At 43.4% G+C, this 144179-nt stretch overlaps 1 long non-coding RNA gene across 2 annotated transcripts; it reads right to left on the bottom strand.

The window, feature by feature from the left end:
- Positions 1-63153: 63153 nt before the first annotated feature.
- LOC137448308 (uncharacterized) lies at positions 63154-129840 on the bottom strand. Of its 2 annotated transcripts, none has more exons than XR_010989046.1 (3): positions 129808-129840; positions 65051-65226; positions 63154-63281 (listed from the first exon to the last, which is right to left on the bottom strand). It is a non-coding gene; the product is annotated as an uncharacterized lncRNA (long non-coding RNA). The 2 variants fall into 2 exon arrangements; XR_010989047.1 differs by lacking the exon at positions 129808-129840 and adding an exon at positions 78326-78380.
- Positions 129841-144179: the final 14339 nt, after the last annotated feature.

Raw genomic sequence — 144179 nt, 5'->3', positions numbered from 1 at the left:
AAGCAGCATGAAATACCAGTCAAGAGAGACACAGAGAAATGCCCCCAGCAAATGCAGCACTCCAGTCCCTAACCCAGCACAGGATTCTTTCATATCCCACATCCACTTCTTTTACCCAGATATTAAAATGTATACATTTACACATGAACTCACACATTCACAGATGTGTACATATGAACATTTATTCCATCAGTCCAAAAGAAATAAGCATGATATAAGAAGAAATATTACCTGCAACAGGGAGAGAGCAGAGTTTTTCTGTGGAAGATGGAAGAACCTGCATGCAAATGAAAGTAGCTGAGCCCTTGCTTACCAGCTGAGACACATAAACCACAATAATGAGTATGCTGTGAACCACACCAAGCAATGAGGCATTCTGCTCCACAGCTCAGGTGGAAAGGATACATGCAATCAGTTGAAGAGATCATTTTAACTGCACCTGGGCAGGAACTCAACACCAACATTTGCTACACCTGCAGATGAGAGGCACAGGGCACTCAGCTACCTTCACCCACCCATCCAAACACTAACTGGAGAGGCACAGGGCACTCAGCTACCTTCACCCACCCATCCAAACACTAATTGGAGAGGCACAGGGCACTCAGCTACCTTCACCCACCCATCCAAACACTAACCAGAGAGGCACAGGGCACTCAGATACCTTCACCCACCCACCCAAACACTAAATGAAACCAGGGCTCTCAGGCTCCTCTCCCCAAATGGCTGGCTACTAAACAAAATGGGTAATCAGAGTATTTCTAGAACAAAGCGTGTCTTGTTTCACTCCTAGCCTTAGCAAGTATGTCAGCTAGGGTAAGACATGACGAATCACAGGTCTGGCAAAACCTGAAGCATGTTGCTAGACAACAGGATGATTTCTTTACTGATAAAAATAAAAAACATAAGAACAGATGAAGCTAAAATGTAGTCAAGGTTGTTTCTGCCTTTTTTGGGGGGGGGATTGGGTATGGTACCTGGGTGATAACTTTTCCAGGTATTTTATGAAAGAAAGCAGTATGGGGAATGAGATGGTGAGGTGCAAGGTGTGTTGCATACTATGTAACGAGACTGAAAGACTACTTACTGCCTCTGTGCAAGTGCAGTTGGAACACCAAAGCAGTGGTCATGGTAGTAGGTTCCTTGAAACTGCCTAAGGACCAGGTAAAAGAGCACTGGACTTATTAAATTAGCTGTTAAATAAGGGAAAGGCTTCTGCTGCGTATTGATCTGACAAGGTGGCTGCAGTTACAGGGAAGAATCACATGCAGGCTGCTAAAATGAGTTTATCTGAGTCTAGTTATAGACTCTTCTTTGCCATTTAGGTGGTATTTGACAGTAATAAAAGCAGTTTCTGAGTTATTTGAGAGAGTGTTTCTGACACCTTAGGTCAACTGTCATTTTATTTCCAGGGCAGACACAGAACTACTCTACCTGGAACTTATTTAGTAAAAAGTGGCCTGAGCCCTGGCCGGGGGTGGCCATGCCTGGTTTCTCATATCCCCTCCAACAGAACACCATAGCCATTGTCAAGCCACACAGAGAATTTCTTATCTGTGGTCTGGCTTCAGCTGCCTGAACTCTGCTGGGATGTGTAAAAGCAGGGAACAAATTAACTGCCAATTATTTTTAAGCTAGCTTCTGTCACTTTTGTGATGAATATATTTTTTTCTTGGCCTAGAACACTTGAAATGAGCAGCTTCTCCTTTTCAGTTGATAGTACAGGAAAATGAGATTTTTCTGGAGGGAAGGTTAAACTTCCTTACACATTCCAATGATGTCTGTCTTCCAAAGGTGCCTGCAAACCCTACTGCCATCTGAAACCCTATTCCCTGAAACTTCATCCCGTGCCAACAGCAAAACTCTATCAAATATCTTTAGGGATTATCATATATGGATCTTGTTCCCTTTTCTTTATTGCTCATGGCTTTGTTGTGTGGGCTTTTCTTTCCCCACTGGACAATGCCCACCAGCAAGCTTTGCCAGAGAAGCACACATCAAGGACCTACTCTGACATATTTATATTCACTTCAGGCTGCTTTTTCAATTACATCATAAATTATTTCCGAGGAAGATGACCATTCTGAGTGTTTTTTACACCTTCAGAAGCATACATCCCATTCTCTTCAGCATACTGGATGGAAGAAAAGACAGAACATGTGATATGAATGTTCGGAAAATCCCAGCTGCCTATTATGTTGTGAAATAAATTTCCTGGGAGAGAGCTACAGGTCTCTCACTGAAACACCCAAGGTGTAGCAGGGAATGCACTAAAAGAGGTGCAGCAGAGAGCTATCTAAATCTGGCAGAGGGACCAGATGACCTGAAAAGGTTTTATCCACTAATCCACAGGATTCTGTGTCATATGTCCTTTCCTCAGTGTTCGTCTCCTCTTTCTGATTGCAAATCCCATTCAAATGCACACTCCTCCTGCATAATGCACCCCATAAAACTGGCACTAACCAATTATCTTAGCCATTAAACACCTACTGACTCTGTCTTTTTGGAATGCTCCTAAGCCTATTTTTCCCCTGGATTTGTCATTAGAATGGAAGTGTCACTGTGGTCCTGATGACTTGCATGGAGGAAGAAGATAGGACTGATTGTGAATGCATTAATTATATTTTAACATTGCAATGCATTTCAGAAAATATTAATAAGACTGAAATTTCAATTATTAACTACATAATGAGTAACACAATGCAGATTTTCAGTCTAATCCAGGCACATTCCTGAATAATTTAATTCTGAAAATGGTGTAGCACAAAGGGCTTGGATCACAGTGAAATCAAACAGTAGTTTGAATGTAATAGCCTGAGAGCTAAGAAATCCAAATTCTATTCTTCCAAATCCTTTTCTTCCAAATCCCACCCATGCCCCCTGAAACTCAAATGCTCTTCAGTGATAAAATAATAGATTGGGAAATGTAATCTCAGTGTAATGTCTAATCAAAGAACAGGGCACCAGCCAGCCACTTCTGGCAAAACCTACTCTCCAAAAAATGTGCAGCCCCAAGTGCTTGATGATGTTTGTTTCCTGAGTATCCAACCCGGGGTTCTGCTGCATACTGCTGCTTTTTTCACAGCACCTCTTGTGTAAGTGGTCATGTTTGCTATTAGAGTACAAGACAGCTGGCAGGGAAACAACATGAAAAGAGCTTATGGAATACAGAAAATGCAGAGAGAAACAGAAACCTTTCAAAAATATTTATGGCAAAAGCAGGAATTGTTTCCCATGCTTGCCTTGCCTCCCACCCTTTAGCCCCAGTGCACAGATGCCCAGGGTTCACTGAAAATCAGACAGCCAACGGACTGGAAGGAAGCACTCCCATGCCTGAAAATGTCACATGCTGGCTACTGGGAGGTGAAGGAATGTGACACCCTGACACCAGCTCCTCTTGCCTCTCACACCTCCGTTGCCCTGTCTGTCCCCGCATCAGTCTCCTTTCACTCTCCCCTGCAGCTAAAACTTTACCATCAAAGAGCTGAGCTGCACTTCTGCAGAACACTTCATTTTGGGCAAACTGGCATTTTATGACAACAGCAGGTACCCACCTAAACCTAGGGGCAGCACTCTGGCAGGGGCTGGGAAGGCGATTATGAGGTAGAGGAAGAGCGCTTATTGTGGCCTTTCAGCACACATAGGAGGGGGATCAAATTGGCGGGACGGTCTTTTTAGCAGAATCTGTTGTGACAGGACAAGGGATGAGGGTTTAAACCAAAAGAGGGGAGATTTAGACTAGATGTAAAGAAGAACTTCTTGACAATGAGGGTGGTGAGACATTGGCCCAGGTTCCCAGGGAGGTGGTAGATGTTCCACCCGTGGGTCTGAACAACCTGATCTAGCTGAAGATATCCCTGCTCACTGCAGGGCAGCAGCACTAGATGAACATCAAAGGTTTCTTCCAAACCATTCTATGATTATGTGATGCTAGAGGTGGAAGGGTGCAGCAAAGCTGGCCAGGGAACACTTTGATCAGGCTCCTCCCTGGTTTTCAGTGGACTGCCACATCCTCACAAGTGTCTTTCAGCAGAAAGAAGATAGCATGGTGAGCTCAGTGGCACACACACACCAGAGAGTTAAACAAACAAAGTGTTGGCCACATTAGCTATTTTTTTTTTTCCTCAATCTCCTGGATTTCCACTGTCAAGAGGAGTGTAGGTTGAGGAGCCAGATGGAGCAAAGGCTGGTGCCTTGCAAATGCCACTGCCACAGGGAAAGGTGCACAGTCACTCGCACACAGACTATGGCAGGGGAGGGAGTGCCAGCCTCAAGGGAGAAGAAATAACATTGCTGCGGGCAGGAGGGCTGGGGAAGGGAACAGATTGCTGCTCTGCTTCTTGCACCTGAGTGCCCTGCCAGATTGTCACTCAGGCCAGAAGTGAGAGCTAGCTGCAGCCAGTTAATTCCTGCCAACCATCCGCAGCCAGCCTGAAGGGAGCCAATGTGACCTGCCGCTCACCCCACAGGCCGGACAGCTTCCAGGTAGCCAGTGGCATCAGGAGAGGGATGCTTCTTGGCATGCTCTTGTGTCTTTCTGGCTGAAATATGCCCCTCTGTGTTTCAGAGATGTGAGCTGAGCTGTGAGGAAACAAACATTGGTACTGCAGATTTTCAGTTGCTGTTGCTGCCGACTGCAGAAAAACAAAGCTCAGTACCTCTTAAAGGCTAAGGAAAGTCTGAAATGCTGGCAAGCATCCTTGCAGTACACGCTGAAGGAATGCTGAAAGCACAGGTACTGTTATTTCTTTCACCAAATAACTATTCTCCTCAGCTCTTCCCTACTTGCTTGCTGCAGACTTCCACACCATGTGAAGAAAGGCTCTTTCCCAAGCTCTGGCACAGGAAATGCCAGGAGTCTGAACATCAATATTTGCCCCACAAGTGGCTGCTGACAAAGCCATCACTGTGAAAGTGCATTCTGGGTGCAGGCTATGGACACAGAGACTGTGCAGCATGGAACCATCTAATCATACAGAGTTGGTCATTATGGTTAATTTTATAGTTGGGGAGGGATGCTAATTGTCCTTAATTTAAGCAAAGCTGAAGTGCTCAGCTTCACTCAGTTAAACCCCAAGACTTGGAAGGCACTCAGTGAGTTTGAGATCATATCATGTAAGACAAATGTATCTCCTTACTCCTCTGTGAAACACCACAAGATTAATGCAAGGAAAAGAAAAAAGGCAGCAACAAAAATGACTGTCCAGAAAAATGAAAGTTTTCTGCCTAATAGCACTACTGAAAGCAGGATATACCCATGATTATACTTGTGAAAAATAAACTCATCAAAACCACTTGCACCTGCTCTGGCTCTGTTGCTATGTGGCCTACAAACCCTCCTTCTGCACCTCCTTCTCTTCCCCTTCCTTTTGCCCTGTAGCTTGATGAAAGCAGCACTTGTTCAGTTGATATTTCTTCAACGCCATATGTGCAATTTGCACCAAAAAAGGTTTTGGCTAAAAACAGAGACATTTACTTCATGCTTCTTCCACTGTCATCAGAAGCACAGACTTAGGATTTCTTAAAAAGAAAATAATATACAAAAAAATAAATAAATCCACAAAGTGTCTGTGTGCCCTTCCCAGCAGGATCCCAGAGATCAGCCTCTCTTTGTGAGCAGTGCTGGATACAATGGCATTCTAAAGCAAATGTTGTCTTGCTGCACAGTGCCTTTTAAGAAACGATAATTTGATGCACAGAGACAAAACTGGGGTGAGGCAGGGGGAGAGGTTCCTGGCTCAAGTGTTATGGAGTTACAAAAATTCCACCATTGCCAAGGAAAAGAGTGAGAGAAGAGGATTTGTGCCAAGTGCAGAGGACTATCTTCCAGAACCATGAGCACAGCTCTGGTGTCTGCCGAGCAAGCGTGCATTGTTCTGAGGGAACACATTAGACACAAAGGAAATGTTCTCCTGACAGAGCAGCAGGGTTTCTTTTTCTTCCTCTCCTCACCCTTTCCTTTTTTCAAAAGGGACCTCGTTTTTAAATGTCATGAAGCACTGGGCAATGGCAGCTGCCTTTGGTCATCAGCCATGCAAGTGAAAAGCTGCCACGGCTCTATCAGTTTGCAGTTCCATACAGAACTATCACAAGAGCTATGTTATCAAGGGTTGTACAATGAACACATTTCTTCACACCCACATAATTAATAATGGACCTGGCTGAGTAGAAACATACTCTTTCGTTGTACAAAAAAATCCTTTCAGCATAGTCTTGGCCAAGTAAACTTCATTAATTCTATGTCTGCTAACCATGTTTTTTCATGTGGCTTAGGGTAGCCCAACACCAAGCTTGCTGGGGGTTTGGGTTGCAAGCAGTTCACCTTCATAATGCCCAGACTCAGTGCAGCCCAAGCAGGCACTAGCATTTCTTCATGACCTAGGGTACAAACTAAGAACCAAGCATTTCCCAACAATGGCAAAATTGCTTTCCATTCCAGGTGTGCTATGCCTATGCATTACTAATCCTGTCATAGAGTAACCCAAGAAAAGGTTCAGTTCTGAAGGACCAGGTCATATTTCTTTCTTTTTGCAACATGGCAAATTGTTACCCACTGCACACAAAAAGGTGGTTATCCACCCCCCACTTTCCTGCCATGCAGAAACCCAACACTGTGTGAGGAATCAATTCAGATGAGCAATTATCGTCATTATTCTGACAACAGATACACATTTGTGCTTAAATAAGTGGCATCTGGACATAACCTCCTATCACCAAAGTCAGCAGCAATTGCCAAAAGGAGTGAAATAGTTCTTCAAGGGTCTATAAACACAGTAAAGATGAGAACCTGAATGCAGTCTTTGAATGAGGAGCTGAGTTGTTTTGCTAAGCAGAGCAGGAAGAGTACAGAGGAACGTTTTGTCCCTTCAGAAGAAAGGCTTCACTTGCTTAAGATCTCATTGGGTTTATACACATCTTGTATCAGCATGCAGAAATAGCCTTACTGATGAAGTCTGTGTCCACACCTCAGATAGTCCAATATGGTTCTCCTTAAATAACCTACTTCTCAGAAACTTCTCTCCCAACTCCTAGTTCTCACTTTCACCCACAGACATCCTGCAGATCTAGAGCTGGGCAAAAACTGGAAACTGTGTCTTGAGGGAAACCACTTACTTCCAAAAACATTGGATGATTTGGAGCTGCAGTTGGGAAATGTAAGAGCTTGCACACAAGAGAAAATAGTCAAAAATAACAGAAAATAAGTAATTACTTTAGAAGGTGGGGGGGGGGGGGGGGAGAAGGATCTTCCAAACCAATCCTCTAAAACCCTCTACCTCCCAGCTCTCCAAGTGACCTCAGGCTTGCAGCAGAGCAAGTTTTCCTCAGTACAGTAAAAAACTCCCTGGAAACCTGATTAACATGTGTGCACTCCTTCACCAAAACCCTGACAGTTTTGAAATGGCAAATTACAAAACAGAATTAAACCTGCAGGAAAGGAAGACCTCAATTTCAGTCCAGGACCGTATTTAATTCAGGTCTCCATTTATAGCCACCTCCTTCTCTACTGCATCCTCATCCTGCATGGTTAGGAAGCCAGGATACTGACAGTTTCACTCTTATTCAGTTTACTGCTGAGTTAAGCAGTAGTTGTGTTCCTTTCATGAGCGCATCCCTAACTCACTGTGGCCTACTTTACACTGCCAGCATTAAGCTTGGCCTTAGCCCCAGCAAGGTAATTAATTTCATGCTTATAGAATCATAGAATCAACAAAGTTGGAAAAGACCTCAAAGATCATCAAGTCTAACCTGCCACCTAACACCTCATGACTAACTAAACCATGGCTTCAAGTGCCACATCCAATCCCCTCTTGAACACCTCCAGGGACGGTGATTCCACCACCTCCCATGATGTGCTTTATACTGCAGCTCTCACAGGCTAACATTGTTCTGTAGTTGTGTATCAGATTCTGCCCTTAGATATGCATGAAAAGAGTGTGCAGCACAGCAGAGTGACTCAAGGACATGAAGGCTGGTGTTTGTTTACTCTGCCACTCAGCAGTGCCCAAAACGAAGCTCCTGCACTGCAGTTTAAGCACACCTGTGTCAAACAGCTGGTTAGAGGGAGAGCTGCAGTAGCCATGCTGCAGTGTAATTAGCCAGCACAGCTCTGCTATGTATTAAGTCTTTCTTTTATCTGTGACAGGCTATAAATCCATCTGCCTCAGGACTAATTCTCACTTCCTAACCCACGCTTCCCAGGAGACCAAGATATGCTATGAAACAACTTTCCGGAGACACAGTTTTCCTCCACCTCTATGTAACTCCTCATTCTGCTCCCACAAAGATACAAATCTAGGCATGCACCAAGCTGGGATCAAACCAGCCCCAGGGCCAGACCCTCTGCTTTCTGTTCAAGTAGGAAGGGAGCAGCCACAGCTTCCCAATGGGAATCAAAGAGTAGCTGTCACATCTGCAGTTATACAGAAAATAAACTCATATTTGGCTGCACTGGAAAACCCTCAGTGAGGGAGATGTTTATTCATGAGCAGCAGAAGGGAAAGCAGGAAGCAACATCAGTAAGATTACATCTGTCTGCACACACCACGGCTGAAGAGAATCCTTAGGCCTAGAGATTTTAAGGCTAGATGCTACTGAGAGCAATTTGCCTGACCTCCTGCATCACATTGATTTCCACTTAGTAATTCCTGTCATCAAGCTCAATGCTTCAAGGCTAAACTAGAACTATAACATTAATAAAGGTCAATTTCTAAACATTTCTAAAGCATGGAGAGCCTACTGCATCTCTTGGTAATCCATCCCACTGATTAATCACCTTCACTGTCATTTGTGTGTGCTTTGCTTGCATTACAGTTTTGGTGCTTGCTTTGTATGTGGGAGGAGACTTAACTGGGAGTTACATTTTTTAACCTGGCATTGGATCACAGAAGCAATTTCACAAATGCTAAAAAACATAAGGGACATAACTGCCATAGTCCCCCTTATGACTCCAATTCTCAGCAGTCAAAAGGCTGTGCCCACATTTTATATGAAGGACTATGACTATTTGGGGCCAGAGGCTGTGCTGCTGCATGTACGCAGTCTGAGAGGCACTACCATCCATCCATCCAACCATCAGTAAATCCAACCTCTCTGCTTATGGTCTTACATTGTGCTTCACATGCATCTTTTAGCTTATTATCAGAGGTAGGTACTTCACAGATTTGGTTCACTACATATGATCTACATTTGTTTGTTTCTAACTTTCTTTCAGCTGGCTGCAATACAAAAAGTAAACCAAACTGGTACTTGGTTGGAGCCACCTGGCTCCACTACTCTCAGTTGTTCTGTGCATCATACAGGTAAACCCTTGAGAAGTGGCTTGTTGCAAGGGCAGAGCTGAGGGCAGGCTGGGCAGCTTTGGTAAGGCTGTGGGGCTTTTAAGGAAATGGAAGTAATCTTGAGAAAAACCTTCAATCAGCTCCCACTGTACCTGTGCTGCTTGTGGAAATTCTGCCATCCTGGGATTTTGCAAATGATTTGCTTTAAGAACAAGCCAAATATAATGCTTGGAGTCTCATTTTTGATGTAGAGCTCTTCAAAGCTAGGGCTGCCTGAACACATCTGTTTGAGTGAAGTTCTTTCCTGCCCTGCGTTATGAGGTTTAACACCTTTAGCAGTCTTACTGAAAAGAGATGCAAGCACTGCAACATACAGCACTGCCCAAGAGCTGTGCAGCCACTGATGGGAATGCAGAGCACTGGCAGACATTGTGTGGCACTTCGCCACACACAGGGTCACTTTTGGGAATGCCAGTACACCCCAAAAGATTGATGGGCCCTCAGTATCCCACCTTTGTACTCACGCTGCTAAAACTCTTGGTGTGGCTGAGCCTCGCCAGTAAGAGCTGATGAGGAATGTGCATGCTCTTTAGAAGGTCGTCCCTTCTGCCATGGGTACATTTGGATTAGGTATACAAAAACACATCCTTGGAACGTATAAGAGGTTAAAACTGCCTGGAGCCTTTTGGGAAAAGCTCCCTCACCTTTCACTGTTTCAGCAGAGCTTCAGCTGCATTGTCCTCCTGAATCAAACCCTCAATTACTTACAATCCTTGCCTAAGGAATTGGAAAAGGTTTAAACTTTCCATTGTGCTGCTTGTATACTCAGAAGACTTTGTGGGCACCTGCCAGTCAAGTGAGCATTGTTCTCTGGCTATCCACTCTTTTGCTGATCTCATTAGTCAGCTTGATTGGCAAGAAAGTGTATTTTGGCTACGTTTGTTATGGAGAATTGTAATTGCCATTAAAATTCCAAAGACAAATAAGTTCATCTTTTTCCCTAGTGTCACCAAGACATTTAAACAACAGTAGTGATTAATTGAAACTGAAAAAGAAGTTGAAGGTCTCTTCCAACCTGTTTTTTTATTATTATTACTATTATTATTATTATTATTGCTATTATTATTATGCTTCCTTGTAAATCCAAATGCCCTTTCCTCCCCCTTAAAGTCATTAATTATCTTAGTGACTTGTAAATTCCTTGTTGAGCCTGGATTATGATCAACAGAGAGGCTGTCTGATTCCCCAGCCATTTCCTTGTGTAGAATTCAGCTCACACTGACTGCAGCCCTGTGCCCAAAGAAGAGCTCCTTTCATTCTTCAGCAGTTTCATACCCCACAAGTAAACAGGCTTTCCAATTCTGCTGCATTTAACTACTTATAAATCAGGCTTTGTAACTACTCACTTCTAGTGCATCAGGACAGTTGCAAGTTCATGTTCCACTCATGTACTCACATTAGAAAGACCTCTAGAGAGATGAGAGTTTATCCAGGGAGAAGAAAGTATGAGTTGTTCTAGCAGCCCCTTATGATTTTCTCATGGTGATGACTTCTGCACATTGTCCAATGCATCCATCTCTCTGAAGGAAAAATAATAACAACTAAAAAACCTAAACTCACCTGGTTAAAAATTCAAGAGCAGTACAAAAAGAAAAACCTTCAGAACTACAGTGTTCAAGTGATGATGGTGCTGGTGTTCTCTGATATAAATGTCAAAGATGATGTCCTTCATTCTAATCTACTAGAAGCAAAGTAGTTTCAGTAAGGCAGATTACACTGATTAGTCAAACGTAAGGAGAGGATACGACCAGCAGGAGAAGACATGTCAAACAAAAGTGACTTTCAAATAGAGCTCATGCCATGCTTTCACTTGTCTTGTATAAAGGACAGACAGACATCCTGGCATTCCTATGGAGATTGGTACAAAACCTTCTCCCTTTACTGGAGGAACTAGAGCAACTCTGTGGAAAACTAGATCAGTTGTCTTAGTGACCTCTGTGGTCTGAGTTAAACCAAAGAACAAAAGACCCTTAAATCCTCTAGAAATAAATGACAAATGATAATAAATAGGCAAAGATGAAACAGTTCACTCTGCCCAGAGAGTAAGGACTTTCAGACTCAAGATGCATCTATAACTGTTGCAGACAGACAGCTTAGGGAATGGAGAAGACCACCATCTGCCTCATCCCTGAGCAATCCAGCCTCATGTGCTGGAACAGAGGGCTTCACCCAGAGAGAGGGAGAGCAGTTCAGGCCTATCCACAAAGCACATATTTAGGAGCAGGTGAAAGGAGCGTAATGTGGCTGCTGTGCTTCATAAATGTTACACCAGGATGGTATATGCTGAGGTAGAAGGTATGTTACACATTGCCTCTCAACACCCAGGCAGAAGTTTTTCCTCCCCACACCACAAAATTAAATAAATGAAAAATGTGAGAAGAATATGCGAGGTGTGGCACCATATCCAAACGTCCAAACCCTGCCTGCAAGCCATATGTGCCATAACTCCTGCACACCTACAAGGTCACTGTCTTTGCAGGTGTCTACAACACAGCTCTTGTAGTCATCAAATTAGGTGGGCAACATCAGCAAGTCTAACAAAAGTCTTACCTCTACCCACAAAGCTTTTCTTACTCATTTGTCCTCAGTTGGCACCATTGGCCATACTGCCAGCCTTCTTTGTGCTGATGCTCTAAAAAAAGCTGCACAAAGCTACTGGAATCAGGAGAACTGGCCACAGGGAAACTGGTTCCTCTTTTTGAGCTTAAGGCCACTATCAAAGCAGGGCTGTAAACCATTAGAGAATGTCTGCACCTTATGAAAGGAGAAGGCTGTACAAAGTTCTGTGAGTGTAAACCTTATGGCTCCTTAAAGCAGAGCAATGGATTAAGTTCTCTTTGCAAATCCCTTGCTGCTGGAGTCATTCACTATGCACACACCATGAGAGTGCAGATGTCCTGAAGGCATTATCATGCTTTCACACCTGCACTGTGCTCGTGCTCAAGACTTTCTTCAAGGGAACTTTTCGAATGTCACAAACCCCTGCAGCCCCAAACCTTTATACCATCCTCCAAGGTGTCACATCAGGGATCAAATGGAACTAGGAACTAAAGAGAGAGAAAAGCTCTCAGTGTTTGCAGAGTCCATGGACCATGAATTCTTATGAGAAAGCTGAGAGAGGGTCTTATCAACATCTAAACATCTGAGGGATGGGTGTCAAGATGAAGGTGACATTCTCATTTTGGTGGTGCCCAGTGACAGGACAAGGAACACAGGAGGTTCCACCTCAACATGAGGAGAATCTTCCTTACAGTGAGGGTTACAGAGAACTGAAGAGGCTTCCCAGAGAGGTTGTGGAGTCTCCTCCTCTGGAGACTTTCAAAATCCACCTGGATGCATTCCTGTGTGGCCTGTCCTAGGTAATCCTGCTTTGGCAGGGGGGTTAGACTCAATGATCTCTGGAGGCTCCCTCCAATTCCTAACATTCTGTGAGTCTGTGATGAGGAGAAGAACAAGCTTAGCAACAGGTTGCCCAGAGAGGTGGTAAAAGCCCCATCTCCAGAAACGTTCCAGGTCAGGTTGGACAGGGCTCTAAGGAACCTGATCTAGCTGAAGATGTCGCTGCACACAACAGGGAGGGTTGGAGTAAATGTCCTTTAAAGGTCCCTTCCAAGCCAAACCATTCTATGATTCTGTGATCAGTATCAGCTAGGTACTAGCACTAGTCACAACAGCCAGATTGGAAGATGGTGACTGCCAGGTTTGTTGTACCAGGCAGCCAGTCACTAGAATGGAGGATGTTGCTCACAGCATGCTTACAAAGGTTTGGTTTGTGTACTCTGGTGACAGCAGCTCCCCATTCTGCACGAGCTCTTACTGCCTTAAACACGCAAATTATACACACTCCCTGTGACACAGGGAAATAAAGATATTGCACCAAAGAGGAAGCAACAAAAGGAATGTGTCAGAGGTGACTTCAGCATGGATGCAGGAGTGGAGCTGCATTGGGGCATGCCAAATGCTGAGGGTTTGGGCCTGGAGCCAGCAAACTCCTGGGTGGGTGTATCCTTTTTCAATAATGAACTCCCACCAGAGCCTACACTTTATGAGCCTGACACATCTAAATTACATTCAGCAACATTTAACTGTTGAAATAATAGGATAAATTCAAACCAATTAGAGAGCATATGGAATATTGCCTTCCTAATGGTATGCATAAGCATCTCCTGTCACTTTTATCAGATTAAAGACCCTGAGTGCTGGCAGTGATCAGATCCACCGTGATAAACAGGCAGAGGGGTATGAGCAGAGCTGCATGTGGTATTTGAGGTGGGTCTAACACAGGAAAAGGAATCTGCATTGCAGTTAGAGGTTTCTCCCTTTGTTTCAAGGAAGAAGGGAAATCATACCAAAGTCTCTGCCCAGTCAAAGACCATTGTCTTCCCAGGTCAATGTCTTGGATGGAGCATGTTTTGTCTTTTTTTTTTGATGCAGCCAATACCTTTGGAAAGTGCTGTTACATCTGTTTGGTGTTCTGAGAAGTAACAACACAGTGTGATTAGTGTGGTAGAGACTGGGAAGGGACTGGCTTGAGAGCAGCCCTGAAGAAAAGGACTTGGGGGTGCTGGTGGAGGAGAAGCTCAACAGGAACCAGCAGTGAGCACTTGCACCCCAGAGAGCCAACCAGAGCCTGGGCTGCAGCAAGAGAAGCACATCCAGCAGGGCCAGGGAGGTGATTCTCCCCCTCTGCTCCACTCTGCTGAGACCACACCTGGAGCTCTGTGTCCAGTTCTGAAGCCTCTATTACAAGAGGGATCTAGGGGTGTTGGAAGGTGTCCCGAGAAGGGCCACGAGGAGGAGCAGAGGGCTGGAGCACCTCTGCTATGGAGACAGACTGAGAGAGTTGGGGTTGTGCAGTCTGGAGAAGAGAAGGCTCCAAGGAGACCTAATTGTGGCCTTCCAGTATCTGAAGGGGGCTACAGGAAAGCTGGGGAAGGACTTTTTAGCGTGTCAGAGAGTGATATGACTGGGGGGGGAATGGATCCAAGCTAGAGGAGGGGAGAGTTAGATTAGACATTAGGAAGTTCTTCCCCATGAGGGTGGTGAGACACTGACACAGGTTGCCCAGGTAGGTGTTGGAAGCCTCATCCCTGGAGGTTAAGGCTCTGGGCAACCTGATGCAGTGTGAGGTGCTCTTGCCCATGGCAGAGCGGTTGGAACTAGATGATCCTTGTGATCCCTTCCTACTCTGACAATTCTGTGATTCTAAACACAGGCCCATTTCAGTCCCTGACTGACACAAAATCCATCTTCTATTTATGTTTCATCTGGCTTTCTCACCATCCAAACAACAACTGTACAGTCAGCCATGTAACTTTCCCTCTTGGTGATGGTGTGTGGGGCTTTTTTGGTGGGGGTTTTTTGGGTTGCTGCTGTTATATGGGTGTGATTGTTTGCTTCTTTTGTTTTGATTTGGTTTTTTGGTTGGTTGGTTGAGTGGGTTTTGTTTATTTTGTTTGTTTTTCTGTTGATACCTCACTCTTGCAGGCAAGCTTCATTTGCTTCAGTAGCATCTTTCACCATTTCCAGAGCCTGGCTGCCATCATAGCAGCAGTGTAAGCAGAAAGCTGAGACACACAATCTCTGCACGAGGCAAAGCAGCTAGATTCCTAGAAGGCCACCAAGCTCTGCCTTTAAATACTTTTTTTCCTCAACATTAGAGCAGTAGTCACAACACAATGTGCTGCAATCTAGTTTCTGTTCACAGCTTTAATTTCAATACCCAACACAAAAAGTTTGGTGTTGGCTGAGGGATTAGGTGACTCAACAAATAACAAGCTAAGCTGATTTCTCCAGATCAAATGGTAGCAGTGCTCTCAGAAAAGTCTGTGATGTTAGAGATTTTATAGCAACCTGTCTCTTCCTTCCTCAGGTCTTTATGTGGATTCAAGATTCTGCATCTTGCATTTATTTGATGCTTTGGTTGGAATAATGCAGTGATTTCCAGCCTCAACGCAGAGCTATCAGATGAACATGAGTTAAAACAAAAACATCTTTTGCAGGAAAATGAGGAGTGGAGACAGATGAGAAAAAGTGCAGCTTCACTTAAAAGAGCAAAATTAATAATGATCACACTATTGCCTTTAATCTCTCTCTGTTGAAAGACAAACAGAGCGTGTTATTTTCACACATCAGGACTTAGTTTTACTGTGGCTCCCAACAACAGTTGCTGACAGAAAAGGGGGCAAAATGAGGTGACTGTAAAGGCATTCCTCCTTAAAGAACTACCTGAAAGTTACCAGGGCATAAAACTGGCATAATGGCCTGCCATAAACACTGTCTTCAGACTTTCGGCAGTAAAATTTGATGAGAGTAATACATCTGCATCCTAAAGCAGTGGAGGGCAGCCCTTCTGGTGTCCTGCAGAGAAGAAGGAAACAAAACCCAAAACTTAGCTGTGCTCATCTGCTGCCAGCTGAAGGTGAAATTTCAGAAAGTTCTGATGACTGTAGAGTCACACAGGCAGCACCAGCACCGAGTTCTTCACACTTGTTGCCCAAATACAAAGACAGTAAATTAAACTTTTCTCTTTTCTTCGATGCAGTCAAATTTCATGACCACCACACACTCTGGAGCCTCACCAACATCTGCTACTGCTTGCACCAGTAAGAGCTACTTCCACAGAAGTATAGGTTGGGGCTGATCTGTTGGAAAGCAGCTCTGAGGAAAAGGATCCAGGAGTCCTGGTGGACAACAGGATGACCACAAAGCAGCAATGAGCCTTTGTGGTCAAGAAGGCAAAAAGGGTGTAGCAGAAGTGGTGTGGTTAGGTCAAGATAGGTTATCCTGCTCCTCTGCTCTGCCCTGGTGAGGCCATATATGGAATATTGTATCCACTTCTGGGCTCCTCAGTTCAAGAAGGACCTCAGGGAAGTGCTTGGAAGGGTCCAGCACAGAGCCACAAAGACAATGACAGGAATGGAACATCTTCCATATGAGGAAAAGCTAAGGGAGCTTTGGCTCTGGAGCTTGGAGAAGACTGAGAGGTGATCTCATTCATGCTGATAAAGATGTGAAGTGTGAGTGTCAGGAGGATGGAGCCAGGCTCTGCTCAAGGATGTCCAAAGATAGGACAAGGGGCAATGGGTGTAAGCTGGAGCAGAGGAGCTTCCACATGAACATAAGCAGAACTCTTTTTGCTATGAGGATGACAGAGCCCTGGAGCAGGCTGCCCAGTCTCCTCTACTGGAGACACTCAAAACATACCCGAATGCATTCCTGTGTGACCTGCTCTAGGTGATCCTGCTCTGGCAGGGACTGGATGATCTTTTGAGCTCCCTTCCAACCCTTAACATTCTATGGCTGGATGATTCTGTGATGGTGCAAGTACACACCTCCACAGATACTGTTTGCCACTGAGAGAGGGAAAAGGCAAACCCAAAGGGAGTGTGACAGCAGCCAGCACTGGGCACAGCTAGCATGGAGCACTGGACTGAGAGCCAGCCTTGAAGAGGCCGAGCAGCAGTTCTACTGTGCTGGCATGGCTGAACTGTTGCACCCCCTAAGCCACTCTCTTTGTACTAGTGTGCTGGTCTGAGCTAGGACAGAACTAACTCTGCTCAGGGATTTTATTTTTCAGCTCAGCCTCTTCTAAGTGACAGCACTTCCCGAAGCCAATTGCATTTGATATTGATTTGCACATATTTGTGGATATTTCATTTTATTATTCTCACTGTCACTAAAGCAGTGTCAGATTTCTTTTCCAAACCTTAAGTCTCTCTCCCTTATTCCCTTTGTTTTACACTCTGGGAAGGGAAAGGAGTTAATACAGAGTGTCTGTCACTCATCTAGTGGCCAGCCCAGTTTTAACCCCTGACAACAAGCGTTTGCCACCCCTCCTTGCAGAAGGCAGAGTAGGTGGGTCTCCCGGATATAGCTGGCTTTTCAGTGTCTTATATCAGCATGAAAAGGACCACTTTTAGAAGTGGAGGAGCTAAGGATGCTGTGTAACCATCACCAGGAAACAAAGCAGTCTGAGTATCCAACCTCAGGCGTTTGACCCCAGAAGACTGTAAGTTCTGTCCTTTATTTTACTTTATTTTTCAAGCACCCACCCAGGTCACCTCTGCAGTGCCAGAGGTGACAGCATGGTGGCTGGGGTGCCACACAGCCTGCTGTTAGCTGCCTGCTTCTCTGTATTGCTGTGACCAACAGAGATTATGCAGTGCAAGCCTGTGCACAGAGACACAATTCTCCGCCCAGTATCAGGGATGACCATGTCACAGCCTGGGAGGGCTCTCACAGATCACATTTGACATCTGACATGTGGATGGGATGGCTGAAGCACACATCCCAAAGGAAACATGCAAGTGATCCTTAGGGAAAGCTGTAACCCAGCGAATAAAGATTTAATCACCCAGCTGCTCCCTGTTGGACTCTTCTCACTTCTAGCTGACTGCCACACAGCATCCTAAGGCACTCCAACACCTGAGGGGGCCCTGGAGACCTGACACTTTGTGACACCAAGAAGAGCTCTGCCACTATTGGGGCTGCTTGCTCCACTCCCATGAGTGGAGGCACCGTTTTCCACAGCCCCATCTCACTGTGCAATCATCAGTTTGTTCAATTCCTTCTTGATTAAATTCAGCTTCATTAAACCTAAGTAACGACTCTGGTTTGTTTTAATAGCAACCATATTTCCATTCTAAGTGTCTTTCTGAATATCTTCTTCCCCATTAGACCTTTCTGTGACCTCGGAGCATATTCATGTCCCATCCCATTTTTCCTTTCCCATCTCATTCTTTTTCCTTCCATGCAGGCAGCTTCCTCCCTATGAACTTTGTTGAAGCATCTCTCTGGTTCCTGCCTTTCAGTACCTCCAGGGGTCTGATTGTGCATGCAGCCCTTGAAGCTGAATCAAAGAGGCACCTTTGTCCTGAGATGATGGAAAGTTAGCTGCTTTGATCCCTGTTGCTGCTGCGTGCTGCGGATAAAAGCGGTAATGCTCCGACAAATCAGACATTTTCCTGGCGATTGTTTGAGTCTGCTCAGGTTCCATTTTTACACAAACATGATCCTTCTGCACAGACAACTTACATCACCTAATTACCAGGCCTTCAATACATTAATTAGCATTTTGTATACAGTGCACACACAAACAGGTTGCACAGTAAAATAGAGGGAAGGGAGAGCAAAACAGAAACCTAAGGTACCTAAACCAGGCAGAGGAAACAGGAGTAGAAGCTGCTTCAGCTCTCACTGGATTGGCAGGCACTGAGCACAAAAGTGTGCCAGCAGTGGCACCCACCTAATCGTCTTTCAGATATCCCACAGCCTTCACAGATGCCCTGTATTAGAAATGCCTCTTTTAAATAGCTGGAGGCTTTAGGAAGGAAATGCATTTTCATTGAACAGACTGCTGCCAGAACGGGAGAGGATACTGCAGTCGGTGAAAAGCAGAGGTACAGCAGCATCCAGTGCGCAGGGGAGGAAGCAGGGGAGCTCTGCCTTCCTTTACACTCATCCCTGCTTCTTTCCTTTACATTTCTCTTGGACATTGTCCTTGACTTCTCCTTTCCATGTATGTTTACACCATGGGGACCAGAGAAGCTTGCTTTAAAGATGTTTTAAAGGCATTTTTAATTTTTATTTATTTTTTTTTTAATAATAGTTTGAGACAATAGAGGTCTTCTAGCTCATTTGGATTGCCAGGCTAAACTGGATCCAAAAATGTAAGAGCATAATGTACCTAGCTAATGTTTAATAATAGCCGTAGTTTTAGACTTATCCCACTCCTGTTGGTTTAGACTTTCTGTTCGTTTCAGAACCAGACCCATCATTCTGTGTTACAATTGCTCTCCTGTTACCTTGGATGACTTTCAGAAAAGCAGGAGCTTTGGTAACAGTGTGTCAGGCACCAAAGCAAAGAACCGCAAAGACCAGAAGCAACATTTGACCAGAGCTAGAGGGTTGCTGCTCTCTGTGGTTTCCTTACACCTGAACAGTTTTGTTGGGGCAATTGTGGGTTTTATTTCTAGGTGAAATGGGAAAATAACGAAAGTCATTGTTTTGTTTGGAGAATAGTTATTAAAGAATGAAACAATCTACATAGAAACCAGAGGGAAGGTTTGCTTTCGCGAAGCTGGATGATGTAATGGTTGATAGCACACTTCTGCAAGCCTGCATTAGCAAACAGATGGGGGGGGGGAGGCACAGCAGCCGGGGTATCAGCCAGGGAGCATGCAGATGGGAGCTGAATGGAAATGGAACCATGTCTTGCAGTGATCCCACAGGTGAGTGTGACAGATATAGCTGAGAAGCTGGGAAGTTCAAGTCAAAATGAGAGGGATTCTAAACGTTCCTCTTTAATCAGGGCTGATCAGATAGTTTTAATCGTTCGGTATCAGCTTGACACGGCAGCAGGCGAGAGCAGACCTCGAAGCTGAAGAGCAAGTATTTACCATTGAAAAGTCAATTCCTCTGTCACCAGCTCTGGCAATAGTATCACTATAATTACGAGTTTAATATCTGAAATTCGTTGATTTGATATTTGCATGCATGTATGCTAACTAAAATTAATTAATTTTAATTGCATACACCAATTACAACATCAGGCTCATTTTCCAACATATTATTCCTCGCTGATTACACATCCTCCAAGATTGCTTTAATTTTTCATTTTGTGCTTTAAAGTCAAAGAATAATATGTATTTCTAATTAAGCTCACTTACATATCTCACTGCTGATTAAATCACTGTTTAATATTTTATAACACAAGCCACCTTTAATTTCCCCCGCTGAGACCAAAAGCCTTGCAAACTCCTTTCCTTCTCCCCTCAGTTTCGCCGACCTCACCATCGCTGCGTCGCCACAGGCAGATTACATCCCTCCTCACAGCAGAATGCCAACGAACCACCTTGTTGACACATTTGTCACCCCTGGGGGGTAAGACAACCACCTTACTGACCAAAGGACCTGCTTTAAAGAAATCAGCAGCCTGCCACCAGCGCTAGGAGAAAAGAAACAGACAATCAGGAGAGGTTTTTAGCAGCGTCTTAGGAGATTGCAGGTCTTGCTGACAGTCTCTGGAGCTGATACATTTCAAATCTTTTAGGGGATCCTGGAAGTCCCCTGCTGGTGTCTAACAAAGGCTGAATGTTAAGTAATGAAGAGGAAAAGGAGATTTTCCCCCCTCTCCCAGTTGGCACTGCAGAATGAAACTTGCCAGTCACTTGTGAATCACGACTGCATTAATATGTCCAAAGTACTAACACAAGCTAGTAGAAAATCTTGAGAAGTTCCAAGCCTGCTTCTAATTGCTCATGTGTGTGGCACAACCTGGGCAACAGCAGCTGAACAGTCTCATTTCTAGCACATGACTCCTGGGGTAACAGAAAGGAAAAAGGTAAACCAGATTAAATCCTTAACAAATTCAACCTCTTGACAACCAAAGGAAGAAATTAAATCCCTGACACATCAGAACTTGACCCAAACTTCACTGCAATCCATGAGAAACTTCTGACCATGATTAATCCCATACACAATGGGTACATGTATATGCAGATTTAAACAGACCAGTGCTGATTTGGGCTCTGAATGAAACCAAAGCATTCCCAGTACTTCTGTTTGCATGCACTACACGATGGGGTTTTTTACTTCCTTCTTTATTTTATTTTTGACTGCTTACTTAAGGAAAAAGAAAATAAAAAGTAATCTTTATTTGAAATATTTGTTAAACTATTCCTTTGCAGCAGGTAAATCTGCGTTAGTGTCTAATTAATTGGCTGGAGACTCGTGGGCCCAGATACAACATGCATGACTCTTGGCATGTTAGCAAAGCACTGGATCCCTCCCACAATCAAAAGAAAGAGACAGGAGTCTCCAGAGCACAGTTCACCCCATCTAAGGTCTCCACTGACCTACTAAGCTTTGATACTGGCCATCTAAAACTAGTGAAGCGTGCACAGTGATATCGTCAGGTCAGAGAAGAGGAACCATCACATTGGGAAGGAATGTTACAACTCAGTTTCTCTCATATCCACCAAGTCACCTGGGTATGAAATCAAGTACAGAATAGGCTGCACACTACATTTCTGAGTGCAAAGCAGGTTTCAACAAAAAGAAAAGTACATAGTGCATGTATTTGGCAGTAGCAAATGTGTTACAATCAAAGGAAAAAAACACAATGACATAACCATTAAAAAAATCATCTCTAGGGAAGAAAAAGAAAGAAGAGAGAGAGAGAAGAAAGAAAAATGGGGCCAGAAATAAAAAAGAGAGGAAAATTTCAGAAAAGGAAGCAAAAAGTATCAATGTATTTTAAAAAAGACATTTTTCTTCCACCCCTCAAAAATAAAGAAGTAATTTCTATTCGCTTTTCTCCCCAGAACAGAACGACTACTCAGGGCACCTTTGAGATGCAGGTAAATATGGTTGCTGTATGCAATAGTTCAGCTCAGTCCTTGCAAGGGAAAAAAATGCATGCCACCTACACTGATGAGCTAGCAGACTTCCTCAGACAGGAAGAAAAAAGAAACAGAGGGGAGATGATGTTGTGCTTGAAGCTATATTGTGGAAACTAGCTCAAGTATCTGCTATAGGTTCCTCTAAGTTTATCCAATTTGTCACCATCTAAAGACACAGAAAGAGAGAGGAGTTTCAGTTCAGACACTCCTTGGTCTGTCACACTCTATCAGCTGAGAAATGGGGCTCTTATTCCTTTACTTTCTTCTGGGTAGTAACATAAGAACATCTATTATATCTATATGAAAGATGTGTCATCTCAGATACTGCAGTGGAGGAGACAGCACTGCATTTGAAATAGAGAGAAATAAGAAAACAAATTGCTTAGATTTCCGTTGGATTCATTTCCTTCCAGACACTGTTAAGAGACGGAGAGAGAGAGAGGGATAGGGAGAGAGAGAGACAGAGAGAGAGAGAGAGAGAGAGAGAAAGAGAGAGGGATAGGGAGAGAGATAAACAGAGAGACAGACAGAGAGATTTATCTGAGTGAATGTCATCTGCATACTTGGGCACTTTGTTTAAATGCATGGTTAGTGATCTTTTAGTTTTACTATTGATTACCAATTTGCATATGGCCTAGGTCAGAGTGCTACCCCCTCTACACATCTATCTGATTAGACTACTTCTGTTGTCAATGGAAACAGACGCTCCAGAGCACAAATTATCTTCATTATCTTGGACAGCTATGTTCTAAATGTCTCTTGAAAAGTCTTCTCCACTGACCACTGAAAGCCTAGAAGCCTAATTTTTTAAATTTACTTTTTCCCTACAAAATACCTAGGATTTAAATGCTAAAGTTAGGTAAAGCAAAACCCAAGCCACTGAACAAAACTTACTGGATGGTTCAGGGTGCAACCTTGAAGAGACAAAAGAGGAATACTTGTTAGAAGAGACAACATCTTAGCAGAACACAGAGACATCTGAAGGTGCTGATAACTAGGTATTTCCAGGGCTGTGACAATGCCCCTGACTGGAATTTTTTAATCTGAAGAATGAAATCCTTCCCAATTAACAGAAAAGAGAACTCTTAAAACTAGTCCATGCTATTTCATAGTAGGAGGTGGCAAGCAGTTTGAGGGAGGCAGAAGATGGCTTCTGCTGTTTAGATTACTGTTTCCTGTGCAGAATCAATACCGGAGCTGGGAACTGCAGAGCTGATCCTGTGATTGTATCCCACATGCACGGGAGGCTCACACCAATAAAAAGGATAGTTAATAACCAATATTGATTCGGCTTTCCCTAATGCATGGACAAAAATGTCATCAATAAGTTGGTAAACAGCCTGAAGCAATGAGGCTCATAACAGTCAGCTAACAAGAATAACACAGCACTTATTTATTCATTCAAACCTCCAATCAGTCTCACACAATTCCCTGAGAGATGGATGGATGGAAAGCCACAGGGGGATGATGCACAGGGCAGTTTCTTTTGTGGGTGTTGCATCCATGTCGTGCCTCAACACGGTGCTGCCTTTAGAAACAGCTGAGCTGCCTTCACCTGGCTCTCCACCTCCACCCATCCTTGCTGTTCTTTTATCCTTTCAGTCCCAAGAACTACCATTTCAATTTTCATTTTTCTTCCCTTTAATGGGCTATTAAAAGCTATATCACAGCAATTATGAAAGGCTTCTCAGTTTTGCTGCATTGAGCTGGATATGAATGTGGGAAAGTATTTAAAAATGGAAACAATTTGCTTAAGAGCCTTTCTCACTATGTTTATTTCTGTCATTAAAATAAGTGATCATCCAGGGGAGAGGAATAGAGCTACACATGAAGCCTGCAGACCTTTCCTAGGTGAAACTAGCAGAAACTAGATAACACTTTGCAGTCAAATGGTACATCAAGGCAAGGCAAGCAGAAAACATGAAAATCCTGTAATTTCTCACTTCCAAAACTAAATTCAAATGCATAACAACATGGCATAAGGATCAACCTTCCAATACAATGCCTATTTGTTTAATGTATTAAGAAATCCAAGTGGGAGGCTGAAGGGCTTTGGGAAAGAGGTGAAATTCTTTCCTACATTTTAATCCCATGTTAGGGTTTGCATCCTGCCTACATATGTATGCAACAGTCATTACCAGAGCTCCCAAGTATGGGAGCATCATGAGAAGTTGGTTATTAGCTCCTTTTATTATTTTTTTCTCCTAGTTAGAAGCTGATGCTAGGTTCCAGCTAGATGGAGAGCAAGCCTCCAAATATTAACCCTTTGCAAATGACAGAATTTTAATTCCTCCCTATAAGACAATTTGAAGACTTTGACCTTCTCCTAATAAGGAGCTGTTTTCAGAGCAAGCTTTTTATTGCCTACAGAACTTCAGACATTGCTGAAGGTGACAGAGAAATGCCCATTTCATGGAATATGCATGGCCATATAAATAATAAACAAAAGTGCTCTGCAGCATTGCATACATGAGCCACTGACATGAAGCAGCAAGCTAAAGACAATGTTCTAGCAAAACGCTGAACAGAAGGTTGAACAACAGGCTCCCTTTACCCTTGCTCCAAAAGAAAAGCCTCAAAACAATCTGAATGTCCTTTTATATCATCCTTAGGTTCTCTTGCCACTGCTCAGGGAATCCAAGAACTATTCCAAGAATTGCAGGCCAGTAAAAATGGCAACATGGAGTTCAGAACTCATGTCTCAGGAATTCCCAATCAAATCCACTAGTTCTAGACATGAGCTGTTTGCTTCCCATTTCTCCTCTCAGTAGCCATTTCAAAAACCCACTGGACATACAAATCCAGCCTAGATCTTCCCTCTCTGCCACATGACATCAGTAAATAACTTTTGTGCAGAATTAGGTCTGTTGTCATGTCTTAGTAGCTCTGCTGCCATCAATGTAAATATTGAACTAGTGCAACATCACTGATTTGGATGCAGTCTCTTGAGCCTATCTCATGTAGTCTTTTAATTAAAACTCAATAAACCCTTCTAATGATAAAGATACACATAAAGGAGCAGACCTGAAATCTCTTTATGGAGCTGTGCCACTTCTGGAGGATGAACAAGGATAAAACAAGCAATAGAGAGATATTTTTTGCCACTGAACTCAGCAGATAAATCCCTGGACACATATATGGAGCAGATCTGATAAGTTAAAAGGTGACTCTAAGTGTTGTCACTTTTCAGGCTGGAACCAAACTTCCAAAGACTATGTCATAAGTGGTTTTCACAAAACATTCTGGAGTGGTTAACCAGTAATTTAACACTAGAAATGCCTAGCAGGCAAGATTGCTTGTGTGGTCTTACTTTAAAACATTCTATGTCCATGTTTTACCACTTAAATACAAGAGAAAGGAAAAATAAAAGGAAATAATTACATTTATGGTCTTGCAAATGCATGGAGTAGAAGAACTTCTTTAGCAGAAGGTTTGTACATTTTTTTCTCAACTACTGAAGAAGTCAAACAAAAATACCATCTGTAAAGCTAAGTGCTCTGGTAGGAACCCATAGAAATACCAACTAATGATGAAGGATTCTCAGAGCAGTTTGAAACTTGGAGAAACCAGAGGCATAAGGTTGTCCTTTCTTCATTGTCTACTCCTACAGTTTCCATCACTGGGATATTAGGAAGCACATTATTTTCTTTCTTTCTGTTGTCATAGAGCTGTCTATGTTAAAACAAAAGCTTTGATTTCGACCCAAACCATATCATAAGAGCAGCCATCTCAGGCCAATGAAATACTCTTCTTGACCAATCTGTGGCACTGGCTTGTGGTTTTGGTTTTGGTATTTTTTGGTCTGGATTTGGGAGATTCTTTTCCATGAATACCTTTGCCTAGCAGCCTTCCTCCTGGCTGATAAGCCTCTGAGTTCCAACACCTTACTGTTGGACACACAACCTCTCATTTAGATTGCCATCAGCAAGTACATTTGTGTTTCTGGGTCACCACAAACTTTATCATTTTCAGTGTTTAGGTTACACACTTACAGAAGTTATTTTTATACATCTTTGTCTCTCTGTGTTGAAAGCACCACTTCTAACAGAGTTCACAAGCAGGGGGATACTGATCTCTGCCTGAGACTCTAAAAGGCAACTGTAAAAATACATATATAATTATGCCTCAAAAGAGAAAATAACTTCAATGGAGCTTTCCAAAACAATCTTTTTTTGTAACACAGAAAAGACCAAAGGTTCTGCTTTCTTTGACTGTTTGAAGGGATGTTGGACAGAGGAGGAGGCAGTCTCTGCTCCTTGGTGGCAGGCGATGGGACCAGAGGCAATGGTTCCAAGCTGCACCAGGGGAGTTCAGGCTGGGTATTAGGAAATACTTCTTCACAGAGAGGCTTCTCAAACACTGCCCAGGGCCGAGCTGTAGTCACTATCCCTGGAGGAGTTCAAGCAGCATGTGGGCCTGGCACCGAGGGACGTGGTTTAGTGTTGAGCCTACAGTGCTGGGTGGAGGGTTGGACTGGATGAGCTCTGAGGTCTCTTCCAAGCAGATATATTCTGTGATTTTGTTGCTGGGTTTTTGGAAAGGACTCACTTGCTTTGGATTCCTCCTGATCAGTTACTTGTGCAGTTTACCCATTGGACTACACACAAATGCCAAGGTATAACAGTTTTGCTTTTAGACTGAATAGTCTCAGCTGTGACATTAATTTCCCTAAACATTTTCAAAGCCATTAGCAATTCCTCCCACAAGAATGTTTTTTGAAAAACAAGAAAAAGGTCAGGCAGGTTTGACCTTGATGAAAATATTGCTGATTATTTTTTCAGGTATCTCCATATTGCAGCTTAATATTGTACACAGTGGGCTCAGTAGAAAGATATTTGCTCTATAAATACAGTTTAGAGTTTCTGTTCTTTTTATCTCGTTCAAAGGAGAAGTTTATTTCCTGCTATATTTTTGAAAACACTCATTAAGGGCAGCTCTGTGGGGCTTAGAGAGTTTTCAGACTTTCAGCAAAGAGGAAAGACTTTTTCCCATCATGTTTATCTTTTTAATGGATTAAGGGAAAGAAAGAAAGAAGCTGAGGCTTCAGATTTGCAGTAGATGGATTGAATAATTATGTGGCATCAGACATAGAATCCTAGAATCAACAAGGTTGGAAAAGACCTCAAAGATCATCAAGTCCAACCTGTCACCTAACACCTCATGACTAACTAAACCATGGCTTGAAGTGCCACATCCAATCCCCTCTTGAACACCTCCAGGGATGGTGATTCCACCACCTCCCTGGGCAGCACATTCCAATGGCTAACAACTCTCTCTTTGAAGAACTTTCTCCTCCACTCTCCAGAAACCACTTAGAGTTTTTCAGGCTAATTTTCCCATTGCATGTCAGTAGAGTATGGATCACAGGCTCAGCAAAGAGTCCTTCAGTCACATCACAGCCTCAAAGCAGCCAGGCAGTTGCAGATACCTGGAATTATACATTAGTGGTGGGTGTTCTACCATAGCATTTGGCAGGGGTTACACAATTCGTATTAGAATCCAGTAATTACACCTTCTTTAAAGTGACTGCTTCAGAAACCTAACAGGAAAGATGAAGACTCTCAGACTGCTTTTGGATAAGTAAGAAAATTCAGTGCCTGGCAAGAAGAAGGACACCTGCCATTTGCTGGATAAGTGAAAGGTAACCTCAACATGTAATTTGGTTTGGTTTTTGGCCCTCTGCAAAATATCACACAATTAATCCCACAAGCTTGATTTGATTACAATACTGTAATACCCAACTTGTAAGCTCCCTATCCATGGAAATCAGTTTACCATGGTGGCTGCCATGATAAGAAGCCATAAGAATCAACACAAAGGAAATACAGTTGTATGAAAATTAATGAAGAGTGGTGAAACAAAAGGGAGGTTTTGTTTGTTTCTTCTAAAAGCCAAAAGTAAGATATTAGATGTCTCCACTCACGAGAGCAGAAGACAAAAAAAAATTATCTTTGCATTTAAAATCTGCTGGAGACTAAGATCTCCCCAGGGCCTTTGGATCAGAGCATAAACAACCTTATAGAACTGCAATGGGCATTGCATTTGAATTCCTATCAATAGTTTCAAACACAGAGCTCTTACCCACTTCTATCTCACATAAGAAGCAAGAATTTCTCCATTCCCACCCCTCACAAAATCACTCTGGCACTAGCTACTTTTTCATCTATTTTCCTTTTTCACAGAATCACAGAAACGTCCAGGTTGGAAAACACCCTCAGGATCATCAAGTCCAACCCAGAACCCTACTCTGCAAGGGTCACCCCTAAACCATATCCCCAAGCACCACATTCAAATGACCTTTAAACACGTCCAGGGCTGACCATTCAACCATCTCCCTGGGCAGCTCATTCCACTGCCTGGTCACTCTCGATGTGGAAAATGTTTCCTACTGTCCAATCTAAACCCACCCAGTGGCAGCTTGAAGCTATTCTCTCTTGTTCTATCACCAATTACCTGTGAGAGGAGACCAGCACCAGCATCTCTACAATGTTCTTTCAGGTAGGTGTAGAGAGCCATGAGGTCTCCCTTCAGCCTCCTCTTTTCCAAACCAAGCAGCCCCCGCTCCTTCAGTCAATCTTCGTAAAATTTATTGTCCAGGCCCTTCCTCAGCTTCCTTGCCTTTCTCTGCACTGGCTCCAGCATCTATCTGCCTCCTCTGTGCCTCCCAGCATACCAGGGACGTGGCATTTTGTACCTCTTGTCCCACTGGACAAGGAGAACCTTGGCTACAGAAACCTCCTAGAAGAGGTCTCACCTAAGTGAAGGTGTTTGGATACTTTGTGGCTTTGCATGGGAAGAAGTTGCCCCACCAAAATGGAAAGAGCTACTTAAGCACTCTTTTGGTACTTAGCCTTTGTGCACTGCCTTTTACTGGACTGCTCTGCTCAGCTGCTAGCGTGATAAAGTGGAAGGCACCAGGATTAAATTTTATGTACTCTCAGAATCCACGTCCAGTACTTTGCATGATGCACAGCTCTGAAGAAATCCAGCACAGAGGAGAAGTCACACACACACACAAAAAGAACAAAAGACAGATTTTTAGAAGCATCACACTATGAAAATTATTTCAGCCTCCTAGCTAGAGGTGCTCCAGTCTTCAAATTGCCTGCCTGAATGTAGAAACAAAAATGTTATAACAGATTGGTGCAGAAACCTCATAAGACTTGGGTTTGTTTTGGAAGATTTCAAATTATTCAATTTTAAGGTTTATTCTTTTGGCTTCAAAATACAGAACTAGACTGGCAATCATGTGAGGGAGGCTCTCCAGCTCATGAGGCTTCTACTGCCAGTCTCAGCTTAAACAAGGAAAAGCAAGCCGGGGGGGGGGGGGGCAATTCAGGAGGAAAACATGTAAAAAGAGTATTTTACAATCTGAAAAGTACAGTTCAAGCTTCTTTCTAAAAACAAAGTAACAAAATGCAGGGGTCATCCAGGTAAACTTTATTTCTGTAGCCCTAGTGCTACACAGAGACAATTTAAGAACAGATCATGTATTACTTTAAAAACCCGAAAGTGCTGTGATGAATACCAAACAATATAAGCACAGAATCAAACAGGTTTTTGAAAGAGGACATATTTCTTCAAAAGGATACTACTGAGCCTTGGGATAATTCAGATCCTTTGCAAATTCATAAGTCACCCACAAATAACACTCCAGCTGAAGCTCTGGTAAGTCAGCATCAGGCATGAGAGCACCCACACACTGTTCCTTAACAGAAATCACCACAGTTATGACATGGAAGTAACTGAAGGAATTTTCAGAATCTGTTTGAACACGGGGTGGGTGCTGCAGCCAGGCTGCCAGGCTATGAAGAGGAAACCTCACCAGTCTCCTTAACCTAGCAAAACCACGTCTACTAAATACTGCCCACTGCATGTATGCAGTTGCTCAGCCCACTTTGCTTCTTGTCCATGCTGGCTTTGTCCCCTGCTTTCATCTGAAAGAACATGGGGCTGCTCTGGTGGCTCTGGTCCCTGAAACAATGAAGAACTTGAAGCAGGCTCCTGGCAGTGAGAAAAGCAACACCAGTAGTCTAGAAAGTGATCCCAAAAGTTACTGTCAAGGACCAGTACCCTACCTCCACCTTCACAGACAGAGTGAGGCGTCCAAAGGAGTTGGTGGGTTTCATTCAGTTGCAGTTGAAGAAGGAAAAAATGAAGAGCAAGAGAGAGAACCTGAGCAGTAATTCTCTCCCTGTGAAGTGCCTCAGCTGAAGGGCATGGATTACAAAAACCAAGATGAATGAAATATCCTTTTTTTTCTATTTTAGTGTTTGAATGAGTCCCTGTTAGAGCTGGTGCTGAGTGAATGGAACAAATTACCATAACCTTGGAGAAAGAGCTTATCTTTGGTTCAGCATTTAAAATGTAGGTCAGTCCTTAATGTACAGATGAAGATCCCTCATGCCTAATAACAATTTGTATGATGAATTCATCAACTTTAATGCTCACAGCATCAATGCTTTTGAAGTGGTAAACTTTTATAGCAATCACTTAAGCATGGTGGGAAAGAAAACAGCATTCTGAAACAGCTTTAAAGGTGAAATCGAAGTGTTGGAATAAATTTGCACAAGGCCATGCTGCCTCTCAATGGATATTTCAGTTCCTGGCCAGCTTGAAGCCCTAAGCAAGCCAAAGCAATCAAAGTGTTTGAAATGATTCAGGGATATAAAATCTGGGTGCTCCCACAGCCAGTTCATAGCTTCTGGAGGAAGATGTGCTGCAGCCTGGTGTGTCTTTTGCTGTCAAACTGAAATTGTGGCAGACTTTAAAATTTGCCCTGACACTGACATGTCCTCTTGAGAGTTGAACATGCAGTGCAGGGGTTGATACCACACTGCCAACCCAATTCTGTGTAAATTTTATTGTTATCACCAATCAGCCCGAGCATCATGATCTAGAAAGGCTGTAAACTAAAGCCATTTTGTCCAAAGATTATCCTTTTCTTAATGACCTTGTAAAATCAATCGAGTGCCATACAGGTCAGCACTACATGATTTGGCAGAAATGTTAAACCTGAGTAAAAAGTCCCACAGAAACAAGAATCAAAGCTGTTTTGCAAGCAAAGCATTTTTCTTACTGCAGGCATAATAGCTACCCTTAGGGTTTAGAGACTTCAGCTGATTTAGAAAAGGCAAAGTAAAAAGAATAGAGAAAGTGACTTATGCTTGTGCCTTAAAGAACCAGATTAATGATGTGCAGTGAACAATGAAATGAAACATTCCTTTTGCTCCAAAATGCTACTTAATAGCTAGCAGAGTTAAGGAAAAGTGTGATAATTTTTGAGATTTCAGAAAGGATGCAGAGTGAAAATATACAATTTTTCATGGCATTTTTCATGTGTTCTGGATCAATTAAACCATTCCCTATTGCTGCATTCACAAGTTTGCATTTTAAAATCAAAACGGTTGACAGTTTTCCTTTCCATAGAAATAGAAATAGAAATAGAAATAGAATACAATACAATACGATACGATACAATACACCAGGTTGAAGAGACCTTCAAGATCATTGTGTCCAACCTATCATCCAACAACACTTAAACAACTAAACCATGGCACCAAGCACCCTGTCAAGTCTCCTCCTGAACACCTCCAGTGGTGGTGACTCCACCACCTCCTCGGGCAGCCCATTCCAATGGGCAATCACTCTCTCTGTGTAAAACTTCCTCTAAACTCCAGCCTAAACCTCCCCTGGCGCAGCCTGAGACTGTGTCCTCTTGTTCTGGTGCTGGTTCTGGTTGCCTGGGAGAAGAGACCAACCTCTGCCTATCTACAACCTCCCTTCAGGTAGGTGTAGAGAGCAATAAGGTCACCCCTGAGTCTCCTCTCATTTAAAATTTGCTCATGCTTTTGGGGTTTTTGGTTTTGTTTTGTTGAAGTAAAAGGGAGATTTTATTGTACCTGAGTTACTCTTTCAGAGAGTTGCAACTGAAAAAGAAAGGTATTTTTAAAAGAAAAGACCCACAGCTGAGGAGTCTTTGAGCAATTCTACAGCAGATCACAAGACAAATAACCTGTACCATTGCAGTAGTTTATATCACACTGATGACACAGAAGCCTTCTAAACACACCCTTTGGAGTCTAGTCTTTTTTCCCAGTTAAAAACATGTATATTGGCACCTATTGTTTGGATCCATTAAGTCCTTGGCACACTCAGCTAATTTTTACCTAATTTTTACCTACCCTTCCTCTTCCTTGACTTTCTTAGGAAGAGGAGAAAGAAAGAGCTTCTGACGACTTTGTTTTGTATTTTCCATGCTTTCCACTTAGAACAAGTATCTGAATCCCTTCATTGCAGCAAATACTCCATTCGTTGTTTGTAGACCACAGAATCACAGAATGTATCTGGCTAGAGGAGACCTCATCCAGCCCAACCTTCAGCACAGCACTGCAGGCTCAACACTAAACCATGTCCCTAAGTGCCAGCTCCACAGGCTGCTCGAACACCCCAGGGGTGATGACTCCAGCACTGCCCTGGGCAGGTTCTCCAATGTTTGAGAACCCTCTCTATGAAGAAATATTTCCTAGCATCCAGCCTGAACCTCCTCTGATGCAGCTTGGAACCATTTCTTCTGCTCCTGTCCCTTGCCACCATGGAGCAGACGCTGTTCCCTCCTTGCTCCAACCTCCCTTCAGGAAGCTGTAGAGAGCAATGAGGTCTCCTTCAGCCTCCTCTTCTCCAGCCTGAACATCCCCAACTCTCTCAGCCCCTCCTCGTAGCCCACATGCTTCAGGCCCTTCTTCAGCCTTGTTGCCCTTCATGGACAAGCTCCAGCCCCTCAATGCCCTTCCTCTAGTGAGTGGCCCAGAACTGAACACAACACTCAAGGCATGGCTTCACCAGTGCTGAGCACAGGGAGAATCACCTCCTGTCCCTGCTGCCCACCCTGTTTATAATACAAGCCAGGACACCATTGGCTTTCTTGGCCACCTAGGCGCTGCTGGCTCATGTTTAGTTGACTATCAACCAATACCCCAAGGGCTCTTTCAAAGTCACAGATTTCCAATCACACTTCCCAAGCCTGTAGCCTCCCACAGGATTGTTGTGACCTAGGTGCAGGACCTGGCACTTGGCCTTGTTGCACTTTGTACAATTAGCCCTGGTCCATGGGTCTCACCTGTCCAGATCCTGCTGTTAAGCTTCCCTACCTTCTAGCAGGTTGATACAGCCACCAGCTTAGTGTCATCTGCAAACTTACTAAGGGTGCACTCATCCAGATCACTGCTAAAGGTAGTAAAGAAGCCAGACCCCAGTACTGAACCTTGGGCGACACCACTAGTGACTGGGTGCCTACTGCTGCCTACTAGCACGCTGGGTGGGGAAGAAAGAAAAGATCAATACTCTTCCAAAGATCATTCACTATGTTGAAACAATTCATAAAAGGATTTGTTTACTCTGAAGAGGAACATAAGACTAAAGGCAGTGCAGCAAATACATCTCTGCACACACTTTAAAATCAAGCAAAAAGGGCATTCAGAATCTAGACTAACAAAGGCTATAGGGAACAGGTCAAGGATGTATCTTGAAGCGTGTTCTGTCTCCAACAAATTGCAGATAAACAAGGCAGGCTGTAAAGTGCAGGGCACACACAGATGAAACACTCCAACACTCTCCCAGCTTTAAGTCCTTTAAAACTCAGAATTTCTGTTTTTCCCTCTGTTTAGTTTTTTTGCTTCTGCAGCAAACCCCAAGATCCCACTCTGATGTCTAGGGATCATCTCACAGCCAGCGACTTTATATCCAAGGCTACAATGGTGTTTTCTCCATACATTCCTTTGCACTTGCATTGAATTTCATCTCCCATTTATCCCAGCCACAGCCCCACAGGCCCTCCTGCAATTCCTCCCTGTAAGCTTTCTTTTTTGCTGCCTCATACACTTCAGTATAATTATAAAAATTAATTGTAACATTGTTCAGTACCTTTTCTGGGTCATTTGAGATGTATGCTCGATAGCACAATAGTTCCCTGCAGAACCTCACTGCTAACTTCTCTTGCACAGCAAACAATGATTTGCACCTGATCTGTTTCCTGAGTTTTGGCAATTTATTTAAAGTGAAAGACATTCCTGGGTAGTCCTTCATTTCTTTTTGGTGATGTACTCTGTGAGCAGCCTTTTGGAAATTCAAGTGGAGTGTACCAGCTGAAGCTCCTTGTCCACATGGCTGTTGATATGAAAGTTTGTGAGCAAGATCCTTTCAAAGTCATTTATATTTTAAGGAACAGCCAGGTTCAAGGTCCCAGGTGAGCTATGGCTCTCCTACCTCTATTCATTGTGACATTCCTTCTGTTTTGCCCAGTATACAGATATCAGGTTCTTCATCCTGCACTCACCACAGTCTCTTCTGAAACTCATGAAAAGCATTTAAAAACTCTCAAAAGACTGGCTTCACATTTACCACTTTCCAGGCCTCCAGCAGTTTCAGACAAGAGCCACATACCACAACTCACAATTCTGCTAGCTTATCCCTGACTTCCATTAGCACTTTTAGGTCACAGCCTGGTCCTGGCTCCTTGTCACTGCTTTCTCTGAAAATTGGTTCCACAGCCTCTTTTTACAGGCATTTCAATTCCAGACAACGGCACCTGATGCATTCCTGGACAGGTCAGGTTTGGCTTTCTGCCTCCTTCCACACAGGATGAATGCAATTCATGGTTCTAAATGCTTTTAAAAGAGGGTTTCTTCAGGACTTGGCAAACTGGAGTAGCTCCCACTAAAACCAGTGAGATCTTATCTAAAACTTATATACATGCCAAGGCCCAGACTGAGCTCCAGAACTGTAGGGTTTGCTGTTCACATGATTTGTAAACTGTCCTGCTTAAGAGCTTGTGTCTGTGTAGACTGCCTCCCACAGCATCAGTCCATTTTACTTCAGGTGTAAAGAAGACCTAAACTGCAAACAGCTGGCTGTGGAGGGGCATGGAGAGGAGACAAAGAGGCATAATCACCAATGTTGTGTAACTGCAGGTATTTTTAGCTGCTGTGCAGACATCCAACCCCCTTTTGAAACTTTCCAAGTTCTTGACCTCCCTGACTTGCAGTGCCAATGAATTCCACAGATCACCTCCTGAATGAAAATGTGACTGATGGCCAGAGGCATTACTAAGCAGAATATTCCCATCAGCTATAATTCAGTAAGAACAATCCTGCTGTTTAACCACTAAAAACATCTCTATTCTACCACACAGGTGTGTGGCAACAACGTTTGTCTGAAGCAAGGCTAAAAGGACAGGCTTTTGAAAAGGAGTTCTTAGAATATGTAGCTGGAAATCTGTGCTTGCAGATCTCAGCATTCCTTTATACTTTGTTATTTTTCTTCTAAATCTAACTTTGCCTTCCCATGGGTGACACTTTTCATCCCAGTTTTATTCATTCTGCTTTTTTCCAAGCCATTAGTTTGCTCTCAGTCAATTACCAACTGATTTTCTACTCCTCTTCATGTACGAGCCGTTGCAGAGGAAGTTTCATGTCTAAAAAATGGACACAAAGGAACTCTAAAGTTATGAACACAGTCTCAAAGGGAAAGGGCCATTTGAGGAACACTTTTGAGAGGACCAGAATTTGACCAAGCTGATAGTTTAATATAGGTACAGCTGCTATCTCATGACTCCTAACACAGAAATGAGAACATGAATTAATTTACTTGATCACACTGGTTCAACCTAAGGATACCTGCAATCATTTACATAATTCCTATCTCCACTCTTTATGTAGGCAATTTAGGACAGCGTCTAATGCTTTTAATCAGTCTTTTATTAGTATCCTAAAAAGGAAATCTTCCAAAAACAGGTTGTGAAGCAATATAAACTCATGTACAATTAGCTGGGTTTAAGAATGTTTTCTCCTAATGGGATTATGTTCTGTAAATGATCTTGTTGCTATGGCAACCACCACAAAAACCACACTGTGTTTTCAGTTCAATGGCAACTATTGCACCTGTGCAGCAGCCTTTCTTTCTGAGGTTTATGGTTTTGCTTTTCAGACAGTAGTGTGGAAGTAAAAGCAAAAACTGTGACCTAGAAAAGTTCAGGCATGGCTTCAACTACACTTGCAGGTAGGATTGTTAATAATGCTCCTCCTATATATTTTATTGGAATTAGGTTCAAATAGATCATTATTCATCAAGTCAGAAGAAAACCTGCCAGTGGAGGGGAGATGCATGTATCTGCAGGGAAAGTGCAGAAGCACGCTGTTTCATTTTCGCAGCATCCTAGCAAAAATGAGTAGAAAAATTACACAATTTTAAGTATTATGTTCCTGCTTCAAGACAGGCAGCAGGAGGCTGTGAGCAGTATCAGCAACAGCCAGCAAAGACCAATTCTGTGTGGCCACATAACTGTCTTTAAAACCAATTGTATGAAAAGCCCCTCACAAGCTTCTCCTTTCCACTCAAGCCAAGGAGAACAGTCTCATTCCCTTATCTTATATTCTCTTGAGTGTTTATGCTGGAAACACAAGGGAGCTATGAATTATTTTTAACAGTATCCAAAGTCATATCAGGTAAAAATAGCTCCTTTTACTTATAGATGTGTTGCTGAGTTGCATTTGGAGTCAGATCCACTGACTTGAGTCACAGAAGTGAACGCCAAGCTCAAGGAGGAAATGTGGGTGAGAAGAAAACTGAAGTTACATGGTAAAAGTAGAGAAAATAACACAGAAAGCCTCGGAAGCATCCATTTCCCCACTTAACCTTTTCATTATGCCCTCAATGAAAAATCAAAGGCAACAACATAGTCTGGTTCCTGAAGGAAAAGAGGATGCTGCATTTATAATTTTGAGGGGCAGACACCACTGTGATGGATGTTGACTTTGAATACAGATAAGACCGAGCTCTGTTCCTCCAGCACCCATTATCGTTCCTGCCTTATCAAAAGCTTATCATTTCCATAGCGTCTAACAGGAAAATGATGCCCTTTGGTTCTGCTTAGGTCCTCTTGTTTTGCAGAAAAGTAGCCATAAATCAAACTGAAGCACCAAACGAGGTGTGCCACAATTTCTTCAGAAGGCATCCTGTGCAAAACAAGAACAAACCCAGCACCTGCTGAAGTCTAAAGAAGGGGGCTTTGCTGGGCAGAGAAGAATGATAAGCCTCTTTGGAGAAGAAGAGGGGAAAGAGCATTACCAGGTGTTCCCCATGGAATACTGCATGATCCACCGCATCGAAGAGAACTGGTGGGTTCAATCTGATTGAAAGCAGTCTATGGATGTTGAGAGCCTGAAAGTAAAAGCCTGCTACAAATGAGACCGCTCAGCAAGTCACACCTGAACACAATTTCTTCTTACTCCTTTGTTTGCACACATTGTATTCCTTCCCCATCTCTACAGCCACTACCTAAGCTCCAGGAGCATGGGGAAGGAGCCTGCACAGACAAGCAGTCAGGAGAGCAATGCAAGAATTCTGTCTTTCACTATGCCTGTCCCAGACTCCTTTCCTCGAGCTGCATCACACAGCAAGGTGGTTTTGTTCTTGCTTTCTGTGATTAATAGATGCAAAGTCTGGAAATGCTCACTATGAAATAAATCTTTTAGAAGATGAGTTATCAAGGACACCTGAACTGCATGAGGCAGGTCTGGATTGGGCTGTTGCTATTTGTACCTGCCTATTCTTTTCAGTGTTCAGAAAAGATGAAACATCTTCAGTTTCTGGCAAGGGATTTTGACTGAACAACAGTGTCCAGTTCTCAGCTCTGCCTCAGACTGCCTTTGCCACTTGGAAGACTTCATCCACCTCTGTTGCTCATTCCTTTCCTGCCTGAACTAGCAGCTTTCCTGGGTACCCATGTTTTTATTTTGCATGACATGAAAAATCCTGCTCACATGCAGGACTTCCATGTACCACTGCTACAAAAATTAACCAGTGCTTGGATTTTTAGGATTTGCTCCCAGTCCCACAGGGATAATTTGCATTTCTGTGTGCAGAGAGACAAACAGAGGCCATCGTTCTCTTTCTTTTATGTCATTCAGATTGTGCTGCTCTGCTGCACACAGTATATTGCTTTTGTTATGAACATAAACAGTTATTACCTAGTGACAGAGCCAAAGTCCCTCAGCTGGAAGACAGAGAACTAAACTCTCCCACATAAAAGGTACAGAGATAAAAAGCAGAGATAAGTGAATAACTGCTTTTTTGGCTCATAAAGTTGGTGCAAAAGGTACTGTGCACAAATACTTTGGCATAGCAGTCAGCTGCAGGCAACATTCTCAAATGACACTAGATGGGGGGGAACAGTTTTCCTCCTAAAACACGACTCCTATTGATGACCCTGCTCCTCTGTACTCTAATATAGCGTAATTGCATGAGACAGCAAAGTATTCAGGTACACAAGGCACTGCTACACGAGCAACGGTCATTATCTCTATGGTGACATTCATTATGACGGACAGACAATGATTTGTTGCCAGGGATTATTGCTCAGTCATCCCCAAGGCTTCCATACAATGGCAAATGGGGGACATTTTCTGACTGTCTACTTTTTGCCAAGAAATTAAAGAGGGGGGAACAAAAGACAAAGAGCAGCTCAGGATGAAGTGAAATGCTACATGCTGGGGTTATTAAGTTTTCATTCTGTGCATTAAACATTAATGAATAAACTAGAACACAAACAGTGAGGAATGGAAGAAAAATTGTTTTGTTTTCACAAATAGTATTTAACTCTCAGACAGGACATTTTGTTTCTGAAACATTTAATTTAGAAGATTTCAACAGCTTCTCAAGTTACGAAATGCTAATTAGATCATAAGGCTTAACTAGCTGGACGGAAATGCCAAAAAAGCAAAGGTTATTTAATCGTCAAAGTAATCACAGTTCCACTCTGAAGAGAGCTCTTGTATGCTTTGCTGAAGCTAAAGCAAACTAGAGTCATTCTTGAATACAAAAGGATCAACACTCACAGTTATGCAAGAACCAGAAACTTAAGCTTTACTTTAAGCATTTTCCAGAGACATACAATAAAAGCCTCACTTCATTGCTCAGTCCTCATCTTTCCCAGTTCTCGTACCCATTAAAGAACATAAAGTGGACTTTAAATCTCTCCATGGAATAGAATAGAATTAACCAGATTGGAAAAGATCATCTAATCCAACCTATCACCCAACACCATCTGATCAACTAAACCAAGTGCCCCTACACCACATGGGATCTAATAAAAAAGGTAAGATCCTGATGTCACTGTGGACTGTTGTAATTGACCCCTCAGAAAAATCCTAAAACTCTTCTGCAGTTTGTCATGAAAATCAGAAGCAAAAGCAGACGTGTGCCTGCTCTCTGCTTTTCCAGTGTTCCACCGGACATCTGAATTTCAGCATTCACCATCAGAACCACACGCCAGTCCGCAACAGTTCTGTGGTTGATATCTGTCAGTTTTTCTTGACAGAATCCCTTTCAATCTGTAGGCATTTTGAATATCTATATCCACTGGAGCAGATTATTCCACAGTGCAGTGCTGGGCACTTTGTCCTGGAAGGCAGGAAAGTGTTTCTAATCCCCTGTCCCAGCGACAGTGGATTTCCTTATGGGGAGCAGAAAAGCATGCAGCCTACTCTGCCTATAACCTCTCCTTTCTCTCCCATCTACCCTCTTCATTCCCAACTTTCCCACCTCCTTACTCTGATCTGCAAGAGATTCCTTATAAGCAAATTTCCCATAAGAAAAAATCAATGTAATGATCTAATTTTCTCCATGTTGTGAGAAAAAATTTTATCGTCTGTAAAAAAGGTCTCCTGACACCTGCTTACAATCCTCCAAGGGAAGAATCATCAGCATGAGTAAAATTTCAGCGGTCTCTGGCCCTGACTTGTGAGAAACGAGGAATCTGGGCCTTCACAAGTGAATTCAAGCAGTGGTACCTGCATGTGCTACACACTGCCACTCTACCACCTCTCCCATGTGCCAGGGAGGACTGGCATCGTCTCTGATGGATGTCGGCACACATCCCACCAAGCGCCTGACAGAGCGATCTGCTCCTGATTGATGCCGACCACTTAGAAAGCACTTGGCTCCAACAAACTGTTCTTAACAGTTTGCTTGATATGTTTGATGGCAACTGGGAGGGGAAAATAATAATTTCATAAAGCAACATTTGTTGTTGTTGCTAGGGGAACTGTGCTTTTATCATATATGTCTCTGAATTAAAATAAACAACTAATGCTCAGGCCTAGAGTGATGTTCCACAGCAGGAGCCAACAAAAAGGGTTTGTTCCTTTTCCTGCCTTATTCTACTCAGAGCATCCCATCCTTCATGTGCTGAACTTGTGCAAGAGAGCTGGTCTGGATCTGGCTGAAGTCCCACCAGGACTGTGAAGAAAGCTCTTTGCCCTGGGCTAGTTTCCCCAAAGCTAACACACCACAAAATCTGGGAGTCCCCACTTGGGTAGAGATGTTTTGGGAGCCCCTGCTTGGGTAGTGGTGTTCTACATGACTGACAGAAACACATTGGTCAGTGCCAGGCTCCTGTATGGCACAGTGGTTCATCACTTGCTCTGACCTTCTCCATGAAGGGAAGATGCCATTTTCTGCACTTTGGCATTGGTTGACATGCAAAGGACTGATGAGCTTGTGAAGGAGGTGGCAGCCCATCACCTGAAGTGGTCCACCCCTCTCCAAGCTCCCCCTGTCTCTGCTCATCCTCTCCTACCAAAGTGCTGATGGCAACACCACTTTGGGGAGGTTTTTGCTATGCAAGCCCAGCCAATGAGGTGTATTTTCTATTTCATTCATTCATTCATATTGTATTTTCTATTTCTATTCATCCTGCACAAAGACAATGCACAGCATAATGCTCCTGGCATTATTCATGTGCCATCACACATACTGCTGTGAACTGAATGCAATAAAATACAGAATTCACTTGCTTTTACCCCCTACCATCCAATGTCTCTCCATGTAAGTGGCAAAAATAAAACCCCAACCAAACCAAGCCCCAAAGTAAAGGTTCCAGTTTTCCCACGTAGCTATTTTTATACCTATATCTAAGTATAAAACCCATTCACTGCTCTAAGTTAAAGCTAATAGTAAGCAGAATATCTTTCCTGTTGTTCTTTCAATATCTCCAAACCTACAATTTTCTACTACATGACAAAGGATGAAGGCCTCTGATCTGCAGAGATAATTGCTTCAGACCCAGATCACTGCTGGATTCTATGGAAGCAGCGGCACCATACAGGCAAATATTGGGTCACTGCTCCTCAACACTGTCTGTCAGGACAGTGACTAAGAAAACCTCCTGTTCAGTGCTCAGAGAGAGTGGGGATCCCTGAAGTTTTGCAAGGCAGCAGATGATGAGGTTCCGTTAGGTGGAGGCATGAACATGTCATGGCTCAGCAAACCTATAGCTGCGTGTGTCCTCTTCTCTGCCAAACTCTGTATGAGTAGCTGCGCATTTGTGTTGACAAAGGCATTTTTAAAACAGAGATATTTGTCACTGAAAAAAATGTAGAAGTATTTTCTACTGTTCTTTAGGGAAATGGTATATATTCTCTGCAAGCTACTAGGCACTTTTGGTGCAAGCCTGGGAGGTCCACTGTGATTCACTGACATTTATTCTTTTTGCTTAAACTGTAATATAGTCTTTTGCACTCCCGTCTCTGTTCACCTAGTAAAAGGAAACCAAGCTCCAAAACAAAGGGATCATTTGTAGGGCTTGCTTACAGAAATACCTGAAATATTCAGCACTTTATGAGCATTTTTAACAGTTTAAAAACAAAAAACAAACACCACAAAGCACCTAATAAAGATCACAAAACCCAGCAAGAAGAATGCTAGAGAGGATTTTCATAGCATGACATATTTTTGCCATTTGAAAGTCAGGAGGACTTGAGGAGCCATGAGGACATGCACCTAGTAGGTCATGCCCCATCAAAATGTAAAATATTAAGTGATAGACTTATGAAGGCTCTCTAACTGAACACCTGTCATTTCCACTTAGGGAGGGGAAGAAACCTAACCCCAAATACTCCAGAATCCTTTCACAGCTACCACTCCACCTTCCCAACAAGCAATAACAAATGTTAAGCTGCCACTCAGTAATGAGAGCAGAAAAGCACTGGCTGCTGCTGCAGGTCCTGAGGGAAACCGTATTGAGGTCTAGATGTTGCCATTTCTCAAGCTAACACAGCAAATTCTGCTTTACCTGTGCTACAACACTACTGAGCCCACCAGGGACTTCAGAAATTACTCAGAAGATGGGAAAATACACAAATTGTCACATCTACATCCTGCTCTGCACTGCTGAAGCGTCACTGCCATCAGCTCCAAGGACAGCTTGTTTAAAGCTAGTTGGACCAAGAACCACAGTCCCATCTTAGCCTGCAGCACACACACTCCACCTTTCAGCTAATCTCAAGCTCTCCATTTTACCAGCTTTTCACATCTGCTTCAATTTTAGCTTTTCACCTTTCCAGTCTTCTCTTTTGAGGGGACTCTTTGTCCAGAAGAATATTTATTTTAATTTTTAGTGGTTTGTTAGTGGTTTTGTTGTGGGTGTTTGTTTGTCTTAAGAGACATTACATGCAGTTTAAATGTAATTTAATTAAATGTAAATTAATGTAAATTAATTAAATGTAACTGCAGCGTAAGGGACACCCAGGTAAAAACAAAAATAAAAATAAAAGGTTTAATTTACTGTCCCAGGGCTGAGAGTGCCTTGGTTCTACCAAAGAAAGCTTCTTTTGCCAAAGAAAGCTTCTTTTGTAGATAAAATGTTTAATGGACCATTACCTGAAACAATTAAACAGTAACAGCAACAGCATCTCATCTCTTCCCAGAACACTTGAAAGTTATAATCTACTGTCTTCAAGAATGGGAAGCTGGATAACTTTGCTGACAATTTATCCAGCAAAAGAAATTACAGGTGACAGGCACTTGTGAATTCTAGCCCTGTAATTGCACTTAGGAGGACTCAATGATATCACATGAGAATGAATCTCAAGCAGCTATTATTTAAAGCATCTTTTATTTTCTAACTGCCACTGAAGCAGGGCCTTTCATCACAGCTATAGTTCCAGGGTGGATTTTGCTGTGGGGTAGAACAGAGTGACTAGCTGATATTAGATGATACTCCAGGAAACAGAAGGAAACACATAATTGCTTGCAGAGCATTGTGTTCGGGAACTCGGCAGCATGACATGGATCAGTAAATGCCAAGGTATCTGTGTTCAGTCAGTACATCTAAAACATTTTCCCTGGCATATTTCATGGCAGTTTCTTCCTAAATGAAACTCTACCTGTGGGAGATGACAGGCTAAGCTGGAGTATTCTCACAGGCATTTTCAAAGAGACCACCCGTACCTGCAGCTGATATTTTCTCTCGTTCCATGAAATTACCTAACTGTCTCTTGCACCTGCATAGGCTTTTGCACATAAGCACACAACTGACTGCCCAAGGGATACCACATTTCAGCAGTTTCACATTGAAATAGCTTTTAATTTACTTTACTGGTACATCTGCAAGACCTTTCCTTCCTCTGTTAAGATAATATGAAACCTAACTGGGCTGAAGACACCTTTCCTATCACAAGTGCTTTGGACTGTAATTTTTTCTGCCAGAGAAGGCAGGTGAAGCTGAGACTTCAGAATGCAAAAATACTAACTTCAAGGCTGGTTCCCCTCACTTTGTAGAATTAGTTGTTTTCATTTATCTAGCTGCCACAAGATCCTGCTGTTGCGATGCAAGCTGCCCTCCAGGTTTTTAGTACCTCACAGACCATGCAGGGCCGAACCCCAAGAAATGCTCTGCTTTCAGCTATTGCCCTCCTACATTATGCATTTGCTGTCAATGCCAATAGCATTTGGGGAACTTGCAAAGATATCCTGTGTTTTTCTACATCATTGAGACAAAATAATTGGATTAAAAAATTTGGCCACTAAAGCACATCCTGAAGTGCCATGTTCCTGCATTTCATGAACACCTCCAGGGATGGTGACTCCACCACTTCCCTGGATAACCTATTCCACTGCCTAACCACTCTTTCCATGCAAATTTTTTTCCTAATCCAATCTAAACCTCCCCTGACCATTTCAGTCCACTTGCTTTCATGCTATCACCTGGTACTAGAGAGAAGAAAGTGATCCTCACCTCACTCCAGCCTCCTTTCAGGGAGCTCTAGAGAGCAATGAGGTCCCCCCTCAGCCTCCTCCAGTTCCCTCAGCAATTCCTCATCAGACTTGTTCTCTGGATGTGCTCCAGCACCTCACTGTCTTTCCTGTAGTGATGGTCCCAAAACTCGACCCAGTATTCAAGGTACAGGCATACTCAGAGAAGCACCTGTAAGAAACTCATTCCATGGCAATCTTTTTGAGTGCAGAAGAGCCATCCATTCAGAAAGCACTCCTGGACTACTTATATCACAGGAGGTGAAAAATGAGAAGTCCTAATCTCTTCCATTCAATGTATGACAGACATCACATTCACGGCAGCAGCTTCTAACAAGAATAGTTACAACTTACTCCGAGAGACGGAGAATGAAATAGGGTAAGACACAAAAGATCAATGTGGGGCTCAAGACTTGGCACTGTGGGCAATATTTTGGATGTCCAATCCATAGGAGGCATTCATAGGCACAAGACATTTCTTGACAGATGGGCAATTCCCTGAGTGTATGGTGTATCTGAGCTCTCAGAATCAGACCTGGCATGACTGATGAGCATTAGGCTTAGAGCAGAGATGACAGGAACAGAGGGGACTTGATTTGTAATCTTTGTGTACAGAAAAGGAATGAGATAAACAAGGCTACAGCAATTCAAGAATATCTGAAGGCAGGAAGAAGACTGTTAAGGAAAACTACAGGAGTGGAAATTGCCACAGACAATGTCTTGGAATATACAGTTAAATTTGGACGGATAATAGACGTCCTAGAAATTGATATCCGCAGCAAATATTTTATACCTCTCTAAATTTATGATAATAGATGGTAAAAAAGCAAATTCAGGCTTTTTATAGCGTATGAGGGAAAAGCTGTTTGTGTCCTATAATCTGCCTACAAAGATAGAAGAGACTTTGTAATAAATTCTGCAGGTAAAAACAAAGGAAAAAAGGGCAATGTAACAGTACCTGGCTGCAGACTGCATCACTGTTAGCTTTTTTGCTGTTGAACCTGATTTGCTATGCAAAGGGAATGTCACATTGATAAAGCTTCTTAGTTTTTGGCCAGAAGTAGGTGGATATGCTCAATATGTTGTGTGAAGGCAGCACATTGATAGGTTAACCGAAAGAAGGGCCTGAGAGGAACCATTCCAGTCATCATACCCCACTCATGTTGTGCCTTTCCTTTCCTATTTCTATCCTTAGATCACCTTAAATGACAGCTGTCAAAAAGAAACCGAGACGATCCTGTACCTGTTCACAATAGGCAACTCAAAGTAAATACTCTGCTCTGTGTGGGATTACTGCTGCTTAGACTCCACTACAACATGTCACACAACTGTAAAACCTTATAATTACTAATTAGACAATCAAGAAGATGACTGCAAAGTGCCATTCCCCAGCCCTGCTTACCAGGAGACAGACACTGAAACAGAAATAAAGCGACACACCTGCAGAAACTGCGCATGTAGCCTAACGTCAGAAATAGAACACAGACCCTAAGCAGCATCCCAGCACATCCCGAAGGCTGCAGGCAAAGACTCCAACCCACCCTTCAGGAATGCCAGCAGCAGCCATCACAGGGACTTTGGCATATTTGGCAACCACGTGTCTTTTCCAGTATATTTGGATATTTGCCCCCACTTTGTGTCTCTCTCACCTGACCCTTTGCAGCTGCTGCTGCTACTTCTATGGTGCAATGGTATTCAGTGCATTTGGGGGACACTCTAGGAGACTGCAGGGAAATCAAGGCACTAATTTTGTATCACCATGTTTACAAACAGCGGCCCAGTTTACAGAGCTCTTCAGGGAGCTGAACTTGTAATGACAGTTTTAAATACAGTGAAATAGGTTTCAGAAGGAAAAGCAATAGTTGTCCAGAGACTGTATGGCGTGGGTGGGAGCAAATGGCAGTCCTATAAAGAACGAAGCAGCTGCTGCCAGTTTGGCAGTTATGCAGTATTTAGCATATATCACCCCTGAGGATGATTATCTTTCTGTCATGAGCATAAAAGACAAATAACTCATGAGCCAGTGGAATCTCTTTCTCATAAGCAGTAGGGAGATAATGCACTGATGACTCTTTGGAGGTTACATACATTTATTCTATGGGAATGAGCTTTTATTATTACGGCACTCAGATATTGTCTGAAATCCTGATTTTTCATTTCTCTGTTGCAGCTAAGCTTTTTATTATGCCTACATTATACTTGCCACAGAAGAACACAGAAGCAAACCAGAAGAGGCAGTGAAACAAAGGTTGGATAAGCAGATACATGTCGGCAGCAGGCTTTGCAGTGCAACTGCACATCCATCCTCTTTGGGATGAAAACCTGCCCAAAGAAATCAGTTCTACAGAAAACCTTGTAGAGCTCTGTGGTTTGGTTTTGTGGTCAAATAGCAATGAGCAGGGCATTTTGAGGCAGAGGCCATGAAGCAGTACAGTTTTCCTAAATCACTGAAAACACCATTTTCATTTTTTTTCCCTTCTCTCCACATTTCATAACAATGCAGATTTTTGAGAGGAGCAGAGACAGTTTGCACTGTCTTGAGCCCCAGACCATCCCATGTTGAGCAACACTAAGAGCACAGCAGGACCATTTCTAAGGGAAAAAAATACTTAGGGAATTTATAATCCTAAGGCCAGCACATATATAGCATTCATTAGGAGACAGCTGACCATTATATGGAATTCTCCACAGCTCAGGCCTTAAGTGATTTGTTTTGTGAAATGAACAACTCTGAGTCAACTCTTCATTTATTAAACTAAAGCAACTTCTTTCAACAGAGGACAGGCAGGGTGCCTCAGCAGGGAGTTAGCCTGTACCAGGGAGGCTGTGTTTCAGACTCTGGCATAATCATGCTGTTAACTTCTAAACCAAATTCCATGAGGAGCATCTGTACACAGTGACACCTCAGCAGTCAGAGACAGCTAGCAGCACCAGTGGGATGCTTTGCTTTTTATGGGTGATTCACTTTAAACTTGGCTCCTTATCTGAAGAGACACCTCCTGCTTTGCTGAAGCAAAGCACAGAGATTTTAGCCTCCTAAATTGGACACCTGAGTTAGATGGCAAAAATTGAACAGGAATGAGTGGAACCTTCCTGATGTGAAAGGTATGGTCTCTGGGTCATCATGAGAAATATTTGTCCGTTACTTTTTCACTATTCTTTGTTTTCAAGCAGGATGTGGACCTGGTGTGTGTTATAAATGGCCTGTGGACCTGGCACTTAGTGACATGGTTTAGAGTTGACCCTAAAGTGGGTCAAAGGTTGGACTGGATGAACTTTGAGGACTCTTCCAACCCAATGTTTTCTGTGAGTTTGTGATCATCTCAATCTAAAACTCCATTCTGAAAGAATAAAATAGGAATACACAGGTTCTTTACTCACTGTATCTCACAAAGCCTTCTTAAGATAGGTTAATTTGACCCTTAATGTAAGCAACAGGTTGAAAGAAACTAACAAATTAAAAAAAAAAAACCAGCAGCAGAGTTTGCTTTACAGCTGCTTTTCACAGAATCACATCAGGGGCTGGAAGGGACCTCGACAGCTCTTCCAGACCAACCCCCCTGCAAGGCCAGGACTACCTACGCCAGAGCACACAGAACACATCCAGGAGGGTTTTGAATCTCTCCAGAGGGCCAGACTCCACAACCCCCCTGGGCAGTCTGCTCCAATGTTCTGTCACCCTCACAGGGAAAAAGTTCTTCCTCATGCTTCCATGGAGCTTCCTATGCCTCAACTTCCCCCACTGCCCCTTGTGTGGTCACAGGGCATCACCCAGCAGAGCCTGGTTCCAGTCTCTTAGGCAGAAGGAAAAGAGAGTACAGAGAAAGGAATTCCTCTTCACATCCTTCTTTGTGCATTATATACTACATTATATACTGGAACACATGGAAAATTTAAAAAGTAAATTGCATGTATGTTGAGAGGAAAAAAAGATTCACCTCCTGCCTCCACTGTTGCTCAAGACTGGTTGTTCCAACTGCTGAGCAGCCTTTGCAACTGCAAGGCTCAGAAAGATTCATCCCTACAATGCACCACTGTCACTCAGTTAAAGAAGTTTTATAATCCCCTTTTGAAAGCAATAATTTCCTGAATTCTGTGAAGAGATCAATCTTTTTCCTCTCAGAGGTTCTAAATTATCCCTGGTACAGCATTTTTTTTTAAATATTAAAAGATATTTAATTACATTACTGAGAAAGCAGAGCAAATGGTACCAGTGAAAGGCAAGTAAGACAAAAGCAGTCTGAGAGATGTTCTAAATGCCCAACTGCAGCAGAGGAAAAGGCATCTTCTTACTGACTGCAGGCAGGAACAACCTGGGAGGATATTCTCCAGAAAACCAGGGTAACTCTTGCTGTTTGGGGCTGAGGCAGTTTTGAGGAGCAACTCTATCTGCTTCAAGAATTCTCATTTCTATTCTGTTTGTGGCAATTTGCTTTAATAAGCACATAATTAGCTTCTTAGGAAATTAAAAAACAAACCAAACCAAAATGAATAAAGAAAACACACCAACCAACAAAACCTATGGCAAAACAAAACAAAACACTACCACCAACAAACAACCCCCCAAAAAACCCCAATGACCAAACCTCCCACTCCCCAAGCCCCAAAAGAGAGAAACCATTTATTTCCCAGTGCCTTTCCTGAATTGTTCCACCCTTTGCAGCCTCTTCAAGCAGCCCACCACAGCTTTTTGCTGTTCTGTGACCCCCAGTCTAGTACAGTGATGGCTGATGAGAGACCAGCTGTGCATCTGTGAAATGCAGACAGTAAGCTTCTCTTTTTCTGCTTTTAGCTGTGGTTTGATTGTAAAGCCCTGGCAGAAAAGCCTGCTTCTCTTTTACATATATAGGAGTGGGCATTTGTCTCACTTCTCGTAGTGTTCTGTGGGTTCCCATCTCTCATTTCCCACATAGTTCTAACACCCAAAGCTATGCAGCCGAGTGCTTTTATTTTCTACAGGATTTGTCAAGGCTCTTGTTGAGATCACAATTTACATTTATTTTTTCATGAAGCTGCCAAAGTTAGGAAGAGCAAACCCAACCTCTCAACCCCCTCACTAAATTCTGCAGTCAAAAATCTGTTTCAAATTAAAAAAAAAAAATCTGTAAGGATTTACTTCCAGTTATTTTAGGCACCATTACCTCCTCCTGTCAGCCACGAGGCCCCACTCCTGTACCACCAGGAGCTGACTAGAGCTACTTTATCTAGAACAGGCACGGAGCTTGGAAGAGACCTTTAACCATTAACCCAACACTGCCAGGTCACCAGTAAACCATGTCCCTCAGCACCCTAAATACACACCTTTTAAACACCTCCAGGCATGTGGAGCCTACAAGACTCAAGGCAAAGAAAAAGAGGGTGGGTAAGAAGAATAATAGCACTGCAACAGGGCAAGAGGCAGCACAGGAAAAGGGAAACTTTCAACAGCTTACAGTTTCTACCTGTCTCGGGTGACAAGAAAATTGTTTGACTTCTAATGCAGCAGAGACATTTAAAGATATCTATCATGTTCATGGTGCCACGCTTGGGAATTGCGAGGTTTTTGCACACAGCTGACAACCTGATGCAGAAAGACATTTCCCTACAAGCAGGGTATTAAGCATAAGCTTAACTAGCCAGCCAAAACCAACCAACCAATTTCTGCCTTTTCTTTTTCCCAGGAAATATTTTTTTTTTGGCTGAAGTATTTTGATTCCAGGAAACAAATATTCAACTGTTAAAGCAAACTGATGTGAGTCATCAGAGAGCATCAAGTCTCTTTCCTTAGCTACAGTCCAGGCACCCAGGTCAGACCCCTTTGCTCTAGCCAAGCTGATGAAGTGTTTAACAGCAAGCAGAGGCAGGGAGATGCAGCCTAGCAATGGAGCTATGGTAACCTACCATGCAAGGTTCAACAGCAAATTCATTGCCACATGTTAACTAACATGTTAAATGAAATATTTCTAAACATTTTGTGCAACATTTGTGCTGATGCTGGTTTTGCTTTTGAAAAACTTATTCAAATATAAACAAAACCTAAACCCAAAGTTTCCCATAGAATGGAAAACACTGACCTGCTCACTTCATAACATTTCATTCCTCTAACTACTGACTCATATTTATCCTTTCATGCTGTCTTAAGTCAGAAAGCTATCCTTTTAGCTATCCTTTTAATTGTGTACAAATCACATATTAGTCAGGTTTATGAGATATGAAAAGTATTATCAAATTCTATTTCATTTATTTATTCACAGCAGTAAAGCTTTCCCACATTCTACTGCCCTGGCAGAATCAGGATAGCTGACACCAAAGAAACTTTTGTACTTAACCTCTGGATTTTTGCACTTAATGTCTGGATAGTAATTTTCTTCTTATTCAAACTACTTTCATTATTGTTGTCACATAAAAAAAAAAAGATGAAGAATCTGGGAGAGACTTTCAAAGTTCCTGAAGTTTCCTCTGCTGTTTACAATTTATTCTGTTACAAAAAATCATAAATGAGCCTCTATTTCTGCAGAATCAAATTCCTCCTGTCACCATTGCAAATGGAGAGGTAGACAAATAAATTGAGCCATTTAGAAGGTGTGAAAGAGTCTTTCTTATTTTCTCTGGAGAAATCCAGTCTAATGAAATGGTACTGATGAATCACAGGGAAATGGGATTGTGCCAAGCTGGGGTCAACAACGCTTATGCCATTCCTCAAAACCAGCTTCTAGTATCTTCATGAAGCTCCAGTGATGAAGATTTCACATCCTCTTATGCAGCAGATCACCATGCTGCACATATTCATAGTCAGAGTGCTCTTGACATTCAGGGTTATTTACCCATCAAATTAGATTTCCAGCAAAATACCCATTTCATTCCTGCCTGGATTATCTGCTCTGGCCCAACAAGAAAGCTCCAGTCATAAGCATATAAAATGGTAGTTAAATGATGTAGTGGTTCAGCTGCAGAAATCCTAGAGACTTCTCCCCAGCTAATTCTAGGCAAGATGATGTTCCTCACACACACAAAATGAAGGCTATGGGCTGTCTGCACAGGTAGCATACTGAATTACTGGTGCAAAACAGCTCTTCATGTTAATATAACATTATTTTAAGTCAGGATAGTGCCTCTGATTTGGAAGTAAATCAAGCAAAACTGAATTAAGGCATCTTAAAAATGGGGGAAAGCCTTGCATGACTGTAATCTGGTTTAATTAATCTGATTTACATCAATTAGCGTGGATTAATTTCCCAGAGCAGACAAGCTCAAACTGACATTTCATTCAATCAGCAATTGTACTAGGTCTATAAAAACAATTGATCTAAAAAACACAGACTATGAGGGTAACCTTGCTAACATCCCTTATTGTTGCTCACCTACCTGAAGTCAGGTGCAAGTGCTTAGATAAAGCAAAAGCATGAAAAAATAGAAAATATTTTGTAAAGTGGGTTGCGTAAAGGAGCAGAAAATAGAATTGCCATGAGCCAAATGAAATATCAGCACTGCTTTGTGAAGCAAGTGTTTGCCTAGACCGAGGTGGAGCAGGTCCATTAACACAGGAATATGCCTTCAGAACATTACACTGCTTAAATGGCAACAACCACACCAGTAACACTCAGTGCATGCACTCTCTCCTCTTTTAAAACTGATCCACATCACTTCAGTTTGCATCATGAGTTAGTTCACACCCAGGCTGGCTGGTCACAGCAGTACTTGCTCCAGCTGGAGGTTACTCTCTCCTAGAGAGCATGGCAGTACCTGACAGAACTTGCTGTTTCTGCTTTAAAAATGCATTTTCAGCCTAAAGTGGGTTACCCAAACCACTTAGATCACCCAGTTCAAGCAGTGAAAGGGAGAGAAAGTGGATGATAAAGGGCAAAAAGAAGTGAGACAAGAGTGATGCTGGCAGTTTTGCTGTGTCACATCCTAGCTCTGCTCAGATGAAGAGAGCACAGCTCCCTTCTACTACCAGACCACCTTTAGTTATCACTGACCTAAGTTAGAGAAGTGAAAATTTTGTTAGACCTACCATTGCATGGCATAATATCCTTTTCCAGTCCAGGTCATCCTGACTGAATCAAATTACAGCACAAGAACTCAGCAGTAACTGGAGGTTAATTGCTAGAGGGAATAATGTCACATGGCCAGCAATAGCTGGAACAGGGCACCAGAGCACAGCCTGGCCAAGCAAAGGTGATCTAGAAATGGACATAAAATCACATGAAGAGCTGCAAAAGTATTTCTGCTTTGTCCACAGAAACTATCTTATTATGAGCAGACAATAGAGGACAACAGAAACCTATTTACAAAGGCACAGTGCAGAATGATGTTTGGTGAACCTAGTCAGATGTCTTTTTACCTCTCTCTCACACTGAGGGCAAAAGCTTCTGCCAGCTGTGGCTCTTTACTGTTCCTCTGGTGGCCAAATCCATCTGCCTGTTTGTCCCCACACCATTTCACTTGGCCTGACCAGAGGCAGGTAGTGCTACTCCTGAAGTCAGAAATATTTCTCATGGGGTTTTGCTCCTGCTTTTCCTCTCTAATGTGATACTGAACTACACTTTTCAGTTTTACATTTTGCAACCTCATTTCCTTTCTCAGGAATAGTCATGAGTCTTAATTTGCAGCAAGGGTGGCTGCAGGATGGTGAAACCCAAGCTTTAAGAGGTTCTTCAACAGCTGTTAGTGCAGTATTGTTCAGTATGCAGAGAAACAGCAGCATGTCTTTGGGCAGGGCCCAGCTGTCTAAATGGACGTATCTAGAAAATCAGTTTGTCAGAGTCATTTTTAGTACTGAGGAAGCCCCAAACCGGCCACAGGGCTCCAGATACAGTCTCCTAAGTGCCAAAGAGAGGTTACTAATCACTTCAACCTGCTGGCTGGTAAGTCCTCTCTGCTAATACAGAGAATTCGTCTTTTCCATCAGTCCTCTTTAACCACAGGACAACCATCACGCGGTGGCAGAAGGAGAGAAAGAACAAGTTGGAGTTGTTTAAAAGGCTGTGGAGGGAAGAAAGCAAATCTTGCTAAGAGCTGAGGACAGCAGTTCCAACATGATTAATACATGCAGACTCTTGAATGTAAGCACTAATGGCATGCGATGAAATTGAGCTGTCTAGGGAAATCAAGCAGGACACACTTTGCACCACCACAGCCTTCCTCTAGAGTTTAATTTTGCTGTTTAGCACTAGCACAGTTGCTCTTGCAGCTCAGGTGAGACAGATAATTTTTAAAGTCATCCCAGGGACCTCCTCAGTGCATGCAGGTGCAGGAACTTCAGCTACTTCACCTTTCACAAACTATTCCTGGCAGAGGGTGATTCACAAGCACCTTTCACTGGATTGCCAAGCCATGCACATACTGCCTGTGCTTATTTCCTGCCTGATCTCTGCAGCTGAGCTCCTGGAAAGAAGTACTTCAGAGAACATTGTGGTTTACAACATTCCTCTACTACCTGAACTTCAGTATACCAACAAGACAGCACTTGAACTGTGCTGATTAAAAATGGGTAGCAGTCTGCGATGTTAGTGATCAGTTGTTCACACATAGAAGGTCAAAGGTTTTCCACATCTATCCATGAGGGGAGGGCTGTCATTCCAAAGACACAAGGCCCCCTCCCCTCAAGTGAAAAAAAAATAATATTATATTGTCTCCCTTTTTTGGTAGTAAGTGGCAAAACCATCTAGTAGAACATTCACTTAAACCTCTCAAGGTATCACCATTTACACACAGCTCCAAATTATTTCCTCAGTGAGCTAGTTTATGCTTAATAGGATTTGACACTCCTAAATGCTCTGCTGAACCACTACCAAGGTACAGATCTAATAAAGATAATTACCCTTACAAATTGGAAAGTACTTCTGAATGGACTTATTCAACCCTCAGAGTGTATCTGCTGCAGAAGTTTCTTCCAAAACACAGACAAACCTGTTATGTAAAGCACACCATTAAAAACAAATAAATAAAAGGCAGAATCTCTTGTAGGTTACATCTTTCCAATCATACTTCACTCCAGGAGCTGAAAATGCACTATTCAAATATTTACAAAAGTTTCAGAGGAAAAGAAAGGGAAGGGGGAAGGGCATCCACTTTCTTTCTAAACAACTCCAGTTGAGAGAAAAGCACCTATCAGTGCCTTGCACATCATCCTAGCGTATGAGAAAAAAACCTGCCCTGCCTGATGTGCAAGCTCTGAACAATGACATCTAGAAGCCACATAAAGCAGAGATGCCATCATCTGCCAACCATCAGCTCCTGTCAGGGTTCAACTCCTATTCTTCTCCTTCCTCCCTGGCAGGTTGTGTTTCTCTTCTAGTAGCAGCAACTAGATGTGACAGATGTCCTCACCCTCCTTGCCTTGTCACTCATTCTCTGCTTGAGCTGGAGCTGTCATATGGGAGGAGTAAGGGCAGCCTGATGAGTGGCACATCTAATACACGTGGTGCTCAAAAGACCTTCAGTGGGTATGAGCTGCCTTAACCTCACCAAGTCAGTGGAACTAAACCATTTGTAGTGCCAGCTGCAAAGTGACCCAGCTTCTTTGAAATTATTCAAAGCACCTCTCCTTGCAGAGAGAGAGACAATTTTACTGAACCAAGGGGATAAACTGTACAAGGCTTTAAGCTTCTTCAAGTTTTCTTATGACTTTACACTGTTGCCTCCTCTCTTGCTACTGTGGTGACTACAATCTTGGCTCTTGTGTTTGTCCACCCAGCTGTAAACATAACTTGCTCCTCAGTTAAGGATAGCTCCTTGGGAAACAGACCAGATCATTTTCTGAAAGTGAAATTACATCTGGGGTTTTTTCCAGCTTTATCTACTAATCTAATAAACCCCCTATGCTCACAAAAGTTGTCTCTCTTCCATCCTTCAGCAACCATGACTACTGCATAACCACCAAAGGATGCTTTCTGTTTATGATCTTGCAATGTTAACTAATTTCTGTTGCAGACTACTGATCCAGTTTTGGCATGGAATGGAGAAGAATCATAGAGTGGCCTGGGCTGGAAATGACCTTCAAGATCATCCAGGTCAAACCCAACCTGCATGGACAGGGACACCTACTAGATCATGTTGCTCAAGATTCCATCCAACCTGGCCTTGAACACTTTAAAGAGTTGGAGCCTTCACAGCTTCTCTGGGCAACCTGTTCCAGTGCCTCACCACCTTCATGGGGAAGAATTGCTCCCTAATGTAAGATCCCTATTAACCTTGCAGTTATTAATCTGGTGCTTCTCTGAAATATGAGAGATATGGTGAAAGCAAAATTAGTCTCTCTGTAAAGTTCTGCACCATCCCCCAAAATTTGTTTAGCAACTTCTGTTTTTGAACTGCACTGACCCAGGTCAGTATTAATATACAGTCATCATGGATGAGATTTAGACTGTCTGTGTTGAGGCACCTGTGTGTAGGCCAGTGACAAGCAGAGTCCCTCAGGGATCAGTCCTGGGACCTGTCTTATTCAACATCTTTATCAGTGACATGGACAGTGGCATTGAGTGCACCCTCAGCAAGTTTGCTGATGACACCAAGCTGTGTGGTGCAGCAGACACGCTGGAGGGAAGGGAGGCCATCCAGAGGGACCTTGACAGGCTGGAGAGGTGGGCACAAGCCAACCTCATGAAGTTCAATAAGAGCAAGTGCAGGGTCCTGCATCTGGGTCGAGGCAATCCCAGGCACAAATCCAGGCTGGGCAGGGACTGACTGGAAAGTAGCCCTGAGGAGAGAGACTTGGGGGTGCTGGTGGACAAAAAGCTCAACATGAGCTCTCAATGTGCACTTGCAGCCCGCAAAGCCAATCAGATCCTGGGCTGCATCAGGAGAAGTGTGGCTAGCAGGTCGAGGGAGGTGATCCTCCCCCTCTACTCAGCCCGGGTGAGACCCCACCTGGAGTACTGTGTCCAGTCCTGGAGCCCCTATTACAAGAGGGATGTGGAGGTGCTGGAAGGTGTCCAGAGAAGGGCCACAAGGATGATCAGAGGGCTGGAGCACCTCTCCTATGAGGACAGACTGAAGGAGTTGGGGCTGTTCAGTCTGCAGAGGAGAAGGCTCCCAGGTGACCTAATTGTGGCCTTCCAGTATCTGAAGGGGGCCTACAGGAAGGCTGGGGAAGGACTTCTCAGGATCTCAGGTAGTGATAGGACTAGGGGGAATGGAATGAAGCTGGAGGTGGGGAGATTCAGGCTAGATGTGAGGAGGAGGTTCTTCACCATGAGAGTGGTGAAACCCTGGAATGGGTTGTCCAGGGAGGTGGTCGAGGCCCCGTCCCTGGGGGTGTTTAAGAGCAGGCTGGATGAGGCTCTGGCCAGCCTGATGTAGTGTGGGGTGTCCCTGCCCATGGCAGGGGGGTTGGAACTAGATGATCCTTGTGGTCCCTTCCAACCCTGAATGAAACTATGAAACTATGAAACCTGCCTTGTAGCTGCACTGAACAGAATCAGAGTATCAGAATATCGCAGTATCACTAAGATTGGAAGAGATCTCGAGGATCATCGAGTCCAACCTGTCACCACAGACCTCATCACTAGACCATGGCACCAAGTGCCACGTACAATCCCCTCTTGAACACCTCCAGGGATGGTGACTCCACCACCTCCCTGGGCAGCACATTCCACTGACAAACGACTCTCTCGGTGAAGAACTTTCTCCTCACCTCAAGCCTAAACTTCCCCTGGCACAGCTTGAGACTGTGTCCCCTTGTTCTGGTGCTGGTTGCCTGGGAGAAGAGACCAACCCCTTCCTGGCTACAACCACCCTTCAGGTAGTTGTAGAGAGCAATGAGGTCACCCCTGAGCCTCCTCTTCTCCAGGCTAAACAATCCCAGCTCCCTCAGCCTCTCCTCACAGGGCTGTGCTCAAGGCCTCTCCCCAGCCTTGTTGCCCTTCTCTGGACACGTTCAGGTGTTTCGATGTCCTTCTTAAACTGAGGGGCCCAGAACTGGACACAGGACTCAAGGTGTGGCCTAACCAATGCAGAGTACAGGGGCACAATGACCTCCCTGCTCCTGCTGGGCAGACTGTTCTTGATGCAGGCCAGGATGCCATTGGCCTTCTTGGCCACCTGGGCACACTGCTGGCTCATGTTTAGGTGGCTGTTGATCAGCACACCCAGGTCCCTCTCTGTTTGGGAGCTCTCCAGCCACTCTGACCTCAGCCTGTAGCTCTGCATGGGGTTGCTGTGGCCAAAGTGCAGCACCCGGCACTTGGACTCATTGAATGCCATCCTGTTGGACTCCGCTCATCGGTCCAGTCAGTCAAGGTCCCTCTGCAGAGCCCTTCAACCCTCTAACTGACCAACATCTGCTCCCAACTTGGTGTCATCTGCAAACTTGTTGATGACTGACTCAATCCCCTCATCCAGATCATCAATGAAGATGTTAAAGAGGACGGGGCCCAGCACTGATCCCAGGGGGACACCACTGGTGACTGGCTGCCAGCTGGATGTGGCACCATTCACTACCACTCTCTGGGCCCGGCCCTCCAGCCAGTTCCTAACCCAGCACAGAGTGTTGTGGTCCAAGCCACGAGCTGACAGCTTAGCCAGCAGTTTGTTGTGGGGGACGGTGTCAAAGGCCTTGCTGAAGTCCACGTAGACCACATCCATAAGCTTCCCCACATCCACCAGACGGGTCACCTGATCATAGAAGGAGATCAGGTTGGAGAGGCAGGATCTGCCCTTCCTAAATCCACGTTGGCTGGACCCGAGCCCTTGGCCATCCTTCAGGTGCGCAGTTATTGCCGCCAGGATAATCTGCTCCATCATTTTCCCTGGCACTGAGGTCAGGCTGACTGGCCTGGAGTTTCTGGGTTCCTCCATCCAACCCTTCTTGTGGATGGGGACCACACTGGCCAGTTTCCAGTCATCTGGGACCTCACCGGTGAGCCATGACTGGAGGAAAATGATGGAAAGCGGCTTGGCCAGCTCATCTGCCAGCTCTCTCAGCACCCTAGGATAGATCCCATCCACTCCCATGGACTTGTGAGTGTCCAAGTAGCTCAGCAGGTCCCAAACTAATTCATCATGGATTTCTGGGGCATTACACTGCTCCCTGACCCCATCACCCAGCTCGGGAGGCCACTCATCCTGAACTTCTGCCTTGCTGTTAAAAATTGAGGCAAAGAAGGTGTTCAGAACCTCAGCCTTTTCCTCATCTTCAGTCACAGCGTTCCCCTCCAGGTCCAAAATCTGCAGTCTTGGAAGCTTGACTACCCTACATTCTCTCTCCCACAAATGGACCTTGAGCTTTCAGGGGAGCGCAGCTACCGTATACCCTTGACTGATGAATGGTACCGTCTCTGTCAGGGAAGGTCGTCCTCTTTGACCGAGCGCGCACCTTCGGGAGGGACACATATGGAGCGGTAAGGGAGGAAGGGGACACCCACCTAGCCAGCCAGATCAGCCGAATCAACCCTGGAGATCAATGGGGTGACAGATGTCGCAGCCAGATCGCCCTCACATCCAATCACTTCTCTAAGAGGTTCACAGGGACTGTATCACCTTATTTCTCCAACACATCCAGTCTCCTCTGCACTGCTGCTCTCTGCCAAAATATTCATTGGTTTCACCAATCTGATATTGTCCACAAATTCAGGCAGAGTTCACTCTCCCCCTGTTTCTTAATGAAAACTCTAAATAATATATGCCCCAGCACTGATTCTTGTAGGATTCCACTGCCAGCTTGGGCTTTGTGTTGCTGCTCCATGTTTTAAGCCCAATAACCCAGCCAACTTTCCATTCATTTTATTACCTGCTTATCTGTTCTCTGTGTCATCAGTTTACCTGTTACAAGATTAGAAAACCATGTTAAAAGACCTAAAATCAGGTTATACAGCATCCATAGATCTTTTCTTATCTACAGAGACATTCACCACATCTTAGAAGGCTGTCAGGCTGGTTAGGTATAATTTGGACTTGGAAACTTGGCTGGAAATTGCTTGCCTTAAGGATTTGCTCCATTACCATCCCAGCTGACTGACCTTCACTTTCCGGCCTCATGCTCTTCTTGAATATGGGTGTGGTAACTGCCTTTCTTAAAGCTTTTTTTATTCCCTCCCCTACCCTGTTGCCATCGCCTTTGAAACATGTTAGAGAGTGACCTCAAAATGACATTGAACAGCTCCCAGAGATGCATTTTATCTGGTCCCATGGACTTGTTTAAGCTCAATTAGTTTAAGCACTCCTTATGTCATGGGTTTGAGAGGAAGGCCCAGCCTTCTTCCCCCCCACAAAGAGAAAAAGGAATAAAACCCACAGCTAGCCACAGCCGGAGAAGCAAAGGGAATGCTATATTTATAATCAATTTTAGGGAGTGCAAGGTATATACACAATTTATGGTATTTACAATATATATATACAAGAAATATATATATAAGTAATACAGGAACGAAATTCCCCTCCCCCTTCTGGAGGAGGGTTCCCCCCCGTACCCTCTTCTCTCCCCTTTTTCCCCCAAAGAGGGTTAGAAAGAGAGAAAAGGAGCAGTTGTTAATTAAAGCAAAGTGTTAGTAGGCCACGCTTATCTGTCCAAGGTCAGTCTGGCAGAGAGCCCAGGAGCGGACCAGCTGGAAGAGGGAGCAGGGAAGAATCGAAACTGAGGAAAGTCTCAGTCACACTCAAAACTTAAAGTTGCACTCTACCAATCTACCAATGAAATTCATTTAGACCTATCTTTTGTTTACAAAACATTCAGCCATAGTGTCCCAGTACTGTCCTTCTCTTAAAGGCACAGCCTCAAATGGTCAGACCTTACTTTCCCTTGGATAATACTTCACTCCCTCAAGTCCTGCTAATATACACAGGAAACTGCAAGGCCAAAGGGCAGACCTTACCAGTGAAAAGAGCAAGCTAAGGACAGAGTACCCTAGCCATTTTCCTGTCATTTTTCACTGTGTGCCCTGGTCCACTGAGCTGCAGGCTCACATTTTCCTTAACCTTTCCTTCAGTACCAACATACTGGGGAATTTCTTGCCACCCTTCACAGTTCCAGGTGATCTGATTCCAGCAGAGTATATTGGAGTTGTTGTCACATTTTGAGATTACAAGAACACAGGAGTGTGGATGTGTGTTTCAATTAGCATGTCAGTTTTGGTTGGTTCAAGGAAGAAAAAAAAAATCTCTTTGTTTTGCATGTCTAGTTGAGGAAAAGCTCTCTTCCACACTCACTCCATTAGAGTTTCTCGGGGGGTTTGATGTGGCTTTTCAACCTCCCCTTTGGCCAGCTGTGGTGAAGAGGTTATTAAATTTATGAATATGAAATATGACTTATGAAAATATTATTTTTATTATCAAACTATTAATAACCGATGAATCACCAACTTATATACATGTTCTAGTGTACTTTCGTGAAATACATTCCACAAGTGGCTTAATGTTATGATTAGAACTTAATTGAACTATCTATAGACCCTTTCTATATTTACATAACGAAGGGTGCAGTTCCACCGCTTGGCCACTAGATGGCGACTCGGCGGGACGCGGGTGGCTTCTGGCTATACACAGCAATATTACAATCTTTCTATGCGTCAGCGCTTACACTGCTAGACGCGGATACTTTGAACTGAGTGCTAATGGATGGAAAACACGTGGAAGATATTCGATTCCCTCCAGACAACAGGGATCAGTCCTGGTCAGGGTCAGCCTGTGGGGTCGGCCCTCAAAGTCGGCTCACACAGCAGGGTGGGATGACGGTGGCCAGTAGGTGGGCTTGGACGATGCAGCAGCAGGCAAAGCTATGGGGTCGGCCCAACCATGGCGGTTCTCGGGGCTCATGCAAACAGCCTCAGGGAGAAAATGTGGCTGCGTTAGGCGGCGGATTCTCGTTTACTGAGCTTAAAGGAGCAGCGGGACTCTCGGAGTGGTCCTGGGTTCAGTGCAATATAGGTACAAAAAATGCCTTAGTCTTCGCTGAGATTCACAGGGCTCAGAGCAGCACACGTGTTAGCTCCTTTCCCGCTACGGCGGGGCTAGGCATACGTGGACTTGGTTATCGATCAAGTCCCTTCTCCCCGGCAACTGGGCAAATCTTACCCTCGGGGGTCAGTCCAGTCCTCTGGTGGCACGGTGGGCTCTCCCGGTCGGTACGACTGGCTCTAGCAACGCTGGACTCTTCAGAAACAGCGAAGGTCCTCCCTCTGTGCTTCTCACCATGCAGGGGCTTTCAGTATGCGTGCATGTATAACAGAAGCTAACAACAATAAGCTCAATGGCAAAGCCTGCAGCTCGAGAGTTGCTCTCTCGAGCAAGCACAGAGACAAAGTGAATGGGAGGGGGCAACTTATTTACCAACTGGGGTGACACTTATAGATTCCTTGAGGCTGGGCTTGACCAATGGGCACTCTCATAAACAACTGGCTTCAGCCTATAGAAAGCGTGACACTAGAATTATGCCCATACTTGGTGTCAGCACGAGCACTGCATGCGCTGGGTGCGTGCAAGCCTGGCTAATGCCTTGGCTTTTGTCTTCCTCCAAGGGAGGGGGAACTTGTCCACATGCTGGGACAAGATTCAATATCTGGGCATAATGTGCCTTCACCACACCAGCCCAGCAGTAAGGTGGAAGTGGGAAGACATAAGCTCCCTCAAGAGATGTAAAAAAGGGTAACTGCCTCCAAGGTGTGTACATCACCATTGTGTGCAACAGGGAATCACATAGCTACCACTTATTTCTTCACTTAAATGCTCTGTTCACTCATCTTAATATTGATTTCTGTTGCAGCAGGAAAAAATCTGAAGAAAGCAGATGATAATGCAATCTGCCCCTGCTACACACACACTCCACAACAATGCTTGGAGGCCTGCATTATCCAGAGCTGTTAAGCAGGAACCTGAAACTGTAGTCAGTCTTGCATAAAGAGTTAGAAATGCTGCACTCTCTTTAAATCGATTTGTCACTGAGCTCACCAGAGTCTCTGGAGAGAGGCATTAGGGCAGACTCAGAAAAGGCTATTGAATCATTGTTTCTCCAACAATGGTTTTCAGTTATAAACAAAGCAAGTGCTCCACTCTGCAAACCCTTACTTGTGTGGCCTGTATGCGCAAACCCTACTACAGACAAAGGGTGAAGGGAAAGGTTTACCAAACGGTGCATGAGGCTCTCTTGAATTTACAGGGGCTAGGGACTTGAGTTAACTGTCAGGTTTCCAGGCTGTGACCTTCAGGAAGAAAATCTGTAACGCACGCTCTTTGAAGAAGAAAAAGCTAAAACTAGATCAGAGTCATTGCAATCAACCAACAAATGAGTCACCTTCTTCCTGCAGATATTGAAGGTCAGGCTTGTGGGGCTCTGAGCAACCTGATCCAATTGGGGACATCACTTATCACTGCAGGGCCATTGGACTAGATGACCTCTAGAGGTTCCTTCCAACCCATTTCATTCCATGATTCCAAGTGGTGAAATGTGTTTGGGAAGGACCACTTCACACTGTACCCTGGGTTTGGCTATAAGAGTAGCTCAGCTGGCTTTTTTGAGCATGAGAAATACCCAGAGAGTTTGTATAGCTCAGGGTAAAATGGCCTGTTGGACAGTAAAGTTTTGACAGCCAGTATGACATAGTTTCCTGTTCGTTGTTCTTGTATTGTCATCTTCTTCTAGTGCCTAGCAGGTGCATGGCCCTTTACAGAGAAGTGAAAGTGATGCAGAGGGACTCAACTCTTCAACGAGTGAAAGCAAGAGAGTGTGGGTTTGGCATGTAAGGTAAGAAAGATAACATTAAAGGTATCTGTTTCAGATGCTCACTGTGGGCAAATTTGTGTGTCTCAGAAAGTAGTGAAGGGGAATAAGCACTCTCCTCATCTGTTTGTCAGAGAGATCTGTACAAGAAATAGGCAAGGAATTGTCTGTGGAAAAATCATTTGGGCACAAGTGGTGAACCAGGGAGGCAGGTTTGGAAGACCCTGCAGTCTTTAACCCACAGGGTGGAATATTTCAGCTAAAAGGTAACAGGTATGCAGCTAGTCCCTCTGAATGCTCAGCAGGTATTGACAAGACCCCTGAGAGGGCAATGTAACACTGAAGGCAATCTGTGCTTCAAAAGGTGGAAGCAGCTATAGCACAGATTAAACACCACACCTGTCACAAATTCCCCTCAAAAGAAAAATCCCACTCAGATTGTGTTCTCATCTATTGTGAGGGCAGCTGCATGGAAGGGAGGAGAGAAAGGACCAGGCAATAGGGTGGCTCTTTGTGATATGTGACCCAAGCAGGTAAATGTAATAAAATGTGAGACTTCATGACCCATGTGGCCATGAATATCTTACAAGAAGGGGAACGCCTGCATGAGAGGAAATCAAGAGCTTTCCTCAGAGACTGCTTATATGAAAGAAAAGAAGAAATCCCATAAAAAGGTTTAATAAACAAACTCACAACAAAATAGTATGGCTCCATCCATCCATGAAGCATATTAACATCAAGCCTATTCCAGGGACAACTGGAAGGTTTACTTTAACATCTCACCAATCTTGCAGAATGACAAAATCAGTCAAAAAAATTTCCCTGTTAATTAAAAGAGAGAAGAAAACCAAGCAGTTAGAAGGCAGAACATCCAGAAACTGTACAGTGTTAAAGAAAGGGATGCATCCAGAATGCCATTAGGATTCCAGTGTACGGTTTAATTAACAATAACTATCCACCCCCCGTTTTACTGCTAATGTAATCTCAGAAGCATTACACTAATTCCACTTGTAGATTTTATGGTAACATGTTAAATTGAAATGGTCTGAGTACGCTTCACTATACCTCCAATGTGGATTTAGTAAGGCAATTACAGCTTCATCAAGCAGGAACTGATTATTAACTTTTTGTTTGCCTCCAGATGTCAATATTTGGTAAAGAATGGTGAATTCTAGAAAAGACAATCTGCCCAAGAATCTCCACGTCTAAAAGCAGCTTATTGCCAGTGTTACTGTGTTCTGCAGCTGTATAAATAGAACATTTTTGCCTCTTGCTTCAAGAACCAAGCAGCAAAGAAACAAAAGCAACTTGCACTGAAAAAAAACCCCAACCACTCAGTAACCTCCAAACCCTTCCCAAGGCCTAATACATTCAGAGAGAGAGATGTGGAGCATGTAGAGCTTCTACCAACTAATTGAATGGCTTCCTTCTACATTGCTTCAGACCAAGCACTATTGATTAATGGTTAGCCTGTGCAGCAGTGATTTATTTTGTCCTGTCTCAAAAAAACAGAGAAACAAAAGCCTGCACGTGACAGGAGCTTCACAGCTTCGTCCTCATAACCTGCTTGTTCTAATCCACAAATCTGAACTTGTGCTGTATCACACTACTAATGGAATAATCAGGGCCCTCACACCTAATAAAGTACAACTTTATTAACTTAATTCAAGCAATTCCCTGGTGCATGTGCAATTCTTGAGCTCTGTTATGATGGTTTTAATGAGGAGAGCAAATCTTTTGCTAGTTAAGTGCCAAACGTGCTGCGGCTTTAAAGTTTTTCTTCTACTTTCATTAACAAGCTTCCTTTCCAAAATAGCTGCGTGCATGTAAACAGTGAGCTGGGATCAGCATATCCAATTAAAGATCCTCACACAATCACAGCATGCCATGGGAACAGCAGTTCAGAATGGATTTTGATATTACTGGTAGAAACCCTAGTTTCTTCCTCTGAAATGGAATAAAACACTATTTTACATTACAGATAAGTTAACTCATTGCCAGAATATCCTTCTTAATTGCCCTAATGATAACAAGCAACACAATCTTCCTCACGTGATGGAAGACTGTACAAAAATCTAGCTTATTTCCACTTTAGTGATGGAGAATCACAGAATGTTAGGGGTTGGAAGGGACCTCCAGAGATTTTGGAGTCCAGCCCCCCTGCCAGAGCAGGATCACCTAGGGCAGGCCACAGGAACACATCCGGGTGGGTTTTGAAAGCCTCCAGAGGACAACATTTGTAAGCTTATAACTATAAATTAGAGGAAATGCAGTGGAAATGAATGTGAAAGCTGGGGTCTCAGTTCAGACCTAAATGTTATGGCTAGCTGTGGATCAAACAACAAGTCTAGTCTCCTGCTTCTAGACTCAGTAGGTTTTCTGCCTCTCAATGAAAGCAAATCTAAAAAGCCAACCAACCAGCCAACCAACAACCAAACAAGAAGCCACACATGCTTTGCTTTCTAAAAGAAAAAGGAAAATCCAACAACAAAACAAACAGACAAACATAAGCACAACAGCAATGAAAATAAATAACCAGCTACCATTTTAAATACATTTCACCCTAATGGATGTCCTGAATTCAAACATACTTGATAAAAGAAGCCATTAGTGCTTGTAGTATCCTTTCTTCCTGGATGAGTCTCTTTTCCAGCTGATCTGATAAACAAAGGAGATGGGAAACAGCCTGACTTTGTTTCTGGCTTGACTTTGTGCATTGTAACACCCCAAAAGCCTCCATTGTGCCACACTTCAATCAACTTGACATCTGTAATAAAGCACAAGTTATACTTTACTTCTATTAAAACACTTTTCTGCTCCCAGGATCACACCAGGCAAACTCATAGACTGGTGCTGCCAATAGCTCTGCTCTGCTGTATACAGGAAGTAGGATCGATAAACACTCACCTGTCAGCTTTTCACATTTCTATTAAAAGCAAGACATGCACTACTTCCTGAGTCTCTGAAGTAAAAGGACTAGTACACACACAGAAACCTTTTCTTAATTAGCTAAAGTCTTGCTTTAGGCATTAGCTTAACGCAAAATCCTGCAGAAAAGACTTTTGGGCCTCATATTCTGGAATAGCTCCTCTGAACTCAAGAAGCCACATCCTCAGCTCATATAAATCACCACCACCTCACTGACAGCAGCTGAGCTTAAACAACATGCAGAAGCTAAGGAGCTTGCTCAAAGAAAGCTGCTGTGATGTTGATTTGGGTGCCGAATAGCAACGTAAATTGGGCACGGGAGGGCTCAGCTTAGCTTTCCTCCATTTTTGACTCGAGGTTTAAGAAGTGGGTGCATAGAGTTGCCTAGATTTGATCAGCAGATTGTACTTCTTTTACTGAGAAGTTCCTATTCAGTAGAAACAGTTCCAGTGATCACTTCTAATACAAAACATAAATATTATTGGGTTTGTTTTGAGGAAATGGATGAAATGCAACCGTGAGAGAGCTTTGCCGATGCAAGAGCGAAAATCTGTGCACAGGGAACTAATGAAACTTCCCCTGAAATACTGCATACTTCCTTGATCATCCATGATGAGAAAGAAGGATCTGTCACACGAATGGGTGCAGTGAAACACTTCTAGCATGATCAGAGGAATTAAAGCCACTTTCAGAGGAATTAAAGCCGCTTTTTTTTTTTTTTTCCCCCAAGAGGAAACTAAAGAATTTGGCTAAGCAGGCCTAGCCAGAGGGAGGATAAGGGGGGCTATGATAGTGGTCTATAAATATATTAAGGAGTGCAAGAAAGGACAGTAGAGAATGAAAAGAAACAATCAGATGAATTACATTGGTACAAGAACTAATAGGCATAAACTTGGCCAGATAGGTTTAGACTGGAGATTAGAGCAATGTGCCCAACCCCTAGAGCCATGAGATTTTCCAACAGCAATGAAGCCAAAACACTTGCAGGCACAATTCTGCAGATGCTGCCATGGTACACCCCTCCTTCTCTTCTCTTACACTTCATATTACCAAGGATTCAGGCAAATAACACTTGAATTCAAGTGTACGCCGAGACTGAGAATTCAAGTGAACCCCAAACCTGAAATGTAGTAAGTTTATAATTTGACTCCTAATAAGTATGAGAGCTAAAAAGTAATCTGAAGTGCCTCCTAACTTCCAGCCTGCTGAGCAGGCACTGCTGCTGAAAAAATGATTCTCAGCATGCTCTGCCAGGATATCCAGGAGCTAACTCCTCTATTCCCGAGGTCACATTCTTTGTGGTTGTGTTGCCAGACAGAAAGATTAGCCGAAAGCCTGTAAGTGTCATGTCTGAATTCATAGGCTCATTGCGGATGAGGATTTCAAGAGCAGGTGGTCAGCTCATTCAATCCTGATTCACGTCAGCAGGTCTTCTCCTTCCTCGAGAGGTTTCTGCCTGTTCTCTCTTGCCCATTTCTCTGGTTGGGGAGGAGTGTGCCCAGCCCTTTGAGAGCTTACCACATGCACTCTTCCATGCTTTTGGTCCAGTCTCTCTGCAACAAAAATCTGCAGCTGTTCCAGAGATGAAGAAATAGGCTTAGGGCAGGGACTAGACAGATCTGAAACTGTTCTCTTAATTTACAGAACCTTCACCATTGACATGCAGACCAGGAGAGCTGCAGGTGGAATGGAAAAGAGAAAGTAGGGAAGAAAAGGCATGGAAAAGCACTACACTTTCTCCCTCCTTATATAATTTCAGGAGCAGCCAAGGTGACTGATGGTGACCTAAGAATAAGTTTACGCTGACATTACAATTGGCAATGTCAGATAGCAGTTAACAGCAAATTGTCATTAAGCAGCCCTCTGTGACAGAACTTTGTGTCAGTGGCCAAACCCACAAGACTTCATAAAACTCCACAGTTTAGTTTTGACATTAAAAACATGAACCAATAGGAAAAAAATTTACATCGCAGGTTCTTAAATTTTGTGGGGGTTTGGACTTTGTTTTTTCTTTTTCTTCCCCCCGCCCCCCCCCAGTGGGAGTGGCTTCATATTTCTCTGGCTGAATTCCCAAACTTCTTTAACATTATCTGCTTTAAATTCCAGTCTGAAAGCAACACACAACTTCATTTCTTTTCTAAGCTTGCAAATCTTCCACCTCTTCCTGCATTCCTGAGGAAGACTGATGCAGCAGAGAGCAGGTTTGCTTTCTTTCCTGATCACCCCTTAAGGGGGGCACACAGCTCTAGCTGAGAGGTTTGTGGTTAAGAAGCCTTTCCTCCCTCTGCTGGCTACCCTGTCCTTTGTAGCATCAATATTAAGAGCACCTCTGACTTTGATGATGAAGTTTCAAAGAACACAAACAGAGCTAAACACAAACCCCACAGTCATTCTCTGTACAGGTTTCTGGTCAGTTCCATTTGTACTTAAATTAACTGTCAGAATCACTTTAACTTTAGTCTCCCTAATTTTGCTGGATACACATTTAGCTCTGAAACACAGAGACAATACAACTTTAATATTCACTCTGTTTGCTTTGCCTCTGATCTTGATGCCTGGAGAGCAGTGCTGTGTGTGTACAGTTGCAGCACCTGGTTACACTTGTTCAAAGGATGTGCTGAGCACAGATAGATGTGGCCCGTGGGAAGTGACAAGGACCCACTACAGGGCCTGGCTTCTCTTCCAGCTGTTTCACACCAAACAGAAGTGAACCCGGAGGATTTTTCTCTGCTTATGGAAAGAATTACAGTTGCTCTAAGAACTATAGTTTAAAGTGAGGATGTGGCTGACTGCAACAGGGAGGATTTTCAGGAAAGATGACATTCTTGTGGCTTTCAGTGGGTGTAAGGGGAAAAGGACTGCCACAGTGACATATGAATCAGGAAAAAAGTCATGCAGTGGTATCCCATGGTAAAAAAATCCTAACACAAAAATAGCCAAAAAAGATATATTAATTCTTATAAACTTGGGGGAGGAAGGGTTGGGGTTTTTTTGTGTTTTTTTGTTTTGTTTTGTTTTGGGTTTATGTGGGGATTTGTTTGTTAATTTTGCTTGTTTGGGCTGTTGTTTGATTTGGGTTGATTTGGGTTTGGGGGTTTTTGAGGAGGGGTGTTCTTTGTTTGGGTTATTTTGTGTTGTGTTTGGGTTTTGTTGACTGTGGGTTGTTTTTGGAGGGCTGGGTTTTTTTGGTTGGTTGGATTTTTCCCAGACCAGGATCAAAGTCCTCTTTATTTCATTATTTCTTTTTGCCAAGAAAGTTTGGACCAAATGATCCCTAAGGTCCCTTTTTACTTGGCGTCGCAAATTATTTTCCTTATCATGAAGAGAGCAAGAACCTGCACCCAGCATCAACACTTCTAGTCTCGAGACCAAGTGACTTTGAACCCTGCTTGCACATTCTCAAGTAAACCCACACTCCTCTAACCAGAGAATTTGCACCAGGGAAACTGAAGTCATACAGGTTTCTGCAGGGCACCAGTGGGGAGAAAGGTTAAGGTAGAAAGAATGAAGAGAGGCCACACAGGCAATCACTTTATTGCTTTCCAGGAGTAAGTTCATCTGCTTAGGATTCAGTATAGCACAGATTAAGCCTCAACAACTTTTTTCTAGGCGGGTTGGCGGGGGGGAGGTGTGTGTGGAAATTACCTTCATCTACTAGGACACAAAGTATTAACAGAGTTCTTCTTGGTCTGACAACAGATGCTAGAAGGAAGAGTCAGCAGCAGTCCAACAACAAAGATTCACAGCTCTGAGTCCAGAATAACCATTGTTCAAGCACCACTACTCTGCCTTCCTCCTTCACGCTTTGGTAAATGGACAGGTTGAAAATACACTTGGCTTGTGTGACACAGACCCATCTATTGTACTTGCAAGAGGTTCAAGTAGACACAAGAAAACTATAATACTTTAAATAGACTTAGAAAAACCCAACCATCAACAAAGCACCAAAAAAAAAGTATGCTCCTTTTGAAAAAGAAAGTAAAAGGCTCCAGCAGGATGCAATCCAAGTTGCTGACAGGAGGTAAGTTTCTCCTGCCTGCCTATACATCACAGCAGAGTTAGAGGAGATTTCAGCAGAACAGGAGAACAAACCACCAACAGCATTTCCCAGCCTTCCCACAGACCTCTGCCCTCACCATGGGGACCCAAACTGGATCCCACAGCATAATGCAGCACCCTGATGTTAAAACAACCTCAAAAACTTCACACTGTGTTGTGGTTCAGCAAGGGTTGTGTTCCCTTCCAACTGCATCAACCCTGCAGACTCCAGACTAGTGGTGCTAACAAGTCTTCAAGGTATCCCTCATAGCTGGATCTCATACCACAAAAACATATGTTGTTTAACCTGCTTGCTATGCATGCACATAATCCCAGCAGTGACTTTTCCTCCTCTACACCCTCTGATTAGGTCTTTCCACCTCTCAAGACAAAAGCCATTAGTTCAGCCTGTTGATGATGACAAACAACTCTAACTTGTGGCTTTACCAGTGAACTGTTTCTCAAGGGCTTTTTTTAACACATCAGAAGCCAGGCACTGCTCCCTAATGTGTGTCTGCACATCAACCCTGAGCAATTCGGTTAGCAGCGAAGTGTGTGAGGCTGCAGCGTGCCAGCAACCATTAACAGATGAGCTGGAAATGTCATATGAGGCCAGGAAATGCCATCTCAGAGCACAGGTAACAGAGTCCTTAGGAACAGCAGAGAAAATCCACCTAGCTTCCCCAAAGCAGTAATGAAACACATGTTAAATCATGATCCATGCTCAGAAGCAAGTGTGAGTGCTCAGGCAAAGATTGCCTCTCATGGATAGAAATGCAGCATTGCTTTCCTTACTAACACAATTTAGGTGCATGTCCAAGAGGGATTTCTGTATCAGAGCATTTTCTGTCTACCCATCTGCCAAGCACACTGCAGGGCTCTTCTCTTAAAGTATCTGCATCCATATTTTAAATGCAGGTTTTAACTGAGCCAAGCCTGTGGGGTCAGTATCAATAAGCTGACACAAAGCCAACATGCACGTTGTGGAATTAGACTGATTCAGAGGAGACGAAGCTGTGGTCCCTTGTCTTTAGTTGAGGCTTATATTCATTCTTTGAATGTTTAGGTCATGTCTCTGACTGACCATGGGCCACACCAACGTGTATAGCCTAGTGGAGATAACACTAGCACTGCAAGACTAGCGTTTACATGCCCTGACTAGTCTCAGTGCTAATATTGTTACTAATTTCACAGAATTGTTAGGGCTGGAAGGGACCTCAGGGATCATGCAGGTCCAACCTCCCTGCCATGGGCAAAGACATCTCACACTAGACCAGGTTACTCAGAGCCACAGTTTCCTGTATTTATATATTAATGGGTGCAAAGTCAACACATTCTAAACTCAGCATGCCCCAAATAAGTTAATTGAAATGCTAAGCCTGATGTATTTACTCCTCTGCCCCCAAACCAGCTCCTCTGCAATGAAATACCTGCAGTTGGCAGTGAGTCACTGCCAGCAGGCAGCCCTCCCCTAGCAGTGAGTCAGATGCCTGCTAATGCTCCATCGATCCATTGACAAGCACTTGCCCAGTGAAGCAGACCTCTTAGTGGAAGCCACTACTTGCTTATTATTGCAGAGATGTAGGCATGCCTGGACATGTGTGTGCACACACACAAGGGACCAAGAACAAGTGTAAGGACAACTTTCTAAAAAGCTGAAGAAATGGCTTTTGAGCTCACCAACAGGAGAGTCCCCACCGCATCTGGAAAGGGAAGGGCAGAGGATAGGAAGCAGTGCACTCAGCATCTCATACTGCTACACAACACCTCCAGTTCCCTTCAAAACTCAGGATCTAACCATGCTGGAGACAGCTGGATCACAGTTTGGAGCCCAACCCATCCCCGGAAAAATGTTGATATGGGAGAACTAAAACACTAATGGTTCTGTTAGACAGTCACGAAAACAAACAAACGAACCAACCCTGAGAAATCACTCTCCAGTCAGAAAATTGTCATCTAACTTTAATTCAAGTTTCACTTTAAGGCTTTAAATAGTGTATATATATTTATTTATACATATATATACACACACACACATCTATACAGTGTATATCTATGTTTCCTTTGTAATCCCCTCAGCTCACGTTTATTTTTTAACAGTTTTAATGCAATAAAATAATCTGGAATTGACAGTTGCTCATTTCACCCAGACACACATTTGGGGTTTAGTTCTTGGAGTGACTGCAAACTGAAAAAAAATCATTATTTCCACAAAGTTGGTCTAAGTGTCACAGAAAAACATAGGGAGGGTGGGAGGGGGAAGAGAAAAGCAGCTCCTGTCTCAAAGAGGTTGTAATAAATTACATAAGAGGCAGAAGAAAAGAAACACTATTCTCCTGGCATTACAGCTGACTGGAACTAAGCTCAGAATGATTTACTGAGCTGACCAAAGCCACACTGGAAATCAGTGTGACAGACAAGAACTGAAACCAGATTTGCTTTCCTGCCGACAAAAATATATACCACACTATCTTTATCCTTCCCCTAACTGCAAACACTTGGTTTCTGAGTTTATAAATACAAGAACACTCTGCATTTTGCACCTCAACAAGGAAAACACAAAGTAAATAAGATAAAAACTAAAAAGCATGCAGCTGGTCATGGCTTCCATCTCAGGTTTTCCAAGAGACTGTCTGATATACAATGCCCTAGAATACTTCAGCCACTGCAGCAAGGGAAGGCTCATTCCTGTTGAAAGCAGCCTTAGTTCTGGCTGGAGCCAATCAAAAACTTAGAGGAGTTGCACAGGATATTTTAGATTCAGTGGTTCCATAGTTTTTGACAAATGCTTGGGTTTCTATGGAAAATTCCCAACCAGGACATTTCTAAGTAGAATGAAATTTATTTCTGCTTAGCAAAACGTGTGAGGTCTTGGGTGACAGGTTGGACTTGATGATCTTTGAGGTCTTTTCCAACCTTATTGATTCTATGATTCTATGAACTACAGAAGGCAACATATGGCATAAGGAGGAAGATTTCTATGACCCTCCTGCACAGGACACGATGATCTCGAAGATCTCTTCCAACCTGGTCTACTCTACTCTACTCTGCTCTTCCCTTCCCTTCTCGCTGTCGCCTCAAGAAACATCAGCAGCTTAGCATCAGCCAAAGCTGTACAGATGACACTGTTTCCCAGAAAAACTGTTTCACAGAATCACAGAATGGCTCAGATTGGGAAACCATCTTACAGATCATCTACTCCAACCTCCCTGCCACAGGCAGGGACACTTTTCAACTAAAGTCAGTTGCTCAAGGTCTCATCCAACCTGGCCTTCAACACCCCCAGGAAGGAGATTTTCCTGAGCAGCCTGTTCCACAGTCTCACCACCCTTGTACTGTGGAACTTCCTAAGATCCAGCCCAAATCCACTCTCCCTTAGCTTCAAACCATTCCTCCTTGTCCTATCACTAGACACACTTATGAAAAGTCCTTCTCCAGCCTTCCTGTAGGATACTTTTAGGTACTGGAAGGCAGCTCTGTGGTTCACCTAGAGTTTGACAATAAAATATCTCCCATTCCTGTATCTTTCTCATTCCAATATTTAGCTTCCATGTCTTGCAGCCAGAGGTGAGGTAGTCATCCCTTCTGTGAAGCACCACTAGAAAGGAAGCACAGATTCTGGAGCTCTTATTACAAGAGGGATATGGGCATTCTGGAAGGTGTCCAGAGAAGGGCCACGAGGATGATCAGATCAAGCACCTCTCCTATGAGGACAGACTGAAGGAGTTGGGGCTGTTCAGTCTGCAGAAGAGAAGGCTCCGAGGTGACCTAATTGTGGCCTTCCAGTGTCTGAAGGGGGCCTACAGAAAGGCTAGGGAGGGTCTTCTCAGGATCTCAGGTAGTGATAGGACTAGGGGGAATGGAATGAAGCTGGAGGTGGGGAGATTCAGGCTGGACGTGAGGAGGTTCTTCACCATGAGAGTGGTGAAGCTCTGGAATGGGTTGTCCAGGGAGGTGGTTGAGGCCCTGTCCCTGGGGGTGTTTAAGGCCAGGCTGGATGAGGCTCTGGCCAGCCTGATGTAGTGTGGGGTGTCCCTGCCCATGGCAGGGGGGTTGGAACTAGATGATCCTTCCAACCCTGACTGATTCTATGATTCTATGATTCTTTCCCTCCAGCATGTAACACAGCTACAAGAGTGAAGGGGGAGGACTGAGCAGCACAAGCACAAATGTATCTATTCAGGGATGAACAAATTCAAATGTACTCAGGATGTAAGTATAGGACTGGACTCATGAGCTGAAATGAAGGTTTGGTGGTTCTGGTAACTGGCAACACCCACCAATGGCTACAACAATTGAAGCTATGGGGAAAATATTGTGGATTTAAGGTATTTTTGTAAGGCAAGGTATTTTTAAGAACAGAATCATTTAATACAGTGACAGGGTATGAAATCACAACTGATTTCTTTAGGGACATTAGCTATGGTAAGGTGTGGCTACAAAAGCAAATTTACACTGGAACAGGTAAAGAAAATGCCTGGCTGTGGGAGCAGGCATCTGATCTGAAATTACAGGAGCTGACTGTCAAATCTAGCCAAAGGTTAGGCTGTTGTATGAGGATTCCTTATTAATACACTGTAGGGGCATATGTGCAGATGGCAGCAAGAGTGTAAACTGTAGGATAATAACTAGACCATGCTAGAGGTAATTGAGTACAGGAAAGCCTAATCATCTAGGGAGTGATGAAATGACTAAGAAGAGTCATCAGGAGAAGGGATCTATGCCATTTGAAGATGTGAGATAGCTAAATTTATGGAAAGGATTGTCTGACAAATCCCAGCCACAAGAAATTAAACATCTAATTTGAGTCCTTGGTACCTGATGTGCTGATAATTTGAGTGCCTCTGAGAGGAGACTCAATCATCTTTTGTTTGCATCATTTTAACAGGCAATTATGTTTGAACCTTCTACCAACTGCCTGGAAAATCCTCCTTCCACAACTGGTTTCTGCTGTCTTTATCTCGCTTTGCACTGGAGCATGCCACAGCCAGGCAGAAAACATTGGCCTACATACACTGGTGTGCCAGTCAAACCAAATTCCTGCAGGCAAACACTGCAATTCATAAGCTCATGAAGTAGGTAGAAATCAGCCCATGCACAAATTTTGCCTCAGTCAAATCACTTGGAACAATACAGATTGTTTTCACATCCACTGCAGTACCCTCAGCTTCCTACAATCAGCTGGGAATTTTACCCAGGCGGATTCCCATTGCAGATTCAAGACCCTTGACCAGGCCCAGCCAGCATGGATTTAGGAAGGGCAGGTCCTGCCTGACCAACCTGATCTCCTTCTATGATCGGGTGACTGCCTGGTGGATGTGGGGAGGCCTGTGGATGTAGTCTACCTGGACTTCAGCAAGGCCTTTGACACCGTCCCCCACAGCAAACTCCTGGCCAAGCTGTCAGCCCATGGCTTGGACAGCATCACTCTGAGCTGGATTAGGAACTGGCTGGAGGCTGAGCCCAGAGAGTGGTGGTGAATGGTGCCACATCCAGCTGGCAGCCAGTCACCCAAGGATCAGTGCTGGGCCCCATCCTCTTTAACATCTTTATTGATGATCTGGATGAGGGCATTGAGTCCATCATCAGTAAATTTGCAGATGACACCAAGCTGGGGGCAGGAGTTGATCTGCTGGAGGGTAGAGAGGCTCTGCAGAGGGACCTCGACAGGCTGGACAGATGGGCAGAGTCCAAGGGCATGAGATTGAACACATCCAAGTGCCAGGTTCTGCACATTGGCCACAACAACCCCATGCAGAGCTACAGGCTGGGGTCAGAGTGGCTGGAGAGTGGCCAGGCAGAGAGGGACCTGGGGTTGCTGGTTGATGGTAGGCTGAACATGAGCCTGCAGTGTGCCCAGGTGGCCAGGAGGGCCAATGGCATCCTGGCCTGCATCAAGAACAGTGTGGCCAGCAGGAGCAGGGAGGTCATTCTGCCCCTGTACACTGCACTGGTTAGGCCACACCTCGAGTCCTGTGTCCAGTTCTGGGCTCCTCAGTTTAGGAAGGAGGTTGACTTGCTGGAACGAGTCCAGAGAAGGGCAACGAAGTTGGTGAGAGGCTTGGAACACAGCCCTGTGAGGAGAGGCTGAGGGAACTGGGGTTGCTTAGCCTGGAGAAGAGGAGACTCAGGGGTGACCTTATCACTCTCTACAACTACCTGAAGGGGGGTTGTAGACAGGCAGAGGTTGGTCTCTTCTCTCAGGCACCCAGTACCAGAACAAGAGGACACAGTCTCAAGCTGCACCAGGGGATGCTCAGGCTGGAGGTCAGGAGGAAGTTTTACACAGAGAGAGTCATTTGTCATTGGAATGGGCTGCCCGGGAAGGTGGTGGAGTCCCCATCACTGGAGGTGTTCAGAAGGAGACTTGACAGGGTGCTTGGTTGCATGGTTTAGTTGGTTGGGTGGTGTTGGATGATAGGTTGGATGCGATGATCTTGAAGGTCTCTTCCAACCTGGTTTATTCTATTCTATTCTATTCTATTCTATTCTATTCTTTCCACATACTTGTGGCATTAGTTTGACAGCTGGGAAGCATTTACTGCCCACAACAGCAATGGGAAAGTATGGGAAATAGAATGAATCTTCCAGAGGCCCTCTGTAAACTTTGCTTTATCTGACCTGTAATCCCTCCACCTTGCATCTCACCTTATACTATCCTGAGCTGCATGCAAAACAGTCTACAAGTGAAACCATTTCTACCTAACTCACCCAACTTCATATACATACACTAGATGCAATCATTTAGGTGTGGAGATTTTTCATTACTATGGTAATATATAGTCTAGTAGTCCTAATACTGTAAAAAATGACAACATTACCTTTTGAATTTTCTTGTGTTGTTTTTGTTTGTTTGTTTGTGGATTGGTTTGGTTTGTTTGGGTTTTTTTTTTTTGAGGGCGGATTGAATCATAGAATCAGTAAGGTTGGAAAAGACCTCAGATGAGAGGCTAAGAGAGCTGGAATTGTTTAGCCTGGAGAAGATAAGGCTCAGGAAAGACCTTATTGCTCTCTACAACTACCTGAAGGGAGGTTGTAACCAGGAGGGGGTTGGTCTCTTCTCCCAGGCACCCAGCACCAGAACAAGAGGACACAGTCTCAAGCTACGCCAGGGTAGGTTCAGGTTAGAGGTAAGGAGAAAGTTCTTTCCAGAAAGAGTAATTGGCCATTGGAATGTGCTGCCCAGGGAGGTGGTGGAGTCACCATCCCTGGAGGTGTTCAAGAGGGGAGTCTATGTGGTACTTGGTGCCATAGTCTAGTAGTTACGAGGTCCTGGGTGACAGGTTGGACTTGATGATCCTTGAGGTCTTTTCCAACTTTATTGATTCTATGATTCTATGATCATCAAGTCCAACCTATCACCCTAAAACCTCCTGACAACTCCAATCCCCTCTTGAATACCTCCAGGGATGGGGACTCCATCACCTCCCTGGGCAGCACATTCCAATAGCCAATTGCTATTTCTGGGAAGAACTTTCTCCTCACCTCAAGCCTAAACCTCCCCTGGCACAGCTTGAGACTGTGTCCTCTTGTTCTGGGGCTGGTTGCCTGGGAGAAGAGACCAACCCCCACCTGGCTACATCCTCCATTCAGGTATTTGTAGACAGCAATAAGGTCTCCCTTGAGGGTTAGGGGGGTTTGTTTGTTTGTTGGGTTGGTTTCTTAGTTTGTTTTGGTGGCGTTTTGTTTGTTTTGCTTTTAGCTTTGGTTTTTCTGTTTTGTTTTGTGTCCCACATCACCTCCCTCCCACACCCTTGGTAAGAAACCTCCTGACAAAACCTGATTTCACTCCTCTGATCATTTGCAGAAGTGTTGCTGAGTTTGCCGTTCTCTAACCCAGGATATATTTTTCACTCCTGTGACAGGTGGCTCCCCATAGGCAGGTGTGCTGGGGATTGTAGAGCAGCCTGTCAGCTGCTGGAGTTGTCCCAGTGGTGGCCTGCCAGGCCTCCTTTGTTACTGTGGAACCTGTCTTTTGATTTTGAGGAATTTTGCCTCTACTGTGAGCAAAGCTGCTGAAAGGAAGTTTCACTGCTAGTTCTTCATCAAGTCTGTATGGACACTCCAGTGTGCTTTAAAATACATGTGTCTCCTTGTGAAATCCCCCACGACTCCCGCCTGAGCAGATCTAATGCACTATATATGGTCAAGACCTCTTGGTTTGCTTAAGGAGATGAATTTTCTCATTGCAGTTCTGATTAATAAAACGTCTGTTTGTCTGGCATTTTAAAGCCAACATGCAAAGACAACACCCTGCTTCTCCCAAGTAAATCACAAGAACAATAGGAAATGCTAGAGATGGAGTACAAGCAATGCATTGGTTTGTTTTGTGCTGCTTTCTAGAGATATACTTTGGCTACAGGGATTGCATACAGAAAATGTACAGAGTCAAGTTCAGCACATTGCCTTAGCTTACCTCATTTTGACTTGCTGCAACCAGCTCAGAGATTGCATTCCAGGGCAGCAGAGAAAAGCAGACCTGAGCTGATGATTAGCAGCATAGCACAACAGCAGCAAGGCGCTGCCAGCTGAATCCCTGGGCCAGGATTCCTAAAACGTTTTACTATTTCAGCATGGAAACAACCAAACTAGGATCACTCTGAAAATTAATCCAACCACTGTCTGAGCTTCTTTATGTTTTGCCCTTCTGACACAGCAAGATTTAAGTTACTCCCCACAGTATGGCTTATGAAACAACTTCATGACATTCATTTGTCAATCAAGAGTTATATTAGAGTTTACCCAGTGCTCCGATACCAGTTCAAGGGAAAACAAAACAAAACCCAAACAAACAACAACAACAACAAATAAAAACAACAAAAAGCCATCCCTGCAATCAAAACAAAACAAAAACAACAAACCGACAAAAGAAAGAAAGAACATCTCTCTGAGTTACAAACCAAAGCGGATTAGCTCCATGGAGACTTGTTTCTGCATCAGGCTGCATGGCTTATTGCTTCTGAAAAAGACTGCAATGTCAGGCACGCCAGGCTGGGGACACTGAAATTACACACAGACAAAAATCAATCCCTGAGCAAAGCTGAAGGCTGTGTGAAATCTAGCTAAATGCTGTTGTGTAATCAGCTCTGCTCTCAATGCAGGCAGGGTTGGGTATTTTCTTTTGGTACCTGTATCTCTGATCACTACATTTGAGCTGCTTGCTCTTAAGGTCCTGACTTAGTAATCCTTCCCTGTTCAGCAGACACTTAAGCATCTCTTTGAACCTAAGTGGCACACAAGCAGGTTCTTAAGTGCTTTGCTGAATAGGGTGGATCAAAGCACGTGCTTAAACGTTTTGCTAAATAACTATAAACTGGCTTGAGAGCTTGTATGAAGGCACTCACTGAAAATTACCAAGCTTTATGAAAACGGAATGAAGCAATTAAGTTTAGCTTTCCTATCTCTGCTTCCAGAAACACCTATTAACTGAAGCACACAAGGCCTGGCTGCTGGAAGAGACAGCATCAGTAAACTGTAGGGCTACTTAAAACAGCAAGGCCTTCGTACAGAAAGGACTTGGTATTGATGTGGGGCTTTGTATATCTCTTACCTCAGGGTGCACCCTGAAGGAAGGATTTTGAGAAGCATCTCAACGACTTATAATAAAAAATATTTATGCCTTCATCTTTCTGAGGATCTCATCTTGCAATAGGTGACCACAGCTGCATAAATCACAGCCTCTTTTCTTGTGCAGGTTATGCTGACATCCCTACTTTCATGGCACCCCTTGCCTTTTGAACTAGTTCTTCAAAGTCTCTGGGAATCTCATCTTGCCTGAGCCTTCCTATGCTTGGATTATCCCCCCAAATATCATCTTTCTAAAGCTGAATAAACCCATTTCATCTACATTGGAGTTGTTATTCAGACAGCAAAGTTAAAAACAGAAGCAGGTATATAGGCAAAGTCCATAGGTCAGGAGAATGGTCTGCTCTCCATGCAAGGGCTTTCTGAGCAGTTCAAGACGACCTGCAGAACCATTTGAATTCCAGAAAAAGAAAATTAAAAAGTCAAATGAAACAAGAGCTAAGTTTAGCTTTCAAAAATCTGAGTTCATGGTGAATCCTGTTTATTTCAATCTGTTTAGCTCAGTTGTGCTTTACCCTCAGAACCACAAGAAAGTCCTTGAACACATCCCAAGGAGGGCACAGAAGCTGGTGAAGGGGCTGGCAAGCATGTCCTCTGAGGAGCAGCTGTGGGGTGACATCATTGCTCTCTACCTACTCCTCAGTAAAAGAGGAGGGGAATGCTGAGCTCTTCTCCCTGTTAGCCTGTGCCAGGAAGTGAGAGAATGGCTCAAAGTTTGCGTCCATCAGGGAGGGTTTGGACTTAATATGTGGAAACATTTCTTTACTAAGGGAATGGTCAAACCATGGAAGAGGTTTCCTGGAGATCTGGTCCATGCCCAAAGCCTGCCAAGTGTTTAAAAGGCATGTATTTGGACAATGCCCTTAATACCATGCTTGAACTTACGGCCAGCCCTGAGGAGATCAGGCAGTCAGACTTGATGATGGCTGTAATTTCTGTCTAGATGAACTACATTGTTCTATTCTACCCCATTCCCTGTGCTCACCATGAGTTGAATAACAATGAGCCTGCTATTTGCCTGTAATGCTGGGGGCTTTCCAGCTCCAAAATCATTTTCAAGGACACAAAACACAAAGGTTACAAGTGGAAACAGGATTTTATTTCATCCTGTTTTATGCTAGTGTTTTAACTTATTTCAGAGCCAATGCGCACAAGCGCGAGCTCAATACCCATGTGTAGCCAGGGGCAGGTTGATGTGTTCTTCGGTTCAGCTTTAGAAAACATCCCTTGAATAAACAAGGCTGCAAAAAGTAGCAGGAGGAATACAGGCCAACTAGTTCCTGATTCCTGAGGAATGAGTAGAATGAGGATCAGGACCAACCACACACAAAGGTTGTGCATACCATGGTGTGTTTTCCAACGAGGAGTATCAGTGACAAGCAGCAAAGTTGTCACCTTCCAAAACTTGCTCCACTGTTGTGCTTCTTGGTCAGGGACACATGAAAAGCGCTCCCATGCCTTCCCTGTGCTTGTGATGCAGGCAGGGAGAGCTGGAATGTGGCTGGAAAGCTCCAGATGGGGCAGAAAGCCCGGAATGCTTCCAGCACAGGCTGTTGTGCGCAAGCATCTCATCACCAAGAGAAACTCTCCTCCCTTGCAAGGAGCTTGTTCTCTCTCTGCCATTTCTGCTTCCACACAGTTCAACCCCTTCTTGTAACTGGGCCTTCTTGTCTTCTATGCTAGACTGTTCCTCAGTCACAAGATACCACTGCTGAATAGTTACAATCAGAAATTCCCCTTCATTATAAACCAGATGCCATCAGACAAGATTTGTTCCAAAATGCCCCAAATTAGGAGAATTTATTTCACTCCTAGAATCTCGTCTGTCTTCTGTAAGACTGAGCACTAATGACCACAGCATAGCTCTCTCGGAAAGTACATGCACCTTGCTAAAATGGCTTTTCATTGCCTTACCATTCAAAGGAGAGGCAGTAAAAGAGTATGTGGTGTTACAGAGAAATGGAAGGTGTGAACAGAGCAGCAAAGAAAAGTCAGGAAAGCTTTTCATCATCATATAGGAAGAGACATGAAAGCAGAGGTTAAAATCAAGGCTAAAATATGCTGGTCTAAGTTCTGGCAAAGACATTGGAGTGAATTTAATTCTCTGTAGTCTATGGAGTTAGTATGCAATGTCCTATGCACTTGAGGTTTAAGAAATTACAGTTCCTTCAAAGTGAGAGTAGAGATTGGGCATGCAAGTGACTGCAACTCAGCTCCACCTACAATCCTCTCCAGATGCTTGGAGTCAGATCTCTGAACACCCTTGCCAGCAGGAAGCCTGGCCTCCGGAAGCAGTGCACACCCAGACCTGGTCACTGACACTCATCAGCCAAGGAACTACACTCCCACAAACATTTTTCTTTCTCCCCTTTTTACTTTTAGCAAAAGGCTCCCCTGACCAATAAATATCTGACTTTTAGAATTACAAAAGGGCACTGGGTTTAGTAGCTGGCCTCGCTCTAGTTAGTGTCAGCAGTTTTCTCCTGCTCCAGGGAGTAATTAAGCAAAAAGCTCCCACCACAATGCTAAACTGTGATAATGACAGAACTTACAACCATTTCCATACCACATGCTGCATTGCAGTTCATTTCCATATGCTCTGCCTCCAACAAAGGTGTCAAGCTTATAAAGTCTCCTGGGTGAGATGATGACCAAAGTCTCAATGCCTGGAAGGAGGCTCGAGGGAAAGACGCACATTGTCATGATAGATGTGATAAAGTCTCCACTTGACAAAGCTGACAGGAGGGAGGTAAGAAGGCCCTGGAGATTTTGACTATATTTGTCTCTGCAGCACAGTTAACACCAGAGATGTGGGATATTTTGTTAGCAGTTCACCTGTCCTATAAATTATGTGTTAATGGCGGACATGCAGGAAGTACCTACCGCATTCACCCTAGAGAGAGATACTGGGGAAGCATCCATAAGAAATTCTCATGGCCCACACTTGGCAACACCCTGTAGCAGAGCAGAGGACAAGGATCCTGTACTACCCAGACTGTGTATTCACTGCAATGCCACAGGGAGAAAAATAGCAATACAGCCACATTAGCTAATAGGTCACTGTTAACTTGGGTTCAACATTGTCCTGACAGTTATGTTGACTGTAATTCCAGCTCTGCCTTCTTCAGCAGAAATCAAAAGACCCTTAGGGGAAGGTCATTTGCCAAACAACCCGTCTGGACTGGGAAATAAAACTATTGGCAAGACAAGTGGTGGCACCGAGAGCAGAGTCCACATAAAATTTAGATCTGAGAATGATGCAGCAGGAGAAAAAAGCCCAACGGTAAAAATCACAATCAGCTGGTCAGGAGCAGCAGATTTGGATATCAATGCATTCAAGTTTTATCTATCACTTTGGCCATCTCCAAATTCACTAAAGCTGGACCCAGCTGTCTGAGATAGTAAATGAATAAATGTTTATCACACCCAGTCAACTGGTGATCATACCTGAGAGGTTTCCCTAGAGGAAGGAATTGAATGAGAGCAGGAAAGGAGCTCAACAAAGAGAAATGTGAATCAGAGTCATGATAGTGTGGTAAGTGGTAGCAGCAAGGAGAGGACATATCTTACAAGAAGCAAGAGTAGAGGAAATTGGGAGCAGGAGCTTGGTGAAAGCAATGGGGAACACCACATAGATGGTCAGAAGAGAAACCTCCAGACTTGTAGGAAGGCAAGACTAGAAAGAAAGATATCAAACAGTAAACCCCATCCACTGAAGAGCTGAAAATGGCTCCTCTGCATACAGCTAGGCACAGGAATAAAAAAAGACTCAGACAACCTGGAAGCACAGAGACAGCAGAGCTATAACATGGAGAAAATGAGCAGAAGGACAAGTGGCCTGGATCAGAAATGAAGAGCCCTGAGGCTCATCACCTTCAGCCATCAGTATAAACTGCATTTCACTGAGATTGCTTCACACCACTCTTTTGCCTACTGGCTCACACAGCAAAGGATGATCTGATGGTGTGCCATGCTGTTCTGGTACCAGGCCTTGGTGTGGTCAACCTGAAGAGCCCTTCTCCATCAGTGGATTTTATGGCTGCATGTAGGGTGTTACAGGATGAAAAGAAAATGAGGGAAGAGAATCAATTTGCTGTTGTAAGAAGCTTAAAAACACATCTTAAGCTGGAAGGGTACTACTAAAACATCACCATTAAGGTTAACCAGTCAGTCATAAGTTAGAAGTGCTTAACTTTGGTTGTTTCCAGCTCTGAAAGTTGTTCCAACATACTGCCTTTAACATACCCTTATGGGAGCATTCCCAGTCTGTGGTGCCTGTGTGTGTTGCTCCCATGAAATGATATCCTATGCTACCTTACCCCTGCTAGGAGTGGAACAAATGTGGAAAAAGCCAAGACCATAACTTTGAAGAATTATGCTGATGTATAATGTTGCTCCATCACAAACCCAGAAAGTTTTGAAAATACCTATTTTAAACTGGGAAATGTGTCATTTGGTTATGCAGACTCAGAGCGTTTGCTTCTGGGATGAGCCTAGAAAAACAGCTGAACTTTTTCACCTTGGCACAGACATACAATATCTGACTAATTCTTTGAGATTCCTTCATCTAATCTCAAATTATTCATCTCTAAACACAGCAAAACCTGTCACAGAAGGCTTGAGAACTTATTTCCATTGAGTTTTCATTTACTCAACACGGTCTGTCAAGGAATCAATAGCTATTCTCATATGCACACAAAGACAAGTAATCTTAAGCATGCATATGAATAAAAGACAAGCAATAGATTTTATGCAACTGGGACACTGCATAATCTAAGTTTGTAAACCTCTTTAAAGACCTTTATAAAACTAATTAAAAAAGGTAGAAAAAGATCTATCTCAATTAGAACCAGACTTGCTTATGTAATGTTTCTGTGCAAATATGATGACAAGGTGAATTTTAAACTCTGTGTACAACCAATAGAGCAGAAAGGAGACACCGTGCTCTACGTACCATACTTCAGGAAAGGCTTAGTCACTCAGGTCTAACAAACTGGTTGATAGGTTTTTCAGAACTATTCTTTCTGTTAGTCAGGAGGAGAGATTAAAATCCCCAGCAGCATTCCTAGGGCATCTTGGTTTACAAGGGTTCTGTTGCTGCAGTCAGGAAGTAGAGACAACACAGTCTGTGATTTGTTACTACCCATGACTAGAGATTACATTTCAACAACCACCTACCAAATGCTTACAGAATCTTCCTGGAGAAAGGAGCACTTCCATAAGTATGAGTGTTACATTCATTGAGTGTATTTTCCCATGCTATTATTCACACCTATTTAGCAGAAATTCATAGAATAGCTTAGGTTTGAAGGGACCTTGATGATCATCCAGTTCCAATGCCCTGCCATGGGCAGGGACACCTCCCACCAGCTCAGGCTACTCAAGGCCTCATCCAGTCTGACCTTGAACACCTCCACGACATCCCTGGGCAACCTGTTCCAGTGTCTCCCACTCTCACTGTAAACAATTTCTTCCTAATGCCCAATCTAAATATACCCTCTTTGAGCTCAAAGCCATTTTAAAAAGTCCCTTCCTGGCTTTTTTGTAGACCCACTTCAGGTACTAGAAAGCTGCTATAAGGTCTCCCCAGAGCCTTATTTTGTCCAGGCTGAACAGCCTCAACTCTCTCAGCCTGTCCCTTCTGATCATTTTTATAGCCTCCATTAGCTCCATGTCCCTCTTACGGGACACCAGAACTGAATGCAGTACTGCAGGTGGGGGTCTCATGAGAGCAGAGTAGAGAAGGAGAATCACCTCCCTCATCCTGCTAGTCACATTCTTTTGATACAGCCCAGGATACATCTGGCCTTCTGGGCTGCAAGTGCACATTGCCAGCTGAAGCTGAGTTTTTCATTCACCAACACCCCCAAGTTCTTCTCCAGACTGCTCTCAAGCCACTCCCCGCCCACCCTGTATTTATGATCTACTTGTATCTTCCTTGCAAATTTTGCACTGAGGTTCAAGTTCATGCACATTATGATACCTAGTATCTTCCTCCTTCTCCTTGTAGAGAGCCCACATAAGTATATCATGAGCCTTCTGAGCAGAGTTCCATTTTTCTCCAAGAGTAATACTGCATGTATAGGAGCAAAGTCTGGCTTTACTTTGAGAATCTCAGAGTGTCTCTGGACAAATATTCCTTCTCATTACACACATGTAAGATAGGCAAAGATTACACAGAGATGGCATGAGCAATGTAACTATTACTGCCAGAAGTGTAGACAAAAAGATAGAGTGGGTTGTGAGAATTTTCATCAATTAAACTGTATTGGCTTAACAGGATTTAGGTGTTCTCACCCCCATATGCAAGGTGTGTGCTGTCAGTTAAGAACTGCATGAGTATTCCCAAACCTGCAGAAGCTGAGAGCTTCTGTGTGTCTTGCAGCATCAAATCCAAAGCTCATGGAATAGTCTGACAACAAATGGAGCAAATGAAGAAGGACTTTTCTCTGAGGAATCAGAAGAAAACCAACAGTTTCATTTTGATCTTTACACATAGGGATGAGCTGTGTGAATCGGAAGAGGGAAAAGTTGGCACAAACTAGAGAACCCAAAAATGCTGAGTTTTGCACAAGATTTAGAAATTATCCTACTTTCTGTTTTCTGTTCCTTGATAACAAATTGTGACCTAGAGACTCAGCTTCTGCAGTGGGTCAGTGGTTTTGGCTGTGAATTACACTGGTGGCCCACAGGGCAGTAAAAAGCCTTCGGTCTCTGCTAGGAATGTTCTACTGAACCATTCAGAACATTTCCAGCAATAAGTAAATAAAACCTATAATTCAACTCCTCTTACTTTTAGGCTATGAAGAGTCATTGACCAGGATAAAAGATATCAGACTGGTGTGTGATGTTGTGCACAGATGCAACCAGCCTCTGAACAAGCACACAGCTGAGTCAGGAGCCATGTAGGCCACACAGCAGTGTACTACAGTTACTAATTCAGGAGGGGACAGTGAGCTAGAGACAGGAATGGAAAAGTGGGAAGAGCACTTACACATCATGAAGAAGAATAAAAGGGGAGTTCAGAAGCCAGTTCCTTCTAAATTCCCATTGGTTTCATCATTTTACTAGTTAGGAGTGGATTCTGATTCTGTTTCCAGCTTTGATCCATCCTCTTTGATTGTTCACAGGAGCAGGAAGGTTATGCTAAGTTTGCTGTAGCCCAGAGAGCTAATCCATGGGAAAAGGCCTCAGCAACTGCCTGCAATCAATGGCTTGGGTATGGCTAAATGTGTTTGCCTCCCCAAGGGTGAATATTTATATTTGTCAAATACTTCATTTAGCAATGACAACATTAAAGCATGTCCTTTTAATTATTCCTCTGCCTCTCTGCTCTCTTCTTGCTGGTAACTCATTAAAAAAAAAAAAAAAAAAAAGATCTCCAACCTAGCAACACATTCCCTACAAAATTTTGCAAGAGTCCAGGCTCTGACTGAAGGTCATCCCTAAAGTTTCAAAGAGAAAATGTAAGCTCTACAGTTCTTTTGGACTGGAACAATGCAGTGCACTCCAGGTGGCACAGCACCTTTCTGCACAGACACACCTGTACCTTTCATGGGAACCAGAACCTTATGGCTTGGACCTTGCCACTGCTTGCACCACCTGAAGTTCTGTAGCCTATGCCCTGCTGAAACTTACTCTCCCAGCCCCTTAAATCCTCAGAACTATCATCAATAACTTGAAATTTATCTTGAAAGGCCTTTTTTAATGAAACTGATCATCTGAAATGAAGCTGCAAAGCTGCTCTTTAAGAAAAAGGCAATCAGCTCTAATGGGTCTACAAGACTGCAGATACGTCGGTACCATTTGAACAGACTTTATAACCCAACGGTATCTAGAGAAACGGATGTAAAATCACAGCCTGAAACTTTGCTGCTTGAAACCCATGGTCATTCCTTCTAACTTTGAGTATTTAATAAATAGAAACAAAAGGCAGTGGGAACCAATGCAAGTGACAAGCCTAGCAAGATTTTTAAGCATGATACATAGCTTTATATGTTAAGGCCACCCACTCACCAGCTGCAGCTGAACAAGCCATGTGCTAGCAGGATACAAACAGAGACATAGTAACATACAAGCACATAATCCAAAGGTACCAAAAATCTTCAGCCAAAATGTTTTACGAGTTTCCAAATGAAGGTTGGATGTGGACCTGCCTCCTGACTTGGGTAGTAGAGTCACACCCCCTCACCTATGCAAAGGCATTGGCCTTTAAACAAAAAGATGCTTGTCAGCAGCTGAAGCTTCACAACTTTACCAACTACTGTTTGGCACATCAGTGGCATTCTGACAACAGAAGCATGGGAGGCACTGGGAAGGGGCAGGAATACTGATCGTGGCAGAACCGCATATGGAAAGGGAATTAAAAATGTAGCCTGAAGAATATGAATGGAAACTGTATTCAGGTGCACCAACGTGTAATTAATGAGGTAGCCACAGGGGCTCATTAGGCATCTGCAAACTACAAAGATTTTATATAGCTCAGAGAACAGGTAACTGTAAATTATAATGTTTCATTTTTACCTGGGAGCTAGATTTCATTCCACCAGTCGCTGAACACTCCAGCTGCCAACCTGATCCTTGACCTCTGTTCCTTTGACCAGAGCCATGAGCAAGCCTTGCTTCTTTTTCCCTGGCATTCAGCCTGTGCTAGGCATCACACAAATATACAATTCAGCATCACAACCAAGAACTGAAGCTTTCAGATTTTGACTGTGCTTTGCAATGTGTAACAAAATCCATCTGTCTTCTTTTGATAACTGGGTGCAACTGGTAAATTAAAACTCATCTATAGATCAGCTGAATAAGGCAATAATTAGCTATAATAATATGGCAGTGTGTTACCGGCAATGGAACACAGGTCATTTCCTAGTGGGACATAATGGGCAAAATTATTCTGTATGGGAATTCTTCCCAATTTATGGCACTTGTCCCACTAGGAAATACATGATTTCTTTCAAATTTTGATCATCTTCTATGATCCCTATCTTGTCATATCAAGTACATTGCCTGATAACAGGGAAGAAACAAGAATTAATCAAACAGCCACATCATGAGGACTAATAAATCCCTGCATTTCCACCTGGTGAGTATATGTGGTGGCAATAGGTAAGGGAACATAAGGAAAAGTCAGGCACGGTGACTCATCAGTTCTAGCAATGAAAGAAAATTAGATTTTAAGTGGAAAAAGATGTTTCCTAGGAAACTGCATGATCTGCTTGTGGAACATCAAACAAGAGCAATTTCCTAACAACAGCCATGGCTAAACTGATCTACTGCACCTCAGACAGCTTTGTCAGTAAGAGAGAGATTGAGTTCCTTTTATATTTTCTTAGTTACCATCATCAATTTGTCAATTATCAGCTGTTACCTTTCTGACCTTCCACAAGCAAAAGTAAGATATTTGTCATTATCTAATTGGAAAGCAAGTTTCCCTTCTCTGCATCCTTTTTTCCCCCCTTCCCATTTCTGTTTTTCTTTTCTTTTTTTTCAGCACGCTCCAGATTCCACTATTGCTGCTGAGCCAGAAAGATACAAGCATGTCCTGTGGCATGCAGGAGGCACAAGCCCAAGCAAGCACCCAGTCTGAAACCTTCCACTACACAGCAGAAAGAATTGAGCTGCAACCAGAAGCAACCTCCCAAACATCCTGCTCTGAGAAGTTCAACCTACAGGATACTCATCCCACCTACACCATTTGCACTGAATAAAACCCAACATCTTTTCCTTTTACATTGTGCTGTCTACAGTTTCATTCCAATGAATTAAGCCCTCTAAATTTCTGCTGTTTCAATGGCACTTAATGATATGCATGAAAGATACTAAGCGCTGGAGATGCTAGGGAGAATGTTTGTTTGTCTTGATCATTTCCAAAACAGATTGCTCAACATGTATAAGCCACAGCTGATGCAATACAGAGGCTGCCTTCAGAACATGACCATGAGTTTCTGAGCATAAAGCTGTGCACATGCTGACTATGTGCAGTCAGCCAAGGAATTCTAGCACCAGGCAGTGCTCATGTTGTACACTCACATCCTGTAACACCGAGTAGCAGAGTCACATCTGTTCAGTAAAGATGGTCTGAAAGTGTTTGTCTTCCTGAACCTGCCTCTGTACATGCCATCTACATGTGCACAGCACATCCCATCTGTCACAAGGCAAGTGTGCAAACTCAGAAATGCATCCTATCCTCAGGCCAAGGTATTCATATTTCCTGCCAAGAGAGTACTATACGCCTGAGGAAACCCAAACGGCTGGTAGCTCTAATCCTGGCCACTCCTGAGTTATCACAACGGCTAAAGATGGCTGCCAAAGTTTAAGCAGGCTGCCAAAAGCATTACTGAAACACTTTCAAGCATACTGATGGCACAGAAAATTGCAAAAATACATAAGACCAAATGCATTCATGCTTGCAAACTTGTCTGCTGTGGAGCTTGTGAGGAAACCAAAAGCAAAGACATGACAGGTCTCTACCACCACAGCACTGGTCACAGCAAAATGAAATTAATTATTCTTCTACCTAGTGCAAGGCCGCATAGCTGAGGTTTTATTATTACTACTACTACCAATTTGGAGATTCAGCTGTAGACAGAAATTATGACATGCCCTATTCAGAAAGGCTGTTCAAGCACCCAAATTTACTTCCTAAAATACACCAATATGTTCTAGAAAATTTGAGCTCCACATTGTCTGAATTCAGTGGCCAATGGAATCTGTCCCTCAACGTGAATTCCATCTTCCAGAAATATCTACTACTGACTATGCATCAGCAAGTCCCACATGGAACAGAATCCTATGTAAAAGCCAGGGAAGTGAGAGAAAAGACTTTGTGCTCTGTCTGTGACTCCAGAATATGGCAAAGGAGATGACATGGGTAGAGTTTACCCCACTGCAACCTCTCCTTTGGATTCACAGCAATGATTTCACTGTCACCAAAACAGAGTTGAAATGTCTATTGTTTTTCCAGCCCACTAAACAGCAAAATACAACAATCTTGGTGAAGCCACTGGTGAACTCTTCACTCTCAAGAAGAACACCCTCTACAGAAAGCTCACATAAAACCCCCTCAAGAAAACTTTATTCATGCGGTGTTTTGCCCAGCCTGCACCTCTGCAATGGGAAAACCCCTTGACATTCTTTTTTTTTCTCCCTCTTGCAGATTACAGCTTTGCTCTTATCTTAGGACACATTTAGGATTAATGCTTTTATTTTAAAGGAGTAAGATTAAGTATTTTTAGCCCCTGTGTAATAAGATGATGTACTCTGCAATTGTCAAGTCCGTTTTAAATTGCATGTAGCACATTCTGTAGTTCATAAATATTTAAGATGACTAAATAATTATCCCAGGCTCCTCAACTTGCCTTTCTTTATTAGTTCCATGGGGAGCCAGGAAAGCATTTGTTCTTCTTCAGCCATACAGACAATTATTATATTGCAAAATATCCCCTTTCTGTTGTCGGTGGTGCTGCTACATGGTTCTCTCCTATTGTGGTGTGATGGAATTAGCCTCTTGCAAAGGGCGTAAGAGCCCTTGTGTCCTCCCCAGATCAACCCAGCAAGCTTGGCAACTTTTCCAAAACATCTCCATCAAAGCAAATCCCATCTCACTTAATTCCACCCTGAGCCTCCTGTACCCAGCAGCAGAACAAAAAACCAAAACAAAACAGAAATACAACTGTGTCTTTATGTGAACACCCTGAATTATACAGGATTCACAGCATCAAGCAGAGAAGTGTTTCTGCTTCAAGCAGCTTAGTGGAAAGATCATAGGGGATGAATGGATGCAGGTGTATCTATTTAAACCCATAACCATGATGACTTGGGGGAAGAGGAGGGTGAGCCAGCAGCCCTCTCACCATGGAATAGCACAGAAGAGAATTTTTACAGTTGCTTTACAGCTTATTCTCCTCTCTGTCTCTTTTTAATGCAGCCATATGGTAGCAAGCAGATACGCACGACCTAATAGCAGCTGAAGAGCCCACACGCTCCTGTAGGCAGCAGCCCATGCCCTAGCAGCCAGGGTGGCAACAGCCACCAGCAAAGACAAGGAAAAGGAGCTGCTTCCCAGATGGCAGGGACGCAGAGCCTTGTCTCATAGCTTAAGCTCCTTGCTTCTGCAGCTGTCAAACCTGTCACCATGGTTCAGTACCCACTGCCACCACTTCACCCTCCCCTCCACACTTCCTTCCACTCAGGTGCACTGCAGAGAATCAAAGTAAGAGCACAGTACACATGTCTGGTCAGAGCTGCCTTCTGAGCACTGTGGTCATGTTATCCTGAGATAAATCTGCTTTGGAATACTACTGTCAGAGAGGATGCATGGCATCGAGTCCAATAGCCTGTGCAAACACTGCAATGCTCATCTGTGCTGGGCAGAAATCTACATTTGTCTAGAGAGAGCTTGATGGCAGTGATCTGCCACTGCTGCCTCGGGAGCTCAGCTCAGAGATGGCATCTGGACACTGAAGAAGATGAGACATGCTACATGCTGCAATCTTTTCAAGCACTTTGGTAGCTGCATTCGAGTTTTGTGCATTTCCTTTGTATTTTTAAATTCAAATTAACTGAAACAACAGCATAGCTGGGACAGATCTACGTGGGGGATCGCTGAGAATTTACAAGTGTCAAGGTGTGAAATTAGCATGCAGAAGCTAGAGCACATCACATACCTATGGGAATGCCCTCATTCAGAAGTAAATTGGCTTAAAGTTCACTGTGGCTTAATATTCCCTGGAAGATCATTATTTTCAATGACTGGGGAGCCCAATGTGTGAATCAGCATATTTTAGGGTGCAGTTTGACAAGGTTGCAAAGCCTGTTTAGTTTTATTACTACCACAACAAGCAGGTATGGGAGCGGGCAGCTCCCTCCCTTTCTCCCTTGTCACACTTTGCTTTGCTTCCCTTCCTTTTGCTCTGGCTCAGCCACTTCTCTGACCCCTCAGTGGGTCTGCTCAATTAGCTAAGCTAGCAGAAAACTAACAAGAAAAAAGAAAGATGCAATAACCTGAAAGTGATTTTGTAGTCAACATGGGGAGTTTTATACCAGGTCCTTATTACAAACTGTTGCTAGGATAGGTTTATGAGCTACATGTCTGCAGGGAGAAAAAACAAATAAGGGGGAGAAAAAAAAAAAAATCAGCCCCCACCAGCAAAGAAATACCTGCAAAATGATAGGATGTAGTTTAGGCTACATCAGTCAGAGATGGCATATAGCTGTGACAGCATGCAGCCTGCACTGCAAGGAGGATTCTGCCACTGTGGCTGTAATGGTGAGAGCAGCTAGAGCCAAGCCTTTGCCACCCTGTCTTCACTGCTAGTTTTGCAGGTGGGGGCAGGTGGGAATGGTTCTTCTCAGAGAGTTCAAGATTGCTTGCCAGATTCAGTATAACATACACTACACATTCTAGTCAAAGAGGTCTGAAATAGAGGAAAAATAAATTCAGGAGTGTCTAAAATTAATTTGATAAAAACCACTCCCTTCACAGCTGCTGCTAGAAGGTAGGAGGAAGGCAGTAACAGGGAAATCATTTGCCAATGAATCAAGATATATGGTGACAGTATCCAGATATATTGTGATGAAAAGGAGTGTAGTGACTGCTGCAGATGCCATATATGGGGGAAATATTTTGCTTTCTCCTCATCAATATTGCTGTCCCTCTGCTCAGGTTAAACAAGCCAGGTCAGATCAATAGGCAAAGTTTGGGACTGAAAGTAGTGCACAAAGCAGGGAGAAAAGGTTTTTGATGCTATCTACTTTTGAAATGTCAAACTTCTGCATCCAACCTTTTGGTCTTATCAGTCTAGCAAAGACTGAAGCAAAATCAGCAAATATTAATCCAGACAAATGTGAGACACTGCATTTGAATCAAGCAAATCAGCTACACAAATGGAGGAACAGTTTTCTATACAAGATACTACCTCTGCTTAAGAAAGTCCTTCAGACCATAAGCCATCAGAAGATGAGATTACCTGAGGAGAAAAGGTGAGGAGGAACAGCCTCCTAGGCACCTAGGCACTGCTATTAGCTGCTCTTGGAGGCAGGAAGGTGGACCAGAGGGGCACATTGCCTCGCACAGCAGCTCTGACATTCTTCATGTTGTAAACGCCTCAAATGCTGAGCTTGGAAAACAAGAATAGTGGAAGTCTCTTCAGAACATGGGATGGCAGAAGCAGTGGAGTGAGCCATAAAGCTTTACACAGAGACATAGCAGACACATAATCCCTTGAGCAATATCTGGGCTGCTTTACTGTCTTCAGATTGCCTGCGACGCTTCTTCAAAACAAACAAACCATTGATGACGGAGATGCTGTTCAGTCTGATTGACTCCAAAATGTACCTTCACACAGAACAGCCTTGAAAGATTGCACCAGGTGTCACAAAGGACAAACTAAAGATCTGCTGCCACCAGCTTGGAATTGTTTATGCTGCAGAACACTTGCTGTTGGTAATAAAGGGCCAAAATTAAAACACAGATAATTTGTTGGAAGTTCTCTGACAAGCTGGGAGAGCATTTCAGCTCAGACCCTGCAAAAGCCCAGTTCTAATAGTTATTTACATTCATAATTTAGCTGCTCAAAAGACAAACAGATGACATAAAGGTGGAATGATTTACTATCACACAAATGCAAAGTACTGCATTTATTAAGGCTACATTGAAGGCAAAATGGAGAAACCAGGATAGGCAACTGTTCTGAAGAGAAGGATTTGAAGAGTGAGAGGATCACAGCCCACTGACTCATTTCTGGAAGGACAGATCAAGGCAGCTAGCACTGTGCCATGTATTAAGACAGACACTATGGTAGATAAGGATGATCATTGTTTATTCTGTTCAGTACTGTTGAGATATCAGTTGCAATGCTGCATTCAGATTTGAGAAGGATACAGCCAAACGAGAGCAGAGGGGAGCTACATGAAATGTAAGATCTGGGAGGAAAGAAAAGTAAAGAGAAACACAGAAGTGACACAAGGATGGAATACAGAAGGGTGCTTTGAAGAGAAAGGTAAGCAGTCCTTGCTGTGGCTCATGGGGAGACAGGCTGGCAAAAGATTAGCTAAATTTTGAGGAGAAAAGGTTTAGTTTAGCTACTGGGAAAAGCCTTTTAACTGCAAGGATTACAAAGGATTTAAGAAGATACTTGGGGCTCTGTGGATTTTTACACAGATGGATTTGGGGAATAGGCTTAACAAAACCTTTGCCGAGGTAGTGTCAATTGTAAAGCACACTTGGGACTTCCAGAATTTAGGTGCTGGGTTATGGAATGTCATTAACTCTTGCAGGACCAGAATTCTCCACATTCCATCCTTCCCCTGATGAGGATGATGGGAAAGTCTGTATTTAAACATTTGGGATTTTTAAGCAGAAAATAAGCTAATAAAGGAAGCTTTAAATATACACAGACAAAAAAAAAATCACTCATTCACAAGAACAAATTCAAATAAGATGCTGAGGAATCAACAGAAATGTGAAGCACATTATTTATGACAACCTAATTTGGCCTCCCGTGGATGATATGATGTCTGAGTCATCTGAGTGGGCCTGGGGAGTAATTTTAGGTAAACACACAGCAATTTATTCTGGAACATCATGTTCATCAATAGAATATTTACAGCTAGGTGAAAAGAGTGATGCTACCTTGCTCTTTCATTTCCAGTAGCAGATATCTAGATAAGCACAATTTCACTTTAAATACCAAGCATACAAAGATGTTTGAGATCAGCATCATATAAAAAAGGCAAAGCTGGCCAGTGGTTGAGGAAACAGACCCCAGTAGGTTTCCTTTCTTTATGATCAGTGCTCAAGGCAATTCTACTCAACCGAAATGCAAGCTTAGCCAGATGACTGGAGGTGAAAGGGTCCATGTAAAATGTGTTATAAAACAGCATCTTATTCTTAGCTTCCTTTCCCTCCCTTTCAGGAGGGGATGCTTGTGTATAGGATTGAGGCTTAACACCAGAAGGTTAGAAAAAAAAGCATGGAACTTGCAGTCACCTCGGTCCCAATTACACATCTCGTTCCCCTAGGACGAGAACACGGTCATGATGCAAACTGAGAACTGTGTTTCTAGAGTGCAGAAGCCAGGCTGTTAACTAAACAAATGCATTGTTTTCTTCTCAAATGTTTGTTTCACATAGCACTAATTACTGGGAAAGAAGACAGACACAAGGAGGGGGTAACACTTGTTACCACAGCATCTAGATTAATTGCTGGATGGCTTCATCTAGGTCTGAAGCAAAGAGAGAAATGTCAAACCCTTTTCAAGAGAGGCTGAAGTAATGCTCTTTAAAACAAAAGTTACAAATCAACCATCTCCTCAGCATTGTATAGACATGAGTAATCTGAAGTCAGTGATGAAAACTAGGTGAGCAAAGTATTATTCCCCAGGACCTGAATCTCCACCTCCACAAGAAGAACACAATATACAAAAAAATAAATCTCTATCTACAGCAAAACCCAAATGCAGTGCAGTTTTCTATCTTCCTGTCAAAGAGTTTCCTCAGTGACAGCCTGCATGGTTTTGAGGTTGTCCCAAGGCATTCCAAGAGAAGCCTTTAAATTAAGAAGGGTTAGAAATGTGCCTATTAAAAAAAAAACAAAAAACCACCATGAAATGTGTATTTGTTTAGAACTATGTCCCTCTGGTGGAGGCATCTGGGGAATACAGACATGGATCAGAGGAGGAGAAAAAAAAAGGGCTTTCTTTTAAGCATCCTGTAAAGCCTTGCTCCTACCACACAGAAATCCCTCTGCAGTTTCATAATTGTGTAGCGGGACATGCCAGCTCAAACCTACTTTGAAAGACATGTTAAGGTCCCCAAAACTGGGTTTTACTCTAGCATGGAAAGGAAGCCTACTACTGTTGGAAGCACAAAATACTACTGCTGACAAACACATGGTGACCAGAGCAAGCACGGCTGTTGGGTGAAGATCTGGTGGGCTCTACTGCCATGCCACCGAGGAGGATTGTGGGGTGAGGCAGAGACCCTGTAATGTTGCTTTTCCACGGAACACCCACAGAACAGCTGAAGTGCTCCCATAGCTGATAAGGAACAACAGCTTGACCACTGTCCCACCTCCACACTCTGCACAACAGAGGCTAACAAAGCATAACAATTACCCCAATTTCACAGCTAGAAGAGGGATGAGAATTCAACAACAGGGACATTCTCCAGGTTTGTCCTCCTTACCTGCTTCCTGCATCCCCCCAGAAAGTGCTTTTTGGGAAGATGTGCCATGAATTCTTCCCCAGGAGACTTGATTCATGTGACTGCAGTTGTATTTCAGAGCTCTAGAGCTATTCTGCAGTTTAGTACACTTACCACTGGCAACCTTAGAAAACCTGCATTTAGGTGCTGCATGTAAGTAGCACCCAAAGGCTTCTTCTCAATATGTTACCTAGTTGTTGGTACCCCAGATGTTGGAAAAATGCGCCTGGAACCAAGAACTCTCATGCAAGGATCCACAGGGTTTATTATTAGTTTCTGTGTGCAGTGTGATTTTGGTTTGATTTGTGTTTATGTTTGTAAACCCAATGTTTTTGATAAGGTAACTCGTGACTGTGAACGGAGGTGCTAGCTGCACATTCCACATGCAATAATTGAGTCATGATTGTAGCTGAGGTTGGCAAACGTGACATCTGTAGCCTGCACTGGGAAGATATTTTGGTTTGAACTGTCTGTAAGTGTTAGGGAAGTGGAGAGCGCCACACTGCAATCACAACAATACCTGGAGAGAAAATAGGCAAAATGTACCTGTGCAAGCCATCCATGGCTTAGATGACAACTTACTCTCAAGCTCATACAGGGATTCTCTTTTACCCCAGCACCAAATGAGTCAGTGGTGTGGCCTCGCCCAAACTTGATAAATTGTTCCAGTGGGAAACAAGATGATTAGGTTAAATACTATTAGCCAGTTTATGTCACCCTAAAAATGGTTGTCTGTGCTGGAATCACCACATAAAATCACGGTGATGAGTGCAGATTTTGCACCTCATATTGACTGCTACATTGCCTCTGGTGACACTCCGGCTGGTTTGATCTGGGCCTGAAATGATGGCAACATGCTGTAGCGAAGGATGCTTATGGTCAGGATTGTGCCCCAAACATTTGTGTAGGATATATTTCCCTGTGTGTTAACCCTCCTTTGTTCCCCCTCCTTTCTGGAGGCGGCAGGGGGGGATCCTGGCGCCACTGAGTCCAGGTAAACAGTCTATCTGGGCGTGGTCTCAGCCCTGTAGTACACAAGAGGCAGGCAGGCTATATGTTTGTTTCCCTGGGTATAGCATATACTTAGGCCATATTTGGTAGGTGTCAGTTCATTGGTTAATCTTTGCATTAGCAACTGATGCTTATTGGACCAGTATTCACTGGGGCAAATGGTAAATAGGGGTCGTTTGGTAAATGAGCCCCCCCAACTTGGTATTGGAGCCCGTGTGTGTACGTGCGTGTGTGCCAGTGCTTCAAAAGGCCTCGTGGTCCTTTGCCACCGTCACCCAGCTGCGTGCAGTGCCGTGGACAGCACTCCGTGGGATCAACTGCTGTGTGATCCATCGTTGTAGGAGAAAACCTGGTAGCCCGTGTGAACCAGCGTTGCTGACCTGCCACTGCCCCCCTCCGAGCGAGGAACCTTTTATATCCTGGGAGAGAACAGCAGAGCCACGCGGTGCGGCCACGCGGCCGGCGCCGTTTCCTGTCTCCTTATTACGGCACATCCGTGCCACATTCTCTGGACTATAAACATTATTGAGGATAGACGTCACGAAGTTCTCAGCTTGTGAGTAAGCCAAGCCCTTCTTTACAAAGCTTCAGTTAGGGTAGCATTTAAATTGCTCCGGGTGGAGGGTTGCCGGTCACTGACCAAGCCCTCCCCTGCCACTCTCTGACTCAGTTTCCATTATAAGTTCTGTGAATCATTTTGATTTAAGTGCCCATCCATAACATTCTGTAAAGATAGTTCCACTAACCGAATATTGATACCTGTGAAGGGTGACTGTAAATGCCCCGTTACAGAGTTTGTAAACATATATAAATAAACTTATATTTTCATCGATACATCTGCCGCTCATTTCTGAGGGCATATCCACTACACATGCATGCATCTTTATGGGTTAGGATGCCTGAACTCAAACATACTTTGGGCCTCCCACTCTTGTATTCCATGTGGAATAGGACTCCTGTTGAATCCCACTTGGTAGCTTTCACGAAACAGGTGAAAAACAGCACTAGGGGTACATGTAGAGAGGTGGCAGGACCCAGGAGTGGCCACCTGCATAACCCAGGGAATGGAAGGATGTGATTATGGAATGAGTGATTCAGCCTATCAGATAGAGGAGTTACCTACTGTTATTGATGCTTGATAACCAGTTGCAACCTACCTCAAAAATGGCTCTTCAGAGCCACATCACACTGGACTTGCTAGTACCCAAAACCAGACTTTGTGGCTAGCTGAAGTTCCAAACTACTTAAAAATAATGATAATTAATAGTAACAAAGACACAGTTACACTTGCATCAGGGATTCTGCCAGTCAGAAATCACACCATGTGAGACTGAGTCCCCAGGAAAATCCCTTCTTTCAATGTTCACGTTTATTCACCAGGGTTTAGCCCCATGCTAACTGCTTCAGCTCTATTGCCAGTTTCAAAAAGAAAATCCTATCCTACAATTTCAGTTCTCCCTGGATGACATCAGACAGCTCCAGCTGCTGCGCTGAGCTTCCCTCCAATTTGTTACACATCCGATCTAAAAACAACATGACTATCATATACATGAGACATGTTAATGTGGCTAGGAAAAGGCAAGAAAGCCAATGTGTCCTTTAGTCACACAGTGCCCCTGCCCAGAGACAGCCTCCTCTTCAGAAAGAGCACTAATGGAGAGCAACACAGTTCACAGAATCATAGAGTGTCGCAGTTGGAAGGGTCCTTTGAAGGTTATCTGATCTAATTCCCCTGCAGTGAGCAAGGACATCCTTCAACAGGATCAGGCTGCTCAACCCCTCACTGAACTCAGAATCATAGAATGGTCTGGATTAGAAAGGACCTCCAAAGGTCATCTAGTCCATGTCCCATGACCTGGGAGTGTTTCCAGGGATAGGGCATCCACCACCTCTCTGGACACCCTGTGCCAGTGTCTCACCACCCTTGTAAAAACTCTCTTCCTTGCATCTAAGTCTGATCTCCCTTTTGCTAGTTTAAGACCCTCACCTCTTGTCCTGTCACAACAGGCCCTGCTAAAAAGACTGTCCCCAGCTTTCTTATAGGTCAATGCCACCTCAATGCACACTTGGGAAAATCCTGCCCTCAAGTTATTGCTACCAAATTCCATTTCTGTCCATAGCAGAGCAGGAAATTGTCTCAGTGAAAACAAAAAGCGCCTTATAAACAACCTGATTTTCCCAGCTGCACATTACCTGAAGCCAGATAATTCCCCAGTGGTTACATTATCTGCAGAGTCCTACTGCTAGCAGGGAAGGTCGCTCATGTTGCTACCGAGGGACAGATTGCTGTGGATATGTTACTTGCATCTCAGTCCCCGTGGAAAGGCTTGGAGAAGGCACACCCCTGTACTTTCAGCTTCACCCTTGGAGCACTCCCAGAGAAGCCAAGAGGCAAACCCTGAGTTGGTCAGCAGCCATTAGCACACAGCAACCACGGCACAACGTCCCCTCCCTGGGGCCACTCCTGAGCAGCTGCACACATGCAGTCGTCTGTCCAACGCTGCCAATGCCCTTCACACCACATGGCCAATGTGTGCAGGCTGGGACCTCTGCTATTGCTAAAGGTACAAGACTGAAACCCCTAATCCATTAGAGTGCACATCTCACACTTTCTGCACAACCAGCTCTTATTCGTTCAAACTCTTCCAGGCTTAAAAAAGTAACCAGAGCTTTTGTATTTTCTATCCATTACACATCTCTAACTGCACTTAATTAGAAAGGATATTGTTTCTATTGTTCCTAACCCAGAACTTCTCTCCTCTGTTCCAACAGGAGTTCCAAACACACACGAAAATCAAGCACAGAAAGAGACCTCTCATGAAAATGACACTGTCATCATTTATCAGATTGCTGCCTCCCATCACACAGCAGCAGGATGTGACCTTCCCCCACCTTACATCACAGGGAAAAAATAAAAACCAGCAGCAGCATTTCTAATATGTTCTGAGAACTGCTTTCCCCACCAACAAAGCAATCTGAGAACTCATATTTGAGCAGAGAGCTCTGCTTGGAAAACCGTCTTCCCTGTTTCATGCTATGTCTGGGTAAATGCATAGTACCATCTACTTGCATATGTACATAGAATCATTGAGTGGTTTAGGTTGGAAGGGACCTCTAACATAGAATCATAGAATTGTTTTGGTTGGAAAAGACCTCAGAGATCATCCAGTCCAACCATCAACTCAACACCACCATGGCCATTGAACCATGTCCACACATTTCTTGAACACCTGCAGGGATAGTGACCCCCTCACCACCCTGGGCAGCCTGACCCAATGCCTGGCCATTCTTGCAGAAAAGAGATTTTTCCTAATCTCCAACCTAAACCTCTTCTGGCAGAATTTCAGGCCATTTCCTCTCCCTCTCCTATCAAGAGACCAACCCCTGCATCACTCCAAACTCCTTTCAGGGAGCTGTAGAGAGCTATGAGGTGCCCCCTCAGGGTCCCCTTCTCCAGACTAAAGAACCCCAGCTCCCTCAGCTGCTCCTTACCAGACCCGTTCTCTAGACTCTTCACCAGCTTTGTCGGCTTTATGGCCTTTGGTCCCTTGGCCACTTTGGAAAAAATCTCTCTATGACCAATTTCCTAAAATCACAGATTGCATCAAGTTGGAAGGGACCCTCAAGGCTCATCTTGCCCAACTCCCCCTCAGTCAGCAAGCACATCTCCAAGTAGATCTGCTTGCCCAGGCCCCATCAAGTTTGACCTCAACCTTCTTCAGGAATGGGGACTCAACCAGATCCCTGAGCAACCTATTGTAGTATTTCACCACCCTCATCGTGAAGACTGTTCTAATACTGCCCAGAGATGCAGTGAAGGCCCCATCCCTGGGGACACACAGCAGTGACTTCTGCAGAGAGTACAAAGGAGCAGTACTAGCTGCATGCCATGCATCTGGAAACCTTTTTGTCTTGAAGGGCATGGTGGAATCATAAACAGTTGCAAGTGACCTTGCGGTGGCATGTCCCTGTGTAGGTAGAATGTCTCAACACAGGGCAAGACAGGGAGAACTAGCAAACATTATTTGTCCATTAGTAGGATTTTTGATGCTCTTTTACATAACATTTTTTTATATTATGTGGTCGAAAAAAAATGGGTTGAATGAAACTCTTTAATGTGTGACGGAAAAGCTCTGAAGATGCTCTCATATGCTCCGAATATCTACCAGTGGCTCAACATTAAACCAGAAAGCATGGCAAGATAAAAGTCCACAAGAGACCAGTCTTGTATGATGCAATAAGATGTAAGCTCATTAAACATGCAAATGGCACTGGTGTGGGGGAGATTTAAACATGTTTAAAGCTTGGTTGCTGTTCAAAAATATGGGGAAGCTGGAGAAGCTACTTAAAAATACAAGCTACTAATCAATAAAGATGTGTTGTTGTTAGAACACATTACATACAATGTGTTATGAGAAATAAACTGAAATATAGGAAAAGTGGTTTAGTAACTGTGCTGGAAAAGGGATGGAGGGGATGTCAGTGATTATGGATTACAAGCTAGCATAAGGCAAGACTGTTGTGCTTTTAAGAACAAGCCAAACACTATCTTGAGATGCATAAATAAGAGTATTGTTGGCAAGTCATACCCAGCAATCATCTTGCTGGTAAGATTTCGGCTGAGTATTACACATTCCAGCTGGACAGAGTCCAGAAAGGATCAATCAGAAAGTGAGAGGTCTGCAAAATATGATCTTACATGAAAAAAAATTTAAAAAATGGGACGGAATAGCAGTTACTTCATCTGCACAAGAAGGCTGAACATGGGCATAACAAATAAGCACAGCTAAAAGGAATGAGAATGAATTGACCTTGGTCTAATTTCAAATAGGGCAAGAGAAGAATTTAAATTGTATTGAAAAGAGGGAAAAGAAAAAAAAAAAAAAAAAAAGGAAAAAAAAAGAAAAACTGAGTATCAGCGAGGGTCTGTGAAGAACAGGGCATTCCCTCTGCTTTGTGTGAAGGCAAATACCCCTGGAGGGTAGGAGGGTGCTGCAGAGGGACCTGGCCAGGCTGCGTCAATGGGCTGAGGCCAATGGTACAAGACTCAACAAGGCCAAGTGCTGGGTCCTGCACTCTGGCTACAATAACCTCATGCAGGCTACAGGCTGGGGATGAGTGGCTGGAGAGAAGCCTGGCAGAGAGTGACCTGACAGTGCTGGGTGACAGCAGCTGGACATGAGCCAGCAGTGTGCCCAGGGGGCATGGGAGGCCAATGGCATCTTGGCCTGGATCAGGAACAGTGTGGCCAGCAGGACTAGGGATGGAATTCTGCCCTGTGCTCAGCACTGGTGAGGCCTCACCTCGAGCACTGTGTGCAGCTCTGGGCCCCTCACTTCAGGAAGGATATTGAGGTGCTGGAGCAGGTCCAGAGGAGAGCAACCAGACTGGGGAAGGGACTGGAGGGAAGGTCTGATGAGGAGAGTCTGAGGGAGCTGGGGATTTTCAGCCTGGAGAAGAGGAGACTTAAAGGGGACCTTATCACTCTCTACAACTACCTCAAAGGAAGTTGTAGTCAGGTGGGGTCAGGCTCTTCTCCCAGGCAACTTGGGACAGGACAAGAGGGCATGGCCTGAAGCTGTGCCAGGGGAGGTTTAGGTTGGATGTTAGGAAGCGCTTTGTGACAGAAAGGCTGATTAGGTACTGGGATGGACTGTCCAGGGAGGTGGTGGAGTCACCATCCCTGGAGGTCATTAAGAAAAGCTTGGGTGTGGCACTTGGTGGCCTGGTTTAGCTGCTGTGGTGGTGTTAGGTCCTAGGCTGGACTTGATGATCTCAGAAGTCTTTTCCAGCCTCAATAATTCTGTGATTCTGTGATACTGCAGAGACTGCCCAAGACTTCATGGAATCTCTAACTGGGGAGGGTTTGATCTTAATAAAAATGATTTAAAGTCATCTTGATCCATATTGGGGACAAAGGAATGGAGCAGATGATGTTCTTTAGGTTCTCTGGTGCTGTACATTCTTGTTGCATTGCATTTTAAAATGTAAGGAGGTTCACAAATGGCAATTTCCTGCACTGACAGTTACAAGAATGGCTGAAAATTCCAGTGGATAAGCAATCCAGTTTTAAGCAGTTGTTGCATAAACAGGTAGGAAAATGATGCTGTAGAAAGGCATTACCTTCCACTCAGTCATGACTAAATAGAGAGGTGGCAAGTTTACTGCCCCTAGGAAATCCTCAAATTGAAATAAAACATTGATACATCAACAAAAATTAAAACATTTTCCTTCTGCTTAATTCATAATGAATCAGTCTAGAGAAGTATTGCTCTCCTTCCTGTCCAACGGAGAAGTCAGAGTATAACCACAGTTACAAAGACATTTCTCAGGCAAGACTCCCATTCCAATGGCTGACACCAGATCTCTCTTTTTTGATGTGACACGATCTGATTTACTGTGCTGGAGACACACTCACCTACTGGTAACACAAACGTCTGACTTACCAAGTGGTTTGTGTTTAGGAGGCAGGTATGGCAAGTAGGGGGCTGGGGTTTTCTTAAGTACTCTTTACAGGGAAGAGGAGGAGAGTTCTCAGGTATATGATGTTTACTGTCTGTCCTGGTTACAACAGAGAACTCAGCCAATGTATTGGCTCCTCAGAGCTGGAGTTGCTAGTGTTTAAGACCTATATGAAATGTGTTATTAGCAGCACATGCTTACAGAGGGGGTTTATCCTGGAGAAGCTGAAGCTGGGTATTTGTATTTTCTTCTCAATAGGAGATCAACAATCCATCAGGTACTTATGATTGCAGCCAGTTTATCAGCTTTGTTTGGAGATTCTGAGTCCCCTCTGTTGACTTGCACATGGCTATGGGTAAAAAGGAAGGCACTGCAAGTCAAGGTGACATTGATGCTGAAGAATGGGTGATTCCACTAGTAGACACTGAATATGTTAAAGAGGGGCTTGAACAAATAACAACGTGAAGTTGCCTTGAAGAATATGCACAATAAACGAGTTCCACATCCATTCTCATGCCCAGTCACTGAGCAGTGGGGCAAAACCTGCTTGTTTTAGAATGACAGCAGAGGGTCTACAGCACCTCATGACTAATTCTGACAATCACAGCCTATCCCTGGTTGTCATAGAAGTTAATGATGGATCGTTAGAAGCCACTTCAGCCTCAGGCAAAGCTCTGGGAAGATATCTACTGGAACAGTCTCTAACAAGCAGCAAAACCCACTTTCCTGGCTATTTTGGGGACAAAATATACTTCTGCTAACCAAGGGACATTTTACTAAGCCATCCCCTTCAGGCTCGGGTAGTAGCATAGAGATCAGATCAGAGATCAGTGCATTTCTATTTAACATATGATTATGACAGATAGTTAGACTGCATGAGAAATATTGCAATTCATATTTATTGTTGATTTCAGCTTGTTTCCATTGAGAGAAATAGCAGATGATTTTGTCAGCAGGTTTTGGGGAAGGTCATATGAAAATATCACTTCCCCTCAATACAGTACAATTTCTTAATGAAAATCAGCTCTGCACTAGTGATAGTTACCATCATTATCTCTTGCTAAAGACAATAATTCTGGTTTTAATCACTGAACAGAGTAGTCTGGTTTAAGACCATGATGGTCCCATCCAAACTGGGGATGCCACTCATGATAGGAAAAAAAATCTTTTTGCATTTTCTAGTCTGCTTAAGCTGTGAAGTTCTTTATTTTTATTATGTGTTTAATATTTACATTGTAAAAGTGCCTTTGATCCACAATGAAGACAAGTGGGCAGTTGTGGGGACGCTGTAGAATAACCTGTGAATGCACAACACTTTTCTAAGGACATACTGCTTTCAACTTGTAGACTAAGACAGAGATTCCCTAAAACAGATTTTGTAAGAAATTCCTGGAGTTTTTCAGTTCCAACTAATTCTGTAACTGAACCTTGCAGAAGGAGTAACCTTTAAGGAAAAAGTCTGAGACCTGCTAGAAAATCAAGGTGGTAGGAAATGATTCAGTAAGTCCAAGGGCAGGTTATGTGCTTGAAGACCCTGAAAGGGTATCAAATCCAGAGACAGGATGCCTTGCTTCTGAAAACAAATAAAAGAAAAGTAAAAAGCAAACAGCCTAGACAAAGTTGCCTCCCCCCAGTTCTCACTGGGGGCAGGGGGGAGGGGGGCAGGGGTTTGTTGGTTGTTGGTTTTTTTTTTAATTGGGAGACCATTACTACTCATCTAAATGTTTAAGAGGAGCTTAATGCTAACAGGAAAGTACTTTGAAGGATAAAAAGTTTATTCGGCATCAGGCCAGGTCCACATCTACCAAACAAGTCAGCTCCTCTACCTTTTGTTTTTTCTGCATAGCAGCAGGAATAATGTCAATAGATCTGTCATGACATTGCCATTCTGCAGACTTGAGCTAATTCCTGAGCTCAGCCACAGTGGCCAGGTAAGGAACTAGGAAAAGCCATTCTGGTGAAAAGTTCAATATAATCAATGTTCACCAAATAAAATGTGCAAACTGAGATGCAATTAATAAGTATTTAGTGAGACTGAACCAAATGTACTTCTGAAGAGCTCAAAAGCAGTGCATCATAAATCACCATTAATTCTTTATATAACTATTAGATGAATATTGTAAGAAATTCTTTAGACTCCTGTTGATAGAACTGAGAGTAGAATGTAATTCTGTATTAACATTCTGCTCAGGTATTAACGGGGTTTAATCTTTAATCTTACTAAATCAGATTATGCGTATTTCTGAAGATCAGGAAACATATACAAAACTGAATTCTCCCAGAAGTTCATAACTGAGATAAAAAATCAAGATATCCTAGTTGCATACTAAACAACTCTGAAAGGAATAATCCCTTTCTTTTTAGCTCATGTGTTTCCTCTTTGTTCAGGTTCCACAGTAAGTCTGCACTGTCATAAACCTCAGAGTGTAGTGGAAATAAACAGAAACAAACCCACATAAATCTCGGACTTCCGCTTTATGATTGGTGTATCTATCATGGGAAAATAAGAGGCAAAAACACAAAGGTGCTTCCTTTAAGACATATAATCATATAATCACTTAGGTTGGAAAAGATCTTTAAGATCATTGAGTTGAGAAGAGAAGGCTCCGAGGTGACCTAATTGTCGCCTTCCAGTATCTGAAGGGGGCCTACAGGAAGGCTGGGGAAGGACTTCTCAGGATATCAGGTAGTGATAGGACTAGGGGGAATGGAATGAAGCTGGAGGTGGGGAGATTCAGGCTGGATGTGAGGAGGAGGTTCTTCACCATGAGAGTGGTGAAACCCTGGAATGGGTTGTCCAGGGAGGTGGTCGAGGCCCCGTCCCTGGGGGTGTTTAAGAGCAGGCTGGATGAGGCTCTGTCCAGCCTGATCTAGTGTGGGGTGTCCCTGCCCATGGCAGGGGGGTTGGAACTAGATGATCCTTGTGGTCCCTTCCAACCCTGAATGAAACTATGAAACTATGAAACTATGAAACTATGAAATATAAACCTAACACTGCCAAGTCCAGCACTAAACCGTGTCCTTACATGGCACATCTATTCATCTTTCGCCATAAGTCACACAAAGCCTTCCTGGACAGATTTACTTTTAGTTGAGAGATTACTATAACCACCAGTGGCACAGATTGGCCACTAGCATCACTATGTGCTTTTGAAGATGGCTCCAATTAAATTTGCAGAAATATCTTGAATATATACCTATGTATTAAAACGCAACTAGGAAACGACCAGCACAAGATTTAGGTCATTACCCTACAGAAATGGTAATTACTCAACACACAGAATCACAAAGCTTGGAAAAGGGTTTTTAGATCATCAAGTCCAGCCATAACCCAGCTGCAATGACCACTGAGCCATGTCCTGAAGCACCATCTCTACAGCTTCTTGAACACCTCCAGGGAGGGCGATTCCACCACCTCCCTGGGCAGCCTGTTCCAACGCCTCACCCCTCTCTCAGTATTTTCCTGCTGTCCAATCTAAACCTCCACTGGCACAATTTAAACCTATTTCCTCTCATCCTGTTACCAGTTATCTGGGAGAAGAGGCCAACACCAGCCTCACTACAATCTCTTTTTGGGTAGTTGTAGAAAGCAATAACATCTCTCCTTAGCTTTCTCTTCTCCAGATTAAACCACCCCAGCTCCCTCAGCCTCTCCTTGTATAAAATAATCTGCGATTATGAGGCATCTCCAGTTGCAACACTGAAGCCTGACAATGAAACACCAACCATTAATAGAAGATTACTCCACTTTATATCATACCAGCCTATTCCCCAGTGCACTTCTCCTGTATGCTGTTTAAAGCATAAATTCTGGACAAAGAAATAAAAGGGCAACATCGTTCACTTACAAGATTAGAGTCCATTAGAACTGTCCATAGGTGGAACTGCTCTACCCATCTGATACAACTCCCTACACAAGGACAAGTTTAATAGTAGGTCATTAAAAGGGACCTCATTTAAAGGGATGGTTCATGAAAATTAATTTCAATACATGCATTAAAGCTTTTCACTTTTTCTCTGCAAGGAAAAGAAGTTTTTCACAAGAAAACAACAGTGCTTTGAAAAAAGTGGGAGTCCACACACCAGACCAGCTCTCCCAGTATGCTGTTGCCCATTTTGCAGCTAAGTCAATGTTCAAGTATTCCACTTCACAATTACCCAGTTGAATCCCTTCCAAAAGACAAAAAGAAGATAAATGCAGATGTAGCTCTCATTTTGAGTCTGCTGTTTACTGTGCAAGAATAGTAGGAGTTTCTAAGATGCCTTGAAAACTTCAAAACAGGATTAAAATATGGCTAGAAATACAACAGCTGTTATTTTCCAGTGCAGAAGGTCATGGCAAAGAAATTAACTCCTGTCAAACTGATTTTCAATAACTAATTTTAAAATGTCCCTAATTGAGTCCAATCCCTCCCTCACCAAGTACAATGTACTACACGAATTTCCTGGTGCAGACTCTTGAGCCTATTAATAATCAGTCTGGCAGTCGCTTATCACTGTTTAAGGGGTAAGAAATACTTTGCAACAAATACTTTATTGGACAAATAACAACATAGCTTTCTCAAACTTCCAGAACACCCAAGAGCAGATGGTTGTTTCTGTAAGCATATTAATTACTCAAACTATTAAACATCATGTGACCATGAAAAAACAGAATTAAATCTATGGCTGCATTAGAAACAGCAGCCTACAGGAATGACTTTGCTTATGCCGGCTCTGGGTAGACATTCAAAAGTTTTTCTGAACAAACACCTCCAGCTCCTCTTTCTGTGTAAAGAAGGACTCAGATGAACATGAAATTATCTTTTCAAGGTTGCTGAGACAGCAAATATGCAGAGAAAAATAGGATGCAATACTTCATGGCAGTGTGGTCATTTAAGAGCCAGAGTATATACCTGCAGTGTACTTTCATGCAGCCAGTGTTTGTGCACAGACATATATCTATCTAATGAGAGATGATGCAGCTACTAAAAAAGAGTGCATGGTGGTGTCTGACTGACCTACTCTGAACTTCTTCAGGGAACACATGGAAAATAAATAAAATAAATAATAATAAACATCTACAGTCCAGGAACTTGCTGTAAAGCTACTTCTCCCTTTGCAGTTCTGTTCTTCAGCATTCTGTCTCCTTCACAATTCCCTCTGGTTTAATCCTTTTTTATTTTCCTTCCTCTTCCAAAAATACCTCCCAAGTTACCAGCAGTAGCCAAAGGCCAGCTGTGCTGAAAATAGAGGCTATTACTCTCCAAGGAAAAAGCAAAAGGAGTTGGTTTATCTAACTTTGCTAAATTAGCCATGTTTTCCCAAACTCCCTGACAGATTTCATTCTCACTACATAACACTGTCTTTCCCTCACAAAGCCTCCAGTAGGGTAAAAATAGCAGACAGGACTAAGTTCAAGCCCCCTGGGGACTTCTTTCATTTACCTTCTGGAAGAGTCTAGATGAATTTAATAGAATGAAACAAATAAGGTCCTGAGAAGTTTACTCCACAAGCAAGCTAAAACTGGAGAGTAATAACATTTAATTGGAGTACAAGTAGAAACAACTTTTTGGTGGCATTTTACAAGTGCTTTAATATTGAATGCATCTCTACATTATTTTTTATGATGCTTTTCCACAACAATCTAATCACAATAGCCAAACCCATGTCTTTTCCTTTACCTAACAACAGAGGTTTCTCTGCCCTTCACAGCTTGCACACTGAAGACCACTGCAGTTTACTTTTCAATTTGGAAATGACTACTTAACCACATTACACTTTCAATATTGAGGAGAAACATTTTGATTAAACAAAACTGAGTACAGTTGTGACATTTGCAAGATAAGTTCACAATAAAGGCAAGACATTATAAAGTTCAACCAGCTAATTAGGTGGCACTTCCTCGTGACAAATGATACAACTCCACTAATACCCAGCCCCATTTCCAGAGCTGAAAAGCTCTCTTCTAAAAGCTCTGACAATTAGTTCACAAAAGGCAGAGAGACACAAGCTTGCTAGCTGCCTGCTATAAAATGGTTCCATACCTGTTGCACACAGCAATCTTTTTCCTTGCAAATGTCTCCTGCACCCAGAGACAGTCTTCAGGGTGGATACACTGAAGTCACAGTAATCCCTGTATCTGCCACTTACAACAACACAGAAGAGCAATCAACAATAAAAAACACATTCCATGCCATAGAACTGCTCAGTTCCAAAGCCTTAATCCTTAGCACCACTACATCCACTCATTTCACAGCTATTAGAATGCTTACACTGGACAATCAATATGAACTCATAGACTGAACATCCACTGAAGCTACTGCTAAGCTCTTCTGACTTCAGTGTTGGAAAAAAAACAGGGCATCTTCGTAACAGGAAGGCCTTCGCTGAACCAACACTTTATGGGTTTCAACAGAAAATTATCACCATTAAAATTTCCTTCTGAGGCTCCTAAATACCACATCGACCCAGCACAAGGAGTAAACATTCATCGGTATATGTCCTCAACTGATACTCCTGAATTTGATCACGTCTAATGTCACCCTTTAGTTTTCAGGAAGCTTTTCTGACCTCTGAACAAAAGCAACTTTATATACACAGGTGAAGCATCTCATTTGCTTCCTGAAGACTTCTCTAGAGGTTTGGGGAAATCTTTCCTTAAGCTGATTGCTAGTCACAGCTCAGACTTCATACAACAGTGTGGCTGAAATGTGAGTCAAGGTGATTAAAGAAAATTATGAAAGGAACACTTTGATTTCAGGACAAGATGTCAGTTCAGGAACAATTACATTCTATTCACAGCTTTTATGCACAGGGAAGCTGTTGAATACTCCCTGCTACTTGATTATACATCACTGTAATGATCTCATTGATTAGGTGACTTTTTCACATAAGTAAGAATGTCCATTTTCAACTGTACTTGATCACTCTGTGCTCTAGTGCGTTTGTATTTCTTTAATTGAAGAGGCAAGACTGTTAAAATTCTGGGGAAGTATTAGGCTATATGAATCTTTAACAATGGTCAGTGATTAGCAAGACCTTTTACATATTTTATGATGCAGTTAATGATAGTTGTTCACCATGCACGTTGAATGTTGAAGTGATTACCTGCCTCTAACACTGTTTTCTCGGTGAATACAGAGAGATATGTGCAATGGATGGGCATGAGAAAACTCAATCAGGCTTTTTGTGGTTATTGACAGTGCCATACTGAGGCAACTCCAAGAATCACAGAATAATTTTAGGTTGGAGGGAACAACTGGAGACATCCAATTCAACCTTCTGATGGAAGAAGGGCTAGCTTCAGTGTTAGACTGGATTGGCCAGGAGGCTGTCAAGTTTTGTCAAAACTCCAAGTACCTCAATCTTTCTGGACTCTGCTCCAGTACTTAAGGACTCAGGGGGTTGTTTTACTTCTTTTTTTTTTTTTTAACTTTATAGCCAACCTCTGTTTTCCCCACTGCAACTTGTGATCATTGTGTCTTGCTTGTACCTACATTGTGTATTGCTGAGAAGAGCTTGATTCTACCTTCTCTACTATCTAGGTTTAGATAGTTGTAGAGAGCAAGGAAATCTGTCCTCAGTTTTCTCTCCTGCCTGAACTCACTCAGCATTCCCTTTTAACTTCCCTCTCTAGTCATCAGGGTGATCCTCCACTGAACTTGCACCAGTTGTCAACTTCTGTCTTGTACTGGGGGGGGGGGGGGTGCTGGGAAGAAGTGGACAGAGTTCTCCAGATACTGTTTTGTGAATGACAAAGTGGGAAATGATCACTTTCGTCATCCCAGAGTAGCATGCAGTTTCTCCTCACAAAAGCCCACTGTGGCTTTATGTCCAATATGACTCCCAGGTCCATTTTCTGCACTGCTTCTTGTCAGCCAGCTGGTGCCCAGCCTTCGGTCCTGCAGAGGAATGGTTCTCCCATCCACATGCAGGAATGCAGTTACTTTTGCTCAGCTTCACAAGGTTCCTGTTCACCTGTTCCTGCTGTCTCAGTGTTAAGTCTCAAGGGCAAACGTGCCTGTGCTTATGCTGGCCACTCTCCCTAGTTCAGAGTCACCTGTGAAGGCTACTGTTCTCCCTCTTGACTCATTCTTGCCTTTTTTTCAAGATGGAAGGAACATTCACCTTTTTCCACTCATTAAAAGCACTTCAAGTCAAATCAGAGGGCATTATTTGCCAGCTCTGAAGAATTTGGCTCTGCATCCCTCCAGTGCCTCAAGCACAGCATGTCTTGTTTCCACCTCTCCCTTGTATCTTCAATTTTCCCTTGGTATTCTCAATTGCCTATCTCCCACAAAGATATTCTTGCCCTCTCACCTGCTAACTGCCTTCTACAGTCCTATTTATTATTTATTATTTTTATTTATTTATTATTTATTATTATTATTATTCCTATTTATTAGGAATAATTCTGTACAGTAGTATTTTCTGCATGGTATAAAACCAAATTCAGCAAATACGAAGGAGCAAGAAGGAGGGATCTTGGGGCAGGACAGCCTCTAACTGCACTGGAAATCCTCTAAGAGTCAGGTGATCTAGTTGAACTGATTGCTCTCTATGAAGTCTGATGAAAGCCTAACACACACACACACACACACACACACAATTTCACTCCTATCCTAAAAAAAAAAATGGTAGTACAAAGCAGGACAATGCTCTTTCTGTGCTCAAGTTATTCAGAAAACAATTCAGATCCACAGATAATTTTGTAACAATGGAGTACACCACTTGGCATGTTCTGCCTTTCAGTCAAGTGCAACAGCATAGCACTCTGCCAGCTCCTTTCCATGCTAGACCCCAGGAAAGAAACATGATCGTTTTCCCCAGGTCAGTATTCTGGGGAAAGCAGAATACAAGTGTCACGTCCTGATAAATTACTTCTCTCCAGCTGAATATTTTCCTTTCATGTTGTAAGACTTGCATAGAAGCCCTTCTCACTTATTTGAGACCTTGGAGATAGCTTTATGTTTTCACAGCCAGCTTTCATACGTGAATCACATCTGTTTTCCTTGCTATCAAGGCTTTCGCCCACTCAAGCAGCACCACTCTTCCTTTTTTTCAGTCTTCGGAAATGTTCTGCTTTTACAAAGACTAGATTTTTTACTTTAGTAACTACAATAATAAAACTATATTCTTGTTGCAATAATGTCCTCTCTGAAAAAGCAATATTTGAACTCCATAATTCAAATCTATTGTAGGTTATCTCCTGCAGCTGCTACCAAAATAGCTGACCGACTTTTTGCCCTGACATCTAATAAACCTTTCAATGGTCAACAGCTAAACCATTTATTATGAACCATTGAAATAAAATCTGTAATTAAAACTGAGTTGTTGTTGTTTCTACTGGTTTCTAAATAAGAAAACAAGGAAAGATGCTTCTAGGTGCAGCAATTCTGAGGAAATAAAACCTCAAACTAATCACTGCCTATGCAATCTTCAATAACATTAATTAGAGACTCATCCGGTATAAGCTATGAAAATGTAAGTCAGGAAAGAACACAAACCTATTGTGTTCTTCCATACAGGGAAAGACTCTGAAAGGAATCCTTGGAACAGGGAAATGATAAGGTTCATTAACTGAGAGAAAGGACTAGGCTTTCTTGGACAGTACAAATGTAAAGGGGACTTAATTATTTAAAAGGTTATAAAAAGAACTCAATCTTTGTTACATCCAATTTGCCTCCCTTTAAATTTGCCAGAAGGTAAGACAAGGAAAAGATATTAAAGCTTACAGAAAGAAAGGTCCTAACCCCTGAGGAAGAGACTAATCTTCAAGTCCACAAGAGGGATGTGGAGGTGCTGGAATGTGTCCAGAGAAGGGCCACAAGGATGATCAGAGGGCTGGAGCACCTCTCCTATGAGGACAGACTGAAGGAGTTGGGGCTGTTCAGTCTGCAGAAGAGAAGGCTCCGAGGTGACCTAATTGTGGCCTTCCAGTATCTGAAGGGGGCCTACAGGAAGGCTGGGGAGGGACTGCTCAGGATCTCAGGTAGTGATAGGACTAGGGGGAATGGAATGAAGCTGGAGGTGGGGAGATTCAGGCTGGATGTGAGGAGGAGGTTCTTCACCATGAGAGTGGTGAAACCCTGGAACGGGTTGTCCAGGGTGGTGGTTGGGGCCCCGTCCCTGGAGGTGTTTAAGCCCAGGCTGGGTGAGGCTCTGTCCAGCCTGATCTAGTGTGGGGTGTCCCTGCCCATGGCAGGGGGGTTGGAACTAGATGATCCTTGTGGTCCCTTCCAACCCTGACTGATACTATGATACTATGATACTATGAAGAAAGGACCAAGAATCTCCCTCAGTGAATGTACATGCATCTAGGGAGAAGTTTCCTCCCGGAATCCTTCACAGAGTGTCAATCCTGCCATTGTATTATCAATAAACAGTGTGAGCAACATGACGCACAAAGTCAGTTTAAAATTTGTAGGAATTAGAAACTTCATCAAAATAAATTGCATATGCACATATTCCAAACACCACCTTGTTTTTAGTAACAACACTCTGTAGTAGCTGCAAGTGTGAATATGGCATCGTGTCCTCAGATAACTTCTCTGAATTTCTTACATGCAACCCAGTCATGACTTTCAGAAATCTGTTCTCTATTCCTATTTCTGATATTCATGCAACTCCATTTCTTTAAACCATCAAGGAAAACAGAATTTAATGTGCTGCCTTTGTGAATGCTTAACTGTTTCATTTTCCCCTCACCTTTTTCTAACCTCAGATTGAATTACATGCCTGGGTTTGTTTGTCTTCACTGCAACAACTCCATCTGTCTCCATACCACATTTATCCTGTACTTGCACAGCACCTTCTACAAGGTCCTGTCACTCCTCACAGTTCTGGGTGCAGGTGCCCCGTGGAGTTCCTGACACTTTCCAATTCCCTCTCTAAATTCACTGCTCCTTTCCAGATCGGAGGTCCTAGCCTTCCATTCCCCACCTTCTTTCCTCCCCCAGATAAACGCTGGTTCTCTTTGTATTCTGCTACATCACTAACTGAAAAGTCCACGTCTGAAGAGAAACAATGACAACAATCACTATCCATCTAATAAAAGTCACCTTGAGCTCTCTGAGAATGTTTGAAGTAAGCAGGCTAATCACACTACTGCAAGTAGCCTTAACACTTCCCTTTCACAGATAGTAAGAGCTGTGGAGCATGGTGCTGAATAATACTGACTTCCTGAACAACTTCTGTGTCTGTAAACAGAAAAACATCTAGCTGCTTCTCTAAGTGATTTGTACTCTTTGCTTTAGTCACCTTCTGTTGAAAAATGAAATTCAGGGATCTTTACAAGCTAAGTGCTGCTGCACACAAAAGGATAACCTTATAAACACCCAACTGCAGCACTGAAGAGCCAGCGTTTCTAATATTCATACAGAGACAGGAAAAACAAACCCACACTCCCGAGTGCTTTTGTCACCTAATACAGCAAGTGTATTTTCAGCGAGTCCTTGTGCGTGTGCTCATACATGAACACTTGCCAACATGCACTTACAGAAAGCCTTCCTTAGTAGAGAGGGAGGGAGTCGACATTTTTCCTTCAGTGTTTCTCTGCCAGCTGGCTGGGTGAGCTGAGGACAGTGGGGAACATGCAAGGATTTAAATATTTTAGAGACCTATCATTTCGAGGATGAACTTTTCATTGCGGCCTTCTGAGAACCAAAAATGAGATCGGCCTTTATGCAGCCAGCAGTCAGAGCAGCGCCGGCGGAGCTGTCCCTGAGTTCCACCGTCCCATTGTTGTCCCAGTAAAGCCCAGCTCTGAGAATAGATCTGACAAATTTTCACCCAGACGTTCCCTTGTACTCACGGCTGTGGGTAGCTCTCGATTCAGCTGGGAGAAGGTCTGAGAACTCAGGGCTTAAGTCTAGCACTATTCCTTTCAAGTATAATTAGCGGGTGTAGCCCATACAGCTTCTGTGAGCAGACATTTATTTAAAGACCACACTTAAAACACAAAGCAAGATCGTAGCACAGACACCGGAGCCAGTTCAGACCACTCCAGCTTCTAAAACAGTGCAACCAGTCCTCTGTGGTGCAACATCACAAGCAAAGAAGCCCTGCTGAAAGGTGCCAACACGAAAATGGATATATACCTATTACACCTATTCCAGGACCATTTGGGAATCTGGCAGATCACTGGGTGAATCCAGGGGAACTTTAGTCCTTCAGTTTGATCCATCTCAGGAACTTCTGCATCATCCTCCCTTGCCTAGCACAGGCACACTGAGAAAACACTGCTATGTAGGACACAAACAATTAGAGCTAAATCTCCTAAAGGAAACAGAGGGGAAAGTCAGCACATGAATTCCAGGGATCTGAGCTGACTGCTAGGGGCAGATTTCAAGGCTAACAGGATCTCAGCTGGTTAGTCCAAGGCTGTTTCTTAGAAAGGCACTGATCTCTTGGAAAGGAGTTGGTGGCAGCAAAGAGACAGGCTGTGACTGGAAGCCAGAAGGTCAGTGGTCAAAATGAGACTGACTGTCAAATGAGGTCAAGCTCCAGGCTGTTTGTTGAATTAATTTGGAATTGTTCTAAAGGTCTTCCTTTCTCATTTAATCAGGTGCTTGTCAAATAGCCTTCAGTGAATCCATCAGGGAGAAAATTCATATCCACTGGTAAAACAAAGCATTTGCAATTTCCATTAAAGATCTACTTATGCTCCCTTGTGCAGAGCAGAGTTATCAATTCTGATTTAAAAGTCCTTTACTTTTTAGGGACATGGCAGAAGGGGGTCTCAGCAGACCATATGCACAAAAGGAAAACATTACAGCTTCTAACCTTGCAGCAGAAACTTGAAGGAAGGTCCTAACCTTGTATTATGCAATGCATGAGAGACCAGCCTGTTTCAGAGAAATTGCCACACTGGAGTATTTGAAGCAGCTTTAGATCAATGCAAGAAACAGTAGGGCAACAGCCATGGTGCACTCTGACTGGCTCAGTTAAGGTCTGCTTCTGGTATTTGAGATTGTTTTGGAGCTGCTTAGTATCCTTAGACAAAACTGAATGTTGTTTTGAAGGGTTTGGATGCAGAGCTTCCTCATGCACATCCCTTTAAAGCAGTTACTACAACATGTTAGAAGTTGGCCTTTTTCAGAGTTTCAAAGTCTAAGTGTAGGCTCTCAGGAACCTGGTGAGTATGTCTCCAAGCCAGCAGGCATCTAAGACACCACATCTCCCCTACATTCTGGGCATGTGCTATGCCACTGAACTATGGTAAAGCACAAATCCTCCCTCAGGAATATTTTTAATAAGTGACTCAATCTTGTCAGTATGTTTTAGATTCTGCACTCTCTCTCTCTCAGATAAAACACATAGGAAAGTGAATTTGTAATTTGAGAAGCCCAGCTGTTCACCACTCTCAGCTGATCCCAGCTAAGGAAGAGAAACAGAGTAAATGTCTCCTTCCATGTCCCCAGTAAATTGACCCACCACATTCACATTTCTTACATGAGATACACTCTGTGGGTATCACTTCAGAGTGTCCTAGATTTAGACTCAAAAGTCTGAAACACCCAGTCATCATTCTATACAGCACAGACAAACAGGTACTAGCAGCAGTACCAGTCTAGAACTAGATGAGAAGTTGGAATGTATTTCTAAGGTACCTTCCAACCTAGGCCATTCTATGAACCTGTTGTTGTTTCCAGAGTACATGGTCTCAGTAAGCACAATGGGCAAAAATAATACATTATTCTGCTGGGTTACCTCAGCTGTGTTAAACATGGCTGAAAATATCCACTGGAATGGAAGCAGAAACAAGTGGTTGGCTTCTTGCTACTCCACTCCAAGAAAAGAATGGCTTCACAAAGCTACAGTGGGTTGACAAGATGTGTTTCTTGTTATTGTAAAAAGTCATTTGGATTGGGGTTTTTTGGCTTGTTTTTCATAGAAGGCAATCACTTAATGATAAAAATAATCAGTGTTGCCCCCAAAAGACAAAACTTTAATGTGGTGAATGAGGACAATACAGATCAGGCCCATAACCTCTCAGTTATTCTGCTTCCATTGTGAGCTGAAATGTGAGCCAGTGCAGGAAAGGGCTTGCTTTCTGGTCCAGGTGTGATCCTTAAACAAGGAGTCAGATTACTCTCACTGTGTGTACATGCATACATATCTACCTATGAAGAATGTCTGAGAAAACAAATAAATAAGCATTCACTTATTTATTACCTGTTTATTTTCCCCAGAGTTTCATTCCTTCAGTCCTGTTTTATGAAACTAAAATCACCACTCAGCAAGTTAGAAAAAGGCATGGGGGGGCGCGGGGGGGAGGGAATGCCTTGGTACTGCTGGGCACGTGCTGATAATACAAAGGACTAGTGACAAGGGCAGGCATTTCATTGCTTATTCCCTTTACACAGGCACTGGTTACTTAGAGGAAATGAAAAGAAAACCTTAACCCACTGCAGTTTGTTCAACACACTTGTCAGCATCTAACATCAGACACACTCCTCCTGTCCATAGTGGCAACATGAATCTCCTACAAACGTCAAAAGCGGGGGGGGGTGAGGGAGAGCTGATGCTCTCTGCCTCTGGGGAAGGATTTTGAGAGATTAAACACATTTGTAGCTTTTTGAAATTGGGTGGGGTCTACTGAAGGGAGCTTTCACGTGAGGCAGTATCTAGGCAGAGATGACACCGACACCCATTGTTCAGAAACGGAGAAAAGCTGAGATAAATTACATTTCCTTTCAACATGCCTTTAAAATGTTTCCCAAAGCCTCTGTTGCCATGTTCATTTTCATCAGCTTATTACATTAATTTGCAGAGTCTAGCCTTTGCTGCCTGCACTCACTCCACAGTACACCTAGCTTCCTTGTTCTGTCGTCTGTAGTTTTGCCATATAATCATCAACATGATTTGTGTTGCAGCAAGTGTCCCTCAGGATAAGAATTCAGACTCCCAATGCTCCCCATGTCTGGCAGATCAAAATACAGAATGGAAAGAGGGGAGAAAGTAAGAGGAGAGTAATTGTAGGCAACAGTAGGAAAAACAACAACAACAAAAGTATCCTACTGCATGAACTGCAGAGTTATTTTCTGAGTAAGACTGTTTTGAGAGTTCTGTGGTGTTTTACAGTGGAGATGATCATTGCAAAATGAAAATATTCAGGTGTGCATGTAAGAAACACCATTACTATAGGGTAGCAAAAAGAGATACTGGGGGTTCTTTTTTCAATTAAAAGAACAGTATCAGAATGAGCAGTAACTCCTCCCTACTGAATGAGACATCAAGTTTAATTCCTTTCTGTTGTTTTAAAATCAGAAACACCAAAATCAGTTCATTTTTGTAGTTATAAAACTGATTTTAAAGACAAAATTCCAGCCCAGAGAAATGAAATCCTGTAAAGAATTCAATTTCCTAGAGAACAGATTTTCACAGAGTACCTTTCCACTTGTGCTCAGCAGTATCAGCACCATGCTCAGTAGATGGTCAAACCTCAACTAAATGCCCATCAATGGTACAAAGAACCAGTCACAGTCATTTGAGAACAGGGTCAGTGTACTGTGCTCTCATTTCTCCCCAGGGTTGCTAAGCATGTACAGACTTCTTCAGTAACTGGCTCAGACCCATAATAATAAAATTAAACCTCCCATATCCCCTTCTTATCAGAGAAGGGGCTGGACTAGGTGACCTTTGGAGGTCCCTTCCAACCCAGACCATTCTATGGAACCAGATTTTAAATCCCAAAGGTCAGTTTCTTCTGGATTGCAGGAGGTCTGTTTTTACTGTATGATTGACACAAATGTTTTGGGTGTGGGTTTGTTGATTGTTTCAGAGCTTTCCTTTGAAGGTGGAGGGCTGCATTTCCAAAGTATGAAGATTCTAATCAAAGGTCTCTCCTGCCTCACAAAGCTGGTGTCCTTCTATGAACAGGTGAAAACATTAAGAGATGAGGGGCAAGCAACTGATGTCATTTACCTGGACCTGAGCAAAGCCTTTGACACTGTCCCGCACCACATCCTGGTCTCCAAACTGGTGACACATGGGTTTGATGGGTGGACCACAAGATGGATAAGGAACTGGCTTGATGGCCGCACCCAAAGAGTGGCTGTCAATGACTCCATGTCCCAGTGGAGGCCAGGGACAAGCAGAGTCCCTCAGGGATCAGTCCTGGGACCAGGCTTGTTCAACATCTTTGTGGGTGCCATGGACAGTGGCATTGAGTGCACCCTCAGCAAGTTTGCTGATGACACCAAGCTGTGTGGTGCAGCAGACAGGCTGGAGGGAAGGGAGGCCATCCAGAGGGACCTTGACAGGCTGGAGAGGTGGGCACAAGCCAACCTCATGAAGTTCAATAAGAGCAAGTGCAGGGTCCTGCATCTGGGTCGAGGCAATCCCAGGCACAAATCCAGGCTGGGCAGTGACTGGCTAGAAAGCAGCCCTGAGGAGAGAGACTTGGGGATGCTGGTGGACAAAAAGCTCAACATGAGCTCTCAGTGTGCACTTGCAGCCCGCAAAGCCAATCAGATCCTGGGCTGCATCAGGAGAAGTGTGGCCAGCAGGGCAAGGGAGGTGATCCTCCCCCTCTACTCAGCTCTGGTGAGACCCCACCTGGAGTACTGTGTCCAGTTCTGGAGCCCCTATTACAAGAGGGATGTGGAGGTGCTGGAAGGTGTCCAGAGAAGGGCCACGAGGATGATCAGAGGGCTGGAGCACCTCTCCTATGAGGACAGACTGAAGGAGTTGGGGCTGTTCAGTCTGGAGAAGAGAAGGCTCTGAGGTGACCTAATGGTGGCCTTCCAGTATCTGAAGGGGGCCTACAAGAAGGCTGGGGAGGGACTGCTCAGGATCTCAGGTAGTGATAGGACTAGGGGGAATGGAATGAAGCTGGAGGTGGGGAGATTCAGGCTGGAGGGGAGGAGGAAGTTCTTCCCCATGAGAGCGGTGAAGCCCTGGAATGGGTTGTCCAAGGAGGTGGTTGGGGCCCTGTCCCTGGAGGTGTTTAAGCCCAGGCTGGGTGAGGCTCTGGCCAGCCTGATCTAGTGTGGGGTGTCCCTGCCCATGGCAGGGGGACTGGAACTAGATGATCCTTGTGGTCCCTTCCAACCCTGACTGATACTATGATGCTATGAAGGAAGTTTCTGTTGTTGTTTTCAGTGAAGTTCTGCTGCAGAAGATTGGAACAAACTGCATTCATTAGCCAGAGAGGCCCTTTCCTGGTTTTCAGTTTGTCAGGTAGGTGGATTATTAAAAATTACTCTCTCCAATTTGTTTTGAGTAATCCTCTTCTGGGTGGTGAATTGAGGAGCAAGTTAAAGCCTGTTAAGCCAAGGTCTGTGATGGCAGATCTGGAGAGGAGACAATTGCTGTGAAATGTATGCTATGCATGGCAGAAAGCACCTACACTTCTCAGCTGCTCCTACTCAATCAAACAAGGCTGCTAACTCAACATTCCCCAATCCGACCTGTAAGCCTTCACACCCTGCCCAGCTGGGGCAGTTATTTCTGTAGCTCTGCCTCTGGAGATCTGTGATGCAGTACTGAAAATTCAGAGCTTGACCCCATCTTTCTTCTGAAGGAGTGATCATGGCAATGAAAAAGGGGAAAAAAAACCCCGAGAGTATGATGTTCTAACTTCAGTAGACTGGAGCTGTATGAAAAAAAGCTAAGTTAAAACAATAATGCAGTTGTCAAACACCTCTGCTACAAGGACAGGCTGAGGGATCTGGGGCTTTTCATCCTGGAGAAGAAAAGACTCTGGGGAGATCTAATAGCAGCCTGCCAATACCTGAAGGGGACTACAAGAAGGATGGAGAGAGGCTGTTTGCAAAGGCCTGCAGGGACAGGCCAAGGGGCAATGGCTTTAAGCTGGAGAAGAGCAGATTAAGATTGGAAGCTAGGAACAAGTTATTTACCATGAGGGTAGTGGAACACTGGAACAGGTTGCCCAGAGAGGTAGTTGAGGCCCCATCCCTAAAGATATTCAGAATCAGGGTCAACAGGGCTCTGGGCAACCTGATCTAGTTGGGAATGTCCCTGCAGTCAGCAGGACATGGTTGGACTGGATGACCTTTGGAGGTCCCTTCCAACCCAGACCATTCTAAGAATCTATGTAATCAGGAGCAAACAAATAAGAAGTATCCATACAAAAGCTTTGTGACCACACTATCAAATCCATTCTGTAGCTCCATGATCACACCTGATATTCCAGTCATAGGGATACATACAAGAGCCCTGTTCTGTCCCCAGCCACAAATCTGCTATTTTTGTGATTTTTCTAGTGCTTCCTTCCATAACCTAGAGAAATGGTTCCTTATCACCCTGCTTGCTTACCCTCACAGTGACACTGCCATGCTGCTGGCACATTAGCGACAGCAGTTTAGCACACCTACGTAAAGAAAGCAGACTTGCAGAGAGTGCTCCTTGGAGCAGCCATATGTGAGTCAATGTGTTTGATTTTAAATGCATGAAATATTGACGTGCTCTGTGCTTCCAGCACCTGCTGCTGACTGAGCTACGTACAGCAGGGCCATAGGAGTTATCCTCTCAACAGTAAGTAATGTATGATGACAACTCAATAGTCACCAGCCAAAAAAGGGAGCAAGGTGAGCAAGGGGACTAAGAAGGACAATTGCATCAGTCAGAAAAAGAAGCAGAGAAAGGAAGAGGAAAGAAACCAATTCAAAACTCATTTTCTGGACCACACCCAGAAGAGCAAGTACTGCAGTTCCCTTTTTTTTGTGAGCTCTGATAGTTAAGCTTGCAGAATTGATAGACTCAGAGGGGACACAGGGCTCACCTTCCCGAGAGCACAGACCACAGAACTTGCCTGAGCAAATTTCTGCCCAAATTCTTTGTGCTGTATTTTGTGACAAGGAGTTTAGAACCTATGTCATTCCTATTTTTGCTAGCTGAAATTGGTTTCTACTCCACTAATTTATATAGCAGCTGTTGATCCATTACAGGAACAGCTGATTAAAACCTGAAAGAATACAAAGGCTGAGTACTCGAAATATACAAATAAACAAAGCAGTTTCAGACACTCTTTCCCCCTTTCAGGGCAGGGTAGATGCCTAATCTCAACTCCTGGCCTACCAAAGACATTTATTCATTTATAAATAATATATATTTCTTGTGAATTATAAGTAATATATTCTTCATGAGGTTTTGAAAGTAACATTTGCTTTTCATTCCCATGGCTCACACTTGATTGTACTGGCAGGAAGTCAAGACTCACAAAGCAGCCTCCTGTCTAATCAAAATTAATATACAGTAATAATTGGAAGGGCACTGGAACAAAACACTGAATGGTGCCAATAAGAAGCAAATATCACACTGAGCACAACATGTATGTTTTAGAAAGGGTTGGGGGAAAGCAGCTTTATTCTCTGTCTCAGAAGCAGGCTGCTTCCCTGAGCAGGAGCAAGGGAAACGGCTGTAATGCCTGTCCCTCCCTCCCCAGCTCCTGACTCACACCAAAGGGTGTCAGTGAGGCTGGCAGCAAACACATCTGAGGGGCCAGAGGCAGTGAGAAAGTGCATGTGTAACGGAGTGCTCCAAGGGATGAAACAAGAATAATTTTCTACTGCTTTAATGATTGCATTGAACCATCTTGTGTGTGCCATAACAGCTCCTGCTTGTGAGCACCTCTGCCTCTCCATGGAGGAAGGGCAAGGTCCAGCTGAGGAGGCAGCCCAAGTCCTTGTCTCAGGATGAGCTCTTGGGTACAGAAGAGGTGTAGCCAAAGCCAGTAACACTATCGGTGTGCATCAGCCTTCAGTGTACTCACTGGACTCTGTAAGAAAGCTTAGAAAACGTCCTGACCCTTCTGTCTTCTCAAGGTTGTGTTCCAGATGCTAAAAGCATGAACACAATTTTGTTACAAGTGAGAGAGCCAATGCAGCAGTAGCTGCAGCACAGATGGGACCAGGGCATCTCTCCATGAAAAATACAAACAAACAAACAGACTTCACAGGTGAGACTCTTAAAAAGCACAGTCGTCTCTGCAGAGGTGTCAAAACTGGTTTGTTGGGGCTTGTGCTGGTTTGGTTTCGGGTTTTATTTTTTTCCCATATAACTTCTATGAGCTATTTAGAAGTCCTGGATATTTCAAAAGCTGGCTAACCAAACAGCCTGGGCAGCTCTATGGCCTGTGTCTAATATCTCACCCCAGTCAAGCTCACAAAGTGACCAAAAAGAGCTTGGCACTAAGCAGGAGCTTGTCACATAGAGCTGCATGTTTGGGACCAGGACAGATGATGGAATGAAATTTGATGAGAAAGAAATAAATATAGCAATGTACATAAAGTACATAAAGTTTGTTTTCTTATGTGTGTTTCTGTATTACTGCCAAAGTATTCTTGGAGGTCTCTCCAGCAAGAATAAATAAATAATAGTTTACAAACCAGTCAGTGTATACAGCAACAGCTATCAGGACAGGATTTCACTGGGCTGTGGGAAGACTACTTTTATTCACAAACTATTTGCACATCAATACCAAGTGGTTCATTCATTAAAAACACACTTTATTTCCAATGCACAAAACCAAAAGGAGACTAGAACTGGGACCATGCAGGCCCCATTAGGAAAATATTGTCTCATCACTTACTAAACCACACCATCCACCTGTACAGGAGCTCATGAGCAACTCATTTAAAACCAGGACAATAATATAGCAGCTCAAGGAAAGAGTGTATTAGCTCTTAATGCGTACCTTTAAGGGAAGAAGCCTTCTATAATCATGTGGCATGGGTACATATATGCAGCCTCTTCCCGTCCTTCATCACTGATTTTTGAACCTCTGACCCTTTATTTTTAATAAAGCAATAATTGTCTTGAAGATATTGAGTTTCTTCACACTTTTGGAAAACAAGCAAGAAGATAAATGAGAAGCATTATTATTGCCCTTGCCCAGGGAAAGACTGAAGAGTGAGCTCAACTTATTTGCCACTGGAGAATTCATACAAGAAAGATTACATGTTGCCTAGCCGCGGGAAAGCTACAAGTTCACTTTCTGTTAGATTGCAGAAACTCCAACCACAACCCAAAATAGGTTCATAAGAGAATTGACTTTCTTAGTTCAATTTCTCAGAAAATGGGTTTCTTTCCAGGTAGCACAGGAGCAAGATCCTCATAACTGTGAAGGAGCTTGTCAGCAGCCCACCACATTTACACCCACCCAACATCTCGCAGCTCTCAGCTTCTGAATTTTCAGCTAACGCCTATATACTGATCAGCTTAAAACCCTATGAACCCTTCTGAACCCTTTTGAACCCAGGAGCCACAAGATATTCCCAAATGCCAAAAAAACCCAAACCAAAACACACACACACAAAAACCAAACAAAAAACCCATCACCAAACCCAAACCAAACCATCCAAAACACCAAAACATCCTTTGACCTGAGTGAAAGCAGGAGTGTGACTGTGGCAGACACTGAAGTCAAGGAATTGAGTTCATATATTAAAATATGACCCACAGCAAAATCAACAACTTACTTCAGTTACAATCAATTCTCTTCCATTAAAGCTGTTGCCTTTGTTTCCAAGGAGATTTCACTGTACAGGTGATAGAAAGAGTAAAACCAAACCTCTTTGCCCTCATGCAAGACAACAAGCAGACTGTTCAGAAGGAAAAGGATTTCGTGCTGTAAATTGTTTTCCTAGCCCAATTCAATGTAATTTTTCAAACTTTGCAGCAGTGTCTTTCATCAATTAATTTTATTCTCCAAACCAAGATTTTGGGGTCCATTAGTGAAATGTTTTTTATATTATGGAAGCTGGCTGCAATTGAAGCTATGGAAGGGCTAGTTTAATAATATTATTGTACTAATTAGTTTGTAACCTTTAGCTAATTGCTTTCAGTTCCCCATTAATTCAAGTTCTGATAATCTAACAGATGCTCTACTGCAACTGAAATTATTAGCTCTTCTGTGTTCAAATGTTAAATGCAAACTCCAAGTCAGCCTGCATCTATTTGCAAACCTGACTTCAACAAAAATTGTATTTTTATTCTCCATTCCCCTTGCTCTCTCAGAACATCCAAGGCAGCTTGGTACTGGCAAAACTCTCCAAGAAACTGAACCTAATGTGGTTAAAATCATGAGGGGAAAAAAAAATAAAATCATAGAACGGTTCATGTTGGAAGGGCCCTCCAAAGGTCATCCAGTCCAATCCCCATGCAGTGAGCGGGACATCTTCCACTAGATCAAGCTGGTCAGGGCCCTCCAAAGGTCATCCAGTCCAATCCCCATGCAGTGAGCGGGACATCTTCCACTAGATCAAGCTGGTCAGGGCCCTGTCAAGCATGACTTTGAATATCTCCAGGGATGTGGCCTCAACTGCTTCCCTGGACAACTTGTTCCCATGTTCCACCAATCTCAAGAGCATCTTGTAATTCCAAGCATCATCCAAATTCCATAGTAAACTCTTCAAGTGCTCAGCACTAAAGGAGAAGGGGCTTGATTTTCACCTAGTTCCCCAGCCAGCTGATAAAAGGAAATGCGTAACACATCCCACTCCCTTACAGTGACTGAAAACAGTACTTCTGTACCCAGTGGAAAGAAACACAGTGATTCTGATTCTCCAGTCTATAAAAGCCAATGTCTAAGACACAACCACTTATTTAATGAGATTACAATTAGTAACCAGGATACATGGTGAGGTGGTGGGCTGTGTCAGAAAAAAAACAAAGTACCCAAAAGACAGCAAAGATGTTCCCTTGCTTTTGCACTGATTTGGCAGGGGTAAATCCAACATCTGACAGGGCAGAAGATTACAAGCAAGTCTCCATCTCCCAGCTCTGTCTGATCAGTTACATTATTGTGTGATCTAGTGAGACTGAAACAAACAAGCCCCCTGCAGCAGCTGTATCTCCTCTCATTGTTTTGTTTAATTCAATAACAAATAAATAAATAAATGAGGGGTGGTAGATGATGTAGGGCAAGGAGTAATTACAGCAGCAACAAATAGGTTTAGCACTGCAACTGCAAAACAAAACATACATACTCCATTCTCAATTACTATTCTAATTAAAATAATATAAGTGAATACAACAGGACACGATGCACTAATTAAATCACTTGCATGCTATGCTGACCTCAAGCACATACACTGCCATTGTTCATGAATAATTGGGATTTAATAATATATTGAAGGATTATGAAGACTTTTTAGATGAGCCTCATTACACTTAATGAGAGCATTCTGCAAAGGACAGCAGGATGGCCACAGAAATACATATGCCCTATCTGCATGTCATGCAGCCCAGTGCTAACAGAGCTGCCTTTCTTGTCTTTGGCATAACCTGCTGCAAAAGGCAGCTTCTTTCCCTCCTTGGAGCACCTACCCACTTCCCAAGGTTGTGTATTCCTAAACAGATCCAACTCTTAGCAGCTTACAAAGAATTCTGTTCAAGAGGGCAAACAAAGCTGACAACATAGGCTGCACACAGGCAGGAAAGAAGGACTGCTCTTCAGAAGCATCAGGCACTGTCTGGAGTCTCTACACAGTCCTAACAAAACCAAGAAACTTTGAGCATTTTTAAGTTACAACTGAAAGAAACTTCAGTACTTGGTAAAACAAGGATTTAAAAAAAGAAAAAGAAAAGGTAAGAAAACTCAGCTTAGTTCAAGATTTTATAGGTTAAAAAAAAGTTACACATTTTCCTCCCATTAAATAATTTAACAACTCCTTCTCAGGGAAATGTCCAATTTTTCTTTTGGACTGTTTCAATTAGTACTCAGAAGTTGCCCTCCTTAGCTCAACATAATTTAAGTATCATAACCCAGTATTAAAAAGATGCCTACAAGAAAAGGAAACTTCAGGACACAATTATAATATGAGAGTCCAGAGATTAAATGAAAGGGTTGAGTGACACATCAGTGACAACTAAAGCTCCAGTCAGGGCAACATTTTGGATTCAAAATTTTGCCTCTCTCTTTCAAAACCCAGATGCTGAGAGGGTTAGAAACTGCTGCACCTGATGGGAAACGGTAACATTTTCAAACGGGCCTTCAAATGTGATCTCAACACATTGGGAAGCTTTGATGAGGAAACACAATTGGAGGCAGGTCTGGAGAAGTGTCATGATGCAGAGATCTTCTGTGTGCCTTTTCTTTTCCCTATTAAATGATGTCTCTAGTTGTCAGGATTTCAGAAAGGGAGAGGGCAGCAAGGAAGGCTGGGAAAAGCCACACTTCATCTCACGTGCCGTCCTTCCACGGTTGTGTCCAGCTGGCTCAGGTGTCAAGAAGCACCTGCTCAATATGTTCAGCTGACATTTTGGGTAAGTGCTGCTGAAACCTCTGACCAGACCTTTGCAGAAGTGGACATTCTGCTCATTACTTTGCCTCATTATCTCTTCCAAATTTCTACCTCTATATATGCAGGAAAACATTTACAACTGAGACAAGCTCAGAATGACGGGTAGAAGAGTTCATCCAGGTCAAATATGAATAGATGCTAAATCCAATGGTGTTTTAATTTGATGCTAAAATATGAGAAGAGAAAATACTGTATAGCAGGAGGCCTCTATTTAGAAAAAAAAATACTGTATAGCAACATCCATATATGCATAGCACTCACTGCTCTGTGTGACTCTTCGAACACAAGCAGTCTCTCTCTGCCCCTAGAAATCTGAGACCTAAAATAGGCAAAAGAACTTTGCATGCAAAGCAAACAGAATAAGAAGATAAGAATCTAATCTCTGGTAAGAGCAGGACGATGGTTTATCATTCAAATCGTTAAGTCATTTTATGGTGGCTTAGCAAACACTCACAAGCTTTTTGGAAAACATGTTTTAAGGCTGATTCCAGACTCTGCTTTTGGGTAAAGGAGGGAAGGTTTAACAACCAACCACCACACCCCACTCAACAAAACAGCTTAGATACTCTGCATCTTCATTCTTCCCTCCCAGAAGCAAAACACAAGACACTCACAAGTTCTCCTGGGGAACAACATTTCATCTAATGGTGCAGGAGACTGGGAAAGAAACAGAAGCTGCATGATTTCTAGAATCTGAGCAATAAGAGGAAACCTTCCTGTGGAACAACAGGGGATAGTGAGGGGTTCTCTCTTTCAAGGAAGAAATCAAGAGGAGATTCATGAAGGGCACTGCAACTGAATCCTAATTAGGAATTGATGTGCCTAACAGGAAATAAATTAAATACACTGGATTTCATTAACAAAAATATAAAAACATGGCAATATTTAAAGTGGGCATCAAAAAAGAGAAGCAACCCCAATTTAGTTTCTCTTGGGAAAATTCAAACTGAGCAACTTGGGCACTGGGAATTACAATATGTAGTGAAGCCAAGAAGATAGGCAAAAGCAGGGAGCACAAATCAATTTTGCTCTTACTTAGGCTGCTACAGAACTGCCAAGAAGACATTGGAAAGAGCAAGCAATGGAAAACAAAGCCACACTGAGAAGACAGCAACAGACTCTCTCCTGTAAATGGTGTGATGATAGTGCAGGTAATTATGGAAAGGCCAGGGAGCAGGTCACAGGCACAGGATAAAGAACACAGTCAAGCCAAAATCGACTCAGGCATTTTGCAATTCATTATGGTTCCCCTCCATCCCCATTCTTAACTGTGTTTCTGAGTTTGCGGTTAAATTACACTGCCAGATTCAAACCCATTATGGAAGATAGGACACATTCCCATCTTGAATGGTAATGAAACCTCCAAGCACCTCCAAGTCCTTTTATGCCAGGCAGATTTCCAGCCTCTACCCCACCAAGCCTGCAAGTGTTGCTTGGGGTTATCTTTACAAGGTATTGAGTTTTCTCCCCTTCCAAGTGAGTGGAATTCAGGAAAAGTCTTGCTTAACAACCTAGACAAAATACTGAACAAATGAATGGTGTCTGAAAAGGATAAGCTATAAGAGAGAGACCTTTCCTCTCCTGCTACAGCTATAACCTCAGGTTATGCCACACAGCTTAATTTAAGTGCTACAATCCAAGCATTACTCATCTCTTGAGGAATTAACCTCTTCAGAGCAGGCCTCTCAGGTTGCTGTATTTAGGTAGCCAAAGAGCTGCATGGTTTCGTCCATGAAAACTCAGTTTGAGCCTTTTTCTGGCTCTCACCAAAGGTCTCAAAATAGATTTTAAAATAACTCTCAAAAACTCATCAGAACATATTGAGGCACTCTTTCAGCAAGCAGTTCACCCTACCTGCTCCTTACCTTTCTGCAATTAGCACAGAGCTGAGTCTTGACAGGACCACAAACCACAGGATTCAGGGAGATAGGCAGAGCACCCCTCTCGATTTTCACTATCCATTGACGCTGTCTACGGCTAATTTCTGGAAAGAGAGGGAGAATAAAAAGTTTCCACTGAAACTAGTTATGGACAATCAACATTTCAAAATCAAATCATGCTTGAAACTAAGGAGCTCTCAACAGGAACTGCTTAGAGAATTAGCGTGAAATAAGGAGCATCACTACGGAAAACTGAAATATATAATCAATAGATCATCTAAAGATCTAGTGATAGTTGGTGACAGTGTTTATCATCATTCCTAGTATGAAATTATATGGTCCAATTTTAAAAGGAAATAAACAGTTATGAATATTCTCATCAACTCTCCTCCAAAACAGCCTCACAACACCAACCTGGAAATGACACAAGGTGACTCTTTGATAGATCTTGTCTGCTCCATTATTCAACAGCTCAAAGCCTAACCTAGCAGCTGCTTATTTGATATCTGAGAGCATCAAACTTCTCTTGTCTTTGATATTCACTTTTTTACATTCTCATTTTAATGCCTGCTTCCAATACTTGATGAAAACAGAAGGACACTTCTAAGATTCAGATCTTCCAGTTCAATGATGCAGATCAAACAACTTCCAACAATGTTTGGAGAGTATCCAAACATTTACCAAAGTGAGAAAGTTGGGTTACTGACCCACTAGAGATTTCTAGCAAGTAGAGACAAAGAGATCCTTTCTCTGTGTTTTGCTTAAGTAATTGGTGAATTTTATTTAGGATATTGCAGTTATTACTTCAGCAACAACTGGATAATTCATGCCCTAGCTGGATCGTTCAGAACAGTCTATATTCTTTGCTGATGATGCTCCTGTAATCAATGCATCTTCACAAATTTATGTTGACAAGGAAGTGGCCCAGTATTGTAGATAGGCATTAGTCAGAATCACAGAGCCAAGCACTCCACAACTTTGTGGAGGGGGGGAAAGAGTATTTAAAATCAATGTTACACCTGCAATTGGTCTGTACAATTTCAACAGACTGATAACTGTGAAGTTCTCATCAATGCAGAATAAAGTTATTCCCCCCCCCCCCGTATATTGTCATTGTTGTTCCAAAATCAAAAGTATTTTCCTTTTGCTAAGATTTATTTAACTTGAAAAGATTTACTCAATTATAAGGAGCTTTATAGCCCAAAAGCAGAAAAGAAATAGGAAAGAGAGAAATCAGTGCAATATTGTTGAGGTCTTTGAATGCTCCTGCTTTGTTTACAATGATTAATTAATTTTGATCACAGAGACGATGGAAGGGAACGTCACAAGATATCTGCAACAAGTATTTTAAGCTTTCTAAGTAACAGCTGCTATCAGATGGGATTTCAAAGGATGCTCACTAAATTCTGCTCAGCTCCAGCAGGCTGATACCACAGGCTACTGTATTACCTGCTGATCTCTCTTAGGTCAGTGAGAGGTGCAGGTGCCAGAAATATCTCACACACTGGCCCAAAAGAGAATTTTTCAGCGTGTGGATGAAAGACCATAGAGGGAAAAGTTCAACTGGCATCCTGGTTTCTCTCAAAATACAAAGCAGCTCTTTCTATACCTTGAAGCTAGAGATGATCAATAACAGAAAAGCACAGTCCAAACAAGCCTTTGAAAACTTACCTAATCAATAATCTGGTTTCAATTTTAATCCTTAAAATACAACACTCTGCTATTTAGAATTCTATTAGAAAATTAAAAGAAATCACAATTAATTTTCCCTAGATTAAACTCTAACATTATCTTCGTTCCCACAGGCACCTCTGCACTGAAGAAATCATAGAATAGCTCAGGCTGGAAGGGAGCTTCAAGATCATCTACTCCAACCTCCCCATCATCATAGCATCATAGTATCAGTCAGGGTTGGAAGGGACCACAAGGATCATCTAGTTCCAGCCCCCCTGCCATGGGCAGGGACTCCCCACACTACATCAGGCTGGCCAGAGCCTCATCCAGCCTGGTCTTGAACACCTCCAGGGATGGGGCCTCAACCACCTCCCTGGACAACACATTCCGGGGCTTCCTTCACGACTCTCATGGTGAAGAACTTCCTCTTCACGTCCAGCCTGAATCTCCCCACCTCCAGCTTCATTCCATTCCCCTGAGTCCTATCACTACCTGAGATCCTGAGCAGTCCCTCCCCAGCCTTCTTGTAGGTCCCCTTCTGATACTGGAAGGCCACAATTAGGTCACCTCAGAGCCTTCTCTTCTCCAGACTGAACAGCCCCAACTCCTTCAGTCTGTCCTCATAGGAGAGGTGCTCCAGCCCTCTGATCATCCTTGTGGCCCTTCTCTGGACACATTCCAGCACCTTCAGATCCCTCTTGTAATAGGGGCTCCAGAACTGGAGGCAGTACTCCAGGTGGGGTCTCACCAGAACTGAGCAGAGGGGGAGAATCACCTCCCTTGACCTGCTGGCCACACTTCTCCTGATGCAGCCCAGGATCTGTTTGACTTTGCGGGCTGCAAGTGCACACTGAGAGCTCATGTTGAGCTTTTTGTCCACCAGTACCCCCAAGCCTCTCTCCTCAGGACTGCTTTCCAGACAGTCACTGCCCAGCCTGCATTTGTGCCTGGGATTGCCTCGACCCAGATGTAGGACCCTGCACTTGGTCTTGTTGAACCTCATGAGGTTGGCTTGTGCCCACCTCTCCAGCCTGTCCAGGTCCCTCTGGATAGCATCCCTTCCCTCCAGTGTGTCTGCTGCACCACACAGCTTGGTGTCATCAGCAAACTTGCTGAGGGTGCACTCAATGCCACTGTCCATGGCACCCACAAAGATGTTGAACAAGATTGGTGTGGTGGGTTAATGCCTTTTTCTGAAAACAAAAGAAGAAAGCAGGGTGGAGGGCTTGTGGGTACTTTACCCTCCATGCAGGGCGTTTCCCCTGGGAAAGCTGAGTCTGTTCCACTCCCCCCTCCCTGCCCCGCTAGGGTATAAAAAAAGCAGGACATCATAGCTGTGGGATCTCCTTTTTGGCTCCTGCCTCTGCTGGATGAGAGCTACTGCAGCTGCCCTCCTGCTCCTCAGCCACGTGACCGGACCTGATCCTTTTCCCTGCTGCCTCCGCACCTCCTCAGAGAAAGACTGGTTTTGTATTATTCTTTTTCTGTCCCACTCCCATCCATTCTTGTTCCTTGCCCTTGTGAACCTTTTTTTTCCCTGTTATTGTCATATATATATAATTTGAAGAAAAAATTATTTGCCTCTCTACTTCCAAGCCGACTCCAGATTGTTGTTTAGGGGATTTGCTCCTTACCCTTTTTTTTTTTTCCTCTCCCTGTTTGGAGGGAGGAGCGGGGGGAGTGGGGAAGAGATTCTCAGCCTTTTCCCCATTTGAGTTTTTAACTCTCAGTTAAGGCTCAAACCACCACAATTGGTCCCAGGACTGATCCCTGAGGGACTCCACTTGTCCCTGGCCTCCACTGGGACATGGAGCCATTGACAGCCACTCTTTGGGTGGGGCCATCAAGCCAGTTCTTTATCCATCTAGTGGTCCACCCATCAAACCCATGTGTCACCAGCTTGGAGACCAGGATGTGGTGTGGGACAGTGTCAAAGGCTTTGCTCAGGTCCAGGTAAACGACATCAGTTGCTCACCCCTCATCTCTTAATGTTTTCACCTGTTCATAGAAGGCCAGGCAGGATTTACCCTTGGCAAAGCCATGCTGACTGTTCCAAATCACCTCTTCACTATTCTTCTGAGCCAGTAGTGCCTCCAGAAGGATCTGCTCCAGGATCTTTCTGGCCACAGAGGTGAGACTGTCTGGCCTGTAGTTCCCTGGTTCCTCCTTCTTACCCTTTTTGGAAATGGGGGTAATGTCTCTCCATTTCCAGTCTGTGGGGACTGCCCCAGACTGCCATGACTTTTGAAATATAATAGAGAGGGGTTTAGCAACCTCATCTGCCAGTTCTCTCAGTACCCGTGGATGTATCCCGTTGGGTCCCATGGACTTGAACACTTTCAGGTTCTTCAGGTGATCACGAACCTGATCTTCACATTGTAATGGGCAGTTCTTCCTCCTGGTCCCTGGCATTGTCTTCCATGACACCAGGAGTGTGGCTAGAGGCCCTTGCAGTGAAGACTGAGGTGAAGAAGTTATTGAGTACCTCAGCCTTTTCCACATCACTTGTGACCTTTTCACCAGTTTCCTTTCTGAGGGGGCCCACACCTTCCCTAGTTGTCTTCTTGCCATTAGTATACCTGTAGAAATTCTTAGTGTTCCCTTTAACCTCCCTGGCTAGATTCAATTCATCTCTGCTTTGGCTTTCCTAACCAGGTCTCTTGCTGCTTGGGCAGCTTCCTTATATACCCCCTCTTCTAGCTGTCCTTCCCTCCACTTCCTGTGGAGTTTCTTTTTAAGTAATAGTGTGTCCAGTAGCTATCATGGGCAGAAACATCTCTGCTAGACTCAGCTCAAGGCCTCATCCAACCTGTCCTTCAGCACCACCGGGGAAGAGGCAGCCACAACCTCCCTGGGCAGCCTGGTTCCAGAATCTCACCACGCTCTTACTGAACAATTTCTTCCTAAGATCCAGTCTGAACCTACTCCCCCCCTCAGCTTCCAACCATTCCCCCTACTGCTAGACATCCTCATGAAAAGTCCCTCTCCAGCCTTCCTGTAGGTATTGGAAGGCAGCTAAAAGGTTCCCCCAGAGTCTTCTCTTCTCTAGGCTGAACAACCCCAGCTCCCTCAGCCTGTCCACATAGCAGAGCTGTCCTAGCCCTTGGATCATCTTTTTGGCCCTCTTCTGGACTGTCTCCAACAGCACTGTGTCTTTCTCATGATGGGGACACCGGAACTGGATGCAGTATTCAAGATGCAGTCTGCCAAGTGCAGAGTAAAGGGGCAGAATCACTGCTCTTGACCTGCTGGCCACACTCCTCCAGATGCAGCCCAGGATACGATTTGAAATCATGACATGACAACATGTACTGAAGCTTCAGGCTGCAACTTTCAAAACTCACCCAAATGAGGACTGTCTGTAAACTGCTACAGTCAAATTTAGCTGACACACACATTGCACCCCTCAAAAAAAATTTATAGATAGCTTTTCAAATGCTGCTTATATTTCTTTAAAGCTGCCACTGTCTGAAACAGTTGAAGACTGCTGTTATCAGCTCTGACTTCTGTAACAAATCTGCTAAAGATACTTGTTGTATATCATACCTGTGGAATGCCAGTCACAGAACCTACAAAGACTTTCTTCACTGTGTCTCTGAAATGCAGGGAGGTCATCATTTTGTGTGTTACTGCCCTAGCATGCTTTGCTTTTAGAGGCTCTGTGGGAAGATTTTTGTAACAGTATGATAGATAGCACTTGGAGATGGAGAATTCCAGATCACTGGGGCCTCAGTTTTGCACAGAGGAAAAAGAACTGCTATGACTTTTCAGGTGACTTTTTGTGGCATGGACTCAGGTAGAAACTGTTTTCTTCATGCATGCAAAGGAAGCTCATTTTACCTCCCCAAACCTAGGGAAATTAGTATTAAAATAAGTACTAAGATAAACACTAATAGCAGAGCAAGCAAGAAACCTTTGTGTGTCTCTCACTGGGTCATTAGCTCAGGACATAAACCAGCAGTTATCCATGCACATCTTGCACTAGAACTGAGGAGGTTTATTTCTATCAATAAAATAAAGATTGTGGCTTGTTTTGCAGAGAGGACATTTTTTAACACAGGTAACAAATTGCTGTGTGAAACAAAAACTTACTGATACATCTCTGCTACCTGCAAGCAATGGTTGCTGAAGCTTAACTTTTAAGATGCTTTTATGATAAAAAATGAGCTTGAAGAAAGGCAATCCAAGGAAAGGAAATCTAGGGAAGAACCAGGAAGAAGCAGAAGTAAGCAAAGTAGACCAAGGCTTTTTGGTTTGGGGTGGGTTTATATGGTAAAACCCTTTGATCAGGCTACTCACTGGTGGTCATTTGTCAGGCTATCTCCCATGAGCTGCCCCATGACACCATCAGTTCATTCCCACTTTTCATTGCACCAATTACTTCCTCGTCTTGTGCTCCTCACACCCACCTTCCTCATCCTTCGACTTCAATGCCTGGTTTTCTCTTCCTCTGAAATGTATCCCCTCCTAAGCAAACTTGCTGTCACTACCCTTCTCAGAAGATCTTAATTATCCCCCATTTAACCACATGCTGCAAGCCCTGCAGTGTGTGGAGTGTCTGCACTTTGTCCTTTTAGCTAGCTAGTGCAACAACTATTCCTTAGGCATGGCTTCCAAACACCATAAAACCCCCAAACACAATCCACAGGGCTCACAAACACTGTATTCAAATCAGCCTCCCGCTTGCTGACAGCAGAGTCTCTCTGAGAAAACATCCCCTATTTGCTTGCATCATACTTGACTAATGGAGATGCTCATGATGAAGAATGACATTTAGAGTGATGGAACCAAACCTGCTTGGGAATTGAGTTATTTCTAAACATCTCTAAACAAATTGTTTAACTTGCCAAAAACATTTACCTTCAACATCTTTAACATGGAGGAAAAGAGAGACATTTTGAAATGAAGCCACGTTGAAAAAAGAGGTTATGACAAAATGGTTAACAACCTCAGAATAAAATGTTTCACTTCATTAAGCAAAAGATTTCAACTCAATCCAGACTGAGTTGGGGGGGTGAGCAGCGTAGTGCAGCACGAGAAGAAAGCGAGCATTGTTTCATCAAAAAGAGAGAACAGCACTCCTGGGAAAATGTTACTTTAGATTCATCTGAATTTAAAAGTCAAAATTCTTATCAGCAAAGCAGAGTGGCAGTTATGTACACAGTGGATGCTATCAGTACTTGCCTGGCTTCCTGGCATTTCAGTTTGGCTACCTGGCTTAACACTCACAGGCTGTCCTTGGCTGACGTATCTGAAGAGATCCCTGGAAAACAGATCTAGAGAGAAGAACTGGCTCTGCCCTCAGAACAATTTAGGTCTCCATAAAAAGAATCTTTTACATCAGTTAGATGCTGTACTTGATATGATGCTAATCTCTTATCCCCTAAACACCAAAGAGCTTTGAGAAGGACATGACAGAAGTTCACGGCTGGGGTTTATCTCTAAACTCAGTTTCAGATACCGGTTCAAGGTCTTGACTTTAATCTTCAAAGCAATTAACAGATGATCCTCTGCTACACTGGAGACCAAATTGCTATCTATAAATTTCCTAAACAGTTGTGCTTCCCTGGGACAATGCTGATCACAAAGCCCAGACCAAGCTTCAAGAGATCTTGGGCCAAGCATTTTCTACTACAGGAGTCTGGCTACCAAACAAGTGTCCATAGGAGGATTCAGAGCTTCACTCTCTTTTGGATCATTTTAAGCCTCTTCCTAAAGACACACACAGAGAGAGAGAGAGAGGAAAGAAAAAGCCTCCCACCTAAAGAGTGGCACAGGCAGCAGGAGCCCTCCCTGGGCACATCAAAATATTTCCCCTAAATTAATTAGCAAGAAAACTCCACAGAAAGTGATTTTATTCAGAAGGGAGATGAGCAGAGAATTTGTAAAGCATCCAAGAGAGTTTTAGCTGGTGCTGTTATAAAAAGGCCCAGGCAGCAACCTCAGCTAGTCAGGACTGTGTTATGCAGGAACGTGAGAAATTTGCTTTGCGCTAGCCTCACAGTCCACAGGTTGCAAAACACTGCACCTGCAAGCTCACCAAGCAAGCACCTCACAACAGAGGCAGCCTACCATGACAGAAACAATACCTTCTACACTGGCACTCTATCTCACCTCAGAAACGTGTTTTGCTCTTGAAAAAAAAAATCACCTACATAATTTAAATTATTTTTAAAACCTATATATATTAAAAGTAAGCCACTAAAACATGAGGTTCTGCTTCTTTTGGTGTCCTGGTCCAAGGCTGGAATTGCATCTCACGTGGCACAAAGGGAGAGAGTTGCACACTTGTAATTCCTGCAAAAATCAGCTGAAATTGCAAACACACAGAGGCAACAGACGCCAGTAAGTGCAGGGTCAGTGCCCAAAGCTGAGCTCCTGAATGCTCAAGCAGGAAAGCTACTACCTGCAACAATTATGGGCTATTTGGAAATTTGGTAGCAGATGAATTAAAGAGAAGTGCCACATCTCAAATCCTCCAGCTAATAGAGACATGAGATGGACTCACCAGACAAGAGGTCTGTTCACCTGCTGTGCTTTTGCACATACACTGTTGGGACTGGAGAAACTGTGAGCCTGGTTCCCAGAATAAAAAAGAGCTGGTACCATGAGATGGGGTCCTGAAAGGAAGTGGTCTCAGAAAGAGGAAGAGGGCCCAGAAACAAGAAGGTGAAGATCTTGAAGATGAGGGAAATATGTGGAGACCAATGTCAGAGGATGCCTGTGGACCTTAATCAGTGGTCCTGGAGAACAGCAACCGCAAGCAACATCACAGCAGGAACCAATGTGATTTTCTGCTCAACCTTCCCAGGTATGTAGCAACCTCCCTGCAGAAGAATAAACACATAAGGAAGGAAAAATTCCCACTGCAGTTTTTGCAGAGGTGATAATTCTCTACTTTCCCAAGGAGAACCTTAGAGAAAGAGCTATGGGATGGAGAAGGAAGCAGGGAGGGTGAAGTGCTGCTGTTAATTTGGCATTCATTTGAAGGGGCTGAATGGAAGCCAGAAGTACTACAGATGGCATCTCAATTCCCTCTTCTTTAGAGGAAAATGTATTTTAATAGAGTAACTTTCCATTTCCATTAAGGCATTTTTAGCTGTGAAATACAGGCAGTTAAAAGCAGTAGTTAAAACCTCATCTTTCAGACAAGAGTTCTGAAGGCAGTTTGTTTCACAACATGATGGCTCGTGGTACACGTGCAGTTTCCTGAAGGCCCTAACAAGGTGCTGAGCAGTAAGGGATGAAGGAGGTTGTCGGCTGCATCTTAGGGTGTAACACCATGCAACACAAAGAGACCATGGAGTATCATAGAATTTATATTGAATTTTATAATCTACTTTGTTCTTTGTAATAAACAAAGAATGTTCTCTGCAATGCTGCTACGCTGCACTCCAGGCAGCTGCCTGGTTTCAGACACCTGATTAAAAGTCTGTTTGACAGCCATTAAGGCTGAAAATCTGGATTTCTGACTGCATTTCAAACACTGACACATCTCATGCCATAAGTAGCAGAAGAACCTGAAAGGGACACAGGTGGAAACAAACCATGGTGACAGTTTTGCAGTTTTCTCACCTTGAGTAGAAATGCAGGCTGTGTTTGAAAGCAACATCTTGTTCTGACTAGGGAAGTCAGTCAAAATCACAAGTGAAGATTTGCAAGGAGCCAGCAGCCAAGAAGGAGAGACCGGGTAAGAGATGTTGCCAACAGAATACTGCTGGAACATTATCTGAACCTGCCCTTTTTAATGGGACAAAGCATGGAGAACCTTAAGGTATTGGTAAAGAGCCACAACTTGAGTGCTTTTGAGTTCCTACATTAGATATTTATTCTAAAACTGCAGTCCTCAAATCCTTGTCAGATGGTCCTGCATTATGTTAATTTATTTTGGTCCCCAGTGGCCAAATGCTGGGGTATCACGAGAGGGCAGGATGCTAATGACCCACAGGAGAAGGTGAGGAGGGAAGGGAAGCAGCTCTCCATACACATCAGGTGTTAATTTTGTAATCCACACAGTCCAGTTCAGTGCATGCTCTGATGGAACATGATTGAGCTATGCCATCAGGAGACTGACCTAGAGAGCTTAAAACATTAAACTTTCTCAGAGGTAAGGAGAGGTAGAAGCCTGACCCAGTGTGTCCTGAAGCACATGGCAATCCTAAGAGACTGCACCATTTCTCATAGCTTCCATGTTCAGTATCCCAACCTAGAATGCTCTGACTTGAGCCAGTCCTGTTAATTCCCAGCTCGCTGCAGTCTACACTGGGGACAAAGCAGCTACAGCCTGAGCTGGTGGCACTCAAGACCACCAGGTTGATGGTATCTTTTGACACACCTGCATTAGTTAGACTTGTGAGCATAGATTTAAATAGTCCAGCTGCTTTCTTCATAAGGAAGAAGACTCCAAGGAGCAATGATGCCCTTAGAAAAACTCCAAAAGGCTGAGACACACCAAAACACATCATCCTGAAGGTTGTCTTGCAGCACACCTCAGAGCCTTACTCAGTTCATGCTGATCCCTATCACCCTCTGGTTGTTACAATACTGCATGACACAGACAACTCTTACCCTCCCATACCTGCAGTGGAGTGGCAGGAGTGCCAACAACAATTCACATCCATCAAAGTCAAATCCAATATGATGGACACGTTGGTGGATGACAGGGTAAGTCAAATAGTTTGGCTGGTACTGTACCATCATGAGATGTTCTGGATTCATATGAGCTTTCTGACACTCAGTTTCCTTCAGCACCTATTTGTTTCAGCACTAAGGAGCACTTCATAAACAAGGTCTGCAATAGCACAAGTTGCCAGTCCAGTTTATTATCAATCCTTTCAAGAGCAATAAATCATATTACTGATCTATATGTGAAATGCTGACAGCTGTTCTGCTTGTGCTGGGTTTTGATGGCTTTGGCTAACAGTTGGGGTACAACCTTAGGCTTAGAGAGCAGGATGTTTAAGTTCCACAGTGGTTCCTTTCATTTGACTTGGTGTGCATCGTTGCAGCTGACTGGTATCAGTCCAGCCTGCATACACAGGTTGAGCATTCAAGGTAGTTAACTCAGCCAAGCTTACTGAGCTGCTGGAATTGTAAGTGCCTGTAGTTAAAAGCCAGACACAACACACAAGCTGAGAGAAAATGGGTATGACAGCCTCTGCAAAGAGTGGGGGCAGCTAAAAAGCAGTGGACATGTCTGTGGGAGGCATGGGTTGTAGTTGTCCTTGATTCTCTGCAGACTTTAATAAATGCTTATATTTATTTTATTATTTATTTCCACCCCAGGTGCAGTTCCTGAATGCTATCAGACAGTCACAGCCTAGCATCTCTCTCCTTTCAAAGAACTGAATGGACACTACCATGCAGTCTGAGAATTTCAGTGCTGGAAATCCTTCTTTGTATGATCTCTCCAGAAGTTTATAACAAAGGTAAGAATACACAGGTTAGGAATAGCTTTCCTGTTCTAGGAAAGGTTAACCATCAGAGTATGGAAGTTGCCCAGAACTCTGTATTGCTGCTTTGTGGGTGACTGAAACAAACAAAAAGCAGTTTTCATTCCTGTGAATCCATGAACAGAAAACTGTGATGAACTTTCAGAACTACTATATCAGAACCTCCAATTATTTCTTCCACATTTGGCAGGGATTTTCATTATCTCACAACAAATAAGTAGTACTGCATAATTATATATTACTATTATTGATGCCAGCATATAGATATTCCATTATTTCCAACATCCTCTAGGGCAATTTCTAATTAGCACTGTTTGGAGAATCTCAGGGTTTTTTTTTCCCCTATGAAATGGCTTGGCACAAAAGGAAACGGAAGGGAAGGGAAATAAAATGTTCCTGTATCTGAAGCAGCATAGCTGACAATATACTGAAAACAACATGAAAATGAATGTGTTTCACAAGTTTGCTAATTTTTGCTTGGGAAGCTTCACTTCCCCCTCTCCCCCAGTTGCCTGACCACAATTGCTTAGACAAGGCTGACAGATACATGAATCAAAGGGGTGCATGGGCCAGCCAGGAAAGCTGAGGCACAAGCACACTGAACATGAGCAAGAGGGGCTTGGACTAGATGACCTTTCAAGGTCCCTTCCAACCCAGACCATTCTGTGGTTCTAAGACCACTCAGCAGATGCTAATCACTGCTAGGCAAAAGGGGAGTCCTCCTCCAAAGAAGAGGACATCAGCTCCACACACCTCTACCATACTTCCAGCAACCATTTGTGGAGCTCTTCTCCAGCACGCCAGAAAATAAACTCCCAAACTACGTGCCAATAAATGCATTACTAGCTATGTGCAAGCCACAACGTGCCAGACTTGTCAGAAAGCACATTTACAGGGACAGTGTAATACACAGGACTGAACAAATGACCATCAGTGCCCAGGTATGGCCTCCACTCTCCTTAGATCCTTGAGCGTGGAAGGGGGAAAAAAGATCAGAATATAGTTAGCCCTTTAGCCAAAATCTCTGCTTCTTGTACAGCACTAGCTCAGCATGAACCAAAATCCTGCCTCTCGCTGGTCCCTGCTCTGCAAATGAGGCACAAAGCCCAGAGGTAGTTGATGAATATGCTGCACTTTTATTTACTTCCTTCCCCCTCCCCGAATCAGCACAATGCTGCTTGGCACAGGTGCACTCTAACAGTGATGAATTTGGAAAAGTTCACATTGATTAATTACTCTCAGATTTTTCACATTCACCACTTTGTAGAAAGAGAAGACAGAGCAAGCTGTTGGAAGTATTTCTCCCTCCACCCCCTGGATATTTTGTGTACTTAAAAAAAAATATTTCCCTTTAAAAAACAAACCAAAACCAAACCCCCACCAACAATCCAACAATAAACCTCTATTTCTCAGCATCTCTTTTCAGCTGTAACATTTGGAGACTTAAGCAAAATTGGATCACTTTAAAACAAAGCTCTAAGGAAAGAAAAGAAAGATTCAGGAAAGCTTCTGAAACAGTGAAGGAGCTGCCAAAAGTCAGAGACCTCCTTATCTAGGAGGGAATGTGCCACCCACCCATCTTCATAGTATCTTGGCATTTTCTACCTGATAGATACAGTTATTGCAAGCATCTTTTGGCCAAGGCCAAAAGTACCAGCAGCAAGTGGCAGATATTCCAGTATAAATGCTTTCTTCAGAAGAAAAAGGCTCAAACCCAGTCTTTAAAGGGCTCAAATTCAAGTGGACTCTACATCAGATCTCATCCACTGCCAGTAACCCAGCCCTGTTGCCAAAGGGGGATCAAGCAAGTTCTGAAGTGTACTATGTCCTGCCATAGGTTCCACAAAACAAAGCTTTCCGGACATTGGCAAATCATTCTGAAACTGGCAAAATCCTACCCAGCATTCTGAGCTGGCAAAACCTAGACTTGCAAAGCCACAGCCCACATAAGACAGAGCAATCTAAACAATTCGAGCTTTCCATTCACTTGTTACTAGATTCAAGGTCATCTGCATCCAGGTCTGAGGTGATGCTGTCATTCTCTATATAACTGTCATGGGGTGAGTTGAATCTGCTGCTGCTACTCAATACCATGCTGCCATCATGCCAGCTTTAAAAGGAAAGTGCTGGCTGGAGCAAGGTATCATGGGGCTTGAAGTTCAGAGGCTTCCTGTTCCAGTTTGCAGGCTTTGGGGTGTTGATCTTTTCCACTGGGCTGTCTTCTGCCTGCTTGGGTGCGGGGAACCATTTTATTGCTGGCTTCTGCTGTTTTTGCAAAGAGGCTAAGGTAATTGTGCATTGCATTAGCTCAGTAAAGTCCTTATCTCAGTCTAGAGAAGGTTTTTTTTGTGTGTCACTTTCCCTCCCATCTATGTGAGGAGCAGGAGGCTTGTTAAAGCAGGTTGTGTTAATGTAGAAACATTTCCCTCCTGCATGGAGCAAAACATGGCAACAATACCTCCTCACTTACCACTGTCAAGTTCAAAATGAACAATCCACCAGAAGATGACAAAAACACAGAGAGAAAGCACACTTACTTGCTTAGGATTACAAGCTTCAACTAAGTATCCTTAATAAAATAGAAGTGGAGTTTTCCCATTCTCGGTCTCATCTAAGCAGCCAATTCAGCCACAGGAAGCTGGCGAATCTGACTGCCATTTTTACTAGCAGTAGTTCCTTAGGCACCAGTTCCTTAGGCACCAGTATCAGAGCATCCTTCTTGTTGTACTACACCAAATCCAATTACACTTATTTGAGGGGGATTTTTGATTTCTTCACCATCACTGCTAAAATGGAAATTGAGCTAGACACAACTCCATGCTTTCACAGAATTGCAGGAAGGAAATGTATAATCTATATGAAAACACATAGAGAGTATTGCCCAGACATTCTGTATTCCTCACTCTAATTAGCTTCTTTGGAGCAGATTGCTTTCAATAAGCTCAAGAAAATTGAGCCTGATTCACTGGAGACAATCTGGGTTCAGTTATTAACCTTTCAGCCTTTAAACAAGGAAGCTTCTTTAAAACACACAACATTAACAAGTATACTTGTCAGGAGGAATCAGGGTACTATCAGGATGTCAAATTTTGTATTCTTTCTTTTTTTTTTGCTTTGTCACTGATTAACAAAGTCCATTAGGATCCACCTGAATCAGAGTGGAGCAGAGATACCGAGTGCCAGCGTGCTGCAGCACTGCCTACACTTGGATGGACTGAATGATACTGTTAA

Source organism: Melanerpes formicivorus, unplaced genomic scaffold (genome assembly GCF_026170545.1).
Source record: "Melanerpes formicivorus ecotype bairdi unplaced genomic scaffold, bMelFor1.0.p_v2 SCAF_24, whole genome shotgun sequence".
Classification (NCBI taxonomy): domain Eukaryota; kingdom Metazoa; phylum Chordata; class Aves; order Piciformes; family Picidae; genus Melanerpes; species Melanerpes formicivorus.
The sequence above is the reverse complement of the archived record's forward strand: the minus strand, read 5'-3'. Positions and strand labels throughout refer to the sequence as shown.